This window comes from Neomonachus schauinslandi, chromosome 9 (assembly GCF_002201575.2).
Source record: "Neomonachus schauinslandi chromosome 9, ASM220157v2, whole genome shotgun sequence".
Classification (NCBI taxonomy): domain Eukaryota; kingdom Metazoa; phylum Chordata; class Mammalia; order Carnivora; family Phocidae; genus Neomonachus; species Neomonachus schauinslandi.
This window is the reverse complement of record NC_058411.1, coordinates 90,425,764-90,569,942: the sequence shown is the minus strand read 5'-3', so window position 1 is coordinate 90,569,942 and position 144,179 is coordinate 90,425,764. Positions and strand designations below refer to the sequence as shown.

Here is a 144,179-nt window from a genome sequence, read left to right as displayed (position 1 = left end):
TAAACACTGCATTTGCTATTATTATTTATAGGAATCGGGTTTTTTTGTTTTGGTTTCTTGGCTTGGTTGTTATTTTTCAGTTCATTAACTAGATTTCCATTTTCCCAGTTTGAATGTTAAAACTTCAGGTCTTTAGGGCGCCTGGGTGGCTCAGATGGTTAAGCGTCTGCCTTCGGCTCAGGTCATGATCTCAGGGTCCTGGGATCGAGTCCCGCATCGGGTTCCCTGCTCAGTGCAGAGCCTGCTTCTCCCTCTCCCTCTGCCACTCCCTCTGCTTGTGCTCTTCTGTCTATCTCTCTGTCAAAATAAATAAATAAAATCTTTTAAATAAAAAAAAAAACAAAACTTCAGGTCTTTATTAAATCTGGTTCTTTTAACTTACTTGCAAAAAGATTTGATAGCCATCACAAGCCTCAGAGGAAAAAAAAATGCAGCCATTTTCCCACTGTGCACTAGATTTTAAAATATGAAGAATAGACACATGCTGAAATTTTAGTCAAGCTAGTTGCAGAATATTATAAACTGCTGCCAGGAGAGAATTTTTTTTTTTTTAGAAAACTAACATTTTCGAAAGTTATAGAATGTAATGCCTTCACAGAATTACTCTCCTGTTACTGTGAAAAAGGAAATCTCATTGCTTTTGTGCAACCTTTAAAGTCAAAAATTTAACTTAGCTTGAATGTTGCCATTTGTGGGGGACAGTACCTTAGAGGCTTTGGAATCCGTTCTGGCAAGTCACTTGGTCTGTGAAGACTCTGTCTCCTCATCCATAAAATGAGGTTGGATCTACAGGCAGGTCGGAGAATCTATAATTCATAGTGGTGGGTTACCCCAGGGCTTGGTAGGGCAGGTGGATGAGATCAGGTAAGGCTAGGCTGAGGCTTTGAAAAGTATAACTTGGAACCTCAAGAAGTGTCGTAAAGCAGAGGGAGACTAGGTATCAACCCAGTGTAAGGTCGGCCTGTGGGTCAGCCCTGAAGCCAGCCCTCAGGCCATTCCCCCTGCTCATCTCTCTGGCCAGCGGTGTCATAACCTTTTCCCTCCTCTCCCCTGCCTCCATTATGTTCATAGCATTGCCAGCCTGTTTCCAGAATGTGCCTTATATTATTCCCAACTCAAAATCTTCTTTCTCCAAGCTGATATCCAAGAATTCTCCAGTTGAAATTAGGTTCACCTTTCCCCATATTTTTTGTGGACTTTGTACTTTAAATACTTAACATCTACCTTGTAGGATAGACATTTACGTATGCCTCCCTCATTAAGTTATTATCTTCTAGGTATTAGGAACCTGCAGTGCCGATAACAGTGTTTTATGTACTATAAATTCTCAGTTAATGTTATGGAAATCTTTCATGCAAAGCAACTGTAATGTTCGGTCCTTAATTCACTGACCTTTAGTCACTTTTGTGTCTATGTATATAAGCTTGTGTTTTAGCAGCCCTCATAGAATTACCAAAATTATATAAGGTTTGTAAAAGTGAGGCACTTTTTTTTTTTTAAAGATTTTATTTATTTATTTGAGAGAGGGAGAATGAGAGACAGAGAGCATGAGAGGGAGGAAGGTCAGAGGGAGAAGCAGACTCCCTGCCGAGCAGGGAGCCCGATGCGGGACTCGATCCTGGGACTCCAGGATCATGACCTGAGCCGAAGGCAGTCGCTTAACCAACTGAGCCACCCAGGTGCCCAAGTGAGGCACTTTTAAAGCATCAAACTAGACTTGTGTCTCTACAGTTTTTATATATAATCATTTTTTTTGCAAGTGCCAAAAGTTTTTGCTACTATTTGACATAATCAAATATAAAACAGGTAATAGAAAATGAAGCTAGAATCTAAGGTGATGGATACTAGTTTATGCTGCTAATCATTTGGTTCACTCCAATGCCTGGTAGTAGAGTGACTGCAAGAATAGTGGTGTGGTAAAAAGCAGGCCTTTGCACTAGACACCTTTTAAATGTCAGGGTTAGCCCTGACAGCCTCTTTATGCTTTTTTCAAAGGGGAAATTATACCCCATTTGTTGCTGAAACTTAGAGACTTCGTGGAAGTACTTTAGTATTTTATTTAGAGTCTTTCAGCCCTTTCCATGAATTTCTCTGATCAAAAGAAATAACATTTCTGTAGGATTTCACTAAAATAATACTAATTTGGAAATCTTAATTGTATAGTCTATAACTCAAACCTACTTACACTTTTACTTGCTATCAACTTTTTTTCTTGAATGCTTCAAGAGCTTTTGTATTCAGTTCCATTTGATTCTACCCAAAGTCTTAAGTTCTGATACTGTAGAATAAATAAAGATGTTTCTTCTCCAGAGAGAAAAATCAAGCAGTGGCCTAATTACTTTGGCATAAAGAACAACTAAGAGACATCATCATTTTAGGGGATTTTTTTGTTTGTTTCTAATACTAAATCAGTGAAGTTAGATTTATGCAGCAACCTCCAATGGGCTGTTTTACTCAGGATAGGAAGTAAGTGTTCAGTTTGTTGATATCCAGTAAACAGTGGGTTTGTCTCTGTTAAATGTCACTAGTGCTTCTAATTATTTTTAGAAGTCACAAGTGTAACTGACAAGTCAGAATACAGAGATACTTAGAACAACGCTGCTTTAGTATCAACAACTCTCCAGTTACTCCCCTTTAATGGGAGTTTTAATAGAGTGTTTCTGGAGATTGGTTTAATTATAAATAAGCAGAACTATCAGTAAATGCCAGGCATGCCGACCCAATATCAGAGGACATCTTTCCAAACTGGCTTTCTTATTTACAAATATTACAAAAACCTATACCAATTTCGCCAGTTAATTTTATTATCTATATTAATTTTTATGTTTTTAAAAACCTATTTCAAGGTTGCTCTTCATGTTTCTATATTGCTTTTATTTATTTTTTTTTTGTTTTTATTTTTTTAAAGATTTATTTATTTATTTGAGAGAGAGAGAGAGAGAGAGCATGAGAGGGGGGAGGGTCAGAGGGAGAAGCAGACTCCCCGCTGAGCAGGGAGCCCGATGCGGGACTCGATCCCGGGACTCCAGGATCATGACCTGAGCCGAAGGCAGTCGCTTAACCGACTGAGCCACCCAGGCGCCCTCTATATTGCTTTTATTGAAAAGTCGGTAAAGAAAAGTAAATACAGAGTAGAGGTCTTTACTTCTTAATAAATTGATTTTGAAAGTTTTTGTTTTTTAAACAAATACATTTATATATATAGTTAGGGATTAGATTATAGTGCCAATGAGGTACCTGAGGATTAGGAAGGAAGAGGCATGTGATAACTTAGGGAATATAGGCTGTGAATTCAGTAGGGTACAGTTGCCAGGGGAAGCAGGTCTTGGGGAAGGAAGAGGCTTTCCCCACCATCCATTCTGCTGAGGCTGCCTCCGTTCTCTCTCCCCACAGCTCCAACTTCTCACCCCCAGGACTTCTAAATTGCTAGAAGAAAAGGGACCTAAATAGACCTTACATTCTTCCCCTTGCTCTCCCTCATTTAAATGGTGACTAAAATCAGCTCTTCAACAACGTCATCCTATGTTTCGTGTGGTGAAGTGTGTGATAAATGTGTTACCTGTCTCAGCTGGGCTTTTGTTTTCCCCCCTTGAAGTGCTACAAATATGTAACTCTCTTAATCTAGGGGATGTCTTTGGCAAATACAGGACCTCAGAACTGATTTTGGGGAGACTTGAGATGACTCCTAGAGTACTGGCATGGTTGGGCTTTATAAGCTGTCTCCATTTCTTGAGACAGTTGTCAGCTGAAAGCCTAGCTCATGTGGTGGTGGTCTTCTTGTCTGGCAGGGTCAGAGACCCCATTTGGGAGTGATCCTACTGTTTCCTTTTCCAAAACACACTAAAGCTTTTAGAATCACTTAACAAAAATAGGAACATTTATCTTGCTGGTCTTTCTTCTAATTCTTGATAAAGAAGGGAATATGTGCATCACAGTACTGAAAATCACTAATCTAAAAATCTTTGACAGTCTTCACAAAGACAGTGGGTGCTTTTTTCTATTTCTAAGTAATTTCATGTGAAGAACACAGTGAAAACATGTAAGCAGTTTCTTTTTCCTTCAGTCCCAAATATGAAAAAAACAGCGTTGGTGGTATAGTGGTGAGCATAGCTGCCTTCCAAATATGAAAAAAATACATAGGACTATGGATGAGCAGAGCTAAGTGACCGTTTGAGAAAAGTTTAACTGGTAATTCCTCTAGAGTGGTCTATAGCAAATGTATTCTTGATTTGATTTTCAGAGAATCATTTGACCTTTAAGTACCTTCAGTTTATTTGGTTTTGGTAGAAATGTTTGTTATACGGTATTTCCAAAATTTCATGTACCATTCTTAGATTATTTTACAGTTAGCTCAAGGTGTCAACCAGGTTACACTGTCCCCAAAGTAGCAGGTATTCTCACAGTGACTTCTCATTTTTAGTTTTTTCACCTTTAGCAGTGAATGCTGCCTGGAATCGCATCCTGGAATAAGCATCAGGAATATCTTCCTTTGGTGGTAGAGTTTCCACTACCGTGAAGGCCAGTTCATATTGGGAAATGGATACAGTGGAAGATTCAGAGAAAGCATTTATCAGATTGGCCCTGAGTCAAACGATTAGGCTTCCCATGTCACTCTGACCATATCCTTAGGGGCCTGGATGTTGAACCAGTGCACTGCTCTAAAAGGAGTGGTCAGTTCCATGGAGTACTCCCTGTCTTGTTAAGATTTTTTATTTAGGGCGCCTGGGTGGCTCAGTTGGTTAAGCGACTGCCCTCGGCTCAGGTCATGATCCTGGAGTCCCTGGATCGAGTCCCGCATCGGGGCTCCCTGCTCGGCAGGGAGTCTGCTTCTCCCTCTGACCCTCCCCCCTCTCATGTGCTCTCTCTCTCTCTCTCTCTGTCTCAAATAAATAAAATCTTAAAAAAAAAAAAAAAAAAGATTATTTATTTATTTATATAAGAGAGAATGAGAGTGAGCATGAGCAGGAGAAGCAGACGCCCCGTTGAGCAGGGAGCCAGACGTGGGGCTCAGTCCCAGGACCCCGGGATCATGACCTGAGCCAAAGGCAGACACTTAGCCCACTCAGCCACCCAGGCGCCCCCTCTCTGTCTTTTTGAAAAAGTGGGAGGGCGCCTGGGTGGCGCAGTCATTAAGCATCTGCCTTCGGCTCAGGTCATGATCCCAGGGTCCTGGGATCGAGTCCCACATCCGGCTCCCTGCTCAGCAGGAAGCCTGCTTCTCCCTCTCCCACTCCCCCTGCTTGTGTTCCTGCTCTCGCTCTCTCTCTGTCAAATAAATAAATAAAATCTTTAAAAAAAAAAAAAAAGTGGGAATCCTTTGGCCAAAGTAGTGAATATTGAAGGCAAGTTGAAATTTTGCATTTCCTGACATTTTTTATTTTTGCCTAGGTGATGGACCATCTGGACTATGCAACCAATGAAGAAAACCCTGTGACTGCTGGTGAACAGATTGTCCAACAATAATATTGAGTGGACCTGCAATAATGTGTCAGTTGATTTTCTACAAATAGAGTTTGACTTTTTAAATTGACTTTTGAATTGACAATCTTAACGAATCTTCAGTGATATGCTTGCAAATACATATTTTTAAGAGCTGGTACTGACAATTACATCAAATAATTGAAACACATTTGCTTTTAACTATGTTAAAGTTGTGCCTTCACATTAAATAAAGCATATGGTCTGTGTAATTTTGAAAATCTATTATATACAGTATATTTTTGTAAAGAACTGTCTTGACCCACCCCTGTGCTTTCTTACTGAAATGTTTCTTACAACTCCTAGTAATAGACAAAAGCATTTCTGTCAAAGTGAGTTTTTGAACAGCTTTTACTGTCAAGAATTATGCAAATTTTATGCTCTGTAGAAATAACTGCTTACGACCATGTTCGAAGGCAGTTCAACGATGAAATTTTGGACCTTTTCACTGCAGAGGTTAGAAAAATATAATTTGGGAATATATATAAATGCATATTTTTGTAGCATAAGTTTTTTTAAAAGCCCCAATCTTTTTTAAACTTGAAAATCTAAATTACTTTAGTCTGCATATGTATTATATTAAAATATTTTTTCAGATATAAAGGAACAATATATAGAACTAGTCATTAAAAGGACACAGCAACTGAAATCCACAGTTTTCAGTGGTCTGTTTTTCTTGAAGAGGTAGCTTAAATTTCTACACTCTAACATTCAGTTTCACCATTTCTTATCTTTGAAGTTTGGTTCTGTTGATGTTAAGGCTTGAAATTTTGTAAAAACTATTTTTTTATCAACTTCTGTGTTAACACATGTGGCTCATTGTGTGAGTACAGCATCCCTAACAGTCTATCACCCCCTCAACTGCCACCTTTTTTTTTTTTCCTAATTCCCGCTCCTTTCCCCATAGGAAACCAATGTTAATCTTTTAATATTTTGATGGAGGAGCGTTTAATATACAAAGTGTGCTTCAGAGGAAAGAATTGGAGACAAAACAGAAAACTGGGTTAGTCTTAATTTACTGACAGTACAAGAATTTGAGCAAATTATCTTAGCCCAAAACCCTTGTATCTCAATTTTCGTATCTGCAAAATGAATAAGTTAGACCAATTAATCACTCTGGTACTTTCCAACTTGAAAAATATCTTTTTCAAAAAAAAAAGAAAGAAAAAATATCTTTTTCATTCTTTGCTGAATCTCAGTGTGGCCTTGAGCATTATCCTGGGAGTCAGAGGTCGAAGTATCTTTCTACTGTCTTTTATTTTAAGAAATTCCCAAATGATGAGTGATTGCAACAAAAGCAGGATTTTGCATTTCTCTCTAAGTAATGTACAAGATTGTGAACAAGTCTGTGATCTTTCATTCAAGGCCATTTCAACTGATTAAAAGATAAAGCTAATGCCTTTTAAAAATGGATCAGATCTTTGATGTTTGCAGTAAATTTAATATTTGAGGGAATTAGATGCTTTTGTTTAAATTTTGCTAACTAAATTGTAGATAGAGAAGCTCCCTGACAGTCAGCCCCTCTTTCCACTTAGTATACTTATGGGTCCTTTGGTTTATGGCAAAATGACTGGTATCTGTCAAGTAAGAGTTAATTTTGCCTCCATAATATCAAGTTTGAATTTTTTCCAGAGAATCTAATTTATTTGGCAGACATTGATAGAACAGATTAAGTGCCATTTTAAAGCTCCAACTATATTTTCATTTATAATATCAATAAAATGTTTGCCAAAATAGAGCTTTTTTAGTAAAATTATCTGTACTCATCCCAACTTTATGATATTTAAAAACCTCAACCACATTTTATGAAGAACATTAAAGAAAATTTTACATCTAAAAATCTGAAATCTTAGTTCTTTAATACAAATTCTACTTTATCCAACCATAAGTTATGAGAGGTAAATCTTTGTTCTAGTTTGCTATTAAGATCTTATCGATTAAATGAAAATAAGAAACAAAAAGTGAAATTCCACAAATTTCTCCATTCTCAATCTCAACTGTATTTGTATTCAAAGAACACTTCTAGCAACCTAGTTGAAAATATTTTGAGAAATTTCAGTAAAGTGCAGAAGTATCTTATTTTGGAAATCAAAATGAACGGAAGATGAGGGAGATGAAAGCTTGGCTTTAAAAGGCTGTGTCATTTCTTTCCCTGCCATCCTTCCACCACCTATAACTTGAAGGGGAAGAGAGTTGTTTTCTTCCTAAATATGTCTTTAAAACAGTGGGATATATAGTATTATTACTTATTGCAAAAAGATAATAATTTATTACTTTTTAGAAAAGTGTGAACATTTTGTAGCTTATCAAACAAAGAACTAAATATCTCAAATTGTAATGTAGGTGATTTTTTACTTCGGTTTAGGTCAGCAAAGATAAATAAGAGGTTTGTGGTGAAAGACCTTTATATTCTAAAACACTGTATTTTCTTCTAGCTTGTAGATTTTTAGATTAGCAATACCTTAGTAGACTTGGTGATTTACTTTTGAAGGGAGAGAATTTTAACCCATCCACTGTTGGCATTTATAGATTTTAGTTTCATGTCCATAGAGGTTTTGGTGAAATGAGACATTTAAAGTAAATACAAAGGAGATTTCCAGTGTTCCTTTGCTCTTTCAATTTCTTCCGTAGGTATAAGCAAACATTATTTCTACGTTTGACTAAAAAATATTTGAACTGAATTTATTTAAGCTTGGTTTCTAGAAGTTCAACCTGATGATCTCAGCCAATGAGATTTCAAAAACAGGAATTGCATTTCAGACCAGTGGAATGCACTAGTTTGAAAGGGTTTATGTTTTCCCATTAATAAGGAAAAAAGTTGAACGATGCCAAATAACCAATTCTGCAGTTTAAAATTTTTATTTTCAGTGCTCTCTTTACCTCAGAGGACAATTCTAAACGGGGGTGGGGGGGATAATGTAAATAAAATCAAGATACTGAATTTATATTCAGTATATTCACTTTTTGCTTCCTGGAAGAAAGATACTCTGTAAATTCAAGTGACCCAAATCAAATTACTCAACCTTTTGGAATTGGAAAGAAATTGTGTAGTACACATGGTTTGGGTTACTGAAATTTTAGAGTAAACAAAATGATTGATAGAGTTAAATATACAGGCCATATTATAGTGAACACCATATATGTAAATTTCCTTGTTTAATGTTGCCATATTTAAGGACAGCTTTGCATCTATGAAAATATTCATTGGCAGGAAAATCATTTTTAAATTACATTTTAGAACAGTCCTGTATTATTGGCAATTGAGGCAACTAAGAGAAAAAAGAATATTTAATGTCATTGTATGTTTCTTTGATTAGGCATAAAAAATATTGTAAACTTCTATTCCTTTGGAGTATGGATTTTTTTAATATCTAAAGTTTATCTAGTTAGCCTGCAGAATTTCCCAGTAGGACAAATCAGTGTAAAGTTTTTGCCTATTTTATACCTGTTGTATTTTGTTCAAATGAGAACCTTTTTAAAAATACATATGATTGAATTTTTACTTCTTAGAAGACAGTTTGAGTGTGGAATTCTTTTTTTTTTTAACACTTTGATATGTGAGTTGGTATAAATTAATAGTTTTATAACACTACTAGGCTTTATTTTTTTTATGGAACATGATTTGAAATTTAAAATTTTTTTGGTGTTAATTTAGCAGTGCTTTAAAACTTCATTATGTGCCAATACTGATAAGAAAAACAATTTTTTAATGTATTGAATTCACTATGGTATTCAATAAATTATATTTTAAAATAAAATTTGAATTTGTTTTATTTTTAATGGTGAAAAATAACTGAAAATTTAAAGTATACTAGATTATGTTCACATAAAGTATAAATGGTAATAATCTTTAGGAAATTGTGTAGTTATTTAAGTCTGACAAATTATCCATAAAACCTAGATTCCATAAGTGTCATTTACTGGAAATTTATACTGATACATAATACCCCTTCCTAAGTATTTATTGAATTAATGTATGCATGGACTTTTTTTTTAAACCAAGAAATGTTACCTGTTACAATGAACATTCCTGGCATTTGCACCTTTGCTGATCTCACAAATTACTAAGATCCCTGCTGCCATTGTACTGCCCTTTTAACAAGCTTTACAGCTCATTTTTCTCACGCTAAAATGTGAGACCCAGTGTATCAGACTCACCTGGAACCCTTGTTGAACTCCAGATTGCTGGCTCCAGTCCCAGATTTTCTAATTCAAGTCTGGAGTTGAATCCAACCAAAAATTTCCATTTCTAACAAGTTCCCAGGTGACATTGGTACTGCTGGCCTGGGGGCCACACTTTGAGAACTACTGGTCTAGGGAAATAGAGTATAATAGTTGCATCAAGGGCCCACCATGAGGTTTGTTATCTTAAATTTAAAATGACTATTCTGTGTGTGTGTGTGTGTGTGTGTGTGTGTGTGTGTGTGTGTCCAGCCACGTTTGGTTAACACAGGTACAATACTGAGTTGAATGAGGGCTGTGATTTAGCCAAGCAAGGTCAAGAAATTTAAAGAGGAACAAGGGAATTTAGGATGTATGTGAAGCAGTGAATACAACTTACTAACTATGAAATTTAAGCTGGACAAGAAGACATGAAGATTTGAGGGGGTGATGGAATGATAGTGAAAAGGTGTGGGGATAAATGCATTTTAGGTCCCTATATTGTTGAGTGATTGTTGGGTTTAGAATATCAGAAGTTGGATAGATGAGCAGTGGTGATCTGAGTGGAGTGTTAGAAATTGAAATTATGAGGAATTGCCATTACTGGTAATGACAAGGTCAGTGTAGGCTTCCCAGATAAAATACAGGATGCCCATTTAAATTTGAATTTCAGATAAATAATGGTCACTTTTTAGTGTAGGTGTATTCCAAGGCATACTTAGAACATACATTGTATTTTTCTTGATAGCTTATTCCCAGTATGGGTCTATTTTTCTCCGTTATACCGATCACTCAATGAGTCCTTTCCGTCTAGTAATCCTTCAATTATGGGAAATATTTTTAAATTATTTCACTCATTATTACCTCCCCTTCATTTTCTCTGTTCTTTCTTTCTGGAAGCCCTGATATTTTGATGTTGCACCTCCTGTTACTAATCCTCTATTTGTCTTATCTTTCCTCTCAAATATTCCACAACCTATCTTTTTGCCCTGTTAATCTAGAAGATATCCTTAACATTATCTTCTAATCTTTTATTGGATTTTTTATTTCTGCTAACATGTTTTTAATTTCCAAGAGCTCTTTTTTTGCTCTCTGACACTTTTTTTCTAGCATCCTATTGCTGTTTCATTGATGCCATATATTCTCTTAACTCTGAAAATATTAATGACAGGGCTTTTGTTAGCTTGTTTTTGAAACGTATCTGTATAGCCACTGCTTTCTTTCCAATTCCATTCTTGTATGTTATATCTTAGAAGCTTTCTTCAGAGGAAAGGAAATTTTCAGATTTCTGCTGATGTTTAAGAGTGAAAAACTAAAAACCCAATTGGATACTCTGAGCACATAAGTGGGGCTTAAAGAAACTTTTTATTTTTATTTATTTTTTTATATTTTTTAAAGATTTTATTTATTTATTTGAGAGAGAGAATGAGATAGGATGAGAGGGAGGAGGGTCAGAGAGAGAGGCAGACTCCCTGCTGAGCAGGGAGCCCGACGTGGGACTCGATCCCGGGACTCCAGGATCATGACCTGAGCCGAAGGCAGTCGCTTAACCAACTGAGCCACCCAGGCACCCTATTTTTATTTATTTTTGAGAGAGAGAGAGCAAGTGAGCAGGGAGTCCAATGCAGGACTTAATCCCAGGACCCTGGGATCATGACCTGAGCCAAAAGCAGATGCTTAACCGACTGAGCCACCCAGGCACCCGTAAGTGGGGCTTAAATGAAAGGTACATTGTAGGATGATCTGGCTCTGCTGCTGGGAAAGGCTGATGTTGGTATTTTTAAGTGCCTTCTTGTGGGATGATCAGATTCCTTCAAAACAATCTCTTCCAATCTCCTGGAGTCATGTGGTTGGAGAAAGTGTTGACAGTCTTAGCGTTCTGTATGTAAACATTCACTCAAATACCATTTTCAGTGTGTTACCTATGCATGCCCTCAATTGTGACTGGATCCCGCAGGCCAGAGCCCCCCCCCCCCCCCGTTTTACTCTCTCCAAGGATCAAAACTCCACTTTTCTGCCAATCAGGGGGGGACACTTGCCCACCTACATGAAGAAGGGGAGGAGATCTGTGGCTCTTCATGGATTTGAAAATAGCCATGTTATTTTCATCCCAAATGAAATAATTGGTTTAACCAATGATCATCAGTGTATGAAACCATTAGGTAAAAGGAAGGTTTAAACTGTCAGCACCTGAAATCATTGATAAATCTTAATATTACTAAAAGTGGGACAACCAGACATTGCAGGCCTTTCAACATGATGCAGTGTGAAGCACAAAGCACCATGAAATGTTCTTGCAAAAAAGATAACCTGGAATCTAATCAAATTAGAGCATGAACTTCCAACTATGGGAAATATGGAGGATGAAGAAACAACACTCAAGGGAGGGACGCCTGGGTGGCTCAGTCAGTTAAGCGTCTGCCTTCGGCCCAGGTCATGATCCCAGAGTCCTGGGATCGAGTCCCACATCGGGCTCCTTGCTCAGCAGGGAGCCTGCTTCTCCCTCCCTCTCCCTCTGCTTGTGCTCTCTCTGTGAAATAAATAAAATCTAAAAAAAAAAAAAAAAAAGAACACTCACAGGGGCAAACTTACAGATAAAGAATATGCAACATTCTAAAGGACCACTGAATTGGTTCTTTTTTTTTTTTTTTTTTTTTAAGATTTTATTTATTTATTTGAGACAGAGAGAATGAGAGAGACAGAGAGTACATGAGAGAGGGGAGGGTCAGAGGGAGAAGCAGGCTCCCTGCCGAGCAGGGAGCCCGATGCGGGACTTGATCCCGGGACTCCAGGATCATGACCTGAGCCGAAGGCAGTCGCTTAACCAACTGAGCCACCCAGGCGCCCGAATTGGTTCTTGTAATAAATCAATAGCATGGGGGGAAAGTGAGGAAAGAAGGTTTGCTCTAAATTAAAAGAAACTTCTGTGACCTGACACCCAAATCCCTTGTGTAGACCTTGTTTGGATCCCGATTCAAAAACCAACTAAACAAGACATTGGTGAACCAGCTAGGAAAACTTGGTTATGAACCAGATAAAAGACAATACCAAATAGTTACTACTTATTTTTTTAGATGTGATAACGGCATGATGTCCACTTTTTTAAACAGATGTATGTCAAAATAAAGAGCAAAATGATATGATGTCTATGATTTGCTTTAAATTGAATCAGCTTCAGCTAAGAAAATAAGAAAAAAAAAACAGATAAAGCAAATGCAGTAAAATCTTGATAATCATTGAAGCTCGGTGATGGGTGTTTGTTTTTACTCTTGTGTATGCATGAAATCCCCCCCCACCTGCATGAATTTATTAAAATTTTTCATTTGAGAACTGTTGCTTCATGTAATGTTGCAATGGAGCAAACTTAGGTGTGTGTTCAATTTCCTTTCATGTGTATCTCTCCTTACATTTTTACTCTTGAGCTGTACATTTGTAATCACTGGCATCTATATTGTATTTAAATCTTTTTCAAAGCACAGAGCCAATTAATCCAATTAATAGCTGGTTTCTTGGTTATTTTATGTTTTTACATATTTTAGCTTTATTTAAGGTGTTATGTATACTGTAATTGCCTTGTATGATCTTGAAGTATATTAAGTTAACTACCTGCATGTTATCCCTTTGAGATTTTCATGAAACAAGATGAAAATCTAAGAATAGTGAGGCAGGTATATACACATACACATACACACGTAAACGGACATATATACTTATAGTAATTCCATTTTAATGCCATTTAACTTCCATTGTTATCCTTAGATAACCTTATAATGTTAAAATCTTAATAAGTTGCTATTAAGTTAGGAGATATGTGTTAGCAATGTTGATATATAAGAGAAATAAAGATATCCGGTATCAGAAAATCAGATCTTTTTTTGAGATCCCTTGTTTTCAATTTTTAAAAAATATTTGCTTGTTTGTTTAGTTTTGAGAGACAGAGAAAACATGCAAGCCCAGGGTGGAGGTGGGGGGGGATTGGGAGGAGGGGCAGAAGGAGAGGGAGAGAGAATTCCAAGCCGGCTCCACGCTCAGCACAGAGCCCAACATGGGGCTCAATCTCACGACCCTGAGATTATGACCTGAGTTAAAATCAAGAGTCGGACACCACCGAATGAGTCACCCATGCGCCCCTCCTTGTTTTCAATTTTTACCGATATCCTATGTAAAGAAAACCTTTTTTAGCAAACAAGATTATCAAAGCAAACAGCTGCTTCAAACTAGATAATCAAGTTTAGACTTATTATATATCTTACTACTTGGGTTTGCTCAAAAACATTGATATGTCTATGCAAATTAATAACAACTCACAATTAGAACACCAATTAATAATTTAAAAATTGGCCATGAAAATTAAAATCTGCAGCACAGTCTCATGATCTCTAAAATCCCAAATCACTAACATGTACAACCTGATTATCCATCCCTCAGTTTTATGTGATTAAGTCTCTGCCTGAGACTGAAATTCAGAGATTAGGTTTTTACATAAACTTCACAAGTTTTGTTTGTTTGTTTTTACTTTCTCAGGAAGTAGTTGAATCAAATGATTTAGGGATAGCTACAACATCAAAATTAGTTTTAGGAAATTATCACTGTTCATCATAGTTGGATATATTTAGTCTCAGACCCCTCTAAACTCTGCCCAGCCAAAGTCATCCATTCATTGTAGACTCACATACACTTCAGAGAAGTTTCTGCAGTCCCAGCAATAACATTCTTCATTAACACAAAGGCTTTGCTCAAGTCAAAGGGGAATTTCTCTATATGGCTACTAGTATTTGGTTCTAGCTTCTACCCAAATACAGTCACTTGGGGCAGAGTTTTAAAACTTCAGGAAGAGATTTATTTTTTTCCTTTAAAAATAAACTAGGGCCGGGGCGCCTGGGTGGCTCAGTTGTGAAGTATCTGCCTTCGGCTCAGGTCATGATCCCAGGGTCCTGGGATCAAGCCCCGCATCGGGCTCCCTGCTTGGTGGGGAGCCTGCTTCACCCTCTCCCACTCCCCCTGCTTGTGTTCCCTCTCTCGCTGTGTCTCTCTCTGTCAAATAAATAAATAAAATCTTAAAAAAAAAACAAAAAAAACACCTAGGACCAAAGAAGAGTTATAAAAAATGTTTATTTTTGTGTATTATGTAACTAATTGGCATTTTTGCATGTACTAAAGCTGAAGAAGCCCAATTTTCATCCTCTCAATAATTCAAGAACTATTTATTGAATACCAGTGATATGCCAGGCACGGTACTAAACTATTGGGGTTAGAGATTAATATTTGAAATATTCCAGGTATTTTTGGTTGCCATTTTATAAGCTTTCCCCTTGCAAACCAGGTTAATTCTTTTGAAAGAATGCCTCAGGAAGAAAATCCGTTAATCCTCTATCCGAAGTACAGCAAAATTTGTTGGAACTGGTTTAATCACTCTTTGCTTATATAAACAAAGGATTTTCCAGACATTTATAAGTGTCTAATTTAGGTGACAGGGAAATTTTATATAAAATAGGCATTGCATATATTTACTTTCTTTTTAGTTGTTTTGATGCTTTCATCGATTTTAATTATTTTCATGTTGCCAGCGTTCTAAGTTGCTCCTCTTCGGTTATGAGATACAGCGTCTCTTTCTCAGTTGCCTGGGGACTTAGAGCAATGGCAAATCCATTCAGGGAGAAGTCAAAGCATGACTGATACGGAAACAATCATATAAACCAGCTGGTAAAGAAAACAAAGATCCTGAATTAGCTGATTAAATAGTTTGAGGAAAAGATTTTGTGAAAGACTGAATCATATGCAATCTGTTGTTCTCTGTTATTAGTGACTGATTTCTCCTTTTTTTTTTTTTTTTTTACTATCACAAGGGGGTAATACAGCATAAGGGTTAAGGGGATTAGAGTCTGGAATTAGACTGTCATAGTTGTAACTCTGGCTCTGCCCCATGCCTCAGTTTCCTCCTCTGTACAAGAAGGATGATAATAGTATTTAGCTGATGGAGTTGAAAGGACTTAATACATGTTGAATAGAACAACGCCAGGCAAATAGAAACCATTCAACAAATGCTAGCTAGCTATTAATGTGAGGAGGTAAGGACACTGATGCTTTCAAATTGTTGAACTGTAAATGTGCTTTACTCATCTGAATGTAAACCTCTATATTTGTGTGGATGTCAAGATTTGTGAAACATGTATTAAAGAATTGTAGGAAGTCGGGCGCCTGGGTGGCTCAGTCGTTAAGCGTCTGCCTTCGGCTCAGGTCATGATCCCAGGGTCCTGGGATCGAGTCCCACATCGGGCTCCCTGCTCGGCAGGAAGCCTGCTTCTCGCTCTCCCACTCCCCCTGCTTGTGTTCCTGCTCTCGCTATCTCTCTCTCTGTCAAATAAATAAATAAAATCTTAAAAAAAAAAAAAAAAACAAAGATTTAAAAAAAAAAAAATTGTAGGAAATCATAAAACCTGCTAGTGTTACAGATAGTAATCATTCATAAATTGTACTACTTCTAGTCACTTCATTTTTTTAGATTTTATTTTAAAATAAAATATTTATTTTAAATATTTAAAATATTTTTACCTTATAAAAATATTTCATTTTTAAGGGGGAGGGGCAGAGGGAGAGAAGCAGGCTCCCTGCTAGCAGGGAACCCAAGGCAGGGCTCTATCCCACGACCCTGGGATCATGACCTGAGCTGAAATCAAGAGTCAGATGCTTAACTGACTGAGGCACCCAGGCGCCCCGGGTCACTTCAGATATAATACAACTTACAATAAACTCAGAATATTCTAAAAATATTTTTTCTAGGTTAAAATTAAGCCTCTTTATTATTAAATACCCCAAGGCCTCAGAAAATCTACTAATATTTAAAATGGTTGTTTTGCAAATATCCCTATTACAGCTGTTTGAGTTTAGATCAGTGAAATGTGCTTCTGAAAGTTTCTAAAGGTAATGCAACACCAAGTATTGTATATATATATTTGTTAACAAATTTAAATTACAAAAACAAAGAAGAAATTGTCTTTATTACTGTCGCTTCCTGGTAAGTCTTAAAGTGGGGTAGTATTAATGTCAGCCTTCAAGTTTGTTCTTCTCCTTTAATATTATGTTGGTGATTATCAGTATTTTGCCTCTCCATATAAATTTTAGAATCAGTTTGTTGGTATCCACAAAATCACTTGCTAAGATTTTTATTGAAATTGTGTTGAATTTATAGATCAAGTTGAGAAGAACTGATATCTAGACAATATTGAGTCTTCCTTTCCATGTAGATGGAGCATCTCTCCATTTATTTAGAGCTTCTTTGATTTCTTTCCTCAGAGTTTTGTAGTTTTCCTCATATGAATCTTGTATATATTTTGTTAGATTTATACCTAAGTGTTTCATTTTCTTGGTGCTAATGTAAACGGTATTGTGTTTTACTTTCAAATTTCAATTATTCATTTCTCATACAATTTTCTCAGGATAAAAATTTTTTTGCTTGAAAATCTTTTGTTGACCACACAATTGTAATTCTCTACAACAAAATTGGATGGAAGACGGGTACTATTAGGATTCTGCAGAGAATGCTTCCCCATAACTGATTGTCATATATATATATAGATAGATATAGATATATAAAATTGGCTCATGCAATTACAGAGTTTGAGAAATCCCACTATTTGCTGTCTGCAGGACAGGAAAGCCAGTGGTATAGTTCTGAGAACCAGAGGGCTGATGGTGTATTTGCAGGCAAGAACAGGAGACGACTGATGTCCCAGCTCATCTGCCAGGCAGAGAACAAATTCCCCCCTTCCTCTGCCTTTTTGTTCTATTTGGGTCCTCAATAGATCGAAGAAGCCCCATCCACACTGGGGAGAAAAATCTGCTTTACTCAGTATCCCAATTCAAATGCCAACCTCATGCAGAAACACCCTCACAGACACCCCCAGAAATCATGTTCAATCTCCATGTCCATGTCAAGTTGGCAATTAAAATTAACCATCATGGGGTAATCAGAATTAGTGACCCTCACACTGAGATACAGATACATGCCCATGGTGATAAATGAAGACATTCCAAGGGATATGGATAATATTAACTGGTTTCATAAGAGTGATTTTATTTCATATTTCTCTTACTTCCATCTTCTTTTTGTCTTTCTTATTTCCACCTTCTTAGAGGATATCTCATAGTTGTTTCTACATACCATATGCACTGGGGAATTGGACACTTAGAAACTGAGGCCAGTATAGTCAATCAGTTTTAGAACAAAACATTTAAAGAAAGAGGTACAAACAGTAGCACAAGGCCTGAGCCATGTCAGGAAGTGACCTAGCTCACACTGTGTGCTCCACAGGAGATGTTCAACAAATACAATGAGTAATGGATGACTGATTAATTAAACATTCTACTATGAGAACACAGACTTCCATATTCTGCTCCACTTCCTTTAAGTATGTAGTAACAGCACTTTGTCTTAATCTGACAAAACTCTGCATGCCTGAACCAAAGATCAGAGTTACATCTTTAGAATCTGGGCTATCAGAGAATTAGGTTTTTTTCTTCAACAAATATTATTGAATGATTCTTACGTACGTGTCATCGAGCTAGGATACCGGTGAATAAGGTAGGTAAGGTTAGGATCCTTGGGTGTTTAGTGGCAGGAGGTGAGGGGATTGTAAGTAAGTAAGTAAGCTGGTAAGCTGGTAAACTGGTAAGGTGGTAATTAGAGTGAGAGAAATGCTGTGATAGGGAATATACAGTATACAATGGGAGCATATAGAAGCAACACCTAAACCAGATTGGCTGTGCTATGTGGAGGAAATAAAAGAATTCTTGAGGGCGCCTGGGTGGCTCAGTTGGTTGGGCGACTGCCTTCGGCTCGGGTCATGATCCTGGAGTCCTGGGATCGAGTCCCACGTCGGGCTCCCTGCTCGGCGGGGGGTCTGCTTCTCCCTCTGCCCTCTTCCCTCTCGTGCTCTTTGTCTCTCATTCTCTCTCTCTCAAATAAATAAATAAAATCTTAAAAAAAAAAAAGAATTCTTGAAAGAAGGAATTTACAAGTTGAGGCCTGATAATGGATGTTTGAAGAGGACAGGAAGTAGGCTAGAAGTAACTAGAGATAAAACTGGAAAAATAAGATGAGATTAGATACTAAAGTATTTGGACCTGTTATGAGAGCATTAAGAGCCGCTGAAGGGTTTGAAGTATAGAAAAGAGCTAAGGATCATTCTTACTAAAGTAATTTTAAGGAAGTGACTGTTTAGCTTTATTACTGGAGTCCCAGCATCTTATCATTTTAAGAGTTGATATGACATGGTTATACCTCTCTGCCTTTGTTTGAGTATTCTCTTGATCTAGAACACCTTACTAAACTTCTATATATATACCCTTCCAATTCTTCCCACAATACTCAGTTCATATTCTAGTGCCCCCAAACTTTTCAAACATTCCCCAGCTGGTGGCTTGCTTCTACCACGGCATAGCGCCTTATTTGTACCACATTTTAATCAGTAATATATTGCTGCATAACAGATTACCCTCAAATTAATGACTTGAAGGAACAATAAACACATCATTTCCCATAGTTCCCAGAGTCAGGAACTTGGAGAAGCTTAGCGATGACTCTGTCCCAGAGTTTTGCATGAGGTTACAAGACGTCAGTCGGGGCTGCCGTCATCTGACATCTGGGGTCGAAGGATACACTTTCAGGACGGCTTACCCATACAGTGGGCAAGTTGGTGCTCACTATTGACAGGTCTCATCTCCTTGCCACTTGTACATCTTCACAAAACAGCTTAAGTGTCCTCTTGGCATGGCACCTGACTTCCCCCAGAGTGAGTATTCTAAAAGAGCAAGGTGGGGGCCAAAACATCTTTTATGACCAAGCCTTAGAAGTCTGACACATTGTCATTTTCACAATATCCCACCAATCACACAGGTCAGCCCTATTCATTGTGGGAGATTACACAAGGGTGAGAATACCAAGAAGTGAGGAACATGAAGGGCCCTATTGGAGGTTGGCTAACACAGCAATTATAATATTTATCTTCATTATGAGTTTGGCTTGTATATCTGTTCCACTAGATCAGTGCTTCTCACCCTTTTTTTCATAACTCCACTGTGCAGTCTTTTTAGACATGTTTTTCCTAATTGTACCCCCCTCATGAAATTGTAATGTTTATTTACGTACTATACATATATCCGTGCTTTATATATAAAAAGAGTAGTATTTTCACACACACATCCCCCTCCCCCCCCCCCCAGGAATCAATTTTCACTTCCAAGAAGTAACTGATATCACTCCCTTTGATGTTGAGAATGCATGCAAGTCTGAAAGCTGAAAATCCGAGAGTGGGCTGCCTCCAATCTTCCTCCAGGGAAAGACCTGGGGGCAAGGGTGGGGGAGGGGGTGGCAAACTCCCTGCAGCCCACACACACTCTCCCAAGGCAAAAACATTTCTCCTGTCTTTCCTAGGGAGGCGCCTATCACTCTTTGGAATTCAGTTCTCTTGGTTGCCTACCATGACCTCAGTTCTCTGATGAGTTTTAAAAATTATAGTTTTGCAGATTGTCTGGCTTTTTCTTGTTAGAATGGGAGTGACATTCTCTTGTTGCTTTCTACATCTTAAGAGGAAGTGGAACTCTTCTTTTTCAGTTTCATGAAAATAATCAAAGGGGTTTCCATGCACTAAGTGTCCTGAGAGTGTCTCCTACTGCCTTCTAAGGCAATGTCCGTAGCTTACAGTGCTCACGCATTTTCTCATTTCTTTAGAGTTTGCGTTGTTTGTGGTCATTTGTATAGCTGACATTTACTGAGCCCTTAGTATGTTCTAACACTGTTATACATGCATTAGTTCATTTCGAACCACCCCTGACTCCTCTCTTTTCTCTCATGCCCACATCCTATCTGTCAGGTGATCCTTTGGCTCTATCTTCAAAATATAACCCATTCCTTTAAAAACTAAAAATGGACTTAAGAAGGGCCTAGCAATTGCATTTATCTCAGAGAAATGAAGAGTTATTTTCATGGAGGAACTTATACACAAATGTTCATAGCAACTTTGTAGTGGTCCAGACCTCCCCAGATGTCCTTCAAAAGATGAATGGACAAACTGTGGTGATGAAGGATAGTTGGAAGAAAGGCAGGCATGGACAAGGGGGGCACTGCCCTAAGAGGAAACCACCCTTAAGAGGATTTTATGCCACCCTGGAAGGAACCCTCCCTCCTTTCCCACGTAATAGATGACAAAACCTGATTGGATGACAGGAGCAGGGAGGGTTAATCAAATTAAGACAGCCCTCCAACAAACCCCATAAAAACCCCTAGATATAGAATCTCCTCTGGGGTCCCCTCCCTCTTTGGGAGTTTTGTATTCTATCATTCAGTAAACTTTACTATCACTCAATAAAACTTGCTTTGCTGCCCACTACTCTGTCTGGTCTACTCCTTAATTTTTCAAAGCGGCGTGACCAAGAACTGCGGGCACCGAAGGAAAAGAAATCCTGTAGCAGTGGTACATCCAGATCATGGGGTGCTGTTCAGCAATGAAGAAGAATAAATTGCTGGTACAAGCAACAACTTGGATGAATCTCCAGGGAATTATGCTTAGTGAGGCTAGCCACAGGGGGATACATACTGCACGATCCCATTTATGTAACAGTTGTGAATAATATAATTATGGAGCTAGAACTGCAGACTGCTGGATGTCAGGTTAGGAGTGGGATGGGAGGGGTGTGGCTATAAGGGAGTGACATGAGGGATCTCATAATACAGTTCAGTATCTTGATTGATTGGGTGGTTACTCCAGGCTATACATGTGACAAAGTTGTATAGAGCTACACACAAACATATACACAAATGAGTGCATATATAACCGGTGAAATCTGAGTAAACTCTGTGGATTGTTCCAAGGTCAATTTTTTTGGTTTTGATATTGTGCTGTGGTTATATGAGATGTTGGGGGGTAGAAGGGGAAGAGATATTGAGGAAGCATATTTGTACTTCTTTGTGTATTTGTAACCTCCTACAATTATTTTTTTTTAAGATTTTATTTATTTGAAAGAGAGAGACACAGCGAGAGAGGGAACACAAGCAGAGAGGAGTGGGAGAGGGAGAAGCAGGCTTCCCGTCGAGCACAGAGCCTGATGCGGGGCTCGATCCCAGGACCCTGGGATCATGACCTGAGCCGAAGGCAGACGCTTAACGACTGACCGAGCCACCCAGGCGCCCCAATTCTACAATTATTTTAAAGTAAAAATTCTAAATACACAAAGAAAAAATCTAAGAGTTGGTGCAGTGCCATGCTTTTTCATTTTTTTAAAAATCATGTATAACACCTCACTTAGTGCTTTAAGCAAAGTGTAGCAGTAAATGTTGAATTGTTGCAAATAATTGGGCAAAGATAGGGAGGAGAATGAGTATGTGATCCAGTGAGAGTGGGAAATAGAGCTGTCATTGACCAAAATGGAAACAGAGCCCCTATGGGAAAGAAGTGAGACAGAACTTAAGGAACATTTTCTGAAACACTGAATTTACGCATCTTGTTCATCACTGAACATTAAAGAGGGCTGTTTCCGATATAGTCTTAGGAACTCAGTACTTTTTTTTTTTTCATGAATAAATTCATTCCCCAGAATTGATTTTTCATGAATAAATTCACTGAGAGTCAGCATGTGTGAACTTTAGGGCTTCTGATAACCTGTGAATTAAATAATAATTTTCATTAGTTCAATTAAAGAATAATTATACTCATTTCTAACTCTAAACTAAATGCTCCAAGGGGCACCTGGGTGACTTAGTTACTCGTCTGACACTGGATTTCAGCTCAGGTCATGATCTCAGGGTTGTGAGACTGAATCCTGCGTGGGGGCTGGGCATGGAGCCTGCTTAAGAGTCTCTCTCCCTCTGCCCCTCCCTGCTCCTGCTCTCTCTCTCAAATAGATAAAAAAATCTTAAAAAAAAAATAAACTAAATGCTCCAATTTAGCAAGAATTTGGGAGATCAAGTGCCATGGAGCTATTCTTATTACCTTTCTACATCATCCAAGCAAGGGGTGAAGCATTTGTGGGTACATAAAAGGCCAGAGTCACAAAGACTGAGGAAAAAAAACTCTCTTATCTCATTGTATTTTGATTTTGCGGTTTGTCTCCACCTTCTAGATTATAAACTCCCTTAAGGTAAGAAGTGTGTAGGCCCATCTGAGATCTAGAAAATAAACATTTATTGAAGGCATGCATAAATTAGACAAAATCCCTGCCCCAAGGTGCTGATAATCTAGTCGGAAAGCTATGACACATATAGTAAAACTTTTTTTTTTTTTTAACCTTGGTCCTGCTGGACCTGCCAAATGGGGAAGGAATACAGAATACTTGAAGAATGTTCATAAGCATGGCCAAAGCTTGTTAGGTAAAACAATGGGCAGATTAGTTTTGTTGGAGAGAAGATCCTACTTCAGTGAACTGTAGGTCATAGCCTTTAAGTTATACTCTGAGTCAAAGAACACAGACCAAAAAAAAAAGTACATATTGAATGATTCCATTCTGTAAAACCCTGAAATATGCAAATTAATCTAGAGCGACAGAAAGCAGATCAGTGCTTGCTAAGGGATGGGAATGGGGAGGAACAGAATGGAGGGAGTACAAAGGGAGGGAAGAAACGTGGGGGGTGATGAACATGTTCACTGTCTTGATCATGGTGATTTCATGAGTGTATACATATGTCAACACCTGTCAAATTGTACATTTAAATATGTGCAGGTTATCGTACATCAAGTATTCCTCAAGAAAGCTGTTTTTAAAAAAGGGGTGCAATAGAGTCAGGTAATAGAGGATCAGACGGACAAACTTTTTCCCTGGGAGCAGAAAGGTTATATGTGAAAAACAAGTTAGTAAACTAGCGCTTAGAGTCAAACCAGGACTTAGCAAAGGAAAAGAAAAAGCAGAGAGGCATGTATTAGACCCGGGAACAATCGGCAGTCTGGTTAAGGTGGGTGGTGTATGCGTTGTCTGTGCGGGACAAATCTGGAGGGAACGGATGGAGCCCACAGTTAAATTTGGGATAATTTTTTTCTGGCAGAAACAGACGAAGCTGGAGGAAGAACATGATTTGGGGTGAGAAGATGATGTGGCATTTTGGACCAGGAGAGTGAGACCTCTGTCTAACGCACAGAGAAGCGGCTGGGAAACGCCGCAGCAGAGCGCAGGCATGGGCCAGGCCCAGTTAGCGCGGCAGGCGGAGGCCGGGCCCAGCTAGCGGAGATGAGACCACGCCGCAACCCCAGGCTGGATCCCAGGCGCCCGGAACCTTAACCCTCCTCCACTGTTTGCTCGAGCTCCATTCCGGTAGGGGAGACACATGTTGGTGCGAGTCCCGCCCCGAGATCCAATGGAGACCCTGGGAAAACACCCGACCCTTCACGGGAAGCCCGAGCGGTAGGTGGACGTGCCCGTGCCCGTGCCCGGCGCGTGCGCGCGGCGCGAAGGGAGGCGGCCTGGAAGGGAGGGAGCGCGCGCCCTTCACGTGACCCAGCCCGCGGGCGGCGACGCACACGACGCGCCCCTCACGTGGTCTGTCTCCAGCCCCGTCGCCGGCGGAGGCGGGCGCGGGCGCGTCCCTGTGGCCAGTCACCGGGAGGAGTTGGTCGCACAATTATGAAAGACTCAGCTTCTGCTGCTAGCGCCGGAGCTGAGTTACTTCTTAGAAGGTTTCCCTGGGCTGTCCTTGTCCGGCGGCCTCTGCTGCCGCCTTCGGAGACGCTTCCCGATAGATGGCTACAGGCCGCGGAGGAGGAGGAGGTGGAGTTGCTGCCCTTCCGGAGTCCGCCCCGTGAGGAGAATGGTACTGAACCCACGCAGGCCCCGGGAGGGGAATGGCCCTGGGGGGTTGCTGGCAGGGAAGGGGGAGGACCTGACTGGCAAGTGTGCGTCCGGAGCCCTACTTCCTGGGGCGAAGGAGCGCGGAATTGCCTTGATGCTTCCGGACTTGCCCCGGCGGGACGGGAGTGCAGTTCGTTCGGGGGTGAGGGGCAGGAAGCAGGTAGCAAATCTGGCACGGTAGCTCGCCGCGGGAATCCCCAGAGCAGGGACCTGGCTCCAGCGAGGGCCCCTTGAGGCGGCAGAGGCGCGAGCCAGGGAGTACCTGCAAGAGCCGAGCGGCCGCAGCGCGCCAGACGCAGCGCTCAGCCTCCAAGCTCCGCATCTCCCGGGAGCGCCTTCCTCCTGGCGCCAGTTGCTGGCAGATAAGGGAGCCAAATGCTCTGCTCAAGTTCTGCTTGGAAAGGGAAGGAGGGCTGGGAGGGAACAAAAAAGGGATAGAGGACACGGGATTGGAGCTGTGCCTTGTTTGCTTGCGCAGTGGATACTCCACAGGTACGTTTTCTTTTTGGAGCCAAACAGGAGGGATTTGACGATATTGATGGTAGATCTGGTTTCCAGTTTTCTTTAGCAAGAATTAAGGACTTTTGTTGGGGGCGCTGCTATAGGTACCGAGGCGATGTGTTACCTGGATTTATGTCGAACTTCACTTCCTCATCCGTTGCCCTAGAGAAGGGTTTTAAACCTACAGTGTGGAGCGGCGAGAGGGATTCGGTGCATTGCAGCTTTTGATGGAGCTTTTTGTTGTTGTTAAGGCGAGGAATCAAATTTGAAGGTTTCTTAAAAAGAAGGTAATTTAGATCAGGGACTTGAAGAGCGAAGTGTTTTTCTGGTCAGTACTTGAACTCTTGATAGGTTTCATGCAAACATCTCTCCCTCTGCTGGAGTCTGGCAGGTTTACTTTTCTCAGAAGTTAATTCAAGTGCCATACAAAAGCGAAACCACGAATATAGTTATACTACGAATAAATAGTGCACCTTACACTATTTTCCACTTTCTATGGTAATGTAAGGTCAATAAAAGCGTCATTTTACTTTTTTCCTTAATTTTAAAAGAAGGGTTACTGACACCAGATTTTTTAATTTATTACTTAAGAGGGTTTTAAGAGAATCTATTTTGGGAGGGAAAGTTGAACGATATAGTGCCTTTTTAATGGAAAAAGCAAACCGTTAATACTGACTCTTCAGTTATGTGTATAGGTTTTTTTTATGGTAAATAGTATAAATCTGAACACACCATTTCACTATTTTGAAAAACATTTTTAGATACCTTAGAAAATGGGAATCAAGATGATTCATCATCTTCAAACCAGCTTTGTTTCTAATGACTTTCTAGTGAAAGTCTGTAATTTCTTAGTCTTACCTCAGATAACTCTTCTTAAATTCAGCCTCTTAATGTCTTGCCACATACATATTTTGAAACCTAACCTTCAAAAATTGAGATGTGGTCTGAATTTCTCCTGTTTCTGCTGTCTTTCCATTTATGTCCATTTTTTTATAGCAGATATCCCCCCCCCCCCAGCCCCCATATGTTTGTATACATAAGTTGTGCCCTGTCTGTGGCACATAATAAGAACTCAGTGTTGATTGATTGTACGTGCTAACAATCCTCTTGATTCTACAGGGAGAAATTCTCACTGTAAAATTTGAAATTGAGGGTCTGATTTTATTTTTTACGTTGCTTGAGTCCTGACTGCTGTTGTGTGATTTTTTTTTCCTTTACAATTTTCAATTAAATTATAGTGAAAACTGAAAACTGAAGTTGTCCAATAATGATAATTTGTTGAGCCTTCTCAAATTTTAGATCAACACTGTCACCCAAAAGTTCACCAAAGTATGTTGTATCTACACTGCATAGTTCTTATTGTAAACTATTATTTAAAGTATTTGCTTCTGGGGGGCACCTGGGTGGCTCAGTTGGTTAAGCATTCTGACTCTTGGTTTTGGCTCAGAGTCCTGGGATCCAGCCCCATGTCAGGCTCCCTACTCAGCAGGGAGTCTGTCTCCCTCCCTCTCTGTCCCTCCCCCAGCTCAGTCAACCAACCGAAAAAAAAACAAACAAAGATACCAGAAACACAAGTTTAAAACCTGGAGTGGAATCAAATTTTGTACAAAATTGTCTACCATGGCTACAGAAATATTTGTTTTATTCATTTGGTAATCACTTATTTAGTGTTTAATATATTCTTTTTTTTTTTTTAAGATTTTATTTATTTGTCAGAGAGAGCGCACAAGCAGGGGGAGCAGCAGACAGATGGAGAAGCAGGCTCCCCGCTGAGCAAGGAGCCCGATGCTGGACCCCATCCCAGGACCCTGGGATCATGACCTGAGCCCAAGGCAGACAATTAACCAACTGAGCCACCCAGGCGTCCCAGTGTTCAATATATTCTAAGCACTGTGATAGGCACTGGAGTGGCAAATACGTGTTAGACAAGTTTTCTGCTTTCATACAGTTTACATTCTAGTTATTTATAAAAGATCTAGTTGTTGTCAATGGAAGATGCATACATCATAAAACATTTAGTGTCTACTGTATTGCAAACACTGTGGTACTTAATAGTTTTGAAAGGCAATACAGATAAAGCCAGAAGGATGGTGTGATACTATTACATAGATTATTTTGAAAATATGGGGTAATCAAGGGGAGAAAGGAAAGTCTGAGTGGGTTTGCACAAAAGCTGATAGTAGAAGTGAGTCTTACAGAGTCAGTAGGAATTGGAATTAACCTGGAAGTAGAAGGGGCATTGAGTTGGTGGTTTTAGTCCAAGGGAACTGAACTTGAGAAGAGAAAGAGCATCCTTAGTTTATTCTGGGAACTACTGTATATATACTTTATGCAGTTAGGAATGAGTGGAGTATGGGATGATATGGGGTACTGGTGGGAGTGTTCTAGAGAAAGACAAATACCAGATTTTTTTTTTTTTAAGATTTATTTATTTGAGAGCATGCACGAACAGGGGTAGGGGGCAGAGGGCAGAGGGAGAGAATCTCAAACTCCCCCACTGAGCACAGAGCCTGATGCAGGGCTTGATCTCAGGACCCCAAGATCATGACCCGAGCTGACACCGAGAATTGAACGCTCAACTGACTGAGCCACCCAGGTGCTCCAAGGACCGTATTTCTGAGGGCAATGTATGTCATACAAAGAAGTTTTGATTTCATACTGGAGATGGTGGGGATCCTCTTAAGAAAACAATATGGAGGGTGAATGGTGTGTCTTTAAATTGAAAAGAGAGACCCATAAGGAGGAGGCTATAGCAAGACTCTGACCAAGTGTTAAGGGCTTAAAACAAAGAAGTAGTAGGAGGAGGACAGATTGAGATGTTTAGGATTTAGAATATTCAGAACTTGGTTACTTGGTTACTTCTGTGGAGTAAAGTGTTTGTGTGTGTTGGCAAATGTCAGTAATAAGAACCAGACATAAAATGAAAGCATTTCGTAGTTGAAGTCATTACTTAAAATATGCAAATGTAGGGACGCCTGGGTGGCTCAGCTGGTTAAGGGCTGCCTTAGCTCAGGTCCTGGGATCCAGTCCTTCCTCGTGCTCCTTGCTCAGCGGGGAGCCTGCTTCTCCCTCTGCCTGCCATTCCCCCTGCTTGTGCTCTCTCTCCTTTCTCTCTCTGATGAATAAATAAATAAAATCTTTAAAAAATATGTGCAAATGTAATTCTTAAAGGCAATACTTAAAATGTACATTTTTGGTTTTTATTTTTTTATTTTATTATTTTTTAAAGGTTTTATTTATTTGACAGAGAGAGAGAGAGCAGGAGAGCACAAGCAGGGGGAGCAGCAGAGGGAGAGGGCCAAGCAGGGAGTCTGGTGTGGGGCCCAGAGCTCAATCCCAGGACTGAGGGATCATGACCTGAGCCGAAGGCAGACGCTGAACGACTGAGCCACCCAGGCGCCCCCTGGTTTTGAGTTTTAAGTGAAGGTTTGTTGAGGCGCAAGGAATTGCAAAAGTTTGAGAGTTCCACCAATCAGATATTTTTGGTCTAGTGCGCTGTATTCTCTTTAATATTCTAATATGGGAGATTTCATACATAAAGAAATATAATAGGAAAATGAATCACCATACATCCATGACCAGTTTTGACGGTTTGAAATGTGTATTTTGTGTCTTCTATCACTCCTCCCATTCCCCCTCAAATGGATAATTTAAAAGCAAACCTCAGACATATTTCATCTATAAATAGTTCATTGTGTATCTCTCTAAAAAGATAAGGATTCTTAACACACCCATATTACTATTAGCACATCTGAAAAATTAGTAATTCTTTAATATTATTAAATATTCAGCATATTTCCCTGATTGTTTCATGTTTTTCTTCATTTGTTTTATTTAAATCAGCATCCAAAGAATTCCATACAGCATCTGGTTGATAAATAAGTCTTTCAGTGTCTAGTAACCCCTCTTTTTTTTTTTTTGTCTTATCACTTACCATTTATTTAATGAGAAAAATCCAGATCATTTGCCCTGTAGAATTTCCCACAGTTTGGATTTTGTTGGATGTATCCATACAGTGTGATGTAACTTGTTTCTCCTCTGTTTCCTGTGGTTAATCTAAAGACTTGATCAGATTGTAGTATGATATTTTGGCAAGAGTACTTCACAGGTCGTGCTACATATCTTGTATTGCATCACATTAAGAAGCACATGCTTTCTGGTTGTTTTTCTTTTCTTTTCTTTTTTTCTTTTTTTTTGATGTTAAGATTGACCAGTGGGTTTGCTGTTTTTAGCTGCCTCATCTTTCAAAATGTAGAGTTCTTGGTCAGACACTTACATAATAGTTTTAGTAGTAGCCATTGATGATTATTGCTATTGATCTGTTATTTCATTCTAGGTTTTTCTTTCCCCTTATTTTTATTTTATTTTATTTTATTTAGAGAGAGTAGGGGAGGGGCAGGGTGAGAGGGAGAGAGAATCTCAAGCAGGCTGCACAGCCTGTGTGGAGCCCACCTGGCGCTTGACCTCATGACCCTGAGATCATGACCTGAGCAGAAGTCAGGAGTCAGATGTTTAACTGACTGAGCCACCCAGGTGCCCCTCCCCTTATTTTTTGGAGGAACCTTTCAGTATATGATTAAATTTTAGTCTTTTTTTTTTTTTTAAGTGACTGCTCCTTAAGTGCCTATTTTGTTTTGTTTTGTTTTAAAGATTTATTTTTGAGAGAGAGAGCAAGAGCACGAGTGCGTGAGTTGGGGGCAGAAGCAGAGGGAAAGGGAGAGAATCTCAAGCAGACTCCCTGCTGAGTGCGGAGGCCTGCATGGGGCTGGATCCCACAACTATGAGATCATGACCTGAGCCGAAATCAAGAGTCACACGCTTAAATGACTGAGCCATCCAGGCCATTAAGTGCCTGTTTTAAGCTTGGTACCTAGAGGTACCCAAATTCAGAATAGTTGAGATTAGTTTAGAGTGAGTATTATTTGGCTATCTGTGGGGATTTGAACTGAGTTACTTACGTGAGTTGATATAAAATAACTTAGATATATGTCACTTTTAGAAGGAGTTTTGCAATTATTAGATTAGTTTGAATATGAATGAAATTTTGACTTGGAAAATTGGACCTCTTCTGGTTTATCTTTATAAAAAATGATTGGTTCAAATTTGAGTTAAGCTAGTACTTTCAGTCATTTTGTTGATCCTTTGGTTCAGTTCATCTTAGATTTGGAAAATTACTCTGGATCTTTTGGGGGAATGTGTGTTTAGTTTCTTGACCATTTAAAGATTTTAGAACCTTGTTGAAATTCCAGTGCATGGAGGTAAGCAATTTTTTTGAAGTTGGTAGACCTGGCTCTTCACATAAGCATCTTTGCCAAATCACACCTTTTTTTTTTTTTTAAGATTTTATTTACTTATTTTGAGAGAGAGAGAGAGAGGGCACACATGCAGAGCGGAGGGGCAGAGGGAGAAGCAGACTCCCTGCTGAGCAGGGAGCCTGATGCAGGACTCAATTCCAGGACCCTGGGATCATGGACTGACCCACCCAGGTGCCCCCAAATCACACTCTTTTATGAGCACTACTGTTATCCTCTCTGTAAAAAGCAGATGATAATCTTTCTTCTGTTTGATCTCAGGAACAATACTAGTATTGAAGTTTGTGAAACACTATTTGTCCCTCCTTGCATCATGAAAACATGTTAATAACTTAACACCTCAACTATTTAGCTACCAGACTGCTGGAAACCACAACTTGTGGAAACCCAGCTCCTCATGGAAAGAAAAAAACTTTTGAGTCATGCCATTTTGGGAATATAGCAACCTTGAGCCCAGAGTTCACTGTTTGAAAAATAATGTACAAAGTGAAATTTAGTAAGTTTAGTTACCCATTTTCCTCTGACAATTTGGTAGTATGTTGGGAATGAATAGAAGAAAAGTTATCTGAGAAGCAGACTGTTACTATAAGACTGAGGAAACACTAACTAGACTGGAAAGATAGGGCTGTATATCACCCTTTAGTATGTGAACCATTAGTCTTCCTTGTCTTCAAGGGTATAATATACAATACCTAATACCCAGAAGGTACTCTTGATTAAGAAAAGTGTGTAATAGGCTTTAGACAGATTTTCACAATATCAGCTAACATGTATTAGCATTTAGTTGTAGTCATTGTTCTAAATGCTTTACATATATCATTGTATATTATTATGCTCAAAATTCTATGAAGTAGGCACTCTTTTTTCCTTCCATTATTTATGTAAGGAACAGAGAGGCAGAATCGCTCACCAAAGGTCGTAAGGCCAATAAGTGGTGGAGTAGATATTGACTCATTAAATTAGGCACTTGAAGAAGGACCTTAATACTCAGAGGCATGTATATTTGTGAAATCTAAGATGGCCGGTGTTATGTTAAGTAAAAAGTTAAGGTCATTTAAATGTGTTACCTTAAAAAAAATTATTTTACCAGATTTTTTTCTTCAAATGCTATAAAACTTAGAATTTCCTTTTTTGCCAAATTGCTTTGTAATAACTTTTGGATAGATTATTCACATTTCAGTTATGTATGTTGTATTTTGACAGAGTACAGAGACTTACTAGTCAGAGGGGATCACTAGTAGTTGGAAAAGTTATTAATTAAACTAAACAGATTTCTATGATGGGTAGAACTCTTGAATAAAAACTCTAAAAATCTAATAACAAATGTTATCAACAGAGTATCATACTACTCAGGGATAGAGAATAGCTTGATATAGTTTACTCACAATATGAAGGCTGCAGTTTTGTAATAGAGAATGTCCTAATATTTTCTTTAGATTTCTCTTTTTCAGATTAGCTTTTGTGGCATCATCTGAAAACATATCGGTCATCACTGAATTAGATTAATGTGATGGATCCATTTAATTCAACAGATTCTGTTGCTTTGGGAAAAATATTTTTTTAGGTTTACAGGGAGCCAGGAATAAAAGTGAAGAATTTAAATTGTACTATTTGACTGCAGGTATATAACTAATTTTAAGATAAATGTATATAATTTGAATTCTTTAGTAATTGTATTTTGTTTTGGAATTCAGATAGATGAGAGTGATTGTAATATAATAGGCATCCATGTTCCTACCACACAGCATGAGAAATAAAATATTACAGATAAAATTGAAACCTTCCATGTACTCCATCAAAATCTCATTCTACTTTCCATTTCTGCAGACATAACTGTCATCCTGTTGTTCCTTTGCATGCTTTTGTAGTATTGTCACAAATACATATATATATATACACACACACACATATATATACACACATATCTATGTCTATATAGAGAGAATATATAACATATTTAGTTTTTGTAAGTTTTTGATATTTTTAAGTTTTATATATATGGACTTTTAGTGGACTTTGTTGTTTTTTTAAATCAACATTAGGTTTTGGAGATTTATTCATCTTAATAATACATGTAAGGTCTAGTTTACCCCTTTTATTTTTATTTTTCTTTGTCTTTATTTCCATTCAAAGTTAACATTCTGCTTCTCTGCAAGACAGCCTTGCCATGCATGCTCATAGCAGCTTTTTAGTTCGCTTCTTCTAACTGCTGTATATTATTCCATTATATGAATATACTGTTATCCATTTTACGGTTATTGGGCAGTTTATTTCCAGTTTTTTACATACAATGATGCAGTATTATGTATCATCTTATGTACAAGTGTGAGAATTTTTCTGGGATGCATATATCCAGAAGTTGAATTGTAAATCATAGGATAGATGCATCTTTAATTTTATAGATATTGCCAGTGTTGACTGAAGTAGTGTGGTTTATATTCCCTATAAAGTATATGTGAGTTCTCAGTTCTTTCAATATCTTTGCCACACTCATTGATTGGGTTCTTTTATTTTGCCAGACTCATGAATATGAAATAGTTCCTCATTGTTTTTTTTTTTTTTTTTAAAGATTTTTTATTTATTTATTTGAGAGAGAGAGAATGAGAGAGAGCATGAGAGGGAGGAGGGTCAGAGGGAGAAGCAGACTCCCTGCCGAGCAGGGAGCCCGATGCGGGACTTGATCCTGGGACTCCAGGATCATGACCTGAGCCGAAGGCAGTCGCTTAACCAACTGAGCCACCCAGGCGCCCCAATTCCTCATTGTTTTAATTTGCATGCCACTGACCATTGAGTATTTCAGGTTATGGGGTTCTGGCAGTGGTTCCCTCCTCTCGTGAATTGCCTATTTATAATCTTTGCTTGGTTTTCTATTAGTATCTTTTTCTTATTTATTTACTTGTAGAAATTCTTTAGGTATCCTGAATATTTTTGGAGGGGGGGGGCGGTTTATGAGCTACAAATATCTTCTCCAGCCTGTAGCTTTTTATTTTTCACTTGGTTAATGTTAGGCTATTTACTTATTTTTAGATTGTTGATGTAATTGGTTTTTAATTTAGTGTAATAATTTATCAGTATTTTCTTGTTTTTTTAAGTTTTATTTTGGTAATTTCCACACCCAATGTGGAGCTTGAACTCACAACCCCAACTGAGCCAGCAGGCGTCCCATCACTGTTTTCTTTATAGCATATGCCTTTTCTTTTCCTGGGGTCATAAAGTTATTCTATTTTTTTTTGTAGAAATTTTATTTTATATTTTATTTTTTTAAAGATTTTATTTATTTTTTTGAGAGAGAGATCGAGAGAGAGCACAAGCAGGAGGGAGGGGCAGAGGGAGAGGGAGAAGCAGACTTCCCACTGAGCAGGGAGCCTGATGTGGGGCTCTATCGCAGGACCCTGGGATCATGGCACATGCTTAACCGACTGAGCCATCCCATTTTTTGTAGAATTTTTAAAGTTTTGCTTTACACATTTGACTCTAATCCATCTAGTATTCATTTTTGGATTTAGTGTGGTAGTTCATATACCACAGAGTAATAGTTCATATTTTCTCCTGATTTGTATCGCTCTCCATCATATGCCAAGTTTCCTTAAAGGTAAGTTTCCATTTCAAAGCGATTTATGCCATTGTTCTGTTTGTCGACTTCAGTTATTTAATATCTTAGACTCCAAGGTATGGCATGATGGCAACTGCTCATACTTTTCTTTATCAAACATTTTCTATCCCACAAATCTAGAGCAGTATTGGGCCGTTAAACAACAGGGGTAGCAATCTCCATGAGGTTGCCAGGAAAGCAAAACAGAAAATAAGGTTGGATGTAGTAGGACTCTCTTTACAGACATAGTTATGGTATGAATTTGATTCAGTTTAATTTTTTAATATATAAAATTTGACCAACTATTTGTTATTTCCACTGAGGCTATTCAGTAGTGTCTTTAAGACCCTCTTAGAGGGTTCACTAATTATCAACAATTCCCAATTATTAGTTAAGTAGTTGGCAATCAATTAAGAGAAAGAACAAAACTCTGAAGGACCTATAAGAGTGCCAGAAGGTCAAATGAGTTGGGCTCTGGTAGAGGAAGTCAGAGTGCCAGCCTAGTTCAACATTTTGCTTTGGGCTAGCCTTAATTTTTCTATGTCACTGCCTGTGCCATTGTTGGCAGGCATATTGATCTTTGTACAAATTTTTCACATAACTTGAAATTTCTAGGTCTGTAGTGTCATTTAATTTTTTTTTTTTAAAGATTTTTTATTTATTTATTTGACAGAGAGAGACATAGCGAGAGTAGGAACACAAGCAGGGGGAGTGGGAGAGGGAGAAGCAGGCTCCCCGCGGAGCAGGGAGCCCGATGTGGGACTCGATCCTAGGACCCTGGGATCATGACCTGAGCTGAAGGCAGACACTTAACGACTGAGCCACCCACGCGCCCGTGTCATTTAATTTTTAAAAAAATTTTATTTATTTGCAGGGGGCAGAGGGAGAGGGAGCAAGGGTCTCAAGCAGACTCCACACTGAGCATGGAGCCCGACGTGGGGCTCAGTCTCTTTACAACCCTGAGACACAACCTGAGCTGAAACCAAGAGTTAGACACTTAACCGACTGCACCACCCAGGCGCCCCTGTCATTTAATTTTTTTAAAAAAATTTTTTATTGTTATGTTAATCACCATACATTACATCATTAGTTTTTGGTGGAGTGTTCCATGATTCACTGTTTGCGCATAACACCCAGTGCTCCATGCAGAAGGTGCCCTCTTTAATACCCATCACCAGGCTGACCCATCCTCCTGCCCCCCTCCCCTCTAGAACTCTCAGTTTGTTTTTCAGAGTCCATCGTCTCTCATGGTTCGTCTCCCCCTCCGATTTCCCCCCCTTCATCCTTCCCCTCCTGCTATCTTCTTCTTTTTTTTTTTTTCCTTAACATATATTGCATTATTTGTTTCAGAGATACAGATCTGAGATTCAACAGTCTTGCACAATTCACAGCGCTTGTCATTTAATTTTTTAAGTATATGCATTTTATTAATATGCAAACTCCTTTTTGATTTTTTTTTCCCTTTTGAGTATGGGTCACATTTTCCTTTTTCTTTTCTTTCTTTCTTTTTTTAAGATTTTATTTATTGATTTGAGAGAGAGAGCACGAGCAGGGTGAGGGGCAGAGGGAGAAGCAGGCCCTCTGCTGAGGAGGGAGCCCAATGCGGGGCTCGATCCCAGGACTCTGGGATCATGACCTGAGCCGAAGGCAGATGCTTAACCGACTGAGCCACCCAGGTGCCCCTTTCCTGTCTTCTTAAGTCTAGTAAATTTGAATTGTATCATAGACACTGTGAATGTTACCTTATAGACTCTGGGTTCTGTTATAGTGTTCTTGATTCTTCTTAAGGTAGTTGTTAGGAACTCAGTGTTTATGTTCCCCTGAATTCTTTGTTGAAACCCTAACCCCCAATGTAATGGTACTTGGAGATGGGGTCTTTGGGAATAATTAGGGTTAGATGGGGTCATGGGGGTAGGGCCCTTTTTTTTTTTTAAAGATTTTATTTATTTATTAGAGAGAGACACAGCGAGAGCAGGAACACAAGCAGGGGGTGTGGGAGAGGGAGAAGCAGGCTCCCCGCAGAGCAGGGAGCCCGATGTGGGGCTCGATCCCAGGACCCTGGGACCATGACCTGAGCCGAAGGCAGACGCTTAACAACTGAGCCATCCAGGCACCCAAGTTAGGGCCCTTATAAGAACCACCAGAGAGCTTGCTCTCTCCACCATGTGAAGACACAGTGAGAAGACCGCTATCTGCAACCCAAGGAGAGAGCTTTTACCCAGACACTGACCCTGTTGACACATTGATCTTGGATTACAGTTTCTTTAACTGTGAAAAAATGAATTTTGGTTGTTTAAGCCACCTAGCTTATGGTATTTGTTATGGCGGTTCCGAGCAGACTAAGAGTTGATTTACTTGACTGTACTCAAATTCCATACTCTATCTCCTTGAGGGTAGCAAAAGTGTCTGTTCAGTTATTTTATTCTTAACTGGGCTGCTTGGAGTCTGCTGCATATGCACATACGTTATAGGTCTGCTAGAGATTTGAGCATAGTTAATATACAGTATTTAGGATAGGCTTTATGTGACTTTCTCCTTTGAAGGCCTTTTCCCATCTCTTTCTTGCTGCTGTTGTCACTTTGGGACTTGGTATTGTGTTTTTTTAAGCCAGTAAGACTGGGATTTCTGTTGGGAATTTTAGCTGTTCAGTAGTGTGGAGCAGCAGGGCTTGTTATCAGGCAAAAAGCCTTAAAAAATGGGAAACTCATTCAGTGCTATTACTTAATTTTAAGTGTAGACTCCAGTCAGTTTCAGCCCGTTAGTTGTTTTTTGTTTTTATTTTGTCCAGATACATGGTTGTTATTTGTAAGAGGGTTAGTCTACTAGAACTAACATAGCTGGCAGCTCCTTTCTAATATTAATATGTAGAATCATAGAGTCTTTAGTTGTAAAAGTAGACTGATTTCCACTTATCTTGAAGTAGAATTTTTAAAGCAATCTTTAATTTTTTCCCCGAAATTTTGCCATTAGCATCTAGGCAGGAAGGATATGCTGGTACTAACTTATGGAGAGAGTAAAATGTTAGAAGGTTTATTGATAATATATGTGCCCCTTATTGCTGAAAGACAAAGAATTTATAACTTACGGAATTTTGAAGCATTAAAAAAATTGTTGAGATTTGACAGCGTGTCATGCATTGTGCTGAAACACCTTGCATGGATCATTTTATCTTTAGAGCAGCATTATAAGGTAGGTATTGTTATTAGGTCAGAAGGTCAGAAACTTGCTTAAGGTTGCATGGATAGTAAACAACCAAGCTAGAGTTCTAACTCTGGTTACTCTGACTCCAGAATTTCTGTTCTTTAACCACTGGAGATCACAGAATTAATCTTTAAGTTTCTTTCTAGGGCTGGGGCGCCTGGGTGGCTCACTCCGTTAGCATCGGACTCTTGATTTTGGTTCAGGTCATGATTTCAGGGTCTTGAGATTGGCCCCTTGTTGGGCTCTGTGCTGGGTGTGGAGCCTGCTTAAGATTCTCTCTCTCCAGGGGCACCTGAGTGGCTCAGCCGTTAAGCGTCTGCCTTCGGCTCAGGTCATGATCCCAGGGGCCTGGGATCGAGCCCCGCATCGGGCTCCCTGATTGGTGGGAAGCCTGCTTCTCCCTCTCCCACTCCCCCTGCTTGTGTTCCCTCTCTCGCTGTGTCTCTCTCTCAAATAAATAAATAAAATCTTTAAAAAAAAAAAAAATTCTCTCTCTCCCTTTCCCTCTCCCCCTCCCACCTGTTTGTTCTCTCTCTCCCTCCCTCTCTCTAAATAAATAAAATCTTTATTTTTATTTTTTTTTTAAGATTTTTTAAATTTATCTGTTTGACAGAGAGATAGCAAGAGCAGGAACACAAGCAGGGGGAGTGGGAGAGGGAGAGGCAGGCTTCCCAGGGAGCAGGGAGCCCAGTGCGGGGCTTGATCCCAGGACCCTGGGACCGTGACCTGAGCTGAAGGCAGACGCTTAACGACTGAGCCACCCAGTCGCCCCTAAATAAAATCTTTAAAAAAAGATTTCTTTCTAGTGCTAACATTCTGTTTGTAGTTAGTTTTTACTTTACCTAAAACATTTAAGTTTAGGAATTTTCAGGTTTGTGTTTATAGTGTGCCACCTCTTGGTAAAACTCAGTAATGCAGCCGAGCAAAAAAAGAAGAGAAGTATAAAATTAGGAATTTATATATGTGTTTAGAATCCAAGGCACATTTTATTGGGTATCTGATGGCAGAGCAGAAACTCAGAATTTCAAAAAATGCAGAAACCTCTCATTGGAAAGGATTTATAACCGTCACCTGGGGTATGTGACTCTCAGGTGTGTGAAGCTGATCCCTAATGTAATAAATGAGGGCCATGAACAACAAGAATGCTGTTGTGTGGGGAGAATATATTTACATTTGACAGCTACACAAAGTGAAAGGCAGTTAGCCCTTGAAATAAACAAAATTGGTGAATATTTAAGGTAGAGGAAGCTGTAAGAGATAGTCTTGAAACATGCTGATGCAGGCACAAAATTTGGTGAAAATTTGTGAGCATTAAGAGTGATACAATTTAAGTGACTTAGCGAGGCGTTTTACTAAAGTTTGGATGGATTTGCCAGTTAGAAACTACTATGGAAGAGTTGAGGTTGTGAAGGGATAGTACTGGCTGTTTAGAACAAGAATGGTAGAATGAAACTAATTTGTGAGCAAGATTTGTACTAGGTCCTGAAATCCCAACAGCATTCCTGTTTTTAGTAGTTATATATTTTATCAAAATACTCAAAAAATGAATACCTAAAGTGACTAAAGTGTCTTAGGTTGATGGTGATTGGAAAAGACCATTGTTTCTGGAAAAAAGCTAGGTATGTGTACTCAAAGTACTAGATTTTTTTGTTCACTGGTATTTAGGTTTTATGGTTATATATATAATTTATTTAAATGCTTTTGGCTGGGGGGGAGGGGCAGCGCAGAGCCTGATGAGGGGCTCAATCTCATGACCCTGAGATCAGACCTGAGCTAGAATCAAGAGTCGAACGCTTAAGTGACTGAGCCACCCAGGCGCCCCTTAAATGCTTTTTCTGTTGAAATTCCTGCAGGAAAAATAACTGTTAGTGAACATCTAAAGTTCTTTAGCCCTACCCTTTTTTTCCCCATCATTGAAAAGCAAATCTTAATACAAGGATCTGCTGGGATGGTAGAAGTGTATAGAGGTATATTAAGTGTTGAAGAAACCATGTAGAAGAATCTGAAGAGCTTGGCACATGCTTGTTGGATTGAATTGACTCAGTAGGGACATGAAAGATCCATGGTTTTATGGGATTCAGAGCATGGGTTGATATACCATGTCATGTGGACCAAATCTGGCCAAGGCCTGTTTTTTATGACTTTGAGTTAAGAATCATTCTTACATTTTTTTAAGGGTTAAAAAACAAAATAAAGAATATGTGACAGAGAGGGTATGTGGTCCAAAAAGCCTTAAAACATTTACCAACACTCTTTGTTGATCCCCCATTTAGAGTATAGCCATACCTCTCTAGTAGGACATTGAAGGAAGCATCAGTTTAATGGGAGAGGTGTTCATTTGGGACCAGGTAAATTGTGCATGTTGTTGAAAAATAATGATAGAGGTAAATTTGAAGAAAGAATTAGAAACCAGGACTGTATTAATACATTCTGTAGTTTTTTTGTTCTTCCTTTTTTTTTTTTTTTTTTTAAAGACCTCATGCTAAACTAAAGGATTTGGAAATTATCTCTTGTATCCATTCCTTTACTAGTCCAGGAGCCCATTGCCCCTCCCCCAAATACTGGTGGCTCTGGTTTACTTTTACTTGTCTCTCTTCCACACTAATCTTCCTAACAAGAGCTCTGATTATTTTTATGTTAGATGCTACTTGGGATTCATTTTTTTCCATATATAACTAACTCCTAAATTAAATGTCTGTGAAAATATTTTTATTTACATTTAGTAGAAAGACATAAGGTATGAAAGGCATATATACCTGTGATTCATTTTTAGGAGTATTTCAATGAATACATATCCAAAGTTTTGCAAACTTTAGACTTAACTGGGCCACTAGTTCATTGCTGTAGAGCAGTCATTTTGAAATCTGTTGAACTAATTCCTCCATCCCTACCCCAACCCTGTTTGAACAACTGTAGCTAGAGTTGCTTCAGGCAGGCTGCAGCTAAGGAGCAGAATAGGGGGAAAGCTAATACTAGTTAGCAGTAGTTAGTAATTAACAATACCTTTTAGGGAGAGACAGAACTGAAAGACACCATGAGAAGGACATGCTTTCAATAGCCATTGGTCCCAGAAAGAAAATGAGACATACTTGGAGCTCCCTTAAGCCAGCTAGACCTGAAGCTGAAAGTGGAGCTTGGCTCTGCAGCTGACTGCCAGCCCAGCAGAAGAGGTAAAGAAAGGAAGAACAGATAAGGAATCTGAAGATCAGAGAATTTTGGAACTTGCCTGGGGTCACAAAGAACGTAAGCAGCAGAGCAGAGATTTGAACCTGACACCCTGACTCAAAAGCCTCAACCCATAACTACATGGCTGCACAGAAGTGAGGAAGAACGCTCATGTTGGGACTTTGAAAAACAAAAACTAAAAAACAATACCTTTTAGAAGTATGTTAGCGCTTCTGTTTTTTTTTTTCCATGTTCAGAAAATTATATACAGAACAATCACATAGGAATTCCCCTTTTAAAGTTATTAATGTATTTCTACTCAATGGCTTATTTAAAGCATATCATCAAGTGGTCTTGAAATACCTTAAATTTCTCTTAAAAAGTCAGTCATGGAACACTACATCAAAAACTAATGATGTAATGTATGATGATTAACATAACATAATAAAATAAAATTAAAAAAAAAAGACTGTAGAGGCTTTGGAGTCAGGGCAAACTGTTAGCTATGTGACTTTGGACAATTCCCTAACTTCTATGTCTAACTAGTCTCTGCCTCTATAATGTGGGGATACTAATAGTACCCGGTTCATAGGATTACTGTGAGCATAAGATGACTTAATGCATATAAAACATTTAGAACAGTGCCTGACAAACACACTGTATCTACCACTTAAAGTTATCTCTTGTTATTTGTACTTTGGGCAAAGGGTTTACAAAGATGCAATGTCAACTGTGTTTTTAGGCAGCATCTTTTATGTGACATATGGGTAAATTAGGATTGGGAAACTATATCTAGTAATAGAGGAGTCATAGCTTTGGGTTTTCCTTTGTGCAGTGACTCCTGAAACTGGGCATTTCCCTTGTGGGGGACCTTGGAATCTATGAGGTTGTTACAAGAGATAACTGGCTTTTGAGGTTTATGAGACAAGGGCAGATCCTGTACCTACTCATTGTGTATCTTATCATCTTGCACTTAAGCTGTCTGCTGCATGGTTTATCTAGGGACTCCCACCAAAGTGGAATAGTTGATGCTGCCTTGTTGGCAATTTGTGATCCTAATCTGTTTTTCTAAGAGACCATGCCAAGTGTAGCCTGTGGTATCATGGGAGTCTTCTTTGGGGTGGGGGGGGAGTCTTTATCTCTATTTGAGCCTAGGAAGACCCCCCCCCGCATTTGTCCTCCTTTGACCTTCATTTGTTATACAAAGCAGATTATAAACAACCACTATCTGGGGTGCCTGGCTTGGCTCAGCCGGAAAAGCACATGACTCTTGATCTTGGGGTTGGATCCCCATGTTGGGTGTAGAGAGTACCCAAACACAATAAAACAACCACTATCTTCAGGGAGTTTGCATTTGAAAACATATGCCTCAAGGCGTTTTATGAACTTGTAACTGTAATAGAAGATCACTTCTGGAATATTCTACCTCTGACTTATTCTAAATTAACTGTATTTTAAGGTTTTTTTCTTTATCGTCATGTTGGGTTCTCAGAATCTGCAAATAGGTGTTTTTCGTTGATCTGGGAAATTCTTATCATCTCTTTAAACATTGCCTTTGCCCATTCTTTCCCTTTTCTCCTTCTGGAACTCTGATTAAACATACATTTGACCTCTTCTGTTTTACATGTTTCTTAACAACCCTCCCCTGCCTTTTAAACAGCTTTATTGTGGTATAATGCACATATTCTAAAATTTGCCCTTGGTAAGTATACAAGTTTGATGTTTTTTTGTTTTTGTTTTTTTTTAAAGATTTTATTTATTTGAGAGAGCATGAGCAGGGCGCCGGGGAGGCGGGGGAGAGCAGCAGAGGGAGAGGGAGAAGCAGACTCCCTGCTGAGGGGGAGGGGGAGGAGGGGCTGTATCCAAGGACCCTGGGATTATGACCTGAGCTCACAGTAGACACTTAAACCGACTGAGCCACCCAGGTGTCCCTTGATGGTTTTTAATACATTTATTTAGTTATAACCACCACAATATAGTTTTAGAACACTACTGTCCTTTCACAAAGTTCTCTTGTATTTGTTTGCGGTTTATCACTATTCTTACTTTCAGCCCCAGGCATTTACTAAATTTATTGTTTCTATGGTTTTGTCTTTTCTAGAAGTTTCATGTAAATGCAATTATGTAATCTTATTGCCTTACTTTTTTTACTTAATGTTTTTGAGGTGTAGCAATGTTGCATGTTATCCTTAGCTTGTCCCCCTTATTGTTATAAGTAGTATACTATTATGTGGCTATTTGATTTTGTTGGCTGTTACGAATATTTCTTCTATGGACGTTCAAATACACGTCTTTGTGTGGACATGTTTTCATTTTTCTTGGGAAGATACTTTAGAGTAGAATTGCTGGGTGATACATAAGTTTATGTTTAACTTTTTAATAAATGATGAAACTTTTCCTATATTGTCTATATCTGAATTAAATTAATAAATGAAAAAGCAGTAAGCATATAGCATAAGTACAATCACTAACCTGCCTTGTTTTTACAAACCATTTCCAATTTGTCTAAGACATGCAACCTTTAAATAACAAAGCACAGTATAATTTCAGTACTACTCCTGAATCCTGTTTTTTTTTAATAATAGCATAATGAAAATTTCATGAGTTTCAAGCAGTAGGTTAAGTTGGTCTTGGTAGAAGTTCAGCCTCATATCGTCACATGTCAGAGCAGCACTACCAAATGATATTTTTTTTCAAGTTATAAGCAGAAGTCATATGAAATGTCTTGTCTTTTCAGTTACAGCTGCTCTGCCTTAACATCAGTGTATGGTTGTGGAGTGGGATAAGGGTCTAGGATAGGAATAGTATATATACTAGCAGTTTAACTGGTATGGCCAGATCTTTTGGTTCTCAGGACAGTGCTCTTGTGATCCTGGGGATATGGTTCTATTACTCTGTAGTTCCATAAGGGAGTGAGGGGTCATGGTGGAAATTGCATTTTTAAATAGTGTAAGCTTCATTAGGAAGGTGACGTTTACTCAAGGACTTGAAGGAGGTGATTCAATCGAAGTAACAAGGCAGGATGCAGAGACGCAGAGCACTAGGACCTTAAAGGTTATTGTAAGGACTGGCTTTTATAAAAACTCTTGAGTAAAATGTGAAGGCATTGGAGAGTCTTGAGTAGAGAAGTGACATAATGACATATTTTTAAAGGTTTTACTTATTTTAGAGAGAGAGTGGGGGGAGGGGAGAGGAAGAGGGAGAGTGTTCTAAGCAGACTGCGCCAAGCGCAGAGCCCGACGCGGGGCTCCATCTTACAACCCTGAGATCAGGACCTGAGCTAAAACCAAGAGTTGGACACAACCAACTGCACCACCCAGGCACCCCTGATATATTTTTAAAATATTACTTTATGTTTAAGACTTAGCTAGGTTTCCATTAGGTCTTCATATCTGTTGCATGGAAGAAAGTTGGAATCTTGGCAAAGAGTTGCATGACATGTAAGATTTTGTGCGTTAATAATTATTGTTAAAATCTGTGTTCCAAATTGTTGTATACCCAAATATGCACCGAATAAACTCTTTATATTCATTCAAAGAAAGAATACTACTTTATCTCTTTTGATGAATAGAGACTGTAAGGTGGCAAGGGTAACATGAGTGGATTCTGATAAGCCAGGCAAGAGGTGATGAAGATTTTTGCCTTAAAAAAAATAGAACTGGAAGAATAGAGTTGGCATTTACTGAGATGGGGAAGACTGTATAAGAAATGAGTGGATGAAAGGTGAGTTTGGTTCAGGCCATCTTAAATTTAAGATGCCTTTTGGACATCAAAATCAACCTGTTGAGTTGGCAGTTGGATATATGAGCATGGAGTTTAGGGAGGGTTCTAGTGTGGAAATATAAATTTGGGAGTCATCCAGTATATTGTGATAAACTGGGTGCGAGCACTGAAAGAGCGAATATAATTGGAAAAAAAAAGTCCAAAGTCTGAATGAATATAATTGGAAAAAAGAAGTCCAAAGATTGGGGAGAAAGAGGGGTGTCTGGGTGGCTCAGTTGGTTAAGCATCTGCCTTCGGCTCAGATCATGATCTCGGGGTTCTGGGATTGAGCCCTGCATTGGGCACCCTTCTTCAGCTCCCCCTGCTTGTGCGCGCGTGCTCTCTGTCTCAAATAAATAAATAAAAATCTTAAAACAAAACAAAAAAGATTGGGGAGAAGAGGGGAGGAATTAGCAAGGGAGATAAAAGGAGTGACCGGTGAAAAGGCCAAACTAACTGATGAAGATGTTTAAAGAGGGTGAGAATGACAACTTTGTTAAATGCTGCTAGAATGAAGGACTCAATGAAGATGAGTCCTGAAAATTGACCTTTGGATTTAGAGAAAGTCATTAGTGATCTTGTTGAAACTTATTTATTTCTTTTTTTAAATATTTTATTTTTATTTATTTATTTGACAGAGAGAGACACAGCAAGAGAGGGAACACAAGCAGGGGGAGTGGGAGAGGGAGAAGCAGCCTTCCCACGGAGCAGGGACTCCGATGTGGGGCTTGATCCCAGGACCCTGGGACCATGACTGAGCTGAAGGCAGAACACAATGACTGAGCCACCCAAGCGCCCCTAAAGATTTTATTTGTTTGAGAGAGATAGAGAGCATGCACACAAGCAGAGGGAGCAGCAGAGGGAGACGGAGAAGCAGGCTCTCCACTGAGCAGGGAGCCCTATGTGGGATTCAGTCCCAGCCCCCTGGGATCATGATCTGAGCCGAAGACAGATGTTTAACCGACTGAGCCACCCAGGTGTCCCTTGTTGAAACTTAAACTTATTTCAAGAGGGTGGTTGGCTTGAAAGCCTGACTGGAGTGAGTTTTAGAAAGCATGGCAGGAAAAGAAAAGGGAAAAACTTTTACCAGTGATCTGTATTGTAGATGGAGGCAGAAACATGGAGTGTTAGCTTGAGGGGAAGGTGGAGTCAAGCAAAGGTTTGTTTTGTTTTTTAAAATGAGGACAATAATGACATGTTGCATGCTGATGGGAATGAGTTAATAAAGAACAAAAAAAAATTAAGAAGGAATTGGTGGTCAGTGTCCTTTAGTGAGGTGTATGGGATTTAGGGCACAAGAGGAATGGTTGGACTTAAAATAGAAGTACATATAGTCGTAGGAAGGAAGGCAGAATATGTGGGTCCAGGTACTTACTGGTGGATATATATGATAGAAGCTTGTACAAGTTCTTGTTGCTTAAATTTGCTCAGTTAAATGGGAAGTGAGGTCATCTGTGGAGAGTGAGAATGGGGAAGAAGGTTTGGAGGTTTGAGGAGAGAAGGAAGTAGTGTGAAATCATATAGGAGAATGAGAAAAGGGACTAGGGATATATAGTGTAATTGTTGGGCATCATTAAGGAGCATTTGAGGTTTGTGGTCAGGGTTTTAAAGTGAAACTAGGGAGCATTGTTCTGTTTTGTCTAGTTACATTAACACTAAGTAAGCAGTTATGGAGTAGTTGGGCAATTAAGTTGAATCAGGGTTGGGTTTGCCAGATGTATTATAGAAGCAAAGATGAATTTCTGGTGTAGTTAAACTAGAGAGATTCCTGCCCCTACCCCCCACCCCCCCATGTAGGGGAAGCAGATTTTTCTAAGGAATACCGGATTTTAGTTAGAATAAGAAGGTGGTGGAGGGATTATGCTAAGTGAGCTTTAGAATGTAGGATATTTTGCTGATTCAGGGTGCTATGTTCTAGAGGTCATCCTGTGATTTTTATAACTAGGGGATCATGATGTAATTTGTTCCCACCTAAGTGAGTCTATTTAAAGAACTATTTAGGGGCAGAGTGGCTCAGTCAGTTAAGCGGCTGCCTTCGGCTCAGGTCATGATCCTAGGGTTCTGGGATCGAGCCCCGCATCAGGCTCCTTGCTCAGCATTTAAGGAAATGGACATTTTGAAATGGAGAGAGAATTTTGGCAGAATTTACCAGAATTAGCACTGAGGGAATAGACTAAGGTTTATTATTAGGGTACCTGAAGGATTTGAGAGGAACCTGCAAAACTTCACCCATCATAATATTGTCTAGAATGTCTCTTCTCTCAGAGGTTTCCTTTTAGAACATAGGCTCTTCCTTTTTGGACTGTCCTGATTATGTTGCTAAATTATATAGAGGATGGATTCCACAGTTTTTAATCTACTCTGTTGTAAGAGTTTCATCTGTCCCAGTACATAATGCCTCTTCCTTTTTAATCAGTCACCAGTAGCAGGATGAGGATACAGAGTCTAAGAGTCTAAGAACCTAGGCAGAAACTTAAATAGTGGTATAAAAAATTAATTTAAAAACAACTTTTCAATTTTAAAAATTATTTCAGATTTACTGTAATTGAGGGAAATGTGTTAATCTTCCACTGTGATCCTAGATTTGTCTTATTCTATTAATTTCTTGTGTTATGTATTTTGAGACTCTTTGGTTATACATATTTAAGGTTGTTATCGCAATCTTGTGAATTAAACATTTGTAATCATGTAATAACCTACCGTATCCCTATTGATGTTTAGTGTTTATTTTTCCTGATACTAGTTTTCTTTTGATTAGGATTTGCTTAGTATCTTTTTTTTTTTTAAAGATTTTATTTTTTTATTTTTTTATTTGAGACAGAGAACGAGAGAGAGAGAGAGAGAGAGCACATGAGAAGGGGGAGGGTCAGAGGCAGAAGCAGGCTCCCTGCCGAGCAGGGAGCCCGATGCGGGACTCGATCCTGGGACTCCAGGATCATGACCTGAGCCGAAGCAGTTGCTTAACCAACTGAGCCACCCAGGCGCCCCGCATTTGCTTAGTATCTTTTTCGTCTGTATACCATTAACCATCCATGCCCTTATGTTTTATGTATTTAACTTAGAAATAAAATATAGCTAGGTTTTATTTTGCTAGTTAAATCTGACAATCACTTTTTTTTTTTTTTTTAAAGATTTTATTTATTTATTTGACAGAGAGAGACACAGCGAGAGAGGGAACACAAGCAGGGAGAGTGGGAGAGGGAGAAGCAGGCTTCCCGCAGAGCAGGGAGCCTGATGCAGGGCTCGATCCCAGGACCCTGGGATCATGACCTGAGCCGAAGGCAGACGCTTAACGACTGAGCCACCCAGGCGCCCCCTGACAATCACTTTTAATTGGTTTTTAAATGATCCACTTCCCAGGATCATACCAGTCCCTCTCGAGGTATTTGGCCCATATTGGGAATCTCAGACTTGATTTTCCTCCTCTCATTATGTGAAACAACAATATTTTCACAGCATATTGATTTAGTAATCTAAATCACAGTGGACTTGAATGATTATTATATTTTAGGTGTGTTTTCTTCAGTAAGTCTTTATACTCTTGGTAAATAGTGAATTGGAAAAAAGTTAAATAGTATAGAACTATTTCTTTTTATGTACTTATCATTAAATTACTTCATTGTACTATCAGTGAGTTAATTTATAAACTGTCTTTTAAAACTTTTTGTTTCAGTCCCAGAAATCCTGGATAGAAAGCACTTTGACCAAGAGGGAATGTGTATATATTATACCAAGTTCCAAAGACCCTCACAGGTAAGCATACCTTTGTTTTTTGGGTTCCTCTAGAAATTTAGATGTAAATTATATTGCTGTTTGCTTATTAAAAACCAAAATTATTAAAGTATTTATAGTTACTGTTAACTTCTGTGCTGACTGTTAATTATTCATTTAAGATTGAGAGGAGAGGGCACCTGCGTGGCTCAGTTGGTTAGCGTCTGCCTTCAGCTCAGTTCATGATCCCAGGGTCTGGGATTGAGACCTGTGTCGGGCTCCCTGTTCAGTGGGAAGCCTGCTTTTTACTCGTGCGCGCGTGTGCTCTCTCTCAAATAAAAAAAGTAAAATCTTAAAAAAAAATTGAGAGGAGATACTAGCACAGTATCAGCATTCTGGAGTTCTTAATGACGTTTACAGCATAAAACCTCTTCTTCAGGGCGCCTGGGTGGCTCAGTTGGTTAAGCGACTGCCTTCGGCTCAGGTCATGATCCTGGAGTCCCTGGATCGAGTCCCGCATCGGGCTCCCTGCTCGGTAGAGAGTCTGCTTCTCCCTCTGACCCTACCCCCTCTCATGTGCTCTCTCTCATTCTCTCTCTCTCAAATAAATAAATAAAATCTTTAAAAAAAAAAAACCTCTTCTTCAGAGTGTTCCCCCATCCCTAAACTCCCCCAGATCATACTAGTATATTACAAAGATAAGGCAGTTAAGACTCTTAACTGATTCACTGATAATGAGAACTTAAAAATGTGAATTTATTGAACATCTACTGAGTACCCAACACTATGGTTCATGCTAAAGAAATCAATACAAACCTAATAGTTCCTATATTTGTTTGTCAAAATGTAGATATAGCTCAGCATCTGCTAGAAAACCTATCATCAGAGATTATAGACATCTCTAATTGACTTTTTGATCTTTCACGTGGCTTTGATAATAGAAAAATTTAAAAGGCACTAGTTAAAATTCAAGAAAAAGTTAACCTCTTGAGGTATTTATTGAAGTAACATTTTCCATAATTTTTTTCTTGTGGCCTAAAAATAGATAAAAGCTTAAAAGGACAAATCAAAGAAAGAGTTATTTCCTAGAATACAGAAAAGCTCTCTTCATAGGCACTTAGGAAAAATTAGTTGAGAAATGCATTTACAAGTTTTTTGAATCTTCTTACCTTTGTCATTTCCTATCAAACCTTGTTCTCTATCCGGTTAACTTCTCTGCAACTTTTATTTCCATTTGATATATGACTCTTATAAAAACATAGCCAAATTCAGAACTAGAACAAATAATCCTAAAATTTGGATGAAACCACAAAAGACCCTGTATAGCCAAAGCAGTCTTGAGAAAGAGGAATAAAGCTGGAGGTTATCCCAATCCTGTATTTTTTTTTCTTTTAGTTCTTTTTTTAAAATTTAAATTCAGTTAATTAACATATAATGTATTATTGGTTTCAAAAGTAGAGGTCAGTGATTCATCAGTCTGATATAATATCCATGGCATCACATGCCCTCCTTAATGGCCATCACCCAGTTACCCCATCCCCCTGTCCCACTCCCCTCCAGCAACCCTCAGTTTGTTTCCTATGATTAAAAGTCTCTTATGGTTTGTCTCCCTCTCTGATTTTGTCTTGTTTTAGTTTTTCCTCTCTTCCCCTATGATCCTGTTTTGTTTCTTAAATTTCACATATGAGTGAGATCATATGATTGTCTTTCTCTGATTGACTAATTTCGCTTAGCAGAATACCCTCTAGTTCCATCCACGTTGTTGCAAATGGCAAGATTTCAGTTTTTTGTTGGCTGAGTAGTATTCCATTGTGTATATATATACCACATCTTTATCCATTCATCTGTTGATGGACATCAGGGCTCTTTCCGTAGTTTGGCTGTTGTGGACATTGCTGCTATAAATATTGGGGTACAGGTGCTCCTTTGGGTCACTATATTTGTATCTTTGGGGTAAATCCCTAGTAGTGCAATTGCTGGGTTGTAGGGTAGCTCTATTTTCAACTTTTTGACAAGAAAAAGGAAAAAAAAAGACAAGAAATGTTCTCCAGAGTGGCTGCACCAGCTTGCATTCTGACCAACAGTGTAAGAGGGTTCCCCTTCTCCGCATCCTCGCCAACATCTGTTGTTTCCTGATTTGTTAATTTTAGCCATTCTGACTGGTGTGAGGTGGTATCTCATTGTGGTTTTGATTTGTATTTCCCTGATGCCGAGTGATGTTGAGCATTTTTTCATGTGTCTGTTGGCCATTTGTATGTCTTCTTTGGAGAAAAGTCTGTTCATGTCTTCTGCCCATTTCTTAACAATCCCAGATTCCAAGATATACTGCGAAGCTGTAGTAATCAAAATAGTGTGGTACTGGCACAAAAATAGACACATAGGTTAATAGAATGGTATAGAAAGCTCAGAAATAAACCCATACTTATATGGTCAATTAATATGTGACAGAGCAAGAATATTCAGTGGGGAAAAAGACTGGTGTTGGGAAAAATGGAAAGCTACAAGCAAAAGAATGAAATTGGACTGCTTTCTTACACCATATGCAAAAATAAACTAAAAAAAACCCTCAAAATGGATTAAAGACCTAAGTGTGAGACCTGAAATCATTAAACTCCTAGAAAAAAACAGGCAGTAATCTCTTGGACATTGGCCTTAGAAACATTTTTGTGGATATGCCTCCTCAGGCAGGGGAGACCAAAGCAAAAATAAACTATTAGGATTACACCAAAATAAAAAGCTTTTCCACAACAAGGGAAACTATTTTTTTTTTTAAAGATTTTATTTATTTATTTGACAGAGAGAGACCTAGCGAGCGAGGCAACACAAGCAGGGGGAGTGGGAGAGGGAGAAACCGGCCTCCCACCGAGCAGGGAGCCCGATGTAGGGCTCAATCCCAGGACCCTGGGATCATGACCCGAGCCAAAGGCAGACGCCTAAAGACTGAGCCACCCAGGTGCCCCAACAAGGGAAACTATTAATAAAACAAAAAGGCAACCTACTGAGTGGGGGAAGATATTTGCAAATGATATATCTGGTAAGAGGTTAATATCCAAAATGTACAAAGGACTTACACAGCTCAACACCCAGGAAAAGTGGGCAGGAGACCCAAATAGGCTTTTTTCCAGAGAAGACCTACAGATGGCCAACAGATATAGGTAAAGATGCTCAACCTCACTAATCATCCGGAAAATGCAAAGCAAAACTTCAGTGAGGTATCATAATTTCATACCAGTCAGAATGGCTAGCATCAAAAAGACAAGAAATAACAAGTGGTGGCAAGGATGTGGAGAAAAGGGAACCCTCTTGCACTATTGGGAATATAAATTGGTGCAGTGACCGTGGAAAACAGTATGGTGTTTCCTCAAAAAATTAAAAATAGAAATACCATATGATCCAGGAATTCAATATTGAGTATCTACCCAAAGAACACAAAAACACTAATTGGAAAAGATATATGCACTCCTTTGTTTTTGTTTTTTAAAAGATTTATTTATTTGAGACAGAGCAGGGGGAGGGGCAAAGGGAGGGGGAGAGAGTCTCAGGCAGACTCTGTGCTGAGCATGGAGCCCTGGGATTCGATCTCACCACCTGTGAGATCACGACCTGGGCTGAAACCAAGAGTCAGATGCTTAACCAACTGCACCACCCAGGCGCCACGATATATGCACTCCTGTATTTATTGCAGCATTATTTACAATAGCCAAGATACGTAAGCAACGTAAGTGTTGCAATAGATAATAAAGAAGGTACAGCATGTGTGTGTATATACACACACATATATATTCACACACACACACACCAAATAGAATATTAGTCATAAAAAAGAATGAAGTCTTGCTATTTGCAACGACATGGATGGACCTAGAGGGTATTATGCAAAGCAAAATAAGTCAGAGAAATACAAGTACCATATGATTATACTCATATGTGGACTCTAAGAAACAGAACGAACAAGCAAAAACAGACTCATAGAAACAGAGAACAACTGGTAGTTGCCAGAATAGACAGGTGTAGGTGTAAGGGATGGGGTAGGGAGATGCATGAAGTGAATAAAATGAATAAGTCACAGCGATGAAAAGTATAGCATAGGGAATATAGTCAATAATATTGTAATGTTGTATGGTGACAAATGGTAACAACACTTATTGTGGTGGTAATGCATTTTGGAATATATAGCATTGTTGATCACTGTTGTACATTTGGAACTAATATAACATTATATGTCGACTATACAAAAATAGCAAAATTGGTAATTTTTTATAAACTTATATTTTTTTAAGAGGGGGAAGTGAGAGAGAAAGGGGAGGGGAGGGGCGGAGGGAAAGAATCTTTTTTCTTAAAAATTGAGATATAGGGGCGCCTGGGTGGCTCAGTCGTCAAGCGTCTGCCTTTGGCTCAGGTCATGATCCCAGAGTCCTGGGATCGAGCCCCACATCAGGCTCCCTGCTCCGCGGGAAGCCTGCTTCTCCCTCTCCCACTCCCCCTGCTTGTGTTCCCTCTCTGGCTGTCTTTCTCTCTGTCAAATAAATAAAAACCTTTAAAAAAAAATTGAGATATAATTTATATAGCATAAAACTGACCATTTGAAATGTACATTTTGTTGGTTTTTAGTATATTCAAAAGGTTTTACAAACATCACCACTATCTAATTCCAGAACACTTTTATCACTCCTAAAGGGAACCCAGTTCCTATTACCAGTCACTCTTATTCTCCTCTCCCCCCAGTCCCTGACAACCATGAATCTACTTCTGTCTTTATGGATTTGCCTGTTCTGTACATTTCATATACATAGACTCAAAAATATGTGGCCTTTTATGTTTGGTTTCTTTTACTCAGCATAATGTTTTCAAGGCATGTCCATGTTTTATCAGTTCTTCATTTCTTTTTAAAGATTAATTTTATTTTATTTTTTCTTTATTATTTAAATTCAGTTAATTAACATATAGTGTATTCTTAGTTTCAGAGGTAGAGTTAGTGATTCCTTAGTCTTATATAATACCCAGTGCTCATTACATCATGTGTCTTCCTTAATGTCCATCCCCCAGTTGTCCCATCACCCACTCCCACCCCTCCAGCAAACCTCAGTTTGTTTCCTATAATCATAGGAGTGAGATAGAGAAAATCTTAAGCAGGCTCCACACCCAGCACGGATCCCAGTGCAGGGCTCTATCCCATGACCCTGAGATCATGACCTAAGCCGAAATCAAGAGTCAGACCCTTAACCGACTGAGCCACCCAGGTGCCCCAAGGCAGTCATTATTAGTAAAATTTTGGTGCATTTAATTTTAATACTTCCTCAGTAGGTTTTGTTTTAAAAGGTTGCTATATTCAGTCTAGGTGTAAAATATGGTATGTGCTCTTTTACAAAATGTTATAGTAAATATGATATTGCAGATATTTTGTAAGAATGGTAGTTAATATTCTGTTAGTGTATAGGCCACAATTTATATATACCTGTTCCATTATTGAGCAAATTTCAGTTATTTTCAATTTTTAGCCATGATAAAGTAAAATTAGGCCATAATGAAGACCTTAGTGGATAAAACGTTCTTTGTGTTTAAGGTCCCCCCCCCCCCTTAGTGTATGTAATGCCAAAAAGCTTTCCAAAAGGATTAAAGCAAAATACACTATTATCGGTAGTGGCAACAATGCCTGCTTTACTGAATATTGACTAGAGTAACATTTTTCTTTATCTGCAAGGAAAAGTGATTAGTAGGAAATAGTATATGTCTTAAATTTGCATTTACTTGATTAGTGAGAAAATATTTTTTATGTTTTTTAACATTCCTTCAATTTTTGGTAAATTTGGTAAATGTCATTTAGATCATAAAACAGATAAACCTTAATATCTCTTCCAGTCATTATTCCGTGAGTTTTTGAATTTCTTAGTAATGATTAAAGATGTTTTGTTACAATGTAACATTACATTAAAAAAAGATTTATTTATTGGGGTACCTGGGTGGTTCAGTCAGTTAAGTGTCTGCCTTAGGCTCAGGTCATGATCCCAGAGTCCTGGGATTGAGCCCCGTGTCGGGCTCCCTGCTCATTGGAGAGCCTGCTTCTCTGTCTCCCTTTGCTGCTCTCTCCCTCTGCTTGTGCGTGTGCTCTCGTTCTCTCGCTCAAATAAATAAATAAAATCTTTAAAAAAAAAAAAAGATTTATTTGCTTATTAGAGAGTGCCTGCATGTGGAGTGAGGGGTAGAGGGGAGAGAATCCTCAAGCAGACTCCCCGCTGAGTGCAGGGTCCAACATGGGGTTTGGTCCTAGTAACATTACATTTCTTAACCAGAGCAGAAGTGACATTTCCCAGGTCACATGGCTAATAATTCATAAAGGTGGGATTAGAATTTAGATCTCCTTAGTTCAGGGTGCCAGTTCTAAAGTAAGACACTGTTCTTTCATTGGGAGAAAATTATGGTTTTGCTTTATTAACAAAAGAGATTGTATTTTTGAGGAGTTATTTCCTATACTTTTTAAATTTCAGTTTGCAGTAGAAATTTAACTTCAGGTGTTAAAGGAATCTCGTTCTGTTACTAAGTATCTTTGGCTGTAGCCATCCATATGAGACATAATTTTCAAACACTGGTAGCTGGTCATTTCTTTCTATACTAGTTGAAATTTTTTTTATAAGATAATATTTTTAAGTAATCTTTACATCCAACATGGGGCTTGAACTCAGAACCCTGAGATCAACTGTTGCATGCTCTTCCAACGAGCTAGCCAGGTGCCCTTGAACTAGTTGAACTTGAAAATTAGGTTTTTATGAATAAGCTAATACATGGATTTACAAGATACCAAAATTTATAAGTGAAAGTCCCTTTCTACCACTGTGCCTTAACTATAAATTCCCCTTCCTAAAGAAAACTAGTGTTACCTATTCCTCAGAATATCTTCCAGAAATAGCTAGATCAGTCTTTGCATGTCCTAGCAGATGTGTATTTACTCCTCTCTCTCTTCTTTTAAGTACATACTGTTTAACCCACAGTGTTTATTATCTTGGCAATAACCACTGTTTTTAGTTGTTGCATCCTTTTAAATTATATATCTGGATCATAGTTTGTTTTAGTAGTTCCTTATTTTTTTTAAAGATTATTTTTTTAATCTTATTTTTAAAATCTTTTTTAATCTTATTTTTTAAAATATTTTTAAAGATTTTATTTACTTATTTGAGAGAGTGAGCACAAGCAGGGGGAGCAGCAGAGGGAGAGGGAGGAGCAGGCTCCTCACTAAGCAGGGAGCCTGATGTGGGGCTTGATCCTAGGGCCCTGGGACCATGACCAGAGCTGAAGACAGATGCTTAACCGACTGAGCCACCCAGGCGCCCCTTAGTTTCTTACTGATGAACATTTTAGCTATTCTGTTTTTCTTTTTGTTACTAGAAAAAAAAATGCTGTAGTGAATGAATAACCTTTGTACATTAATTATTTTACACATGTGCTACAAATATTTTTTAGCCTATAATTTTAGTATTGGTATTAGAGTTTGAGAGGGAGTCTACATTTTTTTTCATTGTGATGGGTATTACCAAGTTGCCTTCCATCGAGATTGTATCAGTTTATACTCTCACCAGCATATAAGACTACCTATCTCGGGGCGCCTGGGTGGCTCAGTCGTTAAGCGTGTGCCTTCGGCTCAGGTCATGATCCCAGGGTCCTGGGATCGAGCCCCGCATCGGGCTCCCTGCTTGGCGGGAAGCCTGCTTCTCCCTCTCCCTCTCCCACTCCCCCTGCTGTGTTCCCTCTCTCGCTGTTTCTCTCTCAAATAAATAAATAAAATCTTAAAAAAAAAAAGACTACCTATCTCTGTTCTCTTCAAGATACTGTCTTAAAGGACTAAAAAAATCTTTTCTAATCAAATGCCTTTTCATATGTATGTTTTTACTTGTGAACTATCCATATGTTTTCCTTTTTTATGTAAATTTGATGAAACTCTTTCTATATTAGGGAAACTAACCTTTTGCCTGCAATTATTTTTTCCTGTTTGTCTTTAGACTTTACGAGTGGCATATTTTTGCCATGTAGAAATGTTGTATTTTTGTGTAGTTAAATCTGTCAATCTTTTTCTCTTTGGTTTCTGGATTTTGTCACAACTAGTTGTACTTAAAAAAAAAGGAAACTATTTTAAATATGTGGGTGAGGGAATGGGTAAAACAGGTGAAGGGGGGAGTAAGAGTTACAACTGATACCTGGTATTCCAGTTATAATTAATAATGGAGATAAAAGTACAACATAAGGAATATAGTTAATAATACTGTAATAACATTGTATGGTGGCAGATGGTGACTAGTCTTGGTGAATATTGAGTAATGTATAAAATTATTAAACACTATGTTGTGTACCTAAAACTAGTTTAACATTGTATGTCAACTACAATAAACAATGGAAACTATGTGAGTTAAAAAAAGTTATTTGAGTGTATAAACCAAGGTATAAATGACATATCTACTGAACAATTAGATAAGCGTTATAGTTTTCCTTTGATTTGTACTATTATATGGATTTTATGTAGTTTTTTTTTTTTTTAAGATTTTTATTTATTTATTTGAGAGAGAGAATGAGAGAGAGCACATGAGAGTGGGGAGGGTCAGAGGGAGAAGCAGACTCCCTGCTGAGCAGGGAGCCCGATGTGGGACTCGATCCCGGGACTCCAGGATCATGACCTGAGCTGAAGGCAGTCGCTCAACCAACTGAGCCACCCAGGCGCCCGGATTTTATGTAGTTTAAGTTAAAATTTTTTTTTAATGTTAAGTAATAAATTTACCTGTTTTATAGATGCCTTCCAGGATGTCAAATTTGTCAGCAACTCGTCAGGTAAGTTTATAACAAAACTCTATTGCACAAATTTTGAAAAATAAAACTAATATTTTAGAAGCATCAGTTAGGTGGGATAAAATTCACAGGTTATTGCATTTGATTACATTTGAAAGTTACTTTGCTCAGAGTTGGGAGGTGAAGGATTGGGCGAGGCTATATGAACTCCAGTGAAGCTACTTGAGCAGATTTCTAAAGTTGAATGTGAATTAGTTAGGTAAAGATTGAGCAAAAGGGATTTAGGCAGAGAGAACAGGATGTGGGAAGGCCTGACAGTGAAAGAGATTATGATTCTATCAGGAAACTACAGAATGTAGAATGTAATATGGATATTGGAGAGATTTGATCTGGAGAAATAAGTAGGAACTAGATCATTTAAGCTGTTTGTGTACTGTGTCACATAGTTTTGATTTCATGTTAAAAGGATATACAGGGAAGTAAAATGCTTAGTTTTTCTTTTGGTAAAAGCAGTTGGCATTTTGAGGAGATTGGATTAGGAGGAAAAAATAGCTTGGAAAGTTTTGGAGTAATTCTGGAAAAACTGAGAACCTGAATTAAGATAGTGGCTATGATGATGAAGGGAAGTAGACATATTTGAAGGAATTAATGAGATAAATTCAATAGGATTTGGTGAATCCTAAATTTCTTGCCTAGATAGCTAAGTAAATAGTAATGTTGCTCATTAAGATCTGATGAATGAATATAAGAGTAAGACCAGAAGGTCTCTGGTAGGTAGGCTAGGAAGAAAAGTGCACAGAATGCACTTTTCATTTTAGATATATGGAGTTGTTTTACCATTTCCAGTCCTGTTCATTCCTTCCTTTAGGCGCAAAGTTCCAGGGGGTATCTTTCCATTCAAACTAAAGATCTTCTTTTAGTATTTGGTATAATGCAGATACAATAGAGATGAATTTTCTCAGATTGGTTTATCTGAAAATATGTTTTCATATTTTTCATTTTTCATGTTTATTTTACTCTCATTTTTGAGGGATATTTTCCCTAGATACAGATTTCTGAGTTGATAGTTTTCTCATTCTATAGATTTCTGAGTTGATAGTTTTCTCATTCCAGCACTTTGAAGATACCATTATATTGTCTTCTGGCTCTTGTTTCTGGTGAGAAGTCATTTGTCACTAGTGTAGTTCTGTATGTAATGATCTTTTTTCTCTCTGGCTACTTTAAAGACTTTCTTCCTGTATGCTTGGTTTTCAGCAGCAGGTGTATAATGTGCCTAAGAGTGGTTCTCTTTGTATATACTGTGCCATAAATATCTGCAAGTTCATATTTTTAACCAAATTGGGAAGTTTTTTTAATTATTATTTTTTAAATTTAATTTTATTGTGTTATGTTAGTCATCATACATCATTAGTTTTTGATGTAGTGTTCCATGATTCATTGTTTGCGTATAACACCCAGTGCTCCATTCAGTACGTGCCCTTCTTAATACCCATCACTGAGCTAACCCATTCCCCCAGCCCCCTCCCCTCTAAAACCCTCAGTTTGTTTCTCAGAGTCCATAGTCTCTCATGGTTCATCTCCCCCTCCGATTCCCCCCCCTTCATTTTTCCCTTCCTACTGTCTTCTTTTTTTCTTTTTCTTTTTTTTAACATATAATGTATTATTTGTTTCAGAGGTACAGGTCTGTGATTCATCAGTCTTAAACAATTCACAGCGCTCACCTTAGCACCTGCCCTCCCCAATGTCTATCACCCAGCCACCCCATCCCTCCCACCCCCCTCCACTCCAGCAAACCTCAGTTTGTTTCTGAGATTAAGAATTCCTCATATCAGTGAGATCGTATGATACTTGTCTTTCTCTGATTGATTTATTTTGCTTAGCATAATACCCTCTAGTTCCATCCACGTTGTTGCAAATGGCAAGATTTCATGGGTTTTTTTTTTTTTTTTTTTTTTTTTTTTGGTGGCTGCATAATATTCCATTGTATATAAACACCACATCTTTATCCATTCATCTTTTGATGGACATCTTGGCTCTTTCCATAGTTTGGCTATTGTGGACATTGCTGCTATAAACATTGGGGTGCACGTACTCCTTCGGAACACTGCATTTGTATCTTTGGGGTAAATACCCGGTAGTTCAATTGCTGGGTCATAGGGTAGCTCTATTGTCAACTTTTTGAGGAACCTCCATACTGTTTTCCAGATTGGCTGCACCAGCTTGGATTCCCACCAACCATGTTGGAGGGTTCCAAATTGGGAAGTTTTTAGCCATTGTTTCTTAAAATATTTTTCTGCCCCATTCTCTCTCTTTCTTCTCTCTGAAACTCCAGTTATACTTTTGTTAGTTTGCATGATTTTTAAAAAAGATTTTATTTATTTGAGAGAGAGAGAGACTGACCAACCGACCGACCTTGAGCAGGGGGTAGAGGGAGCGGAGGGAGAAGGACAAGCAGACTCCCTGCTGAGCAGGGAGCTCGACATGGGGTTTGATCCCAGGATCTTGGGATCATGACCTGAGCCAAAACCAAGAGCTGAATGCTTAACTGATTGCGCCACCATCTAAGCTCCCCAGCCCTGTTTTTTTTTTTTTAATTAAAATTTTATTCCATTGATGAAAGTAGAACAGTTGTAGTGATATTTCTTAAGGTTCACTAGTCTTTTTTTTCTTTGATTACTGTAGCTTTGTAATATATTTTTCCCCACTAATCCTTATTTTTGCAATTGCCAATATGCTATTTTGCCCATCCAGTGAACTTTTCATGCATTATATTTTTCAGTTCTAAAATTTTCATTTGATTCTTTTATAGTTTCCAGGTCACTGCTGAGATGCCTTATCTATACCTTTGTTATCACCATCTATTTCTATAAGTCCTTGAACATACTTATATCTGCATTAAAATTTTTGTTTACTAGTTTGAACATCTGTGTCATTTACGGTCTGTTTCTATTGAATTGCTAAATTTATCTACTTTTTTCTTGATTAGGAGTCGACTTTTTTTGCTTTTTCATATGTCTAGTAATTTTTTATTGTATGTTGCGAGTTTCCATGATCGATTTTAGGAGGTCTGGACTATGTCATCTTCCTTTAAAGGGTTTAAATTTTGTTCTGACAGGTGATTAAATTATTGACAGATTCTTTTGTCCCATAGGGCTTGATTTCATTCTTTGTTGGGGCAGCTCTATTTTTATTTTTATTTATTTATTTTTAAAGATTTTATTTATTTATTCATGAGAGACAGAGGGAGAGGCAGAGGGAGAAGCAGGCTCCCCGATGAGCAGGGAGCCCGACGCGGGACTCGATCCCAGGATCCCAGGATCATGACCCAAGCGGAAGGCAGATGCTTAACCATCTGAGCCATCCAGGCACCCTCTATTTTTATTTTGAATTTAGTCTTAGAATGTGGACTGTACTCCCAAGGTATAACCTTTTTAGGGTCTCAACTGAATGCCCAGGATGCCTACTCATGTCTTTTCGCTCTGATCTAAGACTGCAGTGTCTCCAGCCCTTTATGATTCAGGTCTCAGGCCCGCAGCAGGTGATTTCTGTTAGGTGTCTAAGTCTTGACCAACACAGATACAGCTCAGTGTGTGGCCAGGAACCCATGGTGAATCCTCATGCAAGTTTGTTTCCCTCCCTCTCTCTCTGGTACCCTGCTACAAATTCCATCTGTTTCAGCAGCCTGGAATTCTGTTTGCTACCTCCTTGCTCAGCTCAGTGACACTGCCATTTTCTACCTGAGCATTATCTCAATGCACAATGGTTGAGAAATTCCCCCAGTGTGGTTGGTACAATTATGGGCCTCACTTCATATATTTTTCTTCATTTCAAGGATTGAAGTCCCATAATTCTTGTTCAGTGCTTAAAAACCGTTACCTCATATATTTTGTCTACTTTTGTCACGTGTCCCCAAGATGACCCCAGAGTTTGGTGATTAGGACTCACAGGACTCAGAATGTAGTGAGTAGTACTCATAGCCAACATTAAATAAGTATGATGATATCTGTGTTGAGGAAGTTCCCTCTTTCCCTAATTTGCTGAAAATGTTTATAGTGAATAGATACTGAATTTTGTTGGTCTTTTCAGTGACCAAGCTTTTTGTTTCATTGATTTTTCTACATTGTTTTTCTTTTCTTTTCATGTTTCATTGTGCGCTCTTTATTCTTTCCATCTGCTACTTTGGGTTTAATTTGCCCTTTTTAAAAAGTTTTTAAGGTGGAGTTTAGATTACTATTACTTGTAAATCTTTTTTTTTTTTAATGATAGCACTAAGTTTTATTAGGGATTTCATTAAGGTTAAATCTCTAGAAAGTCACTTAGGGGGCGCAAAGCTGGTAAATCACCTCAGATCTCATAATGAACCACTGGTTCAGGCTGTTTGGTGGGATCTCTGCCTTGTTCCAGGTACAGATTATTATAAGGATTCTGCTTTAGCCCCACAGATTGGTAGGTTAGGTAAGTCTCCCCAACTCAGAACATGAACAGCACGAAGGCCACAAAGCCAAAGAGGTGCTTACACATGAGATTCCAGGAAATAGGCATGGGGGATGTATCCACACAGTTCCTGATAGACATGTCAAGGTCCCAGGGTGTTGGTACACCCCAGTTCAACCTCAGGTCTGGGTGGTCCCAGTCATACCATGGATCTCTCCCTGCCCTGAGCGGTCAGAGAGCTTCAGGTAGTCATCATACCCCATGCCATCTTCCCAGTACACTTGGTAGTCTTCTACACACATATACTTCTTGGCAGTGGTGGCCTGTTCTTCTGGAATCTTGGGGTAGGGCCCCAGGAACGTGTCCTTGGTAATGTGCAAAGCTGTCGTTGTACCCAAGGGCACCATGGTTCGGGCTGCCCTTTTTAGCCACTGGACTCCCAGGACCCATGCCCGGGCCGCCACCATCTTCACCTTCCTCACGTAGCAGATCTTCTTCTCGTTTAAACTATATACTACAGTTTTTTATCCTATATATTTTCATACTGTAAAGTATTTATGTGAATATGCTTTTATACTAAACACTGTATAGTTGCATCCCATGTTTTGTTTTTATTTTCATTTTGTTCCACATATTTTCTAAGTTCTTCTGTGACTTTCTTTGATCCATGAGTTAATAAAAAGTGTGTCGTTTAATTTCCAAATACTTGAAGAATTTCCCAGTATTTTTTTTTCTTTTCTTTTAGAGAGAGAGTGCACACACTTGAGTGGGGGTGGGGCAGGAGGGGCAGAGGGAGAGAGAGAGAATCTTAAGCAGGTTCCACACCCTGGTACGGAGCCCCATGTGGGGCTTGATCTCATGACCCATGAGATCATGACCTGAGCCGAAATCAAGAGTCAGATGCTTAACCAACTGAACCACCCAGGAACAACTGCTCCTCCCCCGTATTTTCTTTTATTGGTTTCTAGTTTAGTTTCACTGTGGTCTGAGAACATACTTTGTATGATTTCCATCCTTACTCTAGTTTATTTAGACTTACTTTATGGCCCAACATATATTTAATTTTGGTAGATATTTCTGTGCACTCAAAAAGAGTTTTTATTCTATTGTTGAGTGTTAAATGTCTATTTAATCACTTTGGTTGGCTGGTAGTTTTGTTCAAGTCTTACAGGATTCTAATTTGATAGGGTTCCCCCCATCCCTTTAGTACTTTAAAGATGCTGAACCAAAAAATTGGGGTGCCTGACTGGCTCAGTTGGAAGAGCATGGAACTGTTAATCTTGGGGTTGTGAGTTCAAGCCCCCCATTGGATGTAGAGATTACTTAAATAAATAAAACCTAAAAAAAAAAAAGAAGAAGATGATGTACCAGTTACTATTGGATTGCATGATTTTTGACAAGATGTGTGCTGTCATTCTTACCTTTATTCTTCTGCCCATAATGTGATATGCTACTTTGAAGATTTTCTCTTATCACTGGCTTTCAGCAGTGCCCTAGTGTGATTTCCTTAAGCTTGTTTTGCTCAGTTCTTATTGAACTGCTCAGATCTGTTACTCATAGTTTTCAGATTTTTGCCCTATGTTTTCAAATTTTTATTCCCATTCCCTTATTTCTGGGACTTGAATTTTGTGTGTGTTGAGCTACTTTGATACTGTTCAACAGGTTGCTAATGTTCTGTTCCTTTTGTTTCCCCCCTGTCTTTTGTCTCAGTGTTTCATTTTGGATAGATTCTCCTTTGTTTTCCAAAGATTTTATTCTTTTATTTGAGAGAGAAAGTTTATGTTTTAGGGTGCTGGATTTTATCATTCTGTTAGGGAATTTTGGACTTGTTTTAGCATGCAATTAAGTTACTTTGGATTAATTTGATCTTTCAAGTCTTGCTGTTACAATTTGTCATGGTACATCATCGTCTAGGTCTAATTTAGCCCTTCTAATTAGGCATTGCTATTCTCAGGACCCTTTTGTAGGTCTTGTGTATTGAGATCTCTTACTCTGGCTGGTAGCAACACAGACTGTTCCTTGCCCTTTGTGAACTTCAGGAATTACTTGGCCTACTGTTGTCTAGTAGTTCTTATGTTTGCCTTGGGTAGTTTGTTCTTAACTCATGTTTAAGAAGATCCTTCTGTATATATCGGGAACTCTCTCGTGTAGCTCTTCCTCTTTTTGTTTTTTGCCCTACAAACTCTAGCTGCTTTGGCTTCTACTAACTGTGATACGACTTTTTAAAAAAGATTTATTTATTTATTTTAGAGAGAGCATGCGCACACGAGCAGGGGGGAGGGATAAAGGGAGAGAATCTATAAGCAGACTCCCTGCTGAGTGGGGAACTGAAATGGGGGCTCAATCCCAGGACCCCAAGATTATGACCCAAGCCAAAATCAGGAGTCAGATGCTCAACCAACTGAGCCATGCAGGCACCCGTATAATTCTTTATCAAATTAGTGAGACTGCCTGCTTCCTACATAGTAGTGTCCTGTAATGCTTCTAGGTAGAATACAGTTGCCCTTTCTGCCCTTGACCCTGGGCCACCATTGTCATCACTATAGATATGTACTGTTAGGCATTGGATTCTTTCATGAAGCATGATAATTTTGAGATCATATTGTGTTTAATATTCTAATATTAGATATTCTCATGTTGAATACTATTCTGTTATATGGCTATACTACATTTTGTAGATAACCCCACACTAAATTTAGAGGACTGTATCATCAAAAAAAATGTACTTATACTATTTTACCGTTATGTTAAAAGTTTTAATTTATTGGTGTTGTAAAATTAAAAAGTTAAATTATTTTTATACTCAATGTTCATTGGTTTGTTCATTTTAATTCAGTTTTTCATTGACTAATTTTTTGAAAGGTCTTTTTAAAATTTCATTTCTTTCCTTTAGGTGTTTTTGTGGTCGCTTGGTCAAGCAACATGCTTGTTTTACTGCAAGTCTTGCCATGAAATACTCAGATGTGAAATTGGGTGACCATTTTAATCAGACATTAGAAGAATGGTCTGTGGAAAAGCATACAGAACAGAGCCCAACGGATGCTTATGGAGTCATAAATTTTCAAGGGGGTTCTCATTCCTACAGAGCTAAGGTATGTCACATACTTGATTTTTTTAACTTCATTTATCTTGTTCTCTAAATAATATATAATACATTTATTGTCTGAAAATTTATGTAGCAGATCAGAAAGTTAGTCTCAGTCGTTTCTTTATTTTAAAGTTCTTTGTATAAGTGCATATACATATAGAAGTGTTACATCTTGGTAAACTGAACATTCTCTCATTATGAAATGTTTTTAATCTTGTCATTTTCTTTCTTTCTTTTTAAGATTTTATTTATTTTTGAGAGGGAGCACAAGCAGGGGGAGGGGGAGAGGGAGAAGCAGAAGCAGACTCCCTGCTGGCAGGTAGCCCAATGTGGGGCTCAATCCCAGGACCCTGGGATCATGACCTGAGCCGAAGGCAGATGCTTAACTGATTGAGCCACCCAGGTGCCCCTAAGGGGTTTCTTTATAAGGAACACATATTTTTAAGTTTATTATACTGTCTCACTTTTTCTTTGTTCCCTTTTCTTTCTTGTTTGCTTGGGATTAAATATTTTTTTATTATTTCTTTTCTTATTAGCATGTTATTTATACATTCTCTTTTCTGTAGATTAATCTTATAATAAACACTACAAAACACATTTTAACTTATTATAAATTAGTCCTTTCACTACTTTTTGGAAGTGCAAGAACCTTTAGAATACTTATAACTGCATTTATTTCTCTCATGACATATGCTTTTGCTGGCATAATTTTCACCCCCCCACAACATTATTTTTCATTTATATTTATCAATATTTTACCCTTTATGTTCTTTGTTTTGTCTGCCTCCCTGCCTTGATGGGAAAAGCAGTGGTAAAGGTGGGCACATCTCTCGAAGTTTTCCTTTTCTTTTGGATCCTGATCCCACAGTTTTTCACTGTCTTAGTAGCTCTCTGATGCCTTCATACATGTTATTTATTTTCTCGTTTTTCTATTCCTACCGGCAGAGTTAGTTTAAAACAGTCTAGTCTGCCATTGTCCAAAGTGGAACTCCTCATTTATTCCTTATATATTTTTTTAACTTTAAGCTGTTTTCCAAACATGACTTTATGCCAAATATAATAATGAGTTAGACAAAAGTAATATAGGAAGACTTAATATAGAACAAATCTCATTACAAAATTCTTTTTTTAATCTTTTTAAAATTTATTTATTTTTAAAGATTTTATTTATTTATTTGACAGAGAGAGGGAACACAAGCAGGGGGAGTGGGAGAGGGAGAAGCAGGCCTCCTGCCGAGCAGGGAGCCCGATGCAGGGCTCTATCCCAGTACCCTGGGACCATAACCTGAGCCGAAGGCAGACACTTAACAACTGAGCCACCCAGGCGCGCCCCCCCCCCCCTTTTTAAAAAAAATTTATTAGAGCACTAGCTGGGGGGGGGGGCAGAGGTGGGGGGGCGGGGGCAGAGGGAGAAGCAGTTTCCTCGCTCAGTGAGCAGGGAGCCTGACGCAGGACTGGATCCCAGGACCCTGAGATCACAACCTGAGCCAAAGGCAGATGTTTAACCGACTGAGCCACCCAGATGCCCCTCATTACAAATGTTTTTGTTTTTTTTTTTTAAGATTTTATTTATTTGAGAGAAAATGAGAGACACAGAGAGAGCATGGGGGGGGGAGGGTCAGAGGGGGAATCAGACTCCCTGCTGAGCAGGGATCCCGATGCAGGACTTGATCCTGGGACTCCAGGATCATGACCTGAGCCAAAGGCAGTTGCTTAACCAACTGAGCCACCCAGGCGCCCCCATTATAAACATCTTAAGGGACTCTGGGGTCTTCTCAGTTTGGTAGAATTCTGATACTTTGGGTTCTGATATTTTAGAGTATTTTTCACTGGTATTTGATCTCTGGTTGTAAAGCAATGGACAGTATATTGTTTTGCAAAGAACCTTTGTTAGAGATGATTAAAAATGTTTTTCTTCGGGGCACCTGGGTGGCTCAGTTGGTTAAGCGTCTGCCTTCGGCTCAGGTCATGATCCCAGGGTCCTGGGATCGAGCCCTGCATCGGGCTCCCTGCTCCGCGGAGGGCCTGCTTCTTCCTCTCCCACTCCCCCTGCTTGTGTTCCCTCTCTCGCTGTCTCTCTCTCTGTCAAATAAATAAATAAAATCTTTAACAAAAAAATGTTTTTCTTCTAACATATGAATATTTCAGATTTCTTATGAGCTAAATCATCTAGGTACATCAAACCAAGAAAATGAGTTAGAGTGGTCAATAGCAAGTAAGTTTTGTGAAGTCACTTAAGACAAAGGTAAGTTGTTTAATCTTGTAAACCAGAGGAAGTTATTTCACAGATGTGACAGCTTATTTTCTATAGAATTTTTAAAAAAATAAATTTATAAATCCATCTGATTACCTTGAAATATTGAGTAAAAAATATCTTTATTTTACTGCATAATCACAATTCTATGATAAATAGACCAGATCATTGACAAAACTTTCAAACACATAATACAGTATTTGCCTCTCCTAATAGCAAGAGTTGTAGAAGCTTCCATTTTTCTTTCCTTTTTTTTTTTTGAAGTTTTACTTATTTGAGAGAGAGAGAACAAGCGGGAGAGAGAGAACACAAACGGGGAGGGGCAGAGGGAGAGGTAGAAACATACTCCCCACTGAGCAGGGAGCCTAACTTGGGGGGCTTGATTCCGGTGCTCCAGGATCATGACCTGAGCCTAAGGCAGACCTTAACTGACTGAGCCACCCAGGCACCCCGTTCTTCTTCTTTCTTTTTCCCGTTTCTCATCACCATAGCTAGCCTTTAGCAGTTCCCACTACTGCATATTCAGTCAAACAAGTCAGTAAGTAACTGGGTGTAAATTTGTAAATTGGATGAATGGTAATTGAGTTTATATAAATAGGAGGAGGAACATATTTATGTTTTAAAGGTTAAAAATTAGAGTACCACTGCTTCTATGGCTCTTACAGAATGATTTTCCAACTTTAAAATCATTTACTATTGCTTATTCCTAGGGGTGTTAAGTATATTAAAAGTAACCTATCAAATCTATAATAAGCTGATCTAAACATTTTTCTAATGTCAAATAATGTTGCATTATGAAACCTATGAACATATTCAGTTATTTTGTCCTTTAAAAATCTTTTTTAGTATGTGAGACTATCATACGACACCAAACCTGAAGTCATTCTGCAACTTCTGCTTAAAGAATGGCAAATGGAATTACCCAAACTTGTTATCTCTGTGCATGGGGGCATGCAGAAATTTGAGCTTCACCCACGAATCAAGCAGCTGCTTGGAAAGGGTCTTATTAAAGCTGCAGTTACAACCGGAGCCTGGATTTTAACTGGAGGAGTAAACACAGGTAATGTGATGATTATACCAATTTTATTTAGTGTGTGTGTAAATGTTTCACAATATCAATTAAATATTTGAAATAATAATCAACACCAAGTATCAGTATATTCAGTTTTTCTGTTAAATAATCTGTATATTTCCTAAGTATAAATGGTAACTGTAAAGTATTTGGTTTTCATTTACTCTTAAAAAATAATACACTTTAGAGCAGGTATTGACAAACTGTGGTCCCATGCATCAAATCCAACCCATTCTTTGTTTTTGTAAATAAAGGTTTATTGGAACAGAGCCACAATCCTTTGATTTTGTATTATATGTAGTTACATTTGTGTTCCAACAGTAGAGGTGAATAGTTGTGAGACTGTTTACCTTGCAAACCCTAAAATATTTACTATTTGACCCTTCACAAAAAAAGGTTGTTGATCGCTACTACAGAGCAAAGTTTTATTCCTGTCACTTTCTGACTTCTGGTAAATTGATGTAAGAATGGCAGTCCATTGCCTAGGCAGTGGTAAGAAGTAGCTTTCAAAATTAGTTTTTAATATACTATAATTTTTCATTGCATATCTTCTCTACGACATATACAGGTTAGATATAAGAAAAGCAAATTAATTTTAATATCCAAAGTAAAATATAATTATTACTTAAATTAGCTTGCAGACATCTAATTCATTATGAACAACTGGTTTTTGAACCTCATTGTATGTCAGGCATTCTTCTGGCTGCTGAAGATACAGCATTCACAAAACAAAATGTTTACCTTAGTGGAACTTATATTCTAGTGGAGAAGATGTAGATAACAAACAGATAACTAAATATGTTATATGTTAGATGATAAGTGCTATGGGGACAGATGAAATACAGAGAAGGGATGGTAGAGAGGGCTTCATTAATAAGGTGACATTTGAGTAGAGATTGAAGGAAATGAGGGAGCATGGTAAGGATAATGTGAGGCAGAGCATTTAAAAGAGAAAAAACTGCTGGTGTGTTGGAAGAATGGTAAGAAGGGTCCAATGTAGCTAAGTAGAATGAACCTAAGGAGTGCTAGGTGATGAGGTCAGGAAGTTACGGGAGTGGGGTAGGGTGGTGAATAGCAGGGGCAATAGGCACATCATTATATAAAGCCGTATAGGCTATTATAAGCACTTTCGTGTTTGCTTTGAATAAGAAGGGAAGATTTTAAGCAGAGAGTTGACAAGAGCAAAGATCACTTGGATGATGTTTTGAAAATAGACTGTGAACAGGCAAGGCAGCAACTGGAAGACCAGTGAAGATGCTATTTCCATAATGCGGGTGAGGAATGAGATCTCATGCATTATAAAAAGCAAATTGAGTGTTGTATTGGTTTTCTAGGGCTGCCGTAACAAAAGACCACAGACTGGGTGGCTTAAACAAAATTAATTTATTTTCTCACAGTTTTGGAGGTCCAAGATCAAGATGTTAGCAGGTTGGTTCCTTCTGAGGCCTCTCTCTGTGGCTTGTAGATGACCACCTTCTCACTGTGGCCTCTTCACCACGCATGTGCATTCCTGGTGGCTCTTTTTGTGTCCCAGAATTTCACCTTCTTAAAAGGACACCAGGTAGATTGATTAGGTCCCACCCTAGTGGCCTCATTTTTAAATGTATAACCTCTTTAAAGGACCTGTCTCCAAATATGGTCACACTTCGAGGTACTGGGATTAGGATTTCAATATATGAATTTTGGGAAGGATACAATTCAACCCCTAAGTGATAATGAGGAGTCATATGCTCTTTTGAATTGTCTTTTCTACTTTTCTCCTAATTTTTGATTCAGTTGGACAACTTTTGTAGTTGCTTGTTGTGTGTGTGTGTTTTGCTTATGGTCCTGAGCCATACTCTTCATTTTTTTTTAGATGATGTGTAGAGCAATAACAAAAAACTACAGTTACTTACAGGAGGAATCTAAGAGAGGACTAGGCCTAACAACATGGTAAAAGTTACTTTTACGTGTGTTTCAGGCAGTTGTAGTGATTTGACATTGTGGGGTTTTTTTGTTTTGTTTTGTTTTGTTTTGTTTTTGGTCCTTGTGTTTTCTTTTGTAAGTTTGTCTTTTGGACCTTGTTGCTTTTTATCTTCGTGTAAAGAAAAATACCAACAATTATAATGTTATAGATTGAGTACAGGATTATTCTGAAAACAGTAAATACTTTCACATAAAGTAAATTAAATTTTATATGAACAGGTGTGGCAAAACATGTTGGTGATGCCCTCAAAGAACATGCTTCCAGATCATCTCGAAAGATTTGCACTATTGGAATAGCACCCTGGGGAGTGATTGAAAACAGAAATGATCTTGTTGGGAGAGATGTAAGAATGATTTTAAAAATTTCTTATATTTGAACTTGTATAAACAAAATTAGAGCAAGAATAGTGCAAGTCACCTTAAACTATTCATGATCATACCATACTTTTCAAATTATGTTTAAAAAGTATTTTCCTGAGGGGCGCCTGGGTGGCTCAGTTGTTGAGTGTCTGCCTTCGGCTCAGGTCATGATCCCAGAGTCCTGGGATTGAGCCCCACATCGGGCTCCCTCCTCCGTAGGGAGCCTGCTTCTCCCTCTCCCATTCCCCCTGCTTGTGCCCCCTCTCTCGCTGTGTCTCTCTCTGTCAAATAAATAAAATCTTAAAAAAAAAAAAAGGTATTTTCCTGAGGTTTTCTTTCTTTTCCTTTTTTCCTGAGGTTTTCTTATGATCCTTCCAAGAATGCATTCATAGATATAAGTAATTGTCGTTTTAGTATTAGTACGCTTTGGTTTCGGCCTTTATAACTATTTTATAACTTTTCCAAATCATGCCAGTCTTTGTAATTAAATTTTTAATGACTGTATGTTATTAAGAAATAATTTTACTGTCACTAAGTTAGTAATCAAATGTTAGTGTTTTATTTGAGTAGGTTAAGGACATGTGAATTGGTTATTAATATTTATCAAGAGAGTACTAAAAAAGAATTACTGAATTATAATGATCACTTTCAAGTGCAATTAAATTTCTAATATCAATTTTAAAGATTGTATGAGGGCTAGAAAAATGGAAACTATAATTGATATTAGATTGTTCTTATTCAGTGTCCTTTGTGTATTACACTTTATTCATTAATAACCTAACAGTTTCTTCATACTATATACTCATTTATTTTGTTTCTTTTGCATGTGATAATAAAATAATATATATTCTGCAATAAGAGTTAAAATATAATTGTATGGTCTGACCCATTATTGATTAATCATCAGCTGGCTTAAAAGCTTGTGCTTTTTGACATATTGTTTGACATTTTCTATTTGTTACTATATTGTAAATAGAATTTTACCACCCTCTTGCCTTTACAGATTATTTTAAAGTTTATTTTTTCTTTATATTATATTAAATCCTCCCCACTAACTTACGTTTGCTATTGTTTAGGTGGTTGCTCCTTATCAAACCTTGTTGAACCCTCTGAGCAAATTGAATGTTCTGAATAATCTACATTCCCATTTCATATTGGTGGATGATGGCACTGTTGGAAAGTATGGGGCAGAAGTCAGATTGAGAAGAGAACTTGAAAAAACTATTAATCAGCAAAGAATTCATGCTAGTAAGGGAATTTATAAATTTGTTATTGTTCAAATTATTCTAGGTATATTAATGGCCAGCAACATTCTAAAAAGGTTCTTTAAAGTGCTCATTTCCTTTTGTGGCAAGACAACATATGAAATAACAAAAATGACTGACCTTAGACAAAATAGACTTAGGGAAAGAAGTCTGAGGCCAGATAGGGTACTCAGATATTGATGCCAAAGCCACAGAAGTTCATTGAAAGCTCTTGCTATTGTAATCCTATTGCAGCCCAAGGAATTCAGAAATATTTTTAATGTGTGATATATTCTAATACATGACTTGAAATTCAGGATTGAAGAGGAAAAAGGAATACTTTATTGCAAAGTAAGAATCATCTTGTTTAAAGTTTATAACATGAATAGGTGTCACTCTTTGGTAGTTAAGTCTTTTTTTTTTTTTTTAAAGATTTTATTTATTTATTTGAGACAGAGAGAATGAGAGACAGAGAGCATGAGAGGCAAGAGGGTCAGAGGGAGAAGCAGACTCCCTGCTGAGCAGGGAGCCCGATGCGGGACTCGATCCCGGGACTCCAGGATCATGACCTGAGCCGAAGGCAGTCGCTTAACCAACTGAGCCACCCAGGCGCCCGGTAGTTAAGTCTTAAAAGTTGGTATTCTTGACACTTGTCTTTCTTACCAACCATGGTCATACTTCCTGGTTCAACATTTAGATTTTAGTTTCAAAAAGAAGAAGTTTTATAATCCAGGGAAGGTGGGCTCTGTGACAAAGTGAAATAGAAATACAAAATTATAGAATGGTGCATTCAGATATGATGGAGTCATATCCTCTCCCGAAATTTAGGAACATTTTAGAATCCTATAGTTACTTGTATTTTGGATTCTCTCACTGCATTGTAGGTTATTGTAAAAACAAAAATTGGTATTCTTCACTAAATCTTTTCTGTTACTCTTGTAGAGGTTCTGGATTTTATTGATCAGTTCCATTTATATAATCCTGACTGTCATTAACTTCTATATTAATGTCTCAATGCGTTTGAAATCAGAAATATACATTTTAAAAGTGAATAAAAACAAATATACATTAGAAGTTCAATTCATACAGTATTGAAAAGCAAACTAGGGTCACCTGGGTGGCTCAGTCGTTAAGCGTCTGCCTTCGGCTCAGGTCATGGTCCCAGGGTCCTGGGATCGAGCCCCACATTGGGCTCCCTACTCAATGGGAGGCCTGCTTCTCCCTCTCCCACTCCCCCTGCTTGTGTTCCCTCTCTCGTGGTCCCTCTCTCTGTCAAATAAATAAATAAATCTTTAAAAAAAAAAAAAAGATAAGAAAAGCAAACTAGGGGTGCCTGGGTGGCTTATTTGGTGGAGCATATGACTCTTGATCTTGGGGTTGTAAGTTAGAGCCCCACCTTGAGTGAAGGGATTACTTAAAAAAAATCTTTAAAAAACAAACTAAAAAACAAATTGGTGTTATAAATTTTTTGTCAAGAGTTCAATTAGTGAAATATACAAAATAATTTTCACTTTTCAGTGAATCTGAATTCTAGTGCATGCCTAATCATTTATTTTCTAACTTTGTCATTTAGAACGACTTTAAGTTAATGAAAAAGTAATTCATTCAGTATTTAATTCACTTAGGCTAGATTGGTATCGTGTTGAATGCTTGAAATGAAGTCAACACAGTCTTAGAAACTATATTTTGGCTTTTTATTTTTATTTTGTGTTTTGATTAAGTAAAAAATAAGATTAAACTACTGTATTTTGCCTAATGCCTTATAAACTTTTACTTTTTTAAGGAATTGGACAAGGTGTTCCTGTGGTGGCACTTATATTTGAGGGCGGGCCAAATGTTATCCTCACAGTTTTAGAGTATCTTCAAGAAAGTCCTCCTGTTCCAGTCGTTGTTTGTGAAGGAACAGGCAGAGCTGCAGATCTACTAGCATATATTCATAAGCAAACAGAAGAGGGAGGGTAAGTGTGTGATTACAAAAAGATTTCAGTAACTATGTAAAGAGGCTTGTGGCTTTTAGAGTATTAGATTCATTTCAGTATTTTATGAACATGAAAATTTAAAGGTTAATACAATACCTTGTACAGTTTGAGGAAATAGCTTATCTAATATGTTATTGGAATGAATTAAAATATAACAGTCTACATAGAGAACAATTTTGCAAGATCTGTCAAACATACAGAGGCACATATCTTTGGGCCCATTAGATCCATTTCTAGGAATTGTTTATACAGATGTACTTTTTTATACATGTGAAATACATAAAAAGTTACTCATTACAGTGTTTTTAAAAGTAAAAGATTGGTACAAAATAGAGTATATCAAGAGGGCTAGATAAATTATGGTATATCTACATAACAGAATAGTTTGTAGCTAAGAAAGGTTGGTATCTGTGTACTAGATTTGGGAAATTACCAAAGTATATGTATGGAAAAAGGAAAGCAGTTGAGATGGAACTGGGCAGATGGAAGATAGTGGGAAAGAGACTTTCACGATGAATTTTCATTTTTATGTTTAATAATGTTTTATATCATCATATTTTTGAGCCATATAAATATATTAACTGAGGAAGAGAGAAAAATGTGAATGTGCTCATGTGTAAGACATCTTGAAGTATTGCTTAATATACCATAATATCTTAAAATTAGGTTTATAGAGTATCTTATAAAATGTGAGTAGTGCTGTTGCAGCACATGCCTTGTAAAACAATTTCAAATAATTCAAAGAACTCTGAGAAACAAACTGAGGGTTCTAGAGGGGAGGGGGCTGGGTCAGCCTGGTGATGGGTATTAAAGAGGGCACGTACTGCATGGAGCACTGGGTGTTATACGCAAACAATGAATCATGGAACACTACATCAGAAACTAATGATGTAATGTATGGTGATTAACATAATTTAATAAAATTAAAAAAAAATAATTCAAAGAGAAAAATAACTCCATTTTCCCCCCATATGACTTATAGTTTGGGAGTCTCATAAAGGATAATATTTCACTCAGGGTCAAGTATTTAATATTAATACATTATCTCTAAAGGTCTTACATGGATTCACCTATACTTCATAATAGATTCTACAAATAATAGAAATTGAAATCAGTGAATTAATTATGTTTCCTCTCCAGCAATCTTCCTGATGCAGCAGAGCCAGATATTATTTCAACCATCAAAAAAACATTTAACTTTGGCCAGAATGAAGCAGTTCATTTATTTCAAACACTGATGGAGTGCATGAAAAGAAAGGAGCTTGTAAGTAGATTTCAGCAGAATAAGCCTTTTTATTTCATTCAAAACACGTTATAAAATAGGTGAAATTTTTTTTTTTTAAGATTTTATTTATTTTGAAAGGAAAGAGAGTGCATGTGGGGTGGGGCAAAGGGGGAGGGTCGGGGAGAAAGAAAGAATCCGAAGCAAAATCTGCACTGAGCACTGAGCCCCATGTGGGGCTCCATCCTGGGGCTCGATCCTGTGACTGCGAGATCATGACCTGAGCCAAAACCAAGAGTTGGACACTTACCCAACAGAATGAGCCACTCAGGCACCCTGAAATACTTTTGCTTTTAATTTGGATTTAAAATTTTAAAGTATTTTTTAACCATGTAAAGATGTCATTTATTGGGATCTGGGTGGCTCAGTCGTTAAGCATCTGCCTTCGGCTCGGGTCATGATCCCAGGATCTTGGGATTGAGCCCCGCATCGGGCTCCCTGCTCTGCGGGAGGCCTGCTTCTCCCTCTCCCACTCCCCCTGCTTGTGTTCCCTCTCTCACTGTGTCTCTCTCTCTCAAATAAATAAATAAAATCTTGAAGAAAAAAAGTCATTTATTGTTTTCTTTAAACAGAGTGATATCAGAGAAGGATTATAGTTTTTATATGGTATTGAGACATATATTTGCACTTCTGTTTTAGGAAAAGTTTGATAACTAGGCCTCAACAGATCATATCTAGAATCAAGGAAGAACAAAGGCTTCTCTAAAATATATTTGGAGGAGCGCCTGGCTGGCTCAGTCAGTAGAGCAAAGCAACTCTTGATCTCAGGGTTGTGCGTTCGAGCCCCACATTGGGTGTAGAGATTACTGGAAAAAAAAAACAAAAAAAAAATAGAATATATTTGGAAAAAAATTTATTTTACTCTGAATGCTCAAATTAAATTAAAGATCAATGTTGCTTAATTTCAGTTATCTAAACATAGGCTTAAGTTTTCAGAGATAAAATTTTTTAACAACTGTGACAGGTAGATGATAACATGATTTGATCTGCTGTTTTTCATGTGTTTCCTTTTTGTACACAATAAAGTTGCAAAATGTGTATGGGGTTATGATAGTCTTCTACTTTATGAAAAAATGTTATTAAATAAGAACCTCTCAAGTGGCATTTCACTTCAAATAATTTAAAGAAATTTCCAGTAAAAGGATTGAAGAAAACATTTTTCATTCAAGAACACTATTATATAGGGACGCCTGGGTGGCTCAGTTGGTTCAGCGCCTGCCTTCGGCTCAGGTCATGATCCCAGGATCCTGGGATCGAGTCCTGCATTGGGCTCCCTGCTCAGCGGGGAGCTTTCTCTTCCCTCTGCCTGCCGCTGCCCCTGCTTGTGTGCGCTCTCTCTCTTTCTCTCTGACCAATAAATAAACTCTTAAAAAACAAAACACATATATACATTACTTGAGTTAAATGTTCACTCTGCAGGAAGAACATCAGGATTTACTCAGACATATAATCTGTAGTCTTAGGCCATAAGTTGCTTACTCTAGTAAAGGACCTAAGATAGGTCAAAAATGAATATAATATGAAACTAAATATTTTTAGTATACTTGCCATTTTTATTTGGTAAATGATAGGAGTTTTTTAATTTTGTGGGGATTTTTGGTTGAAATGAAGTAATTTCTGATCAAAAACCCCCCAAAACATTATCTCCCATGTAGTCTGAAATTACTTTTTTTATATACCTTATGCCTTAGCTTTGAAAATATAAAGGCATAATATTATGAATTGATCTTTAGATCACGGTTTTCCACATTGGATCAGATGAACATCAAGATATAGATGTAGCAATACTTACTGCACTGCTTAAAGGTAAGATTTAAAAATTTTTTTATTTGTAATATCTTATTTATAGCCTATTTATATTAAGATAGAACTTTTTAATCTAGCTAAATGTTTGGGAACTGAATTTTTCAATAATTGTTCTTTGTGGAAGACACAGTGTTACCTTTCTGTGACAGTAAATGGGCTTTTGTTTTGTCTTGTAGAAATTTAAAAAAATTTTTAATTTCTAGCAGGGTTTTTGCCAGCAGACCCATTTAATTACAGTATTAAGAATGTTGCACATTTTTAATTGGCTGAAAGCAAGGGTTTAAAGGTAACGAGGTCTTGGTTGATAGAAATTAAAACATTCTTAAACATGCTGTTTTCATTCTGAAAGGAAGTTTGGAAAGAAAGCTAGTGGTATCTTTGAGGACTAAAGGGTTAACACACATCCCATTGAACTGTGTTGTCCTCTCATCTTGCCAAAGACATCCAACCGATAAACAGAATTACAGTGAAAAATCTTGCCAAAAATTAGAAGCTGAAACAGTGTCCCATCTGGGTGGCTCCTTGAAAGTCCAGGTATGCAGTGAAGTGACAGGAGCAGAGCAAGAGGACACCGTGTTGTTGTTATTCACAAGAATTTCCCAAATATTAGACCATAATAAATTGCCAATAGAATAAACATTTAAAAAATACTATAATAAAATATATTTACATCTTGGGAAAAAGATATCATAAATAATAGAAAATCAGAAACTCTTATAAAGGGAAAGATCAATAAATGGGATTGCATACATAGAAAAAATAAAAAGAGAACACCTAACCTAATATTTGCCATAGACTTCTTTGTGCTAGCCACTGTGTTTTAGTGTCTTACACTGTTTATCATTTAATCTCACAACAACCCTAGGAGGCAGATTTCCTATTATTTCCTCATTTTATAGGTGAGGAAATTAAGGAATAGGAATCTGGAGGGACCACAAAGAGTTGTTATAAACTAATAGTAAGATGATGACTACCTCATGGAAAAGTGAGTCAATTTATGTAAAAGATGTTAGCAGAATAATATAAATGCTTGGGAAAAATGTGGAAAGATGGTTAATATTATAATTAAAACAAAGTAAATCTTAATACAGAAGCATTTTACTCCCCTCTTGGATATTTTTGTACCATTGATGGATGATATCACCTTTCTGGAACATATTTTGGCAGTATATCAAAAGTTTTAAAGTATATATTCTTTACCCAGCATTTTGGCTTCTATAGACTCATCCTATTTAAATAATCAAGCATGTGCATAAAAATATACTCACCAAAAAATTCAAAATAATCTGAATGGCCACTAGAGTGTTTTTTGAGGCAACTTTAGTTCACCTGTAAAAGTATTAATATGTATATAAGGTAATCTCTATGTACTGTTCTACAAAACTAAGGTGTGATGTTAAGGTACATAAAATAGGTTACTAAATACTTTGTATAGTATCATATACTTTTGCATAGACAAAAGTATTTGTATGAATTTATATATGCGCAGAAAAGTGCATGTTCTTTGTGGAAGACAGAGGATGTTTTTCATAATCTTAACATGGTACTGTCTCTGTGATAGAAACAGATATCTTTGTTTTATTCTTACTGTTCTGCATTCTGAATTGTTTGCAATGAATGAGGCTGTGTGTTTTCTGTAGTTGGAAAATAAAAGCCCTCAACCCTGGGGGGTAACCTTATCTCTCTGAGGCAGGCTGCCTCTGAACAGTGACTGAAATGAGCTATGTAAGTTAATTAAAAGGGAATGGGGAGAATTCATAAGTGCTCACATTTTAATAGAGATAAATTAATTGATCTTGTCAACTGTTTTCTCTGTTCAATTAGGCACTAATGCATCTGCATTTGACCAGCTCATCCTTACATTGGCATGGGATAGAGTTGACATTGCCAAAAATCATGTGTTTGTTTATGGACAGCAGTGGCTGGTATGTAAATAATCTATATACACTATGAAATTAAATTAGACTGTGTAATAACAAAGTATTTGCTGGAACTGTGATCTAAGTTGACATTTTATGTCTGCCTAAAATGCAAAATTGGTTTAGCTAAACATTTCTACAGCATCCAGATCCATTTAGGATTTAATAAGTTCTGTTTTCCTCATGATAAAACCTTACTTTCTATAGGGTATAGATCGCTAAAAATCCTAGAACTGAAAGAAGTCTTAGAAATAGTGCCTATACATCTGTTTTTTTTTTAAAGACTTTACTTATTTTGACAGAGAGCACAAGTAGGCAGAGTCGCACACAGAGACAGAGGGAGGGGGAGAAGCAGGCTCTCTGCTGAGCAGGGAGCCCAATGTGGGTCTTGATCCCAGGACCCTGGGATCATGACCTGAGCCGAAGGCAGCCGCTTAACCGACTGAGCCCCCCAGGCGCCCGTACATCTGTGTTTATCAGGGATATTGGCCTGTAATTTTCTTGGGTCATTATCTGAATTTGCTATCAGGTTAGTGCTAGCCTCATAAAATAAGTTTGGAAGAGTTTCCTCCTCCTTTATTTTTTGGAAGAGATTAAGAAGGATTGGTATTAATTCTTCGAATGTTTGGTAGTATTCACCAGTGAGCAGCCTGGTCCTGCTCTCCTGTTTGTTGATAGGTTTTTGATTATTGATTCAATCTCCTTACTCTAGTGATTGGTCTGTTCACATTTTCCATTTCATCATGATTCAGTCTTGGTAGGTTGTATTTTCCCAGGAATTTAGCCATTTCTTCTAGGTTGTCCAAATTTTTTTTAAAACATTTATTTGTTTGAGAGAGAGAGAGAGAGAGGAGAGAGCACAAGCAGGAGGAACGGAAGAGGGAGAGGGAAAAGCAGGCTCCCCTCAGAGTAGGGAGCCCATAGGTTGTGCTTTTTTTTTTTTTTTTAGTTTATTTATTTAAAGATTTTCTTTATTTGACAGAGAGAGACACAGCGAGAGAGGGAACACAAGCAGGGGGTTGGGAAGGGGAGAAGCAGACTTCCTGCTGAGCAGGGAGCCCTATGCAGGGCTCCATCCCAGGACCCCGGGATCATGACCTGAGCCGAAGGCAGATGCTTAACAACTGAACCACCCAGGCGCCCCCGTTTTTTTTTTTTTTAAGATTTTATTTATTTATTTGAGAGAGAGAACATGAGAGAGAGAGAGAGCACGAGCAGTGGGCAGGGGTTGAGGGAGAGGGAGAAGCAGACTGCCCACTGAGCAGGGAGCCCAACATGGGGCTCAGACCCAGGACCCCATGATCATGACCTGAGCCAAAGTCAGACACTTAGCCGACTGAGCCACCCAAGGCACCTGGTTAATCGTTCATAGTAGTCTCATAATCATTTGTATTTCTGTGGTATTAGTTGTAACATCTCCTGTTTTATTTCTTATTTTGAGTCCTCTCCTTTTTTTGGTGAGTCTAACTAAAGGTTTCTCAACCTTTTGTTTATCTTTTCAAGGAACCAGCTCTTAATTTGATCTTCTTTATGTTATTTTAGTTTCTATTTCATTAATTTCTATTTTAATCTTTCTTATTTCCTTCTTACCAATTTTGGATTATTTTGTTTATTCTTTTTCTCATTCCTTGAGATGTAAAGTTAGGTGTTTGAGACTTTTAAAATTTCTTGAGATAGGCATTTATTGCTGTCAGCTTTCCTCTTAGAACTGCTTTTGCTCCATTCTACAAATTTTGGTATTTTTATTTCCATTTTCAGTTTCAAGGTATTTTTGTTTGTTTCTTCTTTGACTCACTGGTTGTTCAGTGGCATGTTATTTAATTTTCACATATTTGTGAATTTTCCAGTTCTTTTTCATAGAACTCATTTCTAGTTTCATACCATTGTGGTTGAAAAAGATGATTGATATGATTTCAGTCCTCCTAATTTTTTTTTTTTTTAAGATTTTATTTATTTATTTGAGAGAGAGAATGAGAGAGAGCACATGAGAGGGGGGAGGGTCAGAGGGAGAAGCAGACTCCCTGCTCAGCAGGGAGCCCGATGTGGGACTCGATCCCGGGACTCCAGGATCATGACCTGAGCCGAAGGCAGTTGCTTAACCAACTGAGCCACCCAGGCGCCCAGTCCTCCTAATTTTATTAAGACTTGTTTTATGGCCTACCATATGATCTAGCCTGGAAAATATTCCATATTCACTTGACAGAATGTGTGTTCTTTTGCTTTTGGATGGGGATGTTCTGTAAATATCTGTTAAGTCCATTTAAGGCCAATGTTTTCTTATTGATTTTCTGTCTGGATGATCTATCGATGTAAGGGGGGTGTATTAAAGTATCCTACCATTACTGTATTGCTGTCTCTTTCTCCCTTTGTGTCTTTTATTATTTGCTTTATATATTTAGGTCCTCCTGGGTTGAATGCATAAATATTTACAAATGTTGGTTGGATTGACTCCTTTATTATCATGTAATGCCTTCTTTGTCTTATTACAGTGTTCGTTTTAAAGTCTGTTTTGTCTGAGATAAGTATCGCTATTCGATCTGTCTTTTGGTTTCCATTTGCAGGGAATATCTTATCCTGTCCCTTCACTTTTAGTCTGTGACTTTACATCTAAAGTGAGTCTCTTGCAGGCATCATATAGGTGATGAGTCTTGGTTTTGTTTTGTTTTTTTTAATCCATTTAAATGCTGTGCATTTTGATTGGAACATTTAGTCCATTTATGTTTAAAGTAATTATTGATAGCTGTGTACTTATTGCCATTTTGTTCATTGTTTTCTGGCTTGATGGATTAATGGATAAGGAAATTGTGTATATATACAATGGAGTATTATTCAGCCATAAGAAAGAGTGAAATCTTGGTATTTGCAACAACATAGATGGATCTTGAGATCATTATGCTAGGTGAAATATAAATACCATGTGATCTCTTTTATATGTGGAATTAAAAAAGAAAAATCAAGCTCATAGATAACAGAACAGATTGGGGTGGGGAAATGGGGAAAATGGGTGAAGGGGTCAAAAGGTTAAAAGAAGAAAGAAGGGAAAGGGGGGAGGAAGGAAGGAATGAAAAGGGAAAAAAGAAATAGTCCTCTATGTACAAGAGAAGAAAAGGAGGGAAGGAGGGCGGGAGGGAGGGAGGAAGGAAGAGAAAAAAAAAAGAAATAGTCCTCTATGTACAAGAGAATTCATTACCAAAAAAAAAAAAAAGAATTCATTACAGTGTTATCTTAGATGTTTAGACAGTTCCTTCCACGGTCTTTCCCATCTCCCATCTTACTAAATGGCAACAACCTTTTCCCAGTTTGGGGATAAGAAATCTTAGTGTTGTTTTTTATTTTCTCTTTTTCATATATTCCAGTCCAATTCCCTTTGTAAATGTTTTCAGATCTACTTTCAAAATACCCAATTTTTTATCATCCTGGTCCAATCTGCTATCAGCCTTCTATACTGTTTTAGTAGCATCCTCCTTGGTTTCCTTATTCTCATTCTTCCTCTTAGACAGAAGATGGATCACATCACATTTACACAGAGCATAATCCAGAGCCCTTATGATGGCCTATAGGGCTTCACATCTTCTGCCCTATTAACTACCTCTCTTACCTTATGTGTTAACACCATTCCCTTTGCACTCTTTTATGTAACCATATTGGCATCTTCTTAAAACATACTAAGAATGCTCCCCTCATCTTTGTACTTGCTGTTTTTTTCTCTCTGGAACAGTTTCCTCCAGATGCCTACCTGGACTTGATTTTTCTTTTTCTCGTTTCCTTTTAAAAAAAAAAAAACATTTATTTAAGTAATGTCTGTACCCAATATGGGGCTCAAACTCACGACCCCGAGATCAAGAGTTACATGCTCTTCTGTCTGAGCCAGCCAGGCACCCCTCTTTTTCTGGTTTCTAACCAAACATGTCCTCCTCAGGCTTTTACTGTCCACCCTATTTTATTAAGGTTTATTTACTTCAGAGAGAGAGAGCACGAGCGTGTGTGGGTGGGGGGAGGGGCAGAGAGAGAATCCCAAGCAGATTCCACACTGAGTGCAGACCCTGACTTGGAGCTTGATTTCATAACCCTGAGATCAGGACCTGAGCCAAAACCAAGAGTCAGTTGCTCAACTGATTGCACCACCCAGGCACCCCATCCACCCTACTTTATTAGCAGTCCCCTGTGACAGCATTTTCTGTGTTCTTTGCCATTTTTTTCTTTAGCATTTATCACCATATATCTTAGCCATTTGTTTCTCTTTCTACTCCTAGAAAGTAAATTTTACAGAAGCAAGAATATTTAAAAAAAAAAAAAAAGAAGAATTTTTTTGTTAACCTGCTGTATTCACAGACTGGCATAGTAAACACTTGACAAATTTTTGTTATATGTCTGAATCACTGGGAAGCTTGGCAAAATAAATGTTCATCCCCACCTTGGATTATTTTATCCAGTCTTTACAGAGGATGAGCTAGATCTTTTCTTTTTAAGATTTTATTTATTTATTCGACAGAGAGAGAGATAGCCAGAGAGGGAACACAAGCAGGGGGAGTGGGAGAGGGAGAAGCAGGCCTCCCGCCGAGTGGGGAGCCTGATGCGGGGCTCGATCCCAGGACCCCGGGATCATGACCTGAGCCGAAGGCAGACGCTTAACGACTGAGCCACCCAGGCGCCCCTGAGCTAGATCTTTTCTATCTACAAAGTGTAAACAGCAAATTGCAGAAAAGTATGCATAGCATGAACTTCATTGTAGCAAATTCTGTTTATGGATGTGCACACATTCAGGCATATCTGCAGGCACTGTGTAGTCATAGAACCTTTCTGGAAACTGTTATTATGGGATATGTTTGTAGAGATGAGGGCCAGAAGAGACAAAGTTTCATTTTATACCAATTTGGTATTTGATTTTTTTTTTTAAACCATGGGAATGTATTTCCTATAAATAATAAAAAAGAATAGTCACTTCCATTCTTGTAGGACTACAGCAGAAAAAATTAATGTTAATCAGCTGTGGTAAAACTGTAACAGTAAACCAACCTTTTATTCCGTTGAATAACTTCATTGGGGTTTTTAATTTCCTCAGATGTAAAGGCATGGACAAAGCTTTTATCTTCTATGTATATGTGGTTTATGTCATGGATTTGTTCTGCACAATATTACCTATTTGATTTTGTGCTTTCCTTCATGCTAGAGTTTGCAGCATAATTGTTTTACTGTTTTTCCTCTTCATTTGTTAGGAGTTCAGAATGCATTGAATGTATGAAGAAATGCAGAACAAAACAGATACTTTTTCTTTAAACCTTTTTTTCTCAGATGTGAAAATTTTGTCAGGCTTTATTTTGTTTTAAGGCTGTGGTTATAAACCTAATTCAGATAGAATGTTTCTTTTTGTTCAATTCAGATAGAACCTGTCAGTTTTATTATGACCTTTTTATTATATGAAAATTGACTTTCATTGAGTGCATTTCTATACAAATTTAAAAAAAACAGTATAATGCCCTATTGTAATAAAGACAAATGAAAGTGATTTATAATAAAAATAGATACTTCAGTGCAGAGGTGCTTAAGAATGGCAACATATAGATAGCATAACTAATTAGATGCTTACACTTATTTTATGTAGAATCAGTGTAAATGCAGCAGTTGTGAGTGCACACTAATACCGAATGTTGTTGGTGACTTACATTCCATGCGAGCAGAAACACACCCATGAAGACGACCAAATAGGAATTAAGAGTACAGATAGTTAATGTTAGAATAAGTAATAACATCAGAATTATTTGTGTCATAAGAGAAAGAAAGAATCTTAACTAGAATAGGAATAACATGCCATGATAAATGACCAGTTGTTAGTATGAGAAAATAAGTTTTACAGTGTTACTAATTAGTTTGGCCTTATCTTTAAGTGCAGTGTCAAAATATTTCTCTTGTTATGACATAGAACTGAGTGGTAAAAAAATACTGCAGAAAAAAGATCTTTCATCTTGAAAACCCATCATGTGTAAGGTTTGCATTTAGTCTATATCCTGAAAAAGATCTTGGTGACCAAATCCTTTGCTGAGTGATGAAAATAGAGGATACATTGGAGAAAGAAATGTTAATAGAAGCTACTGTAGAGAAGTTGTATAGTTGTCTAGTAAACTTCTGAAGACAGAATCAGAGTAAGATTGGAAAACGAGAGGTAAAAAAAAAAAAAACAATCATTTTGGTATTGATTTTTCACCACAAAGTTTTATTTTATCATATGGTACCAAAATATTAAAAATACACAGAAGTTGGGGTGCTTGGGTGGCTCAGGTGGTTAAGCATCTGCCTTCGGCTCAGGTCATGATCCCGGGGTCCTGGGATCAAGCCCTGCATCAGACTCTCTGCTCCGCGGGGAGCCTGCTTCTCCCTCTCCCTCTGCCTACAGCTCTCTCTCTCTGTCAAATAAATAAAATCTTAAAAAAATATATACAGAAGCAATAATATGAGATATTAAAGTATCTTAATATCATACATATAAAATATATTAATATTAAATATATTAATGTTCTATTAATAAAATACCCGTACTTAATGAAATCTCTATATTTGTGCCTCCACTAATTTAATAGCATTTGATTCAGAGTTTGTTGAAATCTATCTAAAGAGTCCCTAAAAACTTAAAAGGGACAGCTTATAAATGCTGACTGATACACATGTGTTACATTAAACTCAAACAGCACAGATTGTGTTGCTGTTTGGAGATGTTATTTTTCTCTAATGGTGAATAATTCTGTTAAAGTTCTCAAGAAAGCTAAGTACCATCTTACCTAATTTATATGGTGGTTGTATTTTTGGAAAGTTCATTTTGTAAAACAAACCGTGACAATACTTTGTGTTTATATGTAAAGCAGAACTATTGCATTTTTATTCATGAACATGTAACAGGATAACAAAGTTGTGTGAGATATGGGACAATTCCTTTTTGAGTGAAATTGTCTGGCATGTTGTATGATCTCTGGTATCCTTTGAATGTTGGTAATAATGGCCCCCAGTTATTGAAATGATCCCTCAAAAAAACCTTTCCTAAACATTGAGAACTGTTGCTCTTAAGATATTTTTCCCCTAAATTGACTTAATGATGGATTCTTTTTTTTTTTTTATCCCTATATAACACTTACTCTCCTGCAGAAATACTGCTTATGAAATGTTCTTTGGGGAATGCTACTCTATAGAAGTCTTTTATGCTATTCTCTTTATACCTTGAGTCTTATGCTTTTACTATTTTGCGTGGGTGGTTTTTTTTTGAGGTGGGGGCGGGGCAGAGCAAGAGGGAGAGAGAGAGAATCTTAGCAGGCTCCGCACGCAGCGTGGAGCTGGATGCGGGGCTTGATCTCACAACTCTGAAATCATGACCTGAGCCAAAATCAAGAGTTGAAGACTTAACTGGCTGAGCCCCCCAGGTGCCCCTATTTTGCATCTTTTTAATTTTGTTCTAATACTGTTCAGGAACAAATAAGGACTTGCATTTAGAACTATTTGTATAATTAGACTGTGAAATATATTGATTAATTTTTATTTTCTTTTAGGTTGGGTCCTTGGAACAAGCTATGCTTGATGCTCTTGTAATGGATAGAGTTGCATTTGTGAAACTTCTTATTGAAAATGGAGTAAGCATGCATAAATTCCTTACTATTCCTAGACTGGAAGAACTTTATAACACAGTAAGTATATGTTAAAATTCTTTGTTGACTAAGGTTATCTCTTTGGGAAGTGTCATTGTACCTGAACATGTCCAGTTCTGCTGCTAAAACCTTTAATGATTTTCTTGATTACTTGGAAGAATTACAGCCAATGTTAGGGTGGGTTGGTTATGTGACAATCTGAAACCCTTTCCTTGTTTCTGAGATTTTCCCTGTCACCATAGTCACATAGGAAGGAGGTAAAGTGTTAATAACCCTGTCTCCTATTCCTTTTTTAAAACCATAGAATCAGCTTCTTAATTACAGAGTCATTGTATTTTCTTCTTTTTTTTTTTCTCTTGGGTGGTCATTTGTTACACCAAACTTCTTTTGATGCCTTTTCTTTTTTTTTTTTTTTTTTTTTAAAGATTTTATTTATTTATTTGCGAGAGAGAGAATGAGAGACAGAGAGCATGAGAGGGAGGAGGGTCAGAGGGAGAAGCAGACTCCCCGCTGAGCAGGGAGCCCGATGCGGGACTCGATCCCGGGACTCCAGGATCATGACCTGAGCCGAAGGCAGTCGCTTAACCGACTGAGCCACCCAGGCGCCCTTGATGCCTTTTCTTAATGGATGAATTACCCATTGTTTTTTCTTTTCTCCTTTTTTTTTTTTTTACATTCGTGATTTTGACCTTGTGGTATCCCTTTTTTAGCTTACATACAATTTTTTGTTTTTTTTCTAAAGAGCTCCTGAAAACTGTTTCCTTTACAAAGCCTTTCTCAGTTCACGTGTCTAGCATTGGAGAGAGTAAATCCTGCCCTTGTTACTGGTTTTCCGTGTTACCAACATTAATTTAATTGTACTATATTTTGAGGTACACTATTACCAAATCCTAGCTTTCTAACTTTGACTTCTCTGCAAAGCTTTCTGTTCATTCATCAGTTTCTGCCTGTTTATCTCCTCCTTTTCATTCCTAATGTCTTTGTACTTTGTGTTTATAGCAGTCTTATAGTAATCTAATCTCCTTGTCCTTTCTTCAAATCAGTTCTTTAAGCTAATTATTATAACCCTATATTTTACCATATCTTTCCCCAGTTAAAAAAATCTTTGATAGCTCCCCAGTGTGTATAGAATAATACCCAAGCTCTTAGCTTGATTTCCAAAGTTTTTCAGCTTTTGAGATTTTACCCTAGCTAACTGTCACTTGGCCTTTTATTCCCACACCTACCTTCCCATACTGGATGTTTCATTTATGTTTCTACCTATTATTAGTCCCCCAAAATATAAACTTTTTAAAAAAGCATTTCTTGTATACACACTGCTGGTGTGTGTTTTTCTCAGCTACTCTGCACTTACTGGAATTTTATTCATTATTTAGAACATAGTTCTAATCTGTGCCACTGCCTCCACAAACCCATTGGCATAGTTAGTTGAGGACAATTATATCTTCCCTGTGGATTGTAAGTTTCTTTTGAGTAGGGATTATATCTTTATTTTCCCCCATTTTTTTTCTTTAATAGTATCTAGCACAGTTAGATTGAACTTTGTTGGCATTCTACTCTTTCTAGCAAACAGGTATAAAAATTAAAAGGATTATTCATTGTGCTGAAGTAATAAGGTATACCCCTGAAATGTAAAGCAGTTATAAAAGTAATAAAAAATAAAAATTGATCCCATTAGCAAGGCAGGTAATTTTATTAATTGTGTAACTCAGAGTTATTAAGATGATACTTACTTTTCAGCATCAGTTATTGATAAGCTTTGTTTAAAGTTAAAGGATTATATAACATGATAAAGTAGTGGTTCTCAAACTTTGTTATCAGGGTCTTATCAATAACTGATTTTATTTGACAGACCGCAAGAGAGGGAATACAAGCAGGGGGAGTGGGAGAGGGAGAAGCAGGCTTCCCACAGAGCAGGGAGCCCAATGCGGGGCTCGATCCCAGGACCCTGGGATCATGACCTGAGCCGAAGGCAGACGCCTAATGACTGAGCCACCCAGGCACCCCTAGATATTATGTAGAATTTTAAAGCTGGGGCGCCTGGGTAGCTGTCAGTTAAGCGTCTGCTTTCAACTCAGGTCATGATCCCGAAGTCTGGGGATCGAGTCCCGCGTCAGGCTCCCTGCTCAGTGGAGGGTCTGCTTCTCCCTTTTCCTCTGTCCTGTTCATGCTCTCTCTCTTGCTCTCTCTCAAATAAATAAATTTTTTAAAAAATTAAAAAAGTGTACAGCTCCATTCAATGAAAGAAATGTAAATTAAAGATAGAATTGTAAAGCTTTCAAAGTTTGCATGATTTAAAATTTGTGTTTTTGCATAAGTAAAACATAACCTAAATTATACATCTTTTTGAAGGTAAATATGATGATATGAAATGGTTTATCTTTTTCTTTGCTCCATTTTATGAACAGAACTCAATTAGCTGAAAAACAATATAATTTGAGAACAGAACTTATTTAGCTGAAAAACAATATAATTTGAGCAACAATATAATTTCATAAAGTCCTGTAAGTAACAAAAGAAGTTGTTACATTATTTTGAAGAAAAATAATAATTTGCTTTAATTTTTTTCTCCTTAAAGAAACAAGGTCCAACTAATCCAATGCTATTTCATCTTGTTCGGGATGTCAAACAGGTAAGAGTTTATTTTGTTTTTGAAAATGCTATTTTCAAAATTGGTTATACTTCATCTGTTTCAAAAACACATTTAAATATTGTACATCTTAAAAATATCAATAAAATGACATTTAGAGCAAGATAAAATAAGGGCTAAGTTTGTGGTAATGTAGCAGTAAAGAGCATAATATATCAGAAATCAAGAAAAAGAAAAGTTTATGAAATTAAGACCAATTTTTCTGAGTTTCTAGTCATATGAGATCCAGTGTTATGAATTTCATAATGCTCATTGGTCCCTAAACAAAGATCATTGATAGAATGTATCTTCTTTCTCTGTATTCAAAAGAAATTTGTTACCTCGACCAGTAAAGGACATTGAGTAAAGACATTGAAGGATACACTGGATGGTGATCTTCGTGGCAGATTTTGCCAGTAAAAATGCTAAAATGTTGAAATCATGCATGAATGCTCTCTTTAATTTCCACTATTGATCATGATCTAAAGCCATTCTGTGGTGACCAAATTTGATGCACTAATATCCCCCTTCTCTTCTATTGGGATTCTTTGTGAATTAACTAATATCCCCCTTCTCTTCTGTTGGGATTCTTTGTGAATTAATAGTTTTAGACGTTTATTAAAAATTTTATAGTCATTTAAAATATTGGTATCTAATAGTTTTATTTTCATTAAGTGAAAAGATAATTGTTTAATTAATTGAAATATTTTTTTAGTTTCTGAACTAAAACGCTTTTTTTCTAGAATTCTTCAAACTTGTTATTAAATGTGAGTGTACTATTAAAAAACTGAAAAATTAAAATAGGAATGTCATTTTCTGTTTTAATTTTTTGTTTTGTCACTTATTTAATAAACTAACATCCCATAGGAAGAACATAGATTTTATTTAAAAATATTTTTCTTCAATTCAATTTTTTTCATGTGATTTCCTTTATAGCTTTATTAAAAATTTCACATACCATAAAATTGATCCATTTAAAGTGTTTAGTTCAATGGCTTTTAGTATATTCACAGTTGCGCAACTATCACTACAGTCTAATTTTAGAGTAACCCTGTACCCATTAGCAGTCACTCCCCATTCCTGCTTTCTTCTCTACTTCCTGCCTCTCTCCTGCCCTAGGCAACTGTTAATCTACTTTCTATCTGTATGGATTTGCCTATTCTGGACATTTCACATTGCTTTGTGGTTTTTTTGGTTGTTAAAATAATTAAGGCTTTTTTTTTTTCCCCCATTTTTCCCAGAAAGCTTGAGTGATGGGGGAGACCTTCAGTCCAGGGGTTTCTAAAACACATTTGCATTATGATTTACTTATGTGGGTTAGCAGAAGGAACTATAGTTTTTAATTCCAGAAACAAATAAGAGATTTGTTATAAATTGACTGTCTTTACATTGGTGGCTATACTAAAGCCAATTTTTTTTATTTCTGTAAGTGAAAAATCCTAAAGGAAAGGCAGTAATTGACTATTTTCTGATTCAAATTAATAAGTTGAGTGTTGTAAGTAGTATTTGTATAGTTTGAGAAATTGCTTATCATCCTTTTTTTTTTTAGGCAACTCACATTATTTCCCTTAATTTAAATATTTCCCATTTAAGTGGGATCATATCATATGGTATTTGTCAAATATTTTAAAAAACAGAAAACTAAAAACATGCATGATAATCCTCATTCATAAAGCATATTTTGAGGTTGCACAAGACAAAATAAAAAGAAAAATCTTGCATTTAAGGTGAGAAAATATATATTTTAAAGATTTTATTTGAGAGAGAGAGAGCATGAGCAAGGGGGGAGGGGTAGAGGGAGAGAGAGAAGCAGACTCCCCACTGAGGAGGGAGCTGGATATGGGACTCGATTCCAGGACCCTGGGATCATGACCTGAGCCGAAGGCAGACACTTAACCGACTGAGCCACCCAGGCACCCGAAAATAGTTTTGATTAATTTTTAAATCAGAGATTTAAGGAATATAAGTATCTAGATATTTAAAACTTCACAGATGAAACCAAATTATAAAAGGTATAAGCATTTTTAAAAGTCCTGGGGGACCTAGGGGCCCCTGGGTGGCTTAGTCAGTTAAGCATCCAGCTCTTGATTTTGGCTCAGGTTGTGAGATCCAGCCCTGCATCAGGTTCTGCACTCAGCATGGAGTCTGCTTGAGATTCTCTCTCTCCCTCTCCCTCTGCCCCTCCCCCCTGTGTGCGCATGCAGGCTCACTTGCTCTCTCTCTAAAATAAAATCTTAAAAAATTTTTAAGTACTAATTTTATCAAATTATAATTAGGGAAATGGAAAGAATGGTGATGGTAGGAGGGCAGAATCGGTTAATATATGTAAATTGTCTTATGATTAAACCCTTTTAAGATTATTTAATGAGATTAACCAAATATTTGATTCTGAACAGACAATCTTCCAAACTCACAAATGGCTCATGTTCTAAAAAATTGTTGCCCCAGGGCGCCTGGGTGGCTCAGTTGGTTAAGCCACTGCCTTCGGCTCGGGTCATGATCCTGGAGTCCCGGGATCGAGTCCCGCATCGGACTCCCTGCTCGGCGGGGAGTCTGCTTCTCCCTCTGACCCTCCCCCTTCTCATGCTCTCTCTCTCTCTCTCATTCTCTCTGTCTCAAATAAATAAATAAAATCTTTAAAAAAATAAAAAAATAAAATAAAAATAAAAAATTGTTGCCCTGGGAAAATGAAGTCTTAGTTCTAAACAGTGTTGTAAGTGGTAGTTTAAGTCTTAGATGAGACTATAAAAACTTGTGTAACCTGTAATATAACCAATATAATTTTGGCTAAAAAGTATTTATAAGTACTTATGGGCCTGTCTGGAAACATAATCAACATTTATAGCATTGTTTTTGCAGGAAAATGTAATTTATGGTAATGTGCCACAGTGAAAATGGAATACTTGACTCTTAGACGTTCCTTTGCCTCTATGTGTGAAGTATTAGGGCAGTGGAAAGATCAAATGCTCTTGCTGTTATAAGCCATACTTCTGTCCTGAGCACCTTTGTGACTTCAAAACTTCAGAATCCCCTCTTCTTACATACAAATGGCTAACAGACACATGAAAAAATGTTCATCATCATTAGCCATCAGGGAAATCCAAATCAAAACCACACTGAGATACCACCTTACACCAGTTAGAATGGCAAAAATGGACAGGGAAAGAAACAACAAATGTTGGAGAGGTTGTGGAGAAAGGGAAACCCTCTCACATTGTTGGTGGGAATGCAGGTTGGTACAGCCACTTTGGAAAACAGTGTGGAGGTTCCTCAAAAATTTAAAAATAGAGCTACCCTATGACCCAGCAATTGCACTCCTGGGTATTTACCCCAAAGACACAGATGTAGTGAAAAGAAGGGCCATATGCACCCCAATGTTCATAGCAGCAATGTCCGCAATAGCCAAACTGTGGAAAGAGCCGAGATGCCCTTCAACAGATGAATGGATAAAGAAGATGTGGTCCATATATACAATGGAATATTACTCAGCCATCAGAAAGGATGAATACCCAACTTTTACATCAACATGGATGGGACTGGAGGAGATTATGCTCAGTGAAATAAGTCAAGCAGAGAAAGTCAATTATCATATGGTTTCACTTATTTGTGGAACATAAGGATTAGCATGGAGGACATTAGGAGACGGGAGGGAAAAATGGGAGCGGGGAATTGGAGGGAGAGATGAACCATGAGGGACTATGGACTCTGAGAAACAAACAGGGTTTTAGAAGGGAGGGGGGAGAGGGGATTGGTTAGCCCGGTGATGGGTATTAAGGAGGGCACGTACTGCATGGAGCACTGGATGTTATACGAAAACAATGGATCGTGGATCACTACATCAAAAACTAATGATGTATTGTATGGTGACTAACATAATAAAATTAAAAAAAAAAAAAGATATTTACAGTTGAAACTGCCCCCCCCCCAAAAAGAATCCCCTCTTCTTATAGAAGGAAATGAGGAACAAGTTACTTCCTTCTCCTGTAAAGATAGCTGCTGGCAACCCCAGCTTCTTGTAACAAGTAAACATTTGTTATTTTGGAGAGTGGGTGCATTTCTAGGCATGCATGGAAATATTGAGAAATATCCTGTCTATTTAAAACTAATGTTTTGTTTCCAGGGAAATCTTCCTCCAGGATATAAGATCACCCTAATCGATATAGGACTTGTTATTGAATATCTTATGGGAGGAACCTATAGATGCACCTACACTCGGAAACGTTTTCGATTAATATATAATAGTCTTGGTGGAAATAATCGGGTATGTAATATTTTTGGGGAAGACTATATATGTCCTTTGTATTGTACACTTTATAAGTTAAGAATTCATAAAAACTCATATACTTTAAAAGTTTAAAATTACTTATTTTTTATATTAGAATAGGGAAAGTAGCGTTGTCTTAAAAATACAATATTTTCAACTGTAAGAGTACATAGAAATATTTTGTAATTGAAATCCAAAACAAATCCTTATTTTCTGTGTGTGTACAAACACATTTGTACGTATGTATGAATTCTTGAATTTTTATGACTTATCAGTGTATTTAAATCTGTAAAAACTAATAAGCTTTCATTTTCAGAGGTCTGGCCGAAATACCTCCAGCAGCACTCCTCAGTTGCGCAAGAGTCATGAATCTTTTGGCAATAGGGCAGATAAAAAGGAAAAAATGAGGCACAATCATTTCATTAAAACAGCACAGCCCTACCGACCAAAGGTATGTTTCCATAAATTTTAACCTTTTCTGAATTTTGTTCTAATTTACTAGTATTTATGAAACAGAAAACTACTTGTTTTAGCAAGAATGAACTTTTGTTTGTAGACACATCTTTGATTTTTCATTTTCCCATATACAAATGAGTTAACGATTCTGTGAAGTTTTTTATATTTAGTTATAATAAAAATTTTTCAATGTTTTAATACTAAACTGCCTCCTTCTATTCCACTGTAACTGATTAACAGCGTGCAAGATAAGTATTTTAGACACACTTTTCTTCCATTAAAGTTATGTTTTATCAGATATTAGTTGAAATATTTAAGTCCTTCCTTTAATTTTGGAAAACTTTATTACAATGATTTTTTTTTTTTAGAAATACCATTTCTATAAAACCTGAGCTATAATAAAATAAAGTACGTAAAATTTATAAATTTATACCATTTTGATTTGTGCAGTCTCTATGAAGTTGAAGAATAGTGTAGAGATTTTATAAAAATTCTCACATTAATGTCATATGGCCTTATTATAATCAATCTTAGACATTTGTTTTCCATTGAAGATTGATACAGCTGTGGAAGAAGGAAAGAAGAAGAGAGCCAAAGATGAAATTGTAGATATTGATGATCCAGAAACCAAGCGCTTTCCTTATCCCCTTAATGAACTGTTAATTTGGGCTTGCCTTATGAAGAGACAGGTCATGGCCCGTTTTTTATGGCAGCATGGTGAAGAATCAATGGCTAAAGCATTAGTTGCCTGTAAGATCTATCGTTCAATGGCATATGAAGCAAAGCAGAGTGACCTTGTAGATGATACTTCAGAAGAATTGAAACAGTATTCTAAGTAAGTTATATTTTATCATTTCAAACATTTAAGAAATACAACAAGATCATGTTTAAGTGGAGGGGTTATAGTGTCATGCAATAAATCGGTATATATATGTATAATTTTATTGGCACAATTAAAATGTATTAGGTACTTTTAATTTATTTTTTTTATTGAGAGGGAGATAGAGAATCTTAAGCAGCCTCCTTTCTGGGGCGTCGACTTAGAGGGCGAGTCTCAGGCTTGATCTTCCAACCCTGAGATCATGACCTGAGCCAAAATCAGGAGTTGGTAGCTTAACTGACTGAGCCACCCAGGCACCCCAAAATGTATTAGGTACTTCTTAAAATTCAGAAGGAAACTTTCCTGTTTATGCACATAAAAAGAGGTTATTGTTTACAACTCAAGAGTTAAATATTTTGGCAAGAAAGAAGAAATGCCAGAAGTCAGTTTAATAATTGCACATACTAGCAATTAATTAGATTAGGAAAAGTTCCATTTGGAGTGGTAAGGAGAAGAAAAAAATAAGGTTTTGAGCTGTGTTAAGGAAATGAATTGAATTCAACTGGAAGGGCATTTCAGAAGGTGGAACTACATACATGGAAGAGTAAAACAGTTCACAGAAGTTTACATTTAGGGTAATAATGACTATCAAGCTGGAAAGATAGTTTGTAGGAAACCTTATGATAGAAAATAGGACTTAGCTCTCCCAAAATGGGCTGTCTTTGGAAGAGAGTAAATGTTATTAGTGAAAATAAGCAGGGATCTTATGATCACTTACTCTGGGGATCTAAGATTCAGATGTTTTTCATGATTAGGTTAGTCCCTATTCACATTATTCTTTCTACTGGGTACCAAACCTTTTTTATGTTGTTTTTTTTTAAGATTTTATTTATTTATTTGAGAGAGAGACAGAGATAGCAACAGAGATAGCGAGAGAGAACACAAGTGGGAAAGAGAGGGAGAAACAGGCTTCCCGCTGAGCAGTTAGCCCGATGACCTGGGAGCCCGATGACCCGGGGCTGGATCCCAGGACCCTGGGATCATGACGTGAACCTGCGGCAGATACTTAACCACCTGAGCCACCTGGGCACCCCTATGTTTGAAATACGATATAGGTAAGAGTTTTTGTACAGAGCAGCTGAACATTGTCAATTTGGGTTTCCTGTGAGACTGGAGTTTTATTTCCAAGACCAGTGGAAAATGCTCTGGAGTCACCTTCTCAGACTTGTTCTTCATGTGACATATTTTAATATTTTGTTATATCTGCTTAGTAATAGATATCTGGAAACAGAGCTGTTATGATTCTAATGCCTTATAATTCCCTGAGTGTGTGTTAAAATATTAAATATAAATGTTGTTATATTAAATATAAAATGTTATGAAATCATATAAGAATAGTGTCTTAAACTGCAGTTTGGTAATGTGAATGTTTTGGCCTTTATCTTTTGATAGTGATTTTGGTCAGCTCGCAGTTGAATTACTAGAACAATCCTTCAGACAGGATGAAACCATGGCTATGAAATTGCTCACTTATGAACTGAAAAACTGGAGTAATTCCACCTGCCTCAAGTTAGCAGTTTCTTCAAGACTTAGACCTTTTGTAGCTCACACCTGTACACAGATGTTGTTATCTGATATGTGGATGGGAAGGCTGAATATGAGGAAAAATTCCTGGTACAAGGTATACCTTAGAAACAGTTATATCTAGTATGTGATTAGATAAAAAGAACAGAGGGATTAGCCCAGATATATAGTAAAATGCCTTGATTTATGAGGGTGGTGGGGCTGGCAATGTTGGCATTTTATCTCAAGGGGCATGAAATGGCCTCTTCTTTCCTTCTCTTCTTCACTCTGAATCCTTTTCAGGTATGGTGTATAATAATTGCCCCTCTCTAAGCCAGAAGCTTGAGGGCAACAAAGGAAGTATTGGTTTTTACAACCCTGAGCAGCAATGAAAAAAGTTCCTTCTTTATGAAAAGATGATTTCCAAATTCTAAAATTGAGAACCTGTCTACTAACTTAATAATTTGTTACTTTTTTCTTAAATAATTACATGAAGTATATTGGATATACCTAGTTTTTATGGTTAAGAATTTGGATAAAATGTTGGCTGATACTTTTGGTTTCATCATAGTGAGAGATACTACTTTAAACTTTCCTTTTCATTATCTTATATCTTAAATAAGGTACAGAGATGTAGAAGGCAGAAATCAGGCAAGTGGTTTAACCATTGTAAGTAGATAACAAATACTGATCATCTAATAATAATGTGAAAGATTAACCAATAGAAACCCTGATACACAATTACAGTTTTTTTTGTGCTTTAGGATTGTGCAGGTAATAACGTAAAATTTTACAAATAAATCTGTTTATAGAGGCACAAGCTGAGTAATCATGTTACGACATGGAACAGTTGCAAAGAGTTTTAGGATAAAATTATGCACATAACAACTTCATAAGGCTTGAATTTTATTTAAACAAAAATGTATTTTCTGAACAAATAATTAGTAAATCTTTTCTGTATCCTCATATCATAGTACCCAAATGTTTTGTTACTCCTTAAAACAATTCAACCTGGGCCTCTTTAAATATAATAATCAAGTATAAAAATGAAGTTTCTGGTTTTTCCCCTATACTAACAGGGGCAGATTGGCTAACTAATAATCAAGATATTTAATACCTTTTTATTCTTTTTATTCTTGAAGGTAATTAATTTTAAAATATAAACTCACGTGTTTCTAAAATTTTTAGGTCATATTAAGCATTTTAGTTCCACCTGCCATATTAATGCTAGAATATAAAACAAAGGCTGAGATGTCTCATATTCCACAATCTCAAGATGCCCATCAAATGACAATGGAAGATAGTGAAAACAACTTTCAAAACATAGCAGAAGAGATTCCCATGGTAAGGAGGAAAAATATTTTTAAGTAAATATAAACATTTTGTGAATAAATAATATGATAAGTGTTATTTTTATTTTAGGAAGTGTTTAAAGAAGTAAGAATATTGGACAGTAATGAAGGAAAGAATGAAATGGAGATACAAATAAAATCAAAAAAACTTCCCATTACAAGAAAGTTTTATGCCTTTTATCATGCGCCAATTGTAAAATTCTGGTTTAATACGGTATGTTGTATGTTTTCTAAGTTGTACGAGCAGAATGTTTTTAAAGTATAAGCTTTAAGGTACCTTTGGTCTAAAGTCCGTATTTATCTTGATATAACTTAGATAACTGACAAGCCATTTTCCACTTAAAAGAGCATAAATTTAACTTAGTTTTATTCCATTTGCCATCATATAGAATGATAAATGCTAACAAATCCTAATTCTGATTGGAACTAGAAATAGACTAAACAAAAATGTAGTAACCATGTGTCTTTGTAAGCAGGTATCAAATACAAATCAAATCTACCAAAAACATTCCTAAAGATTAACCAGAATAGACATGGATATATCTTTGTGCTTTAGGATTTTGCAGAGAATGTGTAAAATTTTTGAAATGAACCTTTTTGCAGTGTTAATTTGAAGGTAAAAAGTAATCTAGATCATTCATACAGTTTATCAGTGCTTATTTCCTTAATCATATTATGGTATATGTTTTATTATCTGACACATAATTGGCTTTCTCTTGCTTTGTGGAAGAACAGTTTTTTTCTCCCAGATCAGAGTATTATAGTCCATGGGGGATGGACTCACCTCAAGAAACAGATGAGATTAGCCTCAGCTTTTTTTTAAAGATTTTTTTTTTTAAATTAATTAATTAATTAATTAATTTTGAGAGAGAGAGAGAGAGAAACAGCATGAGAGGGGATAGGGTCAGAGGGAGAAGCAGGCTCTCCGACGAGCCGGGAGCCCGATGTGGGACTCGATCCCAGGACTCCGGGATCATGACCTGAGCCGAAGGCAGTCGCCCAACCAACTGAGCCACCCAGGTGCCCTAGCCTCAGCTTTTAACCATGGGTTGAATGAATGAGTTTTTATTCCCCTTTCCAGAAAAATTCTTAAGTTGTTTATCTTGTTATTGTTTTGTTGTTTTTCGTTTTTGTCACATTTGCATTCATGTGAGTGACTTTTTAAAAATGGACAACCCTGGGGCACCTGGGTGGCTCAGTTGGTTAAGCATCTGCCTTTGGCTCAGGTCATGATCTCAGGGTCCTGGGATCGAGTCCCATGTCAGGCTCCCTGCTCAGTGTAGCATCTGCTTCTCTCTCTCCCTCTGCCTCTCCCCTGGCTTGTGCATGCTCTCTTTCTCTGTCACTCACTCACTCTAAAATAAATAAATAAAATGTTTTTAAAAAAATGGACAACCATGATAGCCAAATAGAAATTTCTCTTTTCTTTCCTTATTTATTGGAGTTTACTGCCCAGCTCTGCCATAGCTTAAATCAAGAATGTGGCTTATTTCAATGCTGGTAGAGGCAAGGAGAATGAAGAGAGGATTCTTAGATACAATTGTCCAAAGGTGAACGAGTCTGGGTTTTCCTCTGAAACGAAATAACTCTTCAGATGTTGTTATACATAGATCTTATATAATATAATCTTTTTTGTTGAGAGTATCAAAGGTGGTATGTTCCTTTACCTAGGGAAGATGCTTTTCATATCTGTTTTCATTTCTTGGGATTCAACCTCAATGACTAGGAGTTAGGAAAATAGCAGTTGTCTTTCCTGGGAATGGTATTTGGTTCGGGGAAGGAGGAAGTAGGTAGTTTGTATTTCTTGATGATGATGGTGATGAAGTTCTACAGTATAATATGATACTTGAGGAATAGTATAGGTTAAATGGAATTATATGAACTGTGCTGAGAACATAAATCTTCTACTATAAAATTCTTCCTATGGGGAATACTAGAAAGTCATCAAAGTTCTAGAACACCATAGTTATACTCTTGGAACCATTTATGTTTTGATTGATAAATGCAATGTCTGCAATGAAGTTACTTCTAAAACTTTTTAATTAATTAATTTATTTATTAGAGAGTGCATGCACATGAACCGGGGGAGGGGTAGAGGGTGAGGGAAGACTCTACACTAAGCGTGGAGCTAAATGTGGGGCTCAGTTTCACGAACCTGAGATCATGACCTGAGCCGAAACCAAGAACCAAGAGCTGGATGCTTAAACTGACTGAGCCACCCACGCACCCGTAAAACTGTTTTAATGATGGAAGCTTGGAGATAGTTCACAGGGGTTTATTTAGTCTCTCTTTTGTGTGTTGGATTGAAAATTTTGATAAAATTTTATCTTGTAATTTATATTATTCATATTTTGTGTTTTTCATTAGTTGGCATACTTAGGATTTCTGATGCTTTATACATTTGTGGTTCTTGTACAAATGGAACGATTACCTTCAGTTCAAGAATGGATTGTTATTGCTTATATTTTTACCTATGCTATTGAGAAAGTCCGTGAGGTATGTCTGTAGTTTCTCCGACCAGTAACTTACTGTATATATGGAGGGTATTTTGTTTGGTTTTCTATATGTATATGTATCTGTTACTCATAATCAGTATATAAGTGTGCTGTATTGCCCATTGAATTGTCATTTAGATTTAGATTCCTGTGTTTATCACAGTTTTCAGTTTAAATTATAAATTTTCTAACATCTTGATTTTAAAAAAGTACTTTTTCCTTAAATAAATGTTTATACTTTTTATTCAAACTATTAACTACATAAATATAGTTTTATAACACACTGACTTAAATACTTCTGGATTATTTCATGTCTGTGCTGTAGATTTAGAGAATACATTATGTTGCAAAAACAAATGAAAGCATTGTACTTCCCTTCCACTTAGGTGTCATGGGAATTTATCTTCTTAAATATTTTATTATGCATTTTTAATTTCTTTGAGTGCCATGGTTTATATGTTTATGAAATCTGTTTTACCAACATGTTTGAAAAAATTAAATTGTTAAATGATAAAGTTGTAAGTAATTTTTTAAATGCATATTCATAAAAGCTGTACAAGGATTCATTAGATTGTAATAACTGGTTGCCTCTAGTGGGAAGGGAAGTTAATTGGCTAAGGAAGAAGAATGGAAAAGAGGCTTTTCAATACTTATTTTTATATACACTTATGATTTTGAAGCTATAAATGTATTACCATTCCCCACAAAAGAGAAATTTTAAATTCTTTTTAAAAATTTATTTATTTGAAAGAGAGCGTGCGAGTGGGGGGGAGGGACAGAGGGAGAGAAACTCAAGCAGACTACCAGCTGAGTGCGGAACCCAACAAGGGGCTTGATCTCATGACCCTGAGATCATGACTTGAGCCAGAATCAAGATTCTGCCACTCAACCAACTGAGCCACCCAGGCAATGCAAATTTTTAATTTTTATATTCAAAGAGAAGAGTACAGGTACTTAAACCATCGAGTTGTTTGCTTTCTGTAAATAAGACACCTTTGGGAAGATCCTGTCAGGATATCCTGTTGTTTCAATGAAAAATAAAACAACTTTCAGAAGTATCTCACTTTCTAGAGAACTCTGTTCTAATTTAAGATTTCCATCTTCTTAGTAGAATGACCTTGGTTGAATAGGTCATTTATTTGTGGGTATTTATATACATATGTGTGTGTGTCTATATATATATATATAGACATATATATATATATGTGTGTGTCTATATATATATATATATATAGACACACACACATATGTATAGAAGGAGGATAAGAAGTATGTGTCTCTGATACCTTACTGAATTGTTTCAGTGATCAAATACATCATCAAAGCCCAGATAATCAAACATACTTTGACAAATACCAAATGACAAATACTATGTAATTCATTTATATATGAGATCTAAGCAACAAAACAAAAGCAGAAACAGACCTATAAATACAGAGAACAAAGTGATTGTGGGGAAGGAGGGGAGGAGAGATGGGCAAAATGGGTAAAGGGGAGTGGGTGGCACAGGCTTCTAGTTATGGAATGAATAAGTTCTAGGGATGAAAGGTATAGCACAAGGAATATATAGTCAGTGGTATTGTAATAGCATTGTATGGTAACAGATGATAGCTACACTTGTGAGCGGAGCATAATATATAGAGTTGTTGAATCACTATGTTGTATACCTGAAACTAATGTAACGTGTGTTAACTGTACTTCAATTTAAAAAAATACTTTGAGGGGCTCCTGGGTGGCTCAGTCGGTTAAAGTGTCTGCCTTTGGCTCAGTTCATCTGGGATCGAGCCCCAAGTTGGGCTCCTTGCTCGGCGGGGAGTCTGCTTCTCCCTCTCCCTCCCCCACCATGGTCTCTCTCTCTTTTAAATAAAATCTTGAAAAAATACTTTGAAATAATAAAAAATATATAAAATTCTACTGTGATATTATAATTGAATGCTAATATATGTTTTAATAGGAGGAAATTGATTACTTAAACAGTTCAATTAGATTTTTTTCTTTCTTTTTTTTTTTTTTTAAACCCATAGATCTTTATGTCTGAAGCTGGAAAAATTAGCCAGAAGATTAAAGTGTGGTTTAGTGATTACTTCAATATCAGTGATACAATTGCCATAATTTCTTTCTTCATTGGATTTGGACTAAGATTTGGAGCAAAATGGAACTTTGAGAATGCATATGATAATCATGTTTTTGTTGCTGGAAGATTAATTTACTGTCTTAACATAATATTTTGGTATGTGCGTTTGCTAGATTTTCTAGCTGTAAATCAACAGGCAGGACCTTATGTAATGATGATTGGAAAAATGGTAAGTTGAGAGGCATCTGATAATACTCATGGGTTTATTGATATTTTTTTCTTGAAATCATAAAAAGGTGTCATTACATAGTTTTATTCAAACTAGAGAATGTTATTTCTTCAAATTGGCCAATCCGCAGGATATTAATTTTTGAAGAAAATATGTGATGGGATAAGATTAAGAAAACCATATTTTATTTGTTTTATCTTAAAATGTTTTTATTTTTAAATGCTACTTTCTAGGGCTATTTGAGGTCAGAATGAAAAAAATACAAGTTTGTTTTAGCTACTGTTTGTGAAGTTCTTTTCATCTTTACTAACTCTACCCTCGTCATCTGGCACCTGCAGCAATCTAGTAAAATCTGTTTATTCACTACCACTGTGGCCTATCTTAGTCTACATTATAGCTAGAGTAATTTCAAAATGCATATCTGAGTATGTTACTTCCCTACTTAAAAAAATTTTCTAATGCTTTCACATTACCCCTAGAGATCACTATACTTAATGAATTCCATAAGTCCTGCCGAGTTTGTTGCTTTTAATTTTCCAATAGAAACATCTTCCTTGCTTTCTTTTAAGTGTCCTCTCTTAACCATTTTTTGACCTCTTATCTATGCTAGCTATAGTCACACAGGCCTGTCCATATTTTTTTTTTTTTTAAAGATTTTATTTATGTATTTGAGACAGAGAGAATGAGATACAGAGAGCATGAGAGGGAGGAGGGTCAGAGGGAGAAGCAGACTCCCTGCCGAGCAGGGAGCCCGATGCGGGACTCGATCCCGGGACTCCAGGATCATGACCTGAGCCGAAGGCAGTCGCTTAACCAACTGAGCCACCCAGGCGCCCCGTCCATATTTTTTTAACATAACCCCTACCAGGGTACCATAGCTCATGTTCTTCTTTCTGCCAGGAATGAGTGTCCTCATCTACACTCATATCCTTAGCTCTTTTGATTACATACAGATCACATCTCTAACATAATTTTTGTTTTGGGGGGGAGTTTTTTTGGTGTTTTCCCACTAGGTCAAGTTTATTTGCTACAAAGTTTTATGGGGCTCATGTTCCTCCTCTACAGAATATTTATCTCTGTGTCTAACCATTTTAAACTATATTCTTACTGGATTATTTATGTACTTCTCTAGACTGAACTCCTTGGAGTGTAGGAACCTTGTTTGGTTTTGGTCACCTTTATATCTCTAGTACTTACCATAGCGTCTGTCACATAGTACATTCTCCTTAGTAGTAACTATTGCTGGTTGGATGGATAAAACCATTACAAGTAGGAAAAGAAGACATAAAAATACTGAACATTCATTGTGTTTTAATAGATTGATTCTGTTAATTTTACATGATTAGCAGCAGATTATAAATTTTAAAATCTATAATCTTCTACCAAGTAGTTTTTAATGTTTATTCTTACTGCTATGCAAGATAGTATAACAATTATTAGGATAGTGCCTCTGAACTTTGTGAAATTACATTTCTCCTTTTTGATTTTACCAGTCCTGTAGTTATTTTAAATAATTCTATGATCGGGCGCCTGGGTGGCTCAGATGGTTAAGCATCTGCCTTTGGCTCAGGTCATGATCCCAGGGTCCTGGGATCGAGTCCCACATCGGGCTCCCGGCTCGGCGGGGAGCCTGCTTCTCCCTCTGACCCTCTCCCCTCTCATGCTGTTTCTCTCTTGCTCGCTCTCTAAAAAATAAATAGTAATAAAAATAAAAAAATATTTAAATATAAATATTTAATTATTTTAATTTATTTATTTATTATTTTATTTATTTATTAAATTATTTATTAATTTACTTAATTAAATATAAATATTAAATAAAAAATAAAAAAAATAGTAATAATTCTATGATCTAGTTTGGAGCTTGTCCTACATAAGTATTCTAGGAGAATATGGTGTTAGTAAATAGTCCTTGTGGTTTATTGATGAAATTAATGAGTAGGAGATATAGGGACTCATGGAAGGAGATAAATCTGTGGATGGTTTTATTAAAACAGTGGGATATGATCTGTTCTTTGAAAGCTTAAGATAGATAGGAGTAAAAAGGCACAACCTGACTGGAACTTCTTTTATGATAAGGAGTTGTTGGTTAGTTAACAAATTGGATAAAAGGGCATAGCCTGATTTACATAACACATTGAAAACTGGGACCTTAGAGAAGAAAAATATAGGGGAAACCATTAAAGAGTCTCCCCTCCACCAAATTTTATTTTTCTTTTCCCTAAGAGGAATAAGTTGACATTTCTTTGTCTTTCCTTACCATTTCGGATAGACTTTTCAATGCATGGATGCTGAAAGCAGCTAGTCAGCTTATTTGTTAGATGATGATTTTCAGCCACTGGGGACAGACTGAAAAAGTCTCACAAGTGTTTCTCTTGCTCAGCTCCAATTCCCCACACTAATCTTGTTCCATTATTATGTATTTGCAAGATAATGCTAGCTAATGTGGTTTATGTCTTTAGGTTCCTCTTCCCTCCCGTCTTCACGGATTCAAACTATTTTTTAAAGTTCCAGTGAGAACATCTTTTCCTGATATAATATGTCCAATATCTTGCTCTTTCCTACAGGTTTAACCAACTGGCAGGTTTTCTTTTTTAAATGTAGATGTCAGGTTTAATGTGCAATTCCTTATGCATTGAACTGAAAAATCTAAAGTGTGTTGTCCTACTTCTGCCATAAACTGCTTTCAGTTTCCAGTGGTCAAAAAGGCAAACACTATTATACTATTGTTTTGTAAAAGTAACTTTTCCTTTCTTATTCTAAAATTATTATTCATTGTAGAAAATTTTAGTAAATACAAACTACTGTCCAGAGACATCCACTGTTAACAGTGTGGTGTATACTTTTTCCATCCTTCAAGACATACAGGAATACGTGCTTGTGTGTTAAACTCCACACAAATAAATGTATATAATAGCTTTATCAAAGTAGGCTGATTCTATGTCCTGTTTCTCAATTCTTTTTAAAGATCTGCCCCCTTTTAATAAATATAAAAATCTATCCCTAGAGTTTCTGAAACCCTTTTCCTTAATTGTGGAAAATCTTTCTCTTCTAAATTAAATTTACCTTCTAAATAATCCCACTAGCTCATAGGATTGTGAGCATTATGAAAATAAGATTTTTTTTAAAGTTTTCTAAATAAAAAGTTTAATTATCTGCTTTTTGAGGCTACACATTCCCCTCCAGGAGAATGTGTCCTCTGTTTCCCCAGTCGAGAATTACTGGTTTACTGTTTGTCATATCAAAGAAGTATAAGTATTCACTATTCATCCATTTTGTATTCTTTCATAAAGTAGTGTTTCCAGGAAAAGTTAGGGGATTTAAGGCTTGTAGGGAAGAATTGGTTTTAGCCTAAAATTTTAGCATGCAAGAAGGTGCTCCAGCTCTCATTGCCTACCCTTAGTGACTTAGTGGTATCAGGTTAATGTAATGGTAGTATACAGTAAATTAGAGGTATAGGAATTACAGAAGTGAACAGCCATAATAATAAAAGATGGAAATCGGAAAAATAGGGGGAAGCCAAGAGAAAGAAATAGAAGCTGACTGGATTTTCATCTGAATCTTGCCTCTCACATGCTCGCAGCACTCCTGCCAATTCTCCCATCCAAGTTCTGAGGAGCTTGAATATATATTTCATTTTCTTCTTTATCTGTGATTTTTAGAACTACCCTCCACCAGGAGTATTTATGTCTTTCCCCTCTTCAACCAGTCATTTATCACATCATTGTCTGTTTCTCCTAGTGCCGTTTTCCCTTTCTACCCCCTTTAGAACTTTCAAAATGGTTGATATTCTAATTATCTGTTTAAACTAGGTGCTGCGGAGTGTAAGAAATCCTTCATTAAAGTATACCTTTAAATAATGAATAAAGGAGATGAATTTTATGGTAGTAGGTTCCTAGAGTAACTTAACATTGTTTCTTTTATCATTGTGTATCTATTATAAGCTGTGCACTATACTAACCTGAAACTACAAAGATAATAAAACATGGTCCAGAGCCTCATAGAACTCACAATTTAGTACATAAGACAAGCATGTGAACAGATAGATAGCTACAGAAAGATAAACTTGTGTGAAGACTGATGAGATAGTACCTAATTCTGTCATAAAGGCTTTCACAAAAAATATGGTATTTGAAAGTTTGGCAAATAGGAACTTTTCCTGAGCAGGGAATTTCTAATCAGAGAAAAAAGCTTTGAAAAGTTTGAAGATACAAAAGATGAAAATAGAAGAAATACTCCTCACAGTTGATATCATTAATAAAGATCACACTTATGAAAATTGCATGGTAAATGCTAACCTTTTCCCATTCGCTCCATGTATCTGTACATTCAAGCTAGAAATCCTCATTTTAGATATGTGAAAATGGGATATTTAAATATTTTTAATTAATTAAATTTAGATCAGCTATAAGGAAGGTTGTCAAATAGGCTTTATGTGAAAGGCATGAAATCCAGAGGCCTCTATGAATCATTAGTCATAGACTGAATAATTTTAGGATACCTCAGTACAAATTTGAGTATGGTTTTGAATTTTTGACTTGGCCTTTTTCTTTAATTACAGATAAATATTTGGATTCTATAATATTTCAAATGTCATGAATAATGTATTGATGATATGCCTTTTAAAATCTTTTATCCCAAGATTTTGTTGAAAATCTTGTTATTGAAAACATACATTCTCTTAGTGTGTATGTTAAACCCTCAAGGCATTATTTGACTGTTTTACAAGTAAGAGAACAATCTTGGAGAGTATTAGGGCTCTTCGATTGCAAGTCACAGAGACTCAACTCTAATTTAAAAAGGAAATTTATTGGCAGATGTGTAAGAATTTTAAAGATGAAGGATCAAGTCTAAATTATTACATATAAATCAATATTTTGAAATTTAAAAAATAAAAAAACCCAGACTTACTGTCCTCTTTAGCTTTCACATTCCTGCCTTCCATTTTTACTCTCACTATATATTCATTTGAAAAATACATGCAAATGTATAATTTTTTTAGGTTATTTTATTGCAATTACTGATTTTTTAGGTTGGTTTATTGCAGTTGTTGGTAAAGTACAGATTTATTGTAAATGTAGTCTACCTTGATCTGTGTGGGTTTTCCACTAGTAGATTATTTGTGGATGAATACTACATTGTTGGAGTGAGACAGCATTCACTTTTTTAAGTATAAATGCTGAGCATTCGTACCCCTAATTAAGTGGATAGAAATTAAAGTTCTGTTATAGGATTTTACTTCACTCTTAGTTTTCTTGAGTAATGATTTCAAAATTCACATTGTGACTTAATAAAAATTATTTTTCATTGATTTATTAGGTGATAGCCCAATTAGGATTTTTTCACCTTTGTTGAAATTAAAGAATTGCAGACTACCTGATTTGTAAAAGGAATTTTTAACCAGTTAATTGGTGTCAGTTATTTTTTCAGCACCCATGCTGATAATTCCAGTTTGTTTTATTTAGCTCCTAGAGGTTTTCACAGTCCAGGATAAGGGACCGTGGTATAGGGTTTAGGGTTCAAGATGGGTGAGAAGAATGACTTCTTGTGTATGAAGTGGGCAAAGGACAGTTATCGAAGGGAGGTAGAAAAGTGAGTCTGAACCTCCAATACAACAACACAACAGTTTTAGGAAAGAGCACATAACAGAAATTGATTCCCTGAATCTGCCCATGTGTCTATACCTCTTTAAATCTTCATGGACTCAAGATAGGCCAACTGCAGTTGGAACCAGTGATATGGTTCATTACATAGAATGTGCCCCTTTTAATATTGATTGCTATTGATTTATTTTCATACCAAAGAGATGGAGAAAGATATTTCATATCCAATATTCTAAAAACTGGGCACCCAGATTTACAAAGGGAAAGTCTTTAGTACTGATGTTCTATCTTAAGGGGACAAAAATTGCATTGGATGTTTCAAATCACATTTGGCAGTTTGTACTAGATTATTTTTTTCTTTGATAATTGCTGTTTACATGTACAAAGTTTTTATTTGCTCTGTATTTGATATTTTAGTTATATGTGATCTTTTTGTTTTCCTAATATTTGTTGAATTGGTGTTGTAATTATAATGAAGTTATTTACTTTTGGAGACTAAAAAAAAAAATGTGCCCCTGACCTATCTAGCCTCACAGATCAATTTTTATGTAATCTCCTTGATGTTAAGGTTTATGTAGTGATGAGATTTTCCTGAATGCTAATACTAGGAGTAAAAGGAAACTCAGAGATTCTAGTTATTTATTAGAACATTAGAACTATTTTAAGATGAAAAAATTGTCATTGTTTTTAAATTCCCATGTATTTTAACAGTGTTCATTTTTTAACAGGTAGCCAATATGTTCTACATTGTAGTGATTATGGCTCTTGTATTACTTAGTTTTGGTGTTCCCAGAAAGGCAATACTTTATCCTCGTGAAGCACCGTCTTGGACTCTTGCTAAAGATATAGTTTTTCATCCATACTGGATGATTTTTGGTGAAGTTTACGCATATGAAATTGATGGTAAGTGTTTATGTTTACAAATTCATCTTTTGGTTATTTTGTTTTGAAGTCAGACTTGCATTACAGTAGTATTACATATTTTCACAAGTCAAACTATTATTACCAACCTAAGCCCTCCCAAAATACATTCGTTAATAAGCCCAGAAAAAAACCTATAAAAATTAATCGAAAAAAGTATTTTAGAATTTTTTCGGCCACAAATGGAAATTTGGCCTAACCCGGCTTATACAATAAAGATATTTATTAGCTTATGTAACACAGAGTTAGAGGTAGAGTGGTCTTTGCAGTCTGTTAATTCATAGTTAAGGACACCTGTTCTTTTTCATTCCACTGCTTTGTAATCAGTGTGTGATTGATACAGGTTTCCCTTATGATTAGAAGACTGTCACTAGCAATAGGAGGAAAAGAGACAGGGTTTTCCATGGTTCTCTTAAGGGTGAAAAGTCCTTTTCCCCAAAAGCCTCCTATTGAACCTGTTCCTTAAATCTCATTAGCTCAAATTGGCTTCAGCCTTTATGTCTGAAACAGTTGGGGCAAGGGTAATAGGATTACATTGATTAGATCAGTCATGGTAGGTTGGATAAACTCTTGAATTAACAAAATTCAACTGTGAACGCGTTTTGTGTGTAAGGTAATAATTTTTTTTTAATTGTTTTAGCTAATGAGGCTAAATAACTTGTGAACATAGGTGATGCTGCTGACTTTCGGGGATGTTCTTCTACTGACGTCCACATTTGCATTTTAGAATCTTTATTTGGTTAGTTTGCTCTTGATCTCTTTTGCAGTTTCTCTCCTGTCTTTACTCTTCCCTCACCCCACACCTATGTTGCTCCCTACCCACCTATTTATAGGTGATTAGGTCAGGGGATGGCTACATACTGGTCTTTGTTTTCAGATGTTGCTTGAAACAGTGAGGTTTTACCAGCCTGGTCAAACTTTGTGTTCAATGCTTTCCTGTTCGGTGCCATTTTCAGGTTTTCATTTTCTGCTCTTTTTCCATTGTGGCTCTAGTTTAGTTGTTATAAAGCACTGGATATAGCTTTTTAGTCTTCCTCATTCTCTTCCTTGGGTATTTGCTACATCAAACAAATCTGAATAGAATGGAAATTGACTGATAAAGCTTTTTAAGATTGAAAGAACCTTGTGCATTCATTTGCCTATGAAACAATTTATTTGAAAGGAATGATATAGCCATTGAGTGTTTTAATGGTGTATATGTTTTTAAACGATTACTAAAGAAATGCTAATTGTATTGTAATCATTTACATAAAACTTGTCACTAATTCATGATTATTTAATTCTAATCCTTTCCCTATTTAAATTGTTTTGCTTAATTCTTTAATACTCTGGTGGGTACTAAAGCTCTTCTCTTCCTTTTTTTTGGTTCAGCTGTGTTTTGGCTTCAGAAACATTCCTGGTGGGGTTAATGAAAAGCAAGGAATTCAGACCTAATCATTGTATATTTGAGAGGCACTTTAACCACTCTTTCAACCCTCTGGTGACATAAGATAAACTCAGTAATTTTTATATTTGTAAATTTACTGTGAGTTTACCATACTTTTTTTTTTTAAGATTATTTATTTGGAGAGAGAGAGCACAAGCAGGGAGAGTGGCAGAGGGAGAGGGAGAAGCAGGCTCCACTGAGCAGGTAGCCCGACGTGGGGCTCAATTCCAGGACCCTGGGATCATGACCTGAGCCGAAGGCAGATGCTTAACCGACTGAGCCACCCAGGCGCCCCTACCATACTTTATTTATTTATTTGACAGAGACAGCGAGAGAGGGAACACAAACAGGGGGAGTGGGAGAGGGAGAAGCAGACTTTCCGCTGAGCAGGGAGCCCGATGCGGGGCTCGATCCCAGGACTCTGGGATCATGACCTCAGCCGCTTAACTGACTGAGCCACCCAGGCACCCCCAAAATTTTTCTATGTTGGAGTATTTTTAAGTTTTATTCCAAGTGCTTGCCCAGAAGCTTTTTTAAAGAGTCTGAAACAGATTTGTACATAATTGAAGCTTCCTTCAAACAGACAAATACTAATTAAAAATAGTTAACTGGTGTAGAAACCAATTGCACTGTAATTTAACTAAAATTTAAATTTAAAAGGTTACTGGTGTGATTACTATATCTAATTTTTGTTCTTCTTTTCAAAGTGTGTGCAAATGATTCCACTATCTCTCATATCTGTGGTCCTGGAACATGGTTGACTCCATTTCTTCAAGCAGTCTACCTCTTTGTACAGTATATCATTATGGTCAATCTTCTTATTGCATTTTTCAAGTAAGAATTTTATTCAGTTGCTTAATGAGATTTTAACATAAAATTCTCATTTTGAAGGAAATACACAAAATTTCCAATCTAAAGATTTTATTGAAGCTTAAGCTACTAAAATTATCTTTGAAAATTACAAATAAGAAGGCATACATTTTCAAATCAAATGAGACTTTAAGTTTGAGACTTAATTATATTTCAACATGCAGTTCTTTTATAAATTTAACCTTTATTTGGGATTTTTACTAAGTTGCCAAGGAATACACATGTTCAGTATATAAAACAGAAAGGCAAGTAGAAAATTCATCTATAGTCTCATTAATTAATTTTGGTGTACAGTATCTTTCTGTTGTTTATTATGAATATATGAACCATTTTTTCTCTTCAAAAATAACGTTCTTATATTTTGTATACTGTTTTAAACTAAGCAAAACATGAATATTATTCCACATTAATAAATATCTCTCTCCGGTTTATTTTTTAATGCCTACCTGGTATTCCATGATATAGACCTTAATTTTTCAACCAGTATATTACATTGTTCAATTAGACTGTTTATAATTTTTTTGTTCCCAAAAACCATGTTATGGTTAAATTTTTGATCATTCCTTAATTATGTCCTTAGATTGTTTTCCTAAAAGTAGAACTGTTCAGTATATGCATTTTAAGGACTTCATGCGTTTAAGCTAAAGTAGGCCTGTATCCCCAAATCTCTGCCAACACTAGGTATTGTTATCTTCAAATGGTCGCTAATTTGATAGTACATAAAAGTATCTTGTTTTTATATGCACTTATTTTGTTGCTACTAAGATTGAATATTTTCTTATAGTTTTGTTATTTATATGTAACTTTAAAATCTTAAGGTATTTTCTGCTCATTTTTCTGGGGGTTTGTAATTAAGACCCTCAACGATACCAAACTTGTGCCTTATACTTACTGCATGTATTTTTTCCAGTTTCTCATTTGCCTTTTTAGTCTTGTGTATAGTAGAGTAGTCTTTTGAATTCTTGTTTAGAACAGAATTGCAGTAAAATCTTTAGTATTTAAAACTTTATCATGTGATTTAGCTGTGTTTTATTTTTATTGTTACTCAAGCAATGTGTATTTACAAGTGAAGGCAATTTCCAATATTGTATGGAAGTACCAACGATATCATTTTATTATGGCTTATCATGAGAAACCTGTTCTGCCTCCACCACTTATCATTCTCAGCCATATAGTTTCTCTGTTTTGCTGCATATGTAAAAGAAGAAAAAAAGATAAGACTTCAGATGGACCAAGTAAGTAAAATATATTAAGGGAAATGTTTTTATTTTATCACTTATCAGTATTACCCTGAAGGTTAAGTATTAATTTTACTCAGAAGACGTAATTGGTTAATGTTACTATAAAAAGCTTTTGTTGAATTTGCCTGAACATAAAGGAATTTTAAGTATAATATGGTATCTGTAAAAGTGAATTTAGTATGAAAGTTCTTTTTGAATATGGCATGTCAGTTTGTTTTTGTTAAAATGGTAATGTAAACCATGACATTTTCTGTTCTACAAACCATTTTACTGCTCTGTAAACAACACTTTTAGTTTATTCTGTATACTACATGAGATTAATCATCATATCAAACTGTGCTTAAAATTTTACAGTGGCTTTCTGTTCTACCAAATTGGTTCTTAAATTCCTCTACCTGGATAAATGAGGGAGAGGTATAAAGAGAGTTACAGGGGAAGAGTGTCCTATAGGAAAAGGAAATTAGAAGAGGAACAGGTACTAAAACTGTTCTCCTGAGGAAAAAAAATGGAAATACTTGTCCAGTGCTTTAGAAACACTACAATAAAAAGAGAAAAAAATTACAGATGATGGATATAGTCGTATGAACTCTAAATAATTCATAAGACGCCTGAGCTATAATTTGATATCTTGATAGTCTTCATTGATTTTTTTTTTTTTCTTTTCCCTCTTTAGAACTTTTTTTAACAGAAGAAGATCAAAAGAAACTACATGACTTTGAAGAACAGTGTGTTGAGATGTATTTTAATGAAAAAGATGACAAATTCCATTCTGGGAGTGAAGAGAGAATTCGTGTCACCTTTGAAAGGTTCAGAATTTCTTTAATTATAATTGATTATATGTCACACTGGATTCTCTTATGTCTTATACATGGTCATTGTTCAATTTATGTTTGTCAAAATAAGTAAGCTTAGTAATAGTTTTATATATTGGAAGTCATTTCAGTTCTAATATTTAGTGTTAAGTCACTAAGTCAGTTTCTTATTATTTTTTAACATTTGTTACAGAGGACAGAAGAATTAATGTTCTTTACCAGTCAGTGGAGAGAAGTGAAACTGTATTTTAAAGCATTGTTTTTGTTTGTGTTTTTGTTTTTCTCTAATGGCTTTGCTACATTCTGGAAGCAGATAGTATAGTTATAATAATGGTAATGGTAGTTCTCTGTATATGTAGCTTTATATACATTTTTGTGTGTGTTACTTTGATGAGGGGAAATTGTAATAATAAAAACGTTTTTTGAAATCTTGATTTTTATTATAATAGAATCAGCACCAGACCCTTCTTAAACATTAGGTGTGTCTTTTATAAATAAATAATCATTTTATTTTATAGCTTAGCTTGTTTGAGTGCATGTAAAATTTCTTTTTTACCATTGTCATTTATTGAGATTACAAAAAGAATCTCTAAAACATTAATTTTTAACATTTTTAAAAAGCCTGTGTTTTCCGTACAGGGTGGAGCAGATGTGCATTCAAATTAAAGAAGTTGGAGATCGCGTCAACTATATAAAAAGATCATTACAGTCATTAGATTCTCAAATTGGCCATTTGCAAGATCTTTCAGCCCTGACTGTAGATACATTAAAAACGCTCACTGCCCAGAAAGCTTCGGAAGCTAGCAAAGTTCACAATGAAATCACACGAGAATTGAGCATTTCCAAACATTTGGCTCAAAACCTTATTGACGATGGTCCTGTAAGACCTTCTGTATGGAAAAAGCACAGTGTTGTAAATACACTTAGCTCCTCTCTTCCTCAAGGTGGTCTTGAAAGTACTAATCCTTTTCTTTGTAATATTTTTATGAAAGATGAAAAAGATCCCCAGTGTAACATATTTGGTCAGGATTTACCTGTAATACCCCAGAGAAAAGAATTCAGTTTCCCAGAGGCTGGTTCCTCTTGTGGTGCCTTATTCCCAAGTGCTGTTTCTCCTCCAGAACTGCGACAGAGAGTACATGGGGCAGAAATGTTAAAAATGTTCAGTAAAAATAAAAAACTAGGCAGTTCTTCTAATAGCATACCACACCTGTCATCCCCACCAACCAAATTTTTTGTTAGTACACCTTCCCAGCCAAGTTGTAAAAACCGCTTAGAAACTGTAACCAAAGATCAAGAAATTGTTTGCTCTAAAGCTGCAGAAGGAGATAATGTAGAATTTGGAGCATTTGTAGGTAAGTTTGGCAAAGTAATATTTGTATATCAGTATAATTTTTTTATTAAATTATCATCTTAGAAATAAATAACTAATAAAATCATGCACTTATGTGATAAGTGGGCTTCGTTTCATAGAATATAGTTCTAAAATTTTTTAAAGGATTCGAGTGGGGGAAATAGGTTGAATTGAGCTATAATAGTTCTATTGGCACATACCTCTTTGGTGAATTTACTATAGTAAGTTTGTATATAAAACTTATTTGGGCTCTTCCTTTTGATTTTGAGAATCTTCTATTGAATTTGGTTAACTTGTTGAAAGAACCTGAGTGATTCATAAATACTAGATACTTGGTGAATAATAGAAAGGCACAGGGGAGGCTAGATAGAAAAAACTGGAAAAGAGCAGTGTCTTCTAAATTGTGTGACCATATAATTTTTCATCTCAACCAGTACCCTTTTGATAGTGAAAGGGTACACTAATAATTACAATTAGGCTAACAGGGAAAGCCAGGACTCACTATACCCAGAGGAGAGCATTTCAGAAAGGAATGATTCATTCTTATACTTCAGATAGCTAAAGTAAAATAAGGACTGAAAATATATTTATTTTGGCAATGATAACAAATTAATGGCCTTGGTGGAATCTGCTTCAGTGAAGTGGTTGAGGGAGAACCCAGATTATATCGAAATAAAGTGTGAATGGGAGGAGGGAATGTAAAGAGTAGGACTTGGGGGGCAACTATAAAGGTCACTATGAAGGTAAGAAGGAAGAAATAACTTATACTGTGGTTTGTAGCTAAGGTTTTTTATTTGTTTTGTTTTTAGTGATGGGGAAGACCTAAGCATATTTTAATGTTGACAGTGTGCCATATGGAAGGAAAAGGTGAAGAGAGAAGACTTCATAGAGTAGCTAGGTCTCTAGTATTTGGGAGAATATAGTGTTCTAACAGTCTTCCTGTTATATTAGTAAGATTAAAGTATTTAACAAAGAGTTCTTAGAAAACAACTTGGGTTGTTTGTGGGCATGACCAGAGTGTTCTGAGGCCCTCTGTCTCTTCAGGTTTGAATTTTTCCATCAGGTGGCTTCCTAACCTTTGTCTTAGAACTTGTTTGAGCCTTCCCAGCTTAGAAATTTACCTAGTCATGGAACATATATGGAGATTGCCAGAGAATATGGTTATGTCCATGTAATCTCCACATTGAGGCCAACCCTGTAAGTTATCTAGGTACTGCGTATATGATCTCTACTGCTAGGCTATGTGCAGGTCACTGTGGATTTATAGAGACAACTTTTCCTGCATAAAATCTATCCCAGTTTATTTTTTAAAAGTACATTTTAGTCTGTATGTTAGTATATTGCCACTGGGATGGATATGTATAGATACCTACATATTTATCTCTGCATATGATTTGTGTGTTCGTGTGTGTGTAGTGGATATATTATATATGTGTTACATATGTAATTTTATATTTTATGAATAGTAAAAGTAATTGTTTCCCTTTTTTCTTTTTAAATTTCAAGCAATTCATATCACATGTTGGATTCTTTGAGGAGGCCTTTGGCTTTCGCTGTTACTGTAAAACGAACTATTAATCTTCTCTAGCTTCTTGACAGATTTTTTTGTATATATCAAAAGATCTACAGGAAACTTCAGAGCCATCAAAACTACTTTAAAAACAACATAAATCACTTGTTTATGTAGACTTTAGGCAATGACATTATTTTGATAAAAAATAAATATTTTTTGTTATAATTTTTTCTCTTTAAGGACACAGAGATAGCATAGATTATTTGCAGAAGTTTAAAGAAACATCAAACAAAATAAAAGAAATAATATCCGTAAGTAAATCCTTATAACAGCACAATTCAATCTTATTTTGCTATTTGGGGGTTTAGTTCAAAATAGAATTAAACATTTCAATAAAAATGCAGTTTTAGCAGAGACCATCATCAACATGATTATCCCAAATATTTAAAGCTATACACCATTTAAAAAGAAGAAACAGGGCTCCTGGGTGGCTCAGTTTAAGCATCTGCCTTCAGCTCAGGTCATGATCCCTTGGTCCTGGGATCGAGTCCCACATCGGGCTCTCTGCTCAGCAGGGAGTTGGCTTCTCCCTCTCTCACTCTCCCTTTGTGCCCACCACCTTGCTCTCTCTCTCTCTCTCAGATAAATAAAGAAAATCCTTAGAAAAATATATATGAAAAAAATCTGCAGTTAGCTTACATTTTTTTAAATGATGAAAATAAAAAAAAAACACCTATTTAACATTTCTCTTTTTAAAAATGTTTCTCCCTATACATTTCCCCTTGACTAAATACTGAGCTGAACTCTTTCCCAGGCCCAAAAGTTTATTAGAACATAACCCTGTCTGTCAAGGAACCTGTAGCCAAGCAGTAAAAAGCTGAATATGCCAGTAACTACAATATAATGTGCAGGTGTAAGATATTCAATAAATGTTTGTTAAATAAATTTTTAAATGTATAGAACAATGAATGAAAAGTATTTCTTAACTGTTGCTCTCGTAAATACCCATAATGATAGTCTTAATATGAGGGAAAGGAACCAGTAGGGACACCTTTTTTTTTAGGTTGTGTGTCTTGTTTTATCTTTGAGTTTCTTACAAGGAGGGAGAGCTGACTGGGAATTATAATTTAAAAAGCAAGAAGACATAGATGGAGTGAAATTGAGCATTTAGATGATAAGGATAAAAAGTATAGCTTTTTGCAGGTAGGAAGAGTGACAAAAGAAATTGTCACACAGATGTTTTGAGTTGGAAAGAAAGAATGCTAAAACTCTTCTGTAACTTACCATTTAAGAATCTGTGTGTTTCGTTGTATATAAATTATGCAAAACAGTTTTAAAATTAAAGGGGATAAAAAATAATCTGGGGAGTTGTTCATACTCTTAAGGCATTTGTTTTTCTAGTAAGGCTGGTGGAAAGCACGGTGGAGTACATGAGAAAGAGGTTTAAGGTAACCATTGTGTGAAGTTATTAAGGAGTCAAGAGAAAACCAAGAATATGATTTCTCACCTGTAGAGTTGAAATAGCATGAATTTTTTACTAGCCATATCAGCATTTGAATTTTAGCCAGGAAAACTGAAGGCTGGGAGTGGATATGGGGAAAGTAAATCTTTGGAGTGATTCTGACTTCAGAGGATTGGCTTGACACTACAGTAAAAGATTAGAACTGCTAACTAATTGGAAATCTTAGAGTTGTCAAACTCAAGTTAGAACCTCAAATTCACCATCTTCTTCTTGCTCAGCAGACCTATTTCTCCACCTGTATTTCCAGCCTCTGTTAATAACATCAGCATTCTAGTTTACCAGGGCAAAACTGCACTCCTACTTCTCTCACCCATTTAACAACCAAGTCTAACTCATTTTGCTTCTTAAATATTTTTTTAGTATCTCTGCTTCTCTGAGTCCTCAGTAACAATTACAGTTACCCTGACTTAGGCTGTCATTTTCTAATATGTATTTCATTGAACTTTTAAAATGTCTCTACAAGTGTCACAATGGCAGTTTAAAGAATTGTATCAGCACATTCTTGTGGCATCATTTTGCTATAGTGAAGCACTTGATGTACATAGGAAGTCATTTAGGATAAATGGACATTCCTTAATGGGAAAGGGTATACGTCAAGGTTTCCCCACAGATTTTGCCTTTTAAAAATGAACCTATTAAATGAACTTAAAGCCAGGACTATGCTAAAAATTTTCAAGTGGGCAGGTAACTTCCTGGTAAAAGTAAGAAGAAATACAAGTTTCTGTGAGTAGGCAGAAAACTGGTGGCTGTGTTTTGAATTAAACAGTTTTGAGTAATTCACTTGGAGAAAAAGAACTTCCCAGAAAAATGCACATATACAAAATTTTATCTATTAAGGTATGTGGAGTTTTACAAATACCTTGAAGCCCATCATCAATCCTGCACTGGAATTTCTGTCGTAGATGGTTCTAATAAAACTGATGTGTCATTGCATCAAAGAGTATATATCAAGGAAAGCACTTAAATAAAACAAATAAGAAATAGCTAAAACTGGTTCTAAAAGAAAACTAAAATCAGAAAGGAAATTGGAGTTGCATTGTGACTACAGATAAAAGGTTAGCACTCTCACTTGGGTATATCAATCAGCTGTATATGAAGAGTGCAGAGCATCAAAGGTAGAAAAGCTTCATTTTCTTGAGATATAAACTAAATTTACTTAATAAAAGTAATAGCTTATTGTAGTAGCAGTTTAAAACTCATTGTTTCTGAGAGGTGGTAGAGGTTTGGGAATATTTTAAAGTTGCATAATAGTGTGTGACCTGTTTATGTTTGAAAAGAGAAAATAATGTGAATGTACTGGATTGTCCCCACATTAGTTTAATGCAGTTTGTTAGATCATCTGGGAAAATGTTTAGATAAAAAGAAGAAAGGAAGGGAGAACTAGACTTTGTTATACAAACAGCTTATATAATCAGTAAGAAAGCTACCCAGATATCCCTTCTTCCCCATAAAAACCACTTCTCTACCCTCCAAACTGTTAACAATCCGTCAGTGTTAGTATAAAATAGCTTTTTGTTTTTTAGGTGAATTGATAAGTGTTTTATTATTTTCCCCACAGTTTTTCATATTTTCCCCCAATTTTTATAAAGTTGTATCACTGTGAAAAAGGATTCATTCAGATTGAGTTGTGAACAATGGATTTATGAACAAGCAAGTAGGATATTTTGATGCAGTTTTTTTAGATTGTCATTGAAGAAAATTTATAACCTGTAGTGTACTCTTTGGTGTCCAGGTAGATTAAAGCATATTGAACTAAATAGATACAGAGACTTTTATACTACTTAGAACATTATTTGAAATTTAGTTTAATTGTTTTTAAATTGTGTATTTGTACAATATACAGAATGATGTTCCTTCTGAAAACACTTGGAAACATTTGAGTTCTCATGCTGGATTTACTGAATGTCGCAAAACTTCTGTTCCTCTTCATTCAGAACAAGGTAATTTTTGACTACGTGAATTATGTTACCAAACATGCTTATTTAAGCTTTAAATGTATTTTATGTATGCCACACACCTGAACAGTGAATGTTTCAAGAGTCGGAAAATGACGATTCTGGTCCATCATTGTTGCTTTAAGCTTGAATAAAACACATAATCCTAATTTTTTTTTTTAACAAATTGTTTAGTATCTAAATATCAAATATAAAGCCTTGATTTTTACGAATCCGCTGATTTTAACTTTTACAAGTAAATCTGTGTTTGAATCTATATAGTCATTTAGTCAACATATTTTTCTAATTTAACTTTTAAAAATAGCTAATACTTCTATTTGGTTCAGAATTGAAATACAAACACATACAAGCAGTTTGAAAATAAGTCTCTCTCTCATTCCAGCCCCACATGTAACCGCTTATTTTTGTTTATCCTCTAGAGTTTCACATCGTATATGTCAGTAGTCTTTTCTTCCTCTCATTTTTACACAGAAAGTAACCTACCTACATGTTGTTCTACACTTTTAATTTTTCACTGGAGTATTAAAAGGCCTGGGGATGTTTTCATATCATGCTTTTTTACGAGTCAAAGTTACATATGCGTACAAATTTATTATTATTCAGCTATTCATTAGTGTGCATATAACCTTTATAAGGTTCCTTAAGAAAAACATCACGACCATGTCCACCTGACCATCATTTCCCCTTTCATTCTCTCTTGGTATAGAACAGTATCAATTTGGATATATTCCAGGAGTGCAAGTTGGTTTAACATTAACATAAAAAATAAAATTGATAAGGGGTGCCTGGCTGGCTCAGTCATTAGAGCATATGACTCTTGATCTTGGGGTTGTGAGTTCAAGCCCCATGTTGGGTGTAGAGCGCACTTAAAAAAAAAAAAAAATATATATATATATATATATATATATATATATAACATGTATGTATAATTGATGCAGGATAGTAACAGATTAGAGGAGAAAAATCATTTGATCATTGAAAGCCAGATGGGGAATCAAGGCAGGGATTCTGGCTGTTATCATTTCTATGTAACATTCTAGCCGGAAAAATAAAAGTAAGAAAAAGAAATGGTAGAAAGATTAGGAGGGAAGAAATAAAACTCATTTTCAGTAACATGGATGTTATTTCTAAAGTTAGCATGCTTCTACTTTTGCATCCTCATATTTCAGTATTGACCTTCCATTAAAGAAGGCAAGGATTGAACTCATTGAACTCTTCCCTCTCTCTGTTCCCCAAACATGTGCGTGCACACACACACACACATCACATGTGCACACATGTGCACATACTACACACACATTTACTCTTTCCCACCAATATAGTCCAGTTATAATTTTGGCTAGATCAACACTAGATTCTCTGCTATTTAACTACATTTTTTCAAGATACTCGGATACATAATGCATTCTCTCAGTTTCATTATCTTTTTTTTTAAAGATTTTATTTATTTATTTGACAGAGAAAGACATAGCGAGAGAGGGAACACAAGCAGGGGGAGTGGGAGAGGGAGAAGCAGACTCCCCGCCGAGCAGGGAGCCCGATGCGGGCCTCGATCCAGGGACTCCAGGATCATGACCTGAGCCAAAGGCAGTCGCTTAACCAACTGAGCCACCCAGGCACCCTCAGTTTCATTATCTTGAAAAAGTTTTGCCCATACTCTTTTAATGTACTTCTATCTGGCGTTTTGGCCTCTACACTTGGAATACAAATTTTGTTCTAAGATTCTACATCACCATTCATTCTGAGGTTTTTCTTTATTGTATCATAAATGTGAATTCTAAGTTACTTTAGAATTTAACATCCTGACTTTTTAAAATAGGCTTAATTCTACAATTTATTTAGGATGAAAAAAACCGAGATATGATAAAGATGGCATCTTAAATCACAGGAGGAAAGATGAACTATTTTTTCCATTACTGTTAAAATGATGTATGTATAAGATTATTAATTGCAGGGGACGCCTGGGTGGCTCAGATGGTTAAGCATCTGCCTTCAGCTCAGGTCATGATCCCAGCGTCCTGGGATCGAGCCCCACATCGGGCTCTGTGCTCAGCAGGGAGCCTGCTTCTCCCTCTCCCTCTGCCTGCCTGTCTGCCTACTTGTGATCTCTCTCTCTCTGTCAAATAAATAAAATCTAAAAAAAAAAAATGTTTAAGATTATTAATTGCAGTGTTGTAATGGCAGGAGATTGAAATCATACCAAATGTCCATCTGTAGGAGTTTGGTTATTATTCTGTACAGTTATTGTGTACCCATAGTACGAAGTTCAGTATAGCATCAAAATTGAATAGAGACGTTTTCTGTGTACCGATAATGGAAAGATCTCCAAGCTTAAAGTTTAAAAATTTAACAACAAAAACCCCCCCCAAATATATAATATATATTATCCTATCATATATATTCATGGTAGGATATATAAGAAATTTGGGAATAGGAAGAGTAAGACTTTTTCCTTCATATTCTTTTATTTCTTACTGCCTTTTTACAAAAATAACTTGAATAATTTATTTGTCGAGACCTCTGGGCCTCATGTAACTCTTCAGCAGTGTTGGGGAGAGGATAAATTACCTTATGGAAGTTTACACTATGTATAGAAACACTTTGTGTTTGGTTAGTTGATAGCAAAAAAAAAATTTTTGTTGTATCACTTATGTTTTAAATTTTTCTTTAAGTGGAAAGTAGCAGTAGAAGGCCATCTACAGAAGAAACTCATGAAGTAGATTCCAAAGCAGCTTTACTACCGGTTTGTACATTTCAATTAAACAAATGCGTATTTTAAAATACATATTTATTTAGGTATATATGTGTCTATTTTTTTTTTTATAATTTTATGTTTTTCATCATGATAAATGTAGTCTTTAATCCCTACCCCTATTTATCCCAAACCATCTTTCCTCTTCCCAAACCATCAGTTATTCTCTATAGTTAAAAGTCTTGGTTTGTCTCTCTGTTTTTGTTTTTGTTTTTTTCCTTTGCTCATTTTGTTTCTTAATTCCACATATGAGTAATCATATGGTATGTGTCTTTCTCTAACTTATGTCACTTAGTATTATACTGTGTAGCTCTATCCATGTTGTTGCAAGTGGCAAGGTTTTATTCTTTTTTATGGTTAAATAATATTCCGTTATATATATATATATATATATATATATATATATATATATATATATATACCATATCTTCTTTATCTATTCATCTATCACTGGACACTGGGTAGCTTCCATTGTTTGGGTATTATAAATAATGCTGCAGTAAACATAGGAGTGCATATATTCCTTGAATTAGTGTTTTGTATTTTTGGCTAAATATCCAGTAGTGCAGTTACTACATGACAGGGTAGTTCTGTTTTTAACTTTCTGAGGAACCTCCATACTGTCTTCCACAGTGTCTGTGTCAGTTTACATTCCCACCAGCAGTGCAAGAGAGTTCTTTTTTCTCCACATTTTTGCCAACACTTGTTTCTTAAGTTTTTGATATTTGGCCATGCTGACAGATGTGAGGTAATACCTCATTGTAGTTTTGATTTGCATTTCCCTGGTGATGAGTGATGTTGAGCATCTTTTCATGTGTCTGTTGGCCATCTGTATGTCTTTGGAGAAATGTGTGTTCATGTCTTCTGCCCATTTTGATTGGATTATTTGTTTGGGGGTATTGAGTTGTATAAGTCCCATATATATTTTGGATACTAACCCTTTATTAGTTACGTCATTTGCAAATATATTCTCCCATTTCATAGGTTGCCTTATAGTTTTGTTGATTGTTTCCTTTGCTGTGCAGAAACTTTTTGATGTAGTCCCAATAGTTTATCTTTGCTTTTATTTCCCTTGCCTCAGGAGATATATCTAGAAAAATGTTGCTACGGCCAGTGTGTCAGAGAGATTATGGTCTGTGCAATAGTTAGAAAATTTTAAAGAAAAGTTTGTGCAAAAGAGGCAGGAATCTCTGTACCAAGATTAATTATATGAAGTCATTCCCAGCCAATTAAGGTTAATACTTGATTTTTACAAACACTTTTTAAAAGCATACTCTGGCAAGCAAGACAAGTAGCTTAGGAAAAAGCAGAAGAATTGCTCCTTTATAGTCAGTCAAGTACAGAAATCACTACTCTTACTTATCCTGGATCATCAAGAACATACTAACTTCCATTCTGCTATAAGGAGAAGATGGTATTATTGAAAATCACATTATTAAAAAGATTATTTCAATGAGGAAAGGGGTTAGTGAACACAGTTTCATAGTAGCAGTTCCTCCTTTCTGGAAGGACCCATCCCGAACCTAAGCAGCATAGTTATGCCATAAATAAAGTTCCATTGAAGATGACCCAACAATGCCAAATTACAAAACTTCTGGGATTCAAGTTACATAAACAATATTAAGCCTCTGATAACTTAAGATAATAGAATTATTGGTTACAGATTTAAAACAAGTATGATCAAAGTGATTAAAACCAAAAAGAGAAGGTACTACAAATATGGAAAAAAAAAGAAAAGATACTGTTCAAAAAGTCCTGGAAAATTAGGAAAAAAATCTAGAATAAAAACTCATTGGGGGGCGCCTGGGTGGCTCAGTCGTTAAGCGTCTGCCTTCAGCTCAGGTCATGATCCCAGGGTCCTGGGATCGAGTCCCACATCGGGCTCCCTGCTCGGCAGGAAGCCTGCTTCTCCCTCTCCCACTCCCCCTGCTTGTGTTCCTGCTCTCGCTGTCTCTCTCTCTGTCAAATAAATAAATAAAATCTTTAAAAAAAAAACTCATTGGGGGTTATGATAACATAGATCAAGCACTGCTAAATTACTAAATTGGATCAGAATGTAATTACATAGTTAAAATTAGATGAAAAAACTGCAGAATAAAAATAATACACACATATACAGAAAAGGGCTTCAATGAAATATGCCTAAATGTTTTTCGTAATTTGTTGACAGTGCGCATGATTTTAATTTTACTCTTTATACTTTGTTGTGTTTTTCTTTTGATGATGGGCACATATTTAAGAATATAAAATTGTCATCAGAAAAAAAGAAACTAGCTAGACTGTAATTATGTTGTAGGAAATAACAATCATGAAATTCTTTATTCTAACCTTATGGAGTGGTCTTAAGGTAATTATATCCATTTATTATTTTATTTGTTCAGTTGTATGAAACAAGGACTTCACATTAATTTTTCAGCCCTTCGTTCTTAAAACATACTGTATGAAACAAAATAGGGCTAAACAGTTATGCTTCGTCTAGAGATTTTTTTAACTTTTGGTTTGTGTTTGTTTTGACTAAAGGATTGGTTACAAGATAGACCATCAAACAGAGACATGTAAGTAAGCCTTTTCTCGTCGTTAATCTGAAAAGTATCATAGTTATTGGATGTTGTCTTTTTTCTGTTCTTTTTACCATTTCTTAAATACTCCTTTATATATGGATGATGATTATTTATTCTGTGCCTCTTGTCTTTACATAGAAGAGATTAGGGAACTCATTTTTTATGAGTTAATGTATACGTTTTGTTATTTTATATAGTTATACAATTATTATAGCCATACTATAATTACTGTCTACTAAAATCTTCCTTATGATTATGATTTTATTTAGTCCTATTTCCAGCTTGCTGTTGAATGAATTTATTCAAAGGTCTAGTTTGACACTTTAGTTTTGCGCTTGGCTAACTTCTGTGCCCGTTGTAATCAACAAGCCTCACACCTGCTTTTGGAAAGATAATTAGAGCAGTAATTACGCAGTATACATTAGAAAGTCTGCATACAGGGAGAGCCACTACAAAGCTGATATGATAATTCAGAACCAAAAGTAGAAACAAAAGGCATTCTGACAGGTGATCATCCCCAGAAAGTAAAAATTTTTAGTACAGATTAAACATAAAGAAGAATCAAAGATAAACTATGTGTTTCCAGCCCGAGAATTAGTATTTTAGGATTCTAAAGAACATTAAAAAAAAAAAGTCCTCATGTTTTGACGCCCATTTGATACTGGAAGCATGGTAGAGTTACTTTCAGATATTCCTACTTGAGAAGGAAATTATTATGTATTCCACAGTGTTCCCTATTTTCTTCTGTCCCCCAGAAATATATGTGAATATATAGAGAAGAAAATAAACCAGGTGCCAAATGGATTGCAGTATTCAAGTTCTTTGGATATTCTGGGCCTGTATGGCATTCGGAAGACCAATCTATAGTCAGATCTCTTCAGAGTATACTGTCTTTTATAACCAAAACCATAGGGTGTAAATACAGAATAGGTACTTGAAGTTGATGTTAACTCAGCTAACAAAAGAACGTCTCATAGAATGTTGAGCCATAGAAATACCCAGAAAGGTGGAGTTGGTTAGCACTCTTTGGGTACTGAGGAAAGAGTAGTTTATTAGCAGCAAAGGGATGAGGCTGGGGTCAAAAATACTTCCTATACTAAAATATTTATATTAAGGTGAAAATCAATAGGAAACATCAGGATCAGATCGAAGGTAAGAGCTAGAAAGAGACTGCAAAAGTTCTCTACTTGAGAGGTCCTTTCTGAATCTGGTCTTTTTTTAGTCCTGAGCAAGGCCCCAAAGCTGTATGATGGGAAAGCTAAGCTTCTAACCCATTCTGTTTGATTCTCACTGCATTCTCCTTTCTACTATACTTGATTTGCACTGGAATCCATGGAATTAATAGAACTTCCACTTGGTACCAATATATGTTGTTATAAATAAATATGTTCGACATTGGAAAAAATTTTTTCAGCATTATAAATTGAGCTTTGCCAAATGACATTTATTTCCTGTTCTCTCAGTTTTTTGCCCATCAATTCTGTTGAAGTATTTTTAGAATTCTGCAGTTATTTCAGGGCGTTCTTAAAGTATAGTAAGAATTAATCTCCACGAATAGAGAAGTCATGGAATATTTTACTTTATTAGTACTAGAACCTTCAATTTGGCAGCAAACTACTAATAATATTTATGTAAGCATAAACTGGAGGTACAAGTTATTGATAAAGTGTATGTATATTGACATTCATATCCATGTATGCATTTGGCATTGGCCTAAGGGAAATGGCATATATCCAAACAAAAGTGAGTCTGAATCTCAGAATTACTTTAATAGTGTTCTATTAAATAATCGTAATAACTTTACAAAATAAAAAAGTATGTGGTAGCCAAAACAAAAGTTGTGTCACAACTTAGATTTTTTGGTTTTCTTTAGGCCATCTGAAGAAGGAACATTAAATGGTGAGTCCATGTGGTAGATTTAATGTGAAAAAATGAGGATTACATATGATCTTTTATAGCAAATACCACATTATCCTAGCTAAGAAACTTTAGGCTGCATGTTTGAAAGAGCCAAGGTAGTAAAAATTTCTTCCCTCAGCTAGTTTCTCTTCAGTATAGCAGCTTCACAAATACATGAACTCACCATGTAAATGATATCATGTCTTTACTGTCACCCCACCCCCCTTCATCCCTGTGACCTAGCCTGCTCTTTCCTTTATAGTCCCTGTTTTAGTGAGTGATACTCTTTCAGTCAGGTCAAACCTAAGAAGGAGTTACTCTTGACCCCCTTGACCTTGCACTCACAAAGTCCTGTTGTATTTACCTCTTAAATATCTCTAGAATCCATTGTCCACTGTACATCCTGCTTCTGCTTTCCGTTTACCCCTTCATCATTTTTTAAACCTTTTATTGAAGTGTATAACATGCATACAAAAAAAGTAGAGCTAAGCCTCCACCTCAGTGAATTCTCACTAGGTGAGTAACTCATACCAATGTAATCAGCACCCAGATCACAAAACAGCTCCTCATGTCCTCTTGTTGTAACCTCTCCCCCTAAATAACACAGTGTATTAGTTTTGTCTGTGTATATGGAATCATAAAGTATATACTTTTTGTCTGGCTTTTCCTCCTAACATATGTTTATGAGATTCATCAATATTTTTGTGTATAGTGGTAGTTGGTGCATTCTCATTACTACACAGTATTTCCTTGTGTGAATATATTGAGTTTATCCATTCTGTTATTTGATGGGCATTTCAGTAGCTTCCACTGTATGATTATTATGAATAATAGTATTGTTATGAGCATTCTTGTTCATGTTGTTTGGTAAACATGTATTTTCTGTTGGGCATGTACCTAGGAATGGACTTCTGGGTGGTAGGGTATGTGTATATTTGCATTTAGTAGTTATTGCCACGTAGGTTTTTTAGACTTGTGCCAGTTAGCCTCCCTTCCATTCTGTCTACTGTTCTGCCACCAGACTGATGCTCTTCTGCTTTACATTTTCCCCTCTGTCATTCCTTTCTTAGCGTGGCATATTTGGTTCCTAACAATTTGGCATTCCCTGATTCTGTAACTTTACCTCCTATAGGCATGCCTGTACCCTTGCTCATTAATTTGCAGTCTTGGTTGCATATCCAAGTTCTTGTGGAGAATCACTTAATGCTGACACATAGCTACAGAATTAGAGTATTTTGGAATGAGATCTGGGTAGGTGCACATTGAAAAAGCCCCACAGGTGATTCTGATTTGTATTTATTATAAATTTATATAATATATAATATATATATATAAAATTAGTATTGAAAACTGCTGTTCTAGTCATACTAAACAACTTGCAGTTTCTCAAGTATAGCATGCACTTTAACAATTCCATGCCTTTGCAGATGTTGCCCTGACCACACCACTGCCTTCCAAACTACACTCTTTTCACCCTTCTCTTTTCTGAGACATTCTTCAACCTTTCTTCAAGCAGGAGGCATTTGGTACCCCTCCTCTATAGTCCTGTTAGCATATATACATCATGTATACATGTGTATATTTTATACTTACTACACGTATTAAAACTGATTTCCTTCTCTTGCAAGACGTTCTTTTTCATTCATATTCTATAAACTTAACACATAGCAGATTCAATTTATTCGCCATTCTTATTATAGTTAAAAAGTGAAAGTCGTCAAATACATTTAAATATGGAGCAGGGTTTTTTTTGGGTATGTTTCACATTCCAGAGTTCATCTTCTTATGGTCAGTCCACTAAAATGGTTACTTGGCTACAAGGCCCCACCTCCTAAAGGTTGAAAACTAAAAGATATTTTTCTTTTTGAGCATGGGAGTATAGGAAGAATACAGTTCATGACAGGAGAGTGTCAGATGTGTACTTTTTTTCCCTTTCAGGTATCTGAGTGCACAGTTAGGACTAATCTGGCATAATGAAAAAGAGTAATATAGCAAACACATGATGAATATATTTTATTACTTGTTTTTTCTGTTTTGGTGAAGAGAGCTTACATGAAGGAACTTAGGATGATTATACGAGAATAAGCAAAAATTTATGCCACATTAGTACTTTTAAAAGTGTTTCATTTGTTTATTTGCCATTTTAGGTCTCGCTTCCCCATTTAAACCAGTTATGGATACAAATTACTACTACTCAGGTCAGTACTATTTAAAATAAAATCTTAACAATATTTTGAGCTTTTAGAGATTTCATTATTTTTCTCTCATTTTTGTGCAGCTGTGGAAAGAAATAATTTGATGAGATTATCCCAGAGCATTCCATTTACACCTGTGCCTCCAAGAGGTAAATCCAAAAAGTAAAGAAATGAAGGGGAAAATAAACCTTTTATTAATATTGTGATTTTTTTTTTTTGAAGATTTTATTTATTTATTTGACAAAGAGACACGGCGAGAGAGGGAGCACAAGCAGGGGGAGTGGGAGAGGGAGAAGCAGGCTTCCCTCTGAGCAGAGAGCCTGATGTGGAGCTCGATCCTAGGACCCTGGGATCATGACCTGAGTCAAAGGCAGACGCTTAACGACTGAGCCACCCAGGTGCCCCAATATTGTGATTTTTAAATATTGTATAGAACATAGGTGGTGACAGAAAGAAGGGTCACATTAAGTGTCAATTTCATATAAATTTTAATTAGCAGGAGTCAGGTATGTTTTAAATAGAAGGAATCATCAGAAGTATTAGATTTCTCTATTTCTGGCATATCCAGAAGTAATAGTGTATTCTAATTCAGAAAGTGTCTTAACCCATTGTCTAGTAAAGAAAGCATAGATAAATTGACATCACAGAGTGTGTGGAACAGTTGCTTTCTTAAAGTTTTTCTTGAAAATGTTCATAATTTCAAAAAAGCTTATCATTACTAAATACACATGAATTTAGAGATATTAGTAGATTCTTGATTTCTGAGCATTTGCTGCCCTTATAAACTTCCTTTATAAAATTACAACTTTATTCAATTCATTTTCTGTTCCTTACTTAATCTTAACAAAAGATACCTGCTAATTTTTAGTCTACTTTGTCATTTTAAGAGTCATAATTTGACCTCAGAATGTGTCCATTCATCCTGCAGGTGAGCCTGTCACAGTGTATCGCTTGGAAGAGAGTTCACCCAGTATACTGAATAACAGCATGTCTTCATGGTCACAGCTCGGCCTCTGTGCCAAAATAGAGTTTTTAAGTAAAGAGGAGATGGGAGGCGGTTTACGGAGAGCTGTCAAAGTACAGTGTACCTGGTCAGAACATGATATCCTCAAATCAGGTCATCTTTATATTATCAAATCTTTTCTTCCTGAGGTGGTTAACACATGGTCAAGTATTTATAAAGAAGATACAGTTCTGCATCTCTGTCTCAGAGTAAGTGCTAGTGAATGCTAAACAGTGGAACATTATTTGAGGTTCATGTTTTCACTTCTAAAGTATGTTAAACCAAATAAGAACTTAGTTTCAGTGTTAACAGGGTTTTTTTGTGTTTTTATTGTTGTTCTATAGGAAATTCAACAACAGAGAGCAGCACAGAAGCTCACATTTGCCTTCAACCAAATGAAACCCAAATCCATACCATATTCTCCAAGGTAAATCTTGAAATTTTTCTTGAGATCTTTTGGTTTTATGTGGACAGCATTCTCTTTTGACCTTCATTGTTAATGCTGAATATTTAATTATTTACCCATTTTAAAGCTCAATTAGAATTTTATTAACAAAACTGCTAGTAATATCTATAACTATTTTTCATAAGGTTCCTTGAAGTTTTCCTGCTGTATTGCCATTCAGCAGGACAGTGGTTTGCTGTGGAAGAATGTATGACTGGAGAATTTAGAAAATACAATAATAATAACGGTGATGAGATTATTCCAACTAATACACTGGAAGAGATCATGCTAGCCTTTAGCCACTGGACTTACGAATATACAAGAGGGGAGTTACTGGTACTTGATTTACAAGGTAAATTTATTAAAGTATTGCTAAAGTGAAATTGTAAGTAGATTCTTATCTAGTCATATTTTATGAATGATATACAGAAATCCGCTAACTTACAGATAGGTAAAACCGTGGGTCAGTAGAAGCTGTTAAAAAAGCAAGTAACAGCCATAGCATATAGCCATCAGGGCCCTGAACAGTGGGATCTTGCTATCTTAATTGTTATTTAGGTAATACAGATATTTTAATAAGCAAAAACACATGCAATCCATTATTCTACTCTTAGATGTGTTTTGTTTTGTTTTTAAGATTTCATTTATTTATTTGGCAGCACAAGCAGGAGGAACGGCAGGAGAGGGAGAAACAGGCTCCCCTCCGACCAGAGAGCCCGATGCGGGACTCAATCCCAGGATCCCTGGGATCATGATCTGAGCCAAAGGCAGATGCTTAACTGACTGAGCCACCTAGGCGCCCTTGTAGTCTCAGTCTTTTAAAATTATAAAGACTTTTTTGAAACAGTAACAAGTATTTCTGTTGTTCCTGGTGTTTATATTATCTATTATTGTGAACCAAACTTCCTAAATATTTAGTGGATTAAAACAACCATTTTATTTGCTTACAGTTCTTTGGTTCAGGAATTTGGATGGAACATAGTGGGGATGGCTCATCTCTGCTGTCCCCTCAGAGGGTGTGAATGGCTGGAGAGTAAGCGTGGACAGCTTGCTGGAGGCAGTTGTCTGAGGTTTCTGTTCACTTGACATTTGAATCCCTCAGTTCACCGCACGATCTCTCCACATGGCTAATTAACAGGGCTTTCTCATAGCATGGTAGTTTCAGGTAGTTACACTTTTACATATCAGCTAGCTTCCTCCAGAGAGAAAGCAGTAACTCTTAGGTCTAGGTCCAGAACTGGCCCAGATCTCTTCCTCCACATTTTATGATCAAGGCAGATAATAAGGACAGCCCAGATTCAAGAGGTGGGGAATGGATTCTATACTCCATGAGTAGAGTAGCATGTATACAAAGAAGGAAAAACTGATCATAACCATTTTTGTAGACAGACTGTCATACAGGTAAAAGGGGGAAGAAAAGGAAATTGTGGCTTGGATGAAGGCAAATTTGCTTAGAGTAATGTCTGGGTCAAAGGAAGGTAAAATTGAGCAAGTTGCCAACTCTTTCTGAGTGGTACTTTCACATTATAGCTTCCATAATTTTTTCCCCTAAAGAGCAGCCTTAGTTTCATTGTCAACACAGACCAGATTTCATAATCACATAAAGACGATTATTTAGAATGTTTATCACTTGATGACTTTTTTTTTGTTATATACATAGTCACAGATATCAAGGATTGTGCTTTTTAATGGCATTGATTCAAGCTCAAGAAAGAAAATCTGTGTAAAAATAACTATCCTTTATTCAGTAGTTCATCATTTTATATAAATGATTTAGTGGTGTATATATAGTGACAACAGTATATTATTAGATGGGTCAATCCAGTTAAGTAAAAAGGATCTTAAAGTTTATTCTTAAATAAGTATCATCTAACTGTCTTCAAACATGCATAGGAGGTAAAGCCAAACTGATTTTGTCTGAACTGTTAATTTAAAAGATGGGAGTTAGTGTCCCTGGCTGGCTCATTTAGTAGGGTTTGTGACTCTTTTTTTTTTTTTTTTAAAGATTTTATTTATTTGAGAGAGAGAGAGAGAGAGAGTACAAGCCGGGGAGGGGCAGAAGGAGAGGGAAGCAGACTCCCTGCTGAGGTGGAGCCTGACACAGACCTCCATCCCAGGACCCTGAGATCATGACCTGAGCTGAAGGTGGACACTTAACCAACTTAGCCACCCAGGCACCCTAGGACTTGGCAACTCTTGATCTCAGCATCGTGAGTGCAAGCCCCCCATTGAGAGTAAAGCTTACTTTAAATAAATGAATGAATGAATGAATGAATGAATGGGAGTTCTTTTCAATAAGCTAAGTAGTTGTGATGTTCTTTACATCATTAATATGTTCCTGGAGCCATTTTTCATAGGAATATTTGACACAATTACTACAGACAAGTTAAACAATATAGAAATACATAAGGAACAGTTTTCCCATCTTTACTGTTTCTCTACCTCTATGAAGACAAATACACAAATAGAGGTGCTTTTTTTTTTTTTTTTTTTAAAGAGAGAGCCCAAGTTGGGAGAAGCAGAGGGAGAGAGAGGATCTTCAGTAGGCTCCATCCCCATGTGGAGCCCAACTCGGGGCTCAGTCTCACAACGCTGAGATCATGACCTGAGCTAAAATCCAGAGTTGGATGCTTAACCAACTGAGCTACTCCTTTCTTCCTCATTTTTAATCATTTTGTTTTGTGTTGTGGTTTTCCTCCCAACTGGGATGATGCCATATAAGCACTTGTTTTTTTTCTAACAGTATATCATGATTTTCTCTTTTTTTTTTCTTTTTTGCTACTACAAACATTGCTGCAACAAACATACTCATGTACTGCTACTTTTATTTCCATAATGTAGATTCTTGAATTGGCTTAGTAAGAAGAGATGAGTGCAATTTTTAAAAAAGATTTTATTTATTTTTGAGAGAGAGAGAGCACGAGCAGGGGACAGGGTGGGGGACAGAGGGAGAAGCAGACTCCCCGCTGAGCAGGGAGCCCAGTGCAGGATTCAGTCCCAGGACTCTGAGATCATGACCTGAGCTGAAAGCAGACGTTTAACCAACTGAGCCATCCGGGTGCCCCTAGATGAGTGCAATTTTAATAGCTATTGCTGAGTTACTTTTCTAAAAGGTTACAGGAATTCATACGTAACACTGTATGTGAGTGCCCCTTTCTCCAAAGACTCCAGTACTGAATATTCTTTTTTTTTTTTTAAGGATTTATTTATTTATTTTAGAGAGAGAGCAGAGGGGAGGGGCAGTGGGAGAAGGAGAAAGAGTCAAGCAGACTCTGCACTGAGCATGGAGCCAACAGGGGCATGGGGCTCGATCTCACAATCCTGAGATCAGGACCTGAGCAGAAACCAAGAGTCGGATGCTTAACTGACTGTGCTACCCAGGTGCCCCTCCAGTACTGAATATTCTTAATCTTTGCCAATCTGTTTAGTAGTAGGTCGGTAGGTATTCTTTCTTTATGTGAATAAATAGATTAAGAGAGACTGAAAATATTTAACCACGCTTTTAATACCTCTGGCGAAGGATGAAGGTGAAGGAAGATGTTTACAATCTTATTCTTTATGTAACCTGAATCTTTTGCAAGAAGTATATTCATGTGTTAGTGTATGAGTTTTAAAAATCCAAAACACTTTTAAAATGGCCTATAAATTATGCTTTCATGTACCTAATTGTTCTTTGCTTAACTAAGTTGAAAAGGGGGGAAGGGCACCTGAGTGTCTCAGTTGGTTAAGCATCCAACTCTTGATTTCGGCTCAGGTCATGAGATCAAGCCCCGCATCCGGCTCTGCGCTCAGTGGGGAGTCTGCTTGAGGATTCTCTCTCCTCTCCTCCTCCCTCTGCTTGCACTTGCTCTCTTTCTCTCTCTCTCTCAAATGAATAATAAATCTTAAAAGAGGGGGGATCATGTAGACCTTATCCGTAAGGAGATGTTTATTTGCAACTCTCCCTGTTGCATCACAAGCAAGTGCCATCGGGAGTTCACCTGCCTATCTACCAACTCTGACAATTAACTCTGTTCCTGGTGTAGGAGCTCTGTTTGTCTTTGATGCAGTGTTAAGGTCGTAAGTCAGGTTATGAAATAACAAGAGAGAAAAACTACAGTCTTGAATAATTTAACATCATATAATATAGGTTGATGATGCTATAGAATCTCTCATGACTTTTTATTATGCAGATGTCAATGTTTATATCAATCATATAAATTGTCTTTTTTTATATATACATATCAAGGTGTGGGTGAAAATTTGACTGACCCATCTGTTATTAAAGCAGAAGAAAAGAGGTAATAAATTTTAAAAATTTCATTAAAATTTTTTTAAATTTAAAATTTTAAATTTTTGTTTTAAAAAAATGCCTTTTTTTTTTTTTTTTTAAACTACCAATTCCATAGATCCTGTGATATGGTTTTTGGCCCAGCAAATCTAGGTGAAGATGCAATAAAAAACTTCAGAGCAAAACATCACTGTAATTCTTGTTGTAGAAAGCTTAAACTTCCAGGTAAACATTTTCTTAACCAGTATAATGTATAAATTTTTAGGAAATTTGGTTACTACAATACTTCATAAGACGGAGGGCACAGATACACATTATTTTACAAATGGATCTATGCTTTCTTTGATTACTTACAAAAATACAAAGTTCATTGATTTAATACATATTTATTATGTGTCTGTTGGATGCCAAGAATTGTGCTAGATGTTGACAACATAGTAGTGAATAAATGCCTTCCATGGAATTTAGTCTTGAATACTGACAGGATTAACAGGGAGTTATAGGACTGTATAAATGCCAAATAGAAGAAATAGAACAGGTTAAGCAAATCACTTAACACAAACTTAAGAGGTTGGGGAATGCTACCTGGGGAACTGACAGATTGCCTAAAATTGAAGGTTAAGTAGATTTACAAGGTAGCCTGGCAGAGTTGGGGAAAGAGTATTCCATGAAGCAGGAATAGATATATTCTCTCAGATTTGTAATTTCATTGTTATATTTAAAGAATTATAAATTATGATTGAATCTAAGTTGTAGCACAAACCAGTGGTTCTCACCCTTTGGTGTGCATCAGCATCCCCTGTGGAACTTTTTAAAAATTACAGGTCCTTGGGACTCACCCTTGAGCTGTTATTTTTTAAAGTCCCTGTCATTATGACCAATAATGCAATAGTTAGAACCAAACTGCATGGCTCCATAAAATACCTACATTATAGAGGCGTAGTTTTTGTTTGCTTGTTTGTTTGAGGATTAGATAAGTTGTTATTTGTGAAGTACTTAGAACAGTGCCAGGCATATAGTAAGCATTTTTTAACTTTTTAATTGTTCATTGTGAGTATATAGAAATACCATTAATTTTTATGTTTGTTTTTTGTTGTTGTTGTTTATTGACCTTGTATCCTACAACCTTTCTAAACTCACTTAATTTTGGAGTTGTTTTTGTTTTGTTTTGTAAACTCCCTGAAATTTTCTGTGTGGATAGTAGTTATATTACTTCCTTTCCAACCTATATACCTTGTATTTCTTTTTTTTTCTTTTAAGATTTTATTTGTCAGAGAGAGAGAGTACAGGCAGAGGGAGCAGAAGGCAGAGGGAGAAGCAGGTTCCGCACTGAGCAGGGAGCCCGATGCAGGACTCCATCTCAGGACCCTGAGATCATGACCTGAGGCGAAGGCAGACGCTTAACCGACTGAGCCATCCAGGCGGCCCTTGTTATTTCTTTTACTTGACTCTTTGCACTGGCAAGGAATTCCAGTACAGTGTTGAATAGGAATAGCGAAAGTAGAATCTGCTTTGTTCCCAATCTTAAAGGGAAAGTGTTCAGTCCTCCACCATTAACATGATGTTAGCTTGTAAGGGTTTTGTAGATGCACTTTATTAGGTTGAGAACATTTTCTTCTACTTGTTTCTTGAAAATGCTTATCCTGAATGGGTGTGTAATTTTGTCAGATTTTTTTCGGCATCTATTATATGGTCATTTGTTTTTTCTTCTTTAATAGGTTAATATTAGATTGTATTACATTGATTTTTGAAATGTTGAACCAGTTATACATTCAGGACAAACTACTTTTTTATGTATTGTTGGACTCTGCTCATATTTTGTTGAGGCTTTTTGCATCTGAGTTCATAGATAATATTGGTCTGTGTTTGTTTTTCCTTGTATTGTCTTTCTTTTGGTATCAGGATACTGTTGACCTTAAAAATAAGTTAGAAGTTTTCACACCTCTTCTGTTTTGGGGAGTAGCTTGTATAGAATTGATACTCTCCCCGTCTTAAATGTTTGCTAGAATTGTCTAGTGAAACCATCTCAGTCTAAAGTTCTTTGTCAGATTGTTTTAAATAAGTTTAATTTTTTAAGTAGCTATAGGACTATTGGGGTTATCCATTTTTTTTTAGTGAGTTTTAGTTGTGTCTTTCAAGGAATTGGTTTGTTTAAATTGTCAAATTTATGGGCATAGGATTATTTATATATCTTAATAATTAATAATCTTATTTTTTATTAACATATAATGTATTATTTGTTTCAGGGGTACAGGTCTGTGATTCATCAGTCTTACACAATAGACAGCGCTCACCACAACACATACCTTCCCCAGTGTTCATCACCCAGCCACCCCATCCTTTCACCCCCCTCCACTCCAGCAACCCTCAGTTTGTTTCCTGAGATTTTTTTTTTTTTTTTTTTTTTTTTGGTTTTTAGGTTGTTTCCTGAGATTAAGAGTCTCTTATAGTTTGTCTCCCTCTCTGGTTTCATCTTGTTTCATTTTTTCCTCTCTTCCCCTATGATCCTCTGCCTTGTTTCTCAAATTCCACATATTAGTGAGATCATATGATAATTATCTTTCTCTGATTGACTTATTTTGCTTAGCATAATACCCTCTAATTCCATCCAAGTCGTTGCAAATGATAAGATTTCCCCTTTTTTGATGGCTACATAATATTCCATTGTGTATATATATACCACATCTTCTTTTTTTTTTTTTTTTTTTTTTTTTAAGATTTTATTTATTTATTTGAGAGAGAGAATGAGGGACAGAGAGCACGAGAGGGAAGCGGGTCAGAGGGAGAAGCAGACCCCCCGCTGAGCAGGGAGCCTGATACCACATCTTCTTTATCCATTCATCTGTTGATGGACATCTGGGCTCTTTCCGATGTTTGGCTATTGTGGACATTGCTGCTATAAATATTGGGTTGCACGTGCCCCTTCAGATTACTACATTTGTATCTTTGGGAGATTTGAGACCTTTTCTAACAAAACATTTACTGCTGTAAATTTCTCTTTAAGAATTACACTGACTGCATCCCATAAATTTTGGTATATTTTACTTTTGGTTTTATTTTATTTAAAATATTTCTTATTTTTCTTGAACTTTTTATTTTCTTATTTCTCTTTGACCCGGGGATTATTTAGAAGTGTCTTTCTTAGTTCTCAAATATATGTAAATTTTCCAAATATCTTTCTGTTGTTGATTTTTTTAATTTAATTCCATTATAAGAGAGCATACTTTGTATGATTTCAATTTTAAAAGTTTTTTTAACCTTAAAAGGATATAGTTTCTCTGTGAATATTGCATATGCACTTGAAGAGAATATTACAGTGTTGGATGGAGTATTCTATAAATGCTAATTAAGGAATGTTTTTTGATAATGTTCAGGTTTTTTATATCCTTGATGTTTTGTCTCCTTGTTCTTTTGATTACTTAGAAAGGAGGTCTTTAAAGTACAGTTGTGGATTTGTCTGTGTTGCTTTTTAGTTCTATCAGTTTTTTGGTTTTTTTTTAAGATTTTATTTGTTTGACAGAGGCACAGCGAGAGAGGGAACACAAGCAGGGGGAGTGGGAGAGGGAGAAGCAGGCTTCCCATGGAGCAGGGAGCCCGATGTGGGGCTCGATCCCAGGACCCTGGGATCACGAGCTGAGCCGAAGGCAGATGCTTAACGACTGAGCCACCCAGGCGTCCCTATCAGTTTTTTTCTTAATGTGTTTTGAAGTTTTGTCCTTAGGTACATACACATTTACAGTTGTATGTCTTCTTGGTGAATTGATTCTTTTTATCATTATGGAATGCCATGGTAATTTTCCTTGTTCTGAGAAGTCTACTTTGATATTAACATACCTTGTCTGATATTAACATAACACAGCTAGTTTTTGATAAATGGTTTTATCAGATATCTTTTCCCATTCTTTTAACTTAGACATGTTAATTGTATTTAAAGTGGGTTTCTTTAAAAAAAAAAAAGTGGGATCCAAGCATATAGTTGGATCTGAGGTTTAATTTGGGTTTTTTTTTTGTTTTTTTTTTTTGTTTGCTTTTAACTTAACAGTTTCCATTTTTAACTGGTGTTTCAGACTTTTTACATTTAATGTAATTATTGATGTGGTTAGATTTAGATCTTGTTTTATTGTTTTCTGATTGACGCTTCTGATTTGGTTTTTTTTGTTTGTTTCCACCCCCCTTTTCTGTTTCAGTATTCTGTTTTATCTCTATGTTTAGTTTTTTAGTGGTTGCTCTTAGTTTTTCTTATCAAGAATATGTGTGTTTTCTTTTGTTCTTGAAGGATATTTTTACTGGTTCTAGAATTTTAGGTTGATACTCTTTTCTTTCAGGGCTTAGAAAGTGTTCTGTCTCTGGCCTCTGTTACCTCTGATGAAAATTCCACAGTCATTTGAATTGTTCTTCCCCTATATGTGATGTGTCATTATAATCTTACAGCTCCTTTCAAAATTTGGATTTTTAGCAGTTCAATTCTGAAGTGTCTGGTTATAGCTTTCTCTGAGTTTATCTTGGTTCAGGTTTACTTAGCTTCTTGAATTTGCAGATATATGATTTTTATCAAATTTGGGGAGTTTTTAGCTGTTCTTCAAATATTTGTTCTACATCAATTTCTTTTCATCTCTTTCTGGAGCTCCCATAATAAGAATATTAGACTTTTTGATATTGTTTCCCAGGGACCTGAATCTCTGATTTTTTTCCATAAAAATTATTTTTTATTTGTTGTTTAGATTGGATAATTTCTATTGACCTATCAAATTCATGAACTCTTTCCTTATTCTTCATTTCTTCATTCTGCTTTTTTAAGCCCATGTACTGGATTTTATTGTTTCAGTTATATTTTTCAGCCCTATAACTTTTTTTTGGTTCTTTTTAAACTGATTATTTCTCTGCTGAAAACTTGTTTTTCCATTCATCTCAGGTCTGTTTGCCCTGCGTCATGAGGTGTGGTTATAATAGCTGGTTTTAAAGTCTTTGATCATTCCATCTGAGTAATCTTGAGGTTGGCATGTCTTGTCTTTTTCTTTGAGAATCTTTGAGATATTTCTAGTTCTTTGTATCTCCAGTAATTTTAGCTGGATATTTTGAGTATTATGAGATTCTGGGTCTTATTAAAAATATTTTAGAGAGTGTCGATTTTTGTTGTTTAATTGTGTTAGTAGGCAGCTCAGTTAAGCTCAATTTCAAGTCCCAGTCTACCTTTTGTAGCTGTGATTCCAATGTCAGTTTGGTTTTCAAAGCCTTTGCAGTATTACTCAGATCTCTCTCACTACGCATCAATCATAATCAAGTCTGGGAACTGACTGGAGGTCTGCACCATAGGTTAGTCCTCAAAGCCTATCCTGTCTTCCCACATGTGTGCCACTTGAGGGTGAACTTGGGATTTCATACACAAATTTAGGGTGCCCCTCTCCATTTTCTTCCATTCCATGATTTCTTCCATACTTGATGATTCTCAAGGGCATCTTTTTTGGGCAGGGTGGAGGGGCAGGAGACAGATGGGGTACTCTGATTAGAAAGCCAGGATTGTGGGACCTCCTTGTACTGTCACACATTTCCTTCAGCTGAGTCCATTTCTGATGCTAAGGGTCAAGGAAAAAGAGAAAAACTTTTTGAATCATAAAATTAAGTTCTTGTGGTCCCAGAGAAGGGTTTTTTCTCTTGGAATTGTAGGTGCTTGCTCAGCTGCCATCATCCTGAGTCCCTCTCCATGACCGGTGCTTGTCTTAGGTAACAGCCAGAGGAGCAAAAAGAAAAAATAAGAAAGAGGGCAGTCCCCTCAAGATTCTCTATCCCACAGAGTCCTCCTTCCTGATCCCCTGGCCAGAAAATCCTAGAGCTTTTTCTGTCGTCCTAGCTCACTGTACATTTTTGAGATCAAGCTATCTGTAATTCTAAGCCTGGAAATAAGAGAGGAGAAAAAAAACCCTGGGAAACTCACCACCAATCTAGGTCATTCTTCAAGTTTTGATCCCCTTTCTCAACAGGTCTGCTCTTACTTTTCAGGAATCTCAGATAGTGGCTTTATGTTTATGTGAAGTGTTTTTACTTGTAATCTGTGGAAAAGATAGAATTGAATATGCTTAGTCCATTTTAGCCAAAATTAGAACATAACAGTGGTGAATTGAACAGGCAGCCTAGATACAATTTTTATTTGGTTATTATATAATAAGTTATATTATTTATAATTACGTATAAATTATATATCATTTGGATCCAATATTTTAAGTATAGTATATATATTTTAAAAATTATTAATATAATCAGAATTTTATAGCTTGAAAGAGGCCTTAAAAGCAATACAGTCGAAATCTGTCATTTTCCAGAACATAGCATTAGACGTCACATGATTTGTCCATTGTTACACCATAGGTTAACATTTTCAGGACTTGAATTATAATTGGGTTTCTTTCCATTGTTCTTGGTGTACAGTACAGCTACAAATTAATTTGCATTCCCTAAGGCCATAGTGGCACAATCTTGAATTTAAAATTTATCAAAACTTACTCATACAGTAGCAAATACGTATTTGGATCATTGAATATAAGCTATCACTCAAACAGTTCATATTCTGAATGGCAGTTCTATTTTTATATGGAGATAAAGAAGTATATGGATATATGTGGGACTGTGGTTAGTTTTAAGTTAAATTTGATACTATCAGTATTTGGATTACATTTATAGCTATGGGATAGGATGAAATCACTTTGGGAGTTATAGACAATAGTTGCAGAATTGGAAAACAATGCAGCAGTATCAAATTTAACTTAAAGACATTGTCTTTCCTGAGCTCCTGTTTCTATATTCAGTTTCCTGCATCTCTACTGGAATACCTTACAGCATCTTTAAAATATGTCCATTCCAGAACTCTTGACTTTCAATTCCCACCCCTACATTTCCCTATCTCATTAATGTTTACCCAGTTGATCAGGCTCAAAGCCTGAAAGCTGATTGGTTTTTCTTCTCTAACCTTTAATAGCTAATCTGTCAAACTCTGTCTACTCTGATTCTGAAATCTTCCTAGAATTCATCCATTTCTTTTAATCCTCATTGCCACCATTCGTTTCTGGTGTTCTTGCTAAACGCCCTTGACAGGACTTCACATGACAATCAGAATAGTCACTTAATTTGCTTATGTTCCTCCTTTAACACTACTTAATACTGTCAGCTTAATACCTTACCAAAGCTTGCCTCCCATAGATCAAGGGTCAACAACTTTGCTGTAAAAGGCAAGGTAGTAAAATATTTTAGGCTTTGTGGACCATATGGCCTTTGTCACAGCTACCTGGCTGTACCATGGTAGTGCAGAAATAGAGACAATCTGTAAACAGATAAAACTATTGAGATTTGCTCACTGACCATATTTTGATAACCCTTGGCTATAAACTGCTGCTTGACGCCATTTTCTACTAGTCACCCCCCCTCAGTTACTACATGCTTTCTTCTTGCTATTTTTAGGAAACACCACGTCCGTTTCCTTTTTACAGTCTGCAGTTAACCTTCCCTCTACCTAGAACACACTTGTTGGAGCTTTGAGTCATTTCTTAATATTCAGGTCTTCACTCAGATATTACCTCCTGTGCCTCTTCTGCCCAGCCTTAAAAAATCAGCTTATATTATCTTCTGTCTGGCCCTCCTCATACTGTTTGCTTCAAAACACTTGTTACTACGCAATTCTGTTATTTTTCTGTTTGTTTTTCTTCATCCACAAGAATATAAGCTCCATGAGAGCAAGGACCTTTGTCTGCCTTGCTTATTACTATGTTTCCACTCTTAATGAGTTTATTGACTCATGGTCAGAACTATTATAATACTTATTTGTTGAATGAATGATTTCATTTTTATATGTGTAAATTTTGTGACTTTGGGATTTAAAATAACCTGCTAGAATATAGATCTGGCACATTTAGAGGAAAATTGATTTAGAAAATGTTAATTTTTCATTTCTATGAAATACTGACTTTCTTTTCTTTTTTTGTTGGGGGTGTGAATATAGATCTGAAGAGGAATGACTATACACCTGATAAAATTCTGTTTCCTCAGGATGAGCCTTCAGATTTGACTCTTCAGCCTGGAAATTCCACCAAAGAATCAGAATCAACTAATTCTGTTCGTCTGATGTTATAATATTAATCATTGGTTTTGCCTACACCTCATAAAAATGTTACCTTGTCATTTTTCCTTCAGGAGGAAATTGGTAATAGAGAAAAGTGTGTGCAAATGAACATGCTAATTCTGGCACAGTTAAAAGGTCAATATTCTTTTGACCTGATTAAAGTAGTCAGTCAGGAACTCCCTATAGGATACAGCTGGTAGCTGTTAAATTTTAAAGGTAAAGGAAAATTAGTATTTGTAACTTTTTAAAGGGCTCTTTTTAGCAGAAGATTTCATTTGACTTTGTTCTGATGAGGGTGATACCCTCTCTCATGTGGTGCAATACCATTAACCAAAGTTAAGTGTCTGTGCAGATTTTATTGGCAGCTGGTTTACTGCCATTCAGCTAGTGAAATGAAGAAATCATCCAGCCTTTTGGTTCAATGGCAGACGTCTTCCTCAGTGTGTTTTAGTGTGTTCACTGGTGATGTCAGTAGTTGGCCATGGGAAAGGAGATGACTTGTTATTGGAGGTCCATAGGGATACAAGAACCCTGAGCTGAAAACCATTTTCTAAGAGGGACTTTATGAATCAGGATTAGGCTCCATATTGAAAGATGGAGGCAGTTTTTTTGTTAAATAGAGCCCAAATTGTGCAGAAGTATTAGTTGTTTTTTTTTTTTTTTTAAAATTGTTTTATCAAGTCCTTGTTAAGTAGAAGAAAGCCATGGTAGACTGGTATAACCTAAATATACCGGAGGAGAAACTTAACTCACTGTTCAAGAGAAGTTACCTTGTAAAAAAAAAAAAAAAAGTGCTTTTTCCCTGTCTCTATCTATAGTGACAACCTGGAAGCTACATACTTCTCCAAAGATTTTATTGGCCAGTAGATCAAATCAGAATGTAAACATAAATTCTTGCATATATTTAAAATTGTGTAAGAACATCTGAACATGAGTATTGTTTATGGTACTTATTTAAGAAATTGAGTTGGATTATCATTATGTGATGTCGGGAGATTGCAATGTAACTTTATGCCAATAAAATGTAATTTAACTGCCCCAGATATTGTTGAATACTCAACAACAAGAAAAGCTTTCATCTGACTAAAGTTTTATGCTTTGTTTTTTTTTCTTTTTGTTTGTTTCCTAGGTACTAATTTTAATTTTTATTTAGGAAGGAGCAGTGTAAATCTTAACTTGTATTCAGTAGTGTATCTCATAGATACAGACAAGGCAAGAAGAGATAAGCTGTTTAAATAGTGTTTTAATATTAAAGGGAGGGAGAAAGAAAAAGTGTATTAAAGATATTATACTATATACATTTTGTATATCATAAAATCTTTAAAAGAAAATAAATTTATTCTTGTTTACAGATGTTTGAGTTTAATCATTCTGAAAAATTATCTTATGTTTTCATTGTTTTGTGGTTTTTTGTTTGTTTTCAGAGGATCATTTTTTTTAAATGAGCTATTTTGTACACCTAAGCCTTTTCATATCCTGTCCTGTATATTGTTCAAAGTGGTCTTGGTTTCCGCCTGTTTCTCTCTTTTTTTCAAGATTTATTTTTAGAGAGAGCGTGCGTGTGTAAGCCAGGGGAGGGGCAGAGGGAGAGAATCTCAAGCAGACTCCCCGATGAGCATGGAGCCCGACATGAGGCTTGATCCCACGACCCCGAGATCATGAGCTGAAATCAAGAGTCGTATGCTTAACCAACTGAGCCACCCAGGCACCCCTCCTCTTTTTTTTTTTAACCTGTTTCTTGTTGCGTCAGAATATGGGGATATGGGTCATCACTATGTGTAATTTTATGTTGATTATTTTCACTAGATGATAATAGTAGTGAATTATGTAGTACATAATATGTGCCAGGCATTACTCTAAGTACTTTACATATGTTGACCCATTTAATCCTTAAAACAATCTTATGAAATAGCTATTATCATGTTTTGCCAATTAGAAAATAAAAGCATTAGGTAAAGTCACTTTCCTAAGATTCTTATAATTAGTACATAGCAGCACTAGGATTCAAACCCAGGAAGACTCGCTTTTTTGTACACTCATGAGCCTCATGTTGACTTTCAAGCATAATGATGATTCATTTCTGTACCAGTTCCTGGTTGCTTTTCTAAAATAAATCTACTCCATAACTTTTCTTTGCTAATTCTGGAGAGTAACAGTTTACCTGAAAACCACATTTCTCATTCCAAAGAAGTGTGATCTTTCTTTAGATTACTGAATTTCATCATTATTACTCTGGTCCAAAAGTGTCACTTGCTTATTCTCTTTAACATTTTCTTTTCAGTCTCATCCTACTGAGAACAAAGCTCTCTTAACCAAATTACCTCTTAAAACAT

At 36.6% G+C, this 144,179-nt stretch overlaps 2 protein-coding genes and 1 pseudogene across 2 annotated transcripts in view; 2 read left to right on the top strand and 1 right to left on the bottom strand.

The window, feature by feature from the left end:
• The window catches only part of SPPL2A (signal peptide peptidase like 2A), a 51,847-nt gene extending 46,157 nt beyond the window's left edge, over positions 1–5,690 (top strand). Inside the window, exon 15 of the mRNA XM_021693926.1 lies at positions 5,389–5,690. Coding sequence (XP_021549601.1) covers positions 5,389–5,463 — 75 coding nt within the window. The 3' untranslated portion in view covers positions 5,464–5,690. The remainder of the gene's footprint in view (positions 1–5,388) is intronic.
• An 18,480-nt stretch (positions 5,691–24,170) lies between these two features.
• Positions 24,171–143,181, top strand: TRPM7 (transient receptor potential cation channel subfamily M member 7). Its single transcript, XM_044918200.1, has 39 exons — positions 24,171–24,433; positions 47,678–47,757; positions 56,488–56,526; positions 63,812–64,010; positions 67,107–67,320; positions 69,517–69,641; positions 70,734–70,905; positions 72,685–72,859; positions 74,021–74,144; positions 75,896–75,968; positions 77,793–77,893; positions 85,420–85,554; positions 88,094–88,147; positions 92,265–92,405; positions 92,725–92,859; positions 93,419–93,699; positions 95,137–95,365; positions 96,436–96,591; positions 96,670–96,813; positions 98,967–99,095; positions 101,119–101,397; positions 107,729–107,903; positions 110,055–110,181; positions 111,268–111,452; positions 112,132–112,264; positions 112,910–113,625; positions 115,378–115,448; positions 118,503–118,599; positions 121,287–121,357; positions 123,887–123,921; positions 125,801–125,826; positions 127,974–128,024; positions 128,105–128,170; positions 128,950–129,233; positions 129,369–129,451; positions 129,616–129,821; positions 133,698–133,749; positions 133,858–133,964; positions 141,727–143,181. The coding sequence occupies exons 1-39, from the start codon at positions 24,431–24,433 to the stop codon at positions 141,855–141,857; spliced, it is 5,604 nt and encodes a 1,867-aa protein (XP_044774135.1). The 5' UTR covers positions 24,171–24,430; the 3' UTR covers positions 141,858–143,181.
• LOC110584015 lies at positions 60,829–61,385 on the bottom strand (annotated as a pseudogene).
• Positions 143,182–144,179: the final 998 nt, after the last annotated feature.

Bases quoted from the DNA above. Each gene is read 5' to 3' on its own strand.
- TRPM7 (XM_044918200.1), top strand. The intron at 56,527-63,811 runs GTAAGTTTATAA...TCTTTCCTTTAG, and splicing joins ATTTGTCAGCAACTCGTCAG to GTGTTTTTGTGGTCGCTTGG. The intron at 77,894-85,419 runs GTATGTAAATAA...ATTTTCTTTTAG, and splicing joins TTTATGGACAGCAGTGGCTG to GTTGGGTCCTTGGAACAAGC.